Raw genomic sequence first — 117,287 nt, forward strand, 5'->3', positions numbered from 1 at the left:
TTTAATGGATCTTTAATAAAAAACATAAGATAATGTGTACACAAACAAATAAAAGGTACCTTGGTGCCGAAGGATTTTTTCTTTTCTGGATTCGTCAACATGTTTCTTTTTATTTGTAGAGCTTTTCAATACTTTTACACTCCCGCACCTTCCCCTATAGACATGTCACCCACTCATCCAGCGGGACAGTCCAGAACGGTTGGACATTAACTCTATTGGTGGCCGGAGTTGATTACAAAGATAACACAGAGAATTATTGTCTCTATACTGAGTGTAGCAGAGGGTGGCAGGTGATGTGATGAGGTTGTCGTGCTTGCCGGATTCAGTACTACACACAGAGGAGTAAGCAGAGCTGCTGTGGGGGAGTGAGGAGAGGTGAGTATCTGGTGTTAACTGTTTTTTTTACTCAGCGACAAGGAAAGAAGTGGGTGAGGAGCCATAATATAAGCAGGAGGAGCAGCAAAGGGGGAAGTGGGGCAGCAATGTTGGGGGTAAATTATACAGCTTAGGGCCATAAAGGGGGGATTATACTAAATAGGAGCTATTAAGGGTGGGCACTATATTGTTTGGAAATACAAGGGTGGGGCAAAAGGCATGATTTAAGGGGAAAAAAATTGCCTTGATTGTAATTTGCATAGAAGCATGCTCCTATTTGGAGTAAGTTTAAATAAAATGGTACTTCAAGTTTATTATATTTAGGCTAACTGCTCACGAACAACAACATAATGGACATCAGCCTGGCCTCTTTATTTTATGAGGATTAGTCAAAAACAGTCTATAGGGCAAATGTATCAAAAGTCTGGTATTGTCCATCTGTTTTTCTGTTTTTTGTTTTTTTCTTTTGTGCTGGTCAGATGTATCCTAGCAGTTATTCTGTATCGATACATGTGGCGTTTGTTCGCATTCAGCTCTAAGCTCTATGCTGGGTAAGGGGCAGACCTTAGAATTGCGCCAAAATCTGTGAACATTGAAGGGAGACTGTCTTAAGCACAAAAAAAGTCGCAAATGAGCACATGCGCCGTGAAAAGTCACAAAAAATAAAGAAAGAGGCAAGCAAAAATTTTGATAATATGCCCCTATGAGTGATTCAGGAAACAATGGCTCTGACTAGGACATGCTCTTTTTAACAGATCAGTTGAATGGTCCGTTAAAATATTGCCCATAGTAAATGATGCATTAAAAAGTATTGCATTTACTGCAGCCATATGCTGTTAACAACAGTCAACACCTAACGACAGGATTAGTAGTATGTCACTGAAGAGCAGTATAGTACTTTATACAGTTAAGAAAAGCAGCAGTGAAAGTCAAATGAGGACACACAGGAACCCATCTTTATGACAGGTGACAGTCCTACTAATGCAATCAGGGGGGCATTGGGGGATGGCAAACTGTGCATTTGCCCAGGGCCCCCTGCATGTAGACTTTTGTGGGCAGAGGATGTATTGCTCTTTTAATACCCCTTGGTTGAATACCCGGGTGAAGCTGCTTATCATCTATCTGTCTAGTCATCCATCTCCTATAATTTGTCTATTTTCTAGCTATATATCTGTCTACCAAACCATTTAACCTAGCTTTTTGTCTATTTAGGTAAAAGATAGATACAAGATAGATATGTATCTATTATGTATCCATCGATCTTCTATCTCTCATATCTATTTATCTTCCATCATTTATCTAGCTATCTGTATATAATCTACTTTCTATTTATGTTTCTGTAAATCTATCTATAAATCTATCATCTATATATAAATCTTTATCATCTTTCAAATTTATCTTCTATCGCCTATAAAATTCTCCTACAGTCCCATATTACAGATTGCCTTACCATACTACTGTGTGTAACTACATAGTGTTATTATTGTGCAGGGCTAAATGGAGCCTCTTACTGACTGTGACTGTTTGATGTTGGAGCCCCACTTGGTCTAAAACCAGCCCTGTTTATCTCCTATGGACAACCCTTTAATAAGGACTAGAGAGTAGATGCAGGCAGGATAGGTCTACCCACACATTAATAATTGGTAACGGCTTGTGTACACTTCATACAGGCATCCATAGGCTATAACATACTGTCATGACTTACAAACCTGAAAACCTAATCAAGAAGTCATGGCTAACTATATCCTCTACAAATCTACTGTACAGATGTCCAAGGGGCTTCTTTTTCATGTGAACAAAAAGAGCATCTGGTTTCATATGACCATAGTTTGTTGTTAGGAAATGTATCTAAATAAGGGAATTTATGCATATATGGCATACATCACTGTTTTCCATAGGATTTATGAGTCTGCCCTAACAATGGTCATCCCCAATGGAATGCAACTGCTCTTAGTAAAACCTTGTTCCCACGGCCTGACTGCTTCACTCTAGTCCCTACCTCTTGGCTCACTGACACATATTCTACTGACAATTACTCAGGCCTGGATGAGCTATTTTTGGTTCTGTCTCTGTATTTCTCACAGTGGTCCAATTAACCCCTTAAACCTTGGATAAGAATTGCATCATGGGAAAAATATCAGCTACTCGAGTTTCTGTAATGAATCTGGAATGATGACCTATTTGGCTCATTGAAGAAAGTGCCCGTCAAACCACATTGTGCTGAATGTTTGTGCTGGTCTCAGTGAGATCTTTACTAGGGTGATGTTATGTCTGCATCACACTTTTCTATGTAACAAAGCAAGAAAAGGGGAAACATTGTACTAATACAATATAATATGTACCGATACAATACTGTGCCACAACATGCTAGAATAATACTGTGAAGCAGTGCTAGGGGTTGTCCACTTTAAGCACATTCCAGCAAATAGTTAATATTGTTTGAGTAACCAAAAGCTATTCGCTTTTCCAATATATTTTCTATATCAATTCTTCACGGTTTTCTAGATCTTTGCTTTCAGTCTTCTTGCTGCCATGCAAAAGGAAGCTTCATCGTTTACTTCCTGTAGATAAACACTGGTCCATGGACATGTGATGTCACACAGGTTTGATTACATTGTGTGATCTAACGAGCCGTGCACCTGTGCGACATCACATGACCATGGATCAAGGTTTGTCTACAGGAAGTAAACAATAATGCTTCCTGTTGCATCGAAGTGATACAGAAAGTGTATCAGAAAGTTTTACAACTTTTCATTACACAAACAATATCAATTATTTTCTAAAATGTGGACAACCCCTTTAAAAAATACCACTACACAGTGCCACAATATAATGAGACCAGGGAATGACTTCAGATATTTTTCAGTGTTAAACAGTGATCTACTACTCTGTATAGTAGTGGGTGGCACAGTGGGTAGCACTTCTGCCTTGCAGCGCTGGGTTCAAATCCCACCCAGGTCAACATCTGCAAACAGTTTGTATGTTCTCTCCGTGTTTCCGTGGGTTTCCTCTGGGTCCTCCGGTTTCCTCCCACACACCAAAACATACTGTTAGGTTGTTTAGATTGTGAGCCCCATGGGGACAGGGACCAACTTTGTGCAGTGCTGCGTAATCTGTAGGCACTATATAAATTAAGAATTATTATATTATAGTGCTGCACTACAGCAGAAAATGTGAAAAAGCCATCAAGATGGATTTACACATGCAGATTTTTTTTTTTAAAGAAAGCCTGGAGTGGATCCTTTTATAGAGAAAAGCATAAAACTTTGTGCATCCACAGTCCAAAAATATGGTCTGTATGTCACCTGTCTTTAAAGATCCACAAATATAAACCCAGAAGGCTGGCAAATGATGTCACTAGCACCCTGCAACCCTTTAATTGGTCACTAGATTTTGTTCAATAGCTACTTATTTGCAAATACGGACCACATGTAAAAAAAATGCCACACTGGTTTCATTTTTCATGACTTCTTTGAGAAGGCACAGGCCACAAGCACAACAGGAATGGGGCATGCCCTGCTTTTTTACAGACTCCTCACAGATCCATAAAAACTCACATTCATGTGCATAGGACCATTGAATGCATGTGCATAAGGCCATCAGATTACCGGATGGTAGATAATTATTACTTTCCTCTTCGTCCCGTCCCCATGTGTACAAATCTTCATTTCTTATCATTGTAAATAGCCACATTTTTGTAAAACATAAGTTTATGTATATGCAAATTAGCCTAAGGCGCACTGCATAGCACCAGGCTTCACCATAATATAATTTATCCACGTCACTGCTCTCTTTTCAAATCTTGCACTGGGCAGCAAGCCGACAGCACAGGGAATGGGCAAAATCTCAAATTTGCAAATAATAAATCGTTGTGTCATCAGTTAAAAATTGGGTAGCATACAGATGACAGCATTGCCTGTGTGCATGCAGCCTTGTGTGCACAGATGTAGAATAGTACAGAACTCTGACTCATAGATAGTCTATTGTGCTGTGCATGTCAGGTGTTTATCACAGTTCATTGATCTTATCAGAGAATAACTCAGCATATCCTAATGTTATCCTAGTCTAACTTGAAACTTGCCCATTGAAGTCAATGGGTGCATGATAAAAACTGACCATAGCACTAAAATTGCACTCTGACTGTGAGAGATATCGTATTTTTCTCCAGGTTTTTCTCTGTTCTGATATACACAACTACCTGCTTCGAAACAAACACAGTGATTTGAGTAAAGATTATGACTGCGTATGTTTCATTCTTTGCGCTATAGAACAAAGATCTATAATTTGGCCTTACAATTGTAGTATTGTTTGAGCCCTAGATAAAGATCTCGGACACTGACCAAGCTCAGTTCTCGTTGCCCAAAATTGTACATATTTGATCAGAGTTTGCTCAGTGTATGTGTGCATCTGGCCAAACGGACTAAAAGTATTAATTACATTTCCATTGAATGACGCATTTTTCGGACTATAAGGCGCACAAAAAATCCTTTGATTTTCTCCTACAAGGTGCGCCTTATAGTCCAGTGCACCTTATATATGAACCCTACTTACAGACAACAGCTGCTTTGAACTGTGCACATGTCTGCCACCTGCTGGTCATTCATCCTTATAATCAGTTGCGCCTTATAATCCGATGTGCCTTATAGTCCGGAAAATACGGTAGGTCTTGTTACAGATGCACTATTCATAGAAGCTGATAAAAACAGAACAATACAGATGCAGACTGCTCACTTCTGTGTTGTGGTCAGACCAGGGTACTGCAGTTCAGCTCCCATTCATATGAAAGAGAGCTTAACGGCAGTGCCTTGGCTCGACCATTACATTGAGTATGGAGATGTCCCATTTTCTACTTATTAGCTTTAGTTTGCATTAACAAATTTAGGCCAATTTGGCCTTGTAAATCATACCAGGGTTTATAGTTCTGTCTGCAGAAGTGAGGCATTTGCATGTTGATATCAAACGTTCATTAGCTTGCAATCTACTAATTTGACATAGCAAGTTTATTAAAGTATTTAATCAGCACTAAAGTTTTCTTTTGAGTGTATGTGCCATTGAGAGTTGAAATTGAAAGTTATAAATCTGAAACATCCTCCCACACTCGGATGAAGGGTGATCGATACGTATAATTTTCTGCTAATTCCCACCCACACAATTGCTCTGTAGCAGGTGGTATTTTCTCGGATAAGGATGTGTGCAGTATCCAATATTTGAAGAAAAGCTGTAAGAGATATCCGCTGTTCTGATAGAGCCAAAAGCTTTTTTGTCTCCAATTACTTAATCACCAATTACTGAATAGTCGTGGCAGCTATTCCGTACATAAGCCATGTGACTCACAGGCTGCTGAAGAAAGAAGTCCCAGAAACTACCACTTAGCTGGTCACTTAGAATTCCTATAACTAAGAGCTCTTTCACATTGGCGTTGTTTTTCATGCCAGTGGTTCAGTGGTTCCATGGATGCCTCACAAAGCCATTGATTTCTATGGTCGCTTTCACATTGGTTTGTATTTTCATTGATCTGTAGTCCGTGGAAAAAATTATAAAATGTCCTATTTTTTCAATGGGTCTGCAAAAAAACTGATTAAACATCCTTTTTTTTACTGATGAGGCTGAAAAACCTGGTGTGATGTTTTCAAAGCAATGTTACACCTTCAGTTTAAAACAAAAACAGACAAAACAGTAGCAGGACGGAGGCACAACGGAGACAAAATGCAACGGATGGGCAACTGAAGCTGAGCACCAACGCCAATGTGAAAGAGTCCTAGAAGCTGTATTCATAAGACGATGTAGAAAACTAAAGCACATACCACAATGAAACTTTTAAATAGAGATTGAGTGAATACTTGAGAGTAGGGGGGATGGTTCTACTCGTTGGAACAAAAATGACAATTGAGCCCAAAATGTGTTATTCAACTGCTCAAGCATAGCTGGATTCACTTCTGGGATGGCAATACGAGGGCGGCTGCTCTAAGAAAATAATTTTTTTTCAATTCTCTAAATATTTGTGTATACATAAGTCATGTATACACATGACTATGTTAAAGAGGCTCCTACAGAATCGCTGATGCACAAGAGGTAAGTAATAATTTCATTATTTTATACTTGTCACAGCCCGAAACCAAAAAAATTAATGAAACATTACAGCTGCATAAGTTATATACAGTACACATATATATATATATATATATATATATATATATATATATATATATATATATATATAGTGTACTATGTATACATTGCTCAAAAAAATAAAGACAACAGTCAACTAACACATCCTAGATCTGAATGAAGGAAATCTTCTCATTGAATTCTTTGTTCTCTACAGAGTTGAATGTACTGACAACAAAATCACTAAAAAATTATCAATGGAAATGAAATTTATTAACCTATGGAGGCCTGAATTTGTACACACAAAATGAAAGTGGAAAAATACAGTACAGGCTGATCCAACTTTTATGTAGTGTCTTTAAAACAAGTCAAAATGAGGCTCGGTATTATATGTGGCCTCCACGTGCCTGTATGACCTCCCTACAATGCCTCATCATGCTCCAGAGGGATCATCATGATCCTGAGGGATCTCCTCCCAGACCGACTGAAGCATCCGACAACTCCTGGACAGTCTGTGGTGCAAGGTGGTAGATGGAGCGAGACATGATGTGCTCAATGGGTTTCAGGTTTGGGGAACGAGCGGGCTATTCAATAGCTTCAATACCATCATCTTGCAGAAAGTGATGACACACTCCAGCCACATGAGATCTAGCACCAACATATAATTCAAAAGGGGTCTGAGCATATCATTTTGGTACCTAATGGCAGTCAGGCTACCTCTGGAAAGCACATGGAGTGCTGTGCGGCCCTTCAAAGAAATGCCACTCCACATCATTACTGACCTACTGCCAAACCGGTCATGCTGAAGGATGTTGCAGACAGCGGATTAGTCTGCACGGCATCTCCAGACTCCCATCTGTCGCATGTGTTCAGTGTGAACCTGCTTTTAGTGTGAAGAGCACTGGGCGCCAGTGTCAAATTTTCCAATTCTGGTGTTCTCTGGCAAATGTCAAGTGTCCTGCATGCTGTTGGGCTGTAAGCACAACCCCCATCTGAGGACGTCGGGCCCCAATCCCATCCTCATGGAGTCAGTTTCTAAGCGTTTATGCAGACACATGCACATCTGTGGCCTGTTGGAGGTCATTTTGCAAGACTCTGTTCCTCCTGTTCCTCCTTGCACAAAGGTAACAGTCCTGCTACTGGGTTGTTGGCCTCCTACATCCCCCTGGACATCTCATGGTGTACTGGTCTGCCTCCCGGTAGCACCTCCAGCCTCTGGACACTACGCTAACAGAACGAAAAAAACAACAAAAGAGGACGGGGCCTCGTGTAATACTGTTGGGATCAATGGTTGGTGAGAGAAGAGAGTACTGTTCACCTGAAAGCACCTTGTTACAGTGCAGTTTGTAGCCCACCCTGGGGAAGGGTTCCGGATTGTATGGCTAATTGAAGCCAATAGCAGGAGTAGATGTAGGAGTTTGTTCTAAGCAGCTCCCACAGCTCCAAAATACCCGGACCTCGAGTAGAGTCTGGTGTAGACAGTGGAGTAAAAAACTGAAAAAAACAGGAGAAAGAAGCTATCGTGGGGCGCTAATAGGCCAAATCGTATCTACAGTAGTGATAAATAGCTGGGAATAATCTGTATTGAAAATATTTTATTATATAAAACAACACACAGTGATAAAAATAAAAGTCTAGGTTCCTAGGTTATCACTGTTTGTTAGCGCCCCACGATAGCTTCTTTCTCCTGTTTTTTCCGTTTTTTACTCCTCTGGATACTACGCTGACAGACACAGCAAACCTTCTTGCATTGATGTGCCATCCTGGATGAGCTACACTACCTGAGCCAATCGTGTGTGTTGCCAAGGCATTGTAGGGAGGTCATACAGGCACAAGGAGGCCACACACAATAATGAGCCTTATTTTATCTTGTTTTACAGACATTACATGAAAGTTGGATCAGCCTGTAGTGTGTTTTCCCAGTTTCATGTTGTGGGTGACTCCAAATTCAAGCCTCCAATGGTTTATTACTTTGATTTCCATTGATGCAAAACCCCTGCCAATGCAAGGGTTAAGTCAGGATCAAGATCAACACACTGAGGGTCTCAAATGCTGAATAATGGTAATGCAGCTGATCATTTTCTTCCTGTGAAGGAATTCTGATATTGTTTTGACCAATGAGATGTGTTCTAACAATTGTAATGCCAGGATAGAGCTTGCCACCTCACAAGGGAAAGAGAAGAGTTCAGAGGTCAGTCCACGAGAGTCCCCTGAGGAACACAGGTGTCTGAGGCATGCTGCCCTGACACACTAGGCCTGAGAACCCACCATCCTTAGGAGTCTGCTCTACCTTGCTGCTGAAGCATCTGAAGTCCGCTTACCAGTCTGTGAGAACCTTTCTTCCAACCATCTATCTCCGTCCAGTTTCTGAAGTTGTGGCCGTTGCCAGTTTCTAAATAAAGAACTGTAAGTTTACCAACATTACCTCTGTGTTATCCCTGTGCCAGGCTATCTACCATCAGAGGCAACCCCTCACCAACACCTATAACTTCATCAGGGCTACCCCAAAGGGAAAACCTACACTGTCAGCCACTCCCTCCATTTTCTTGGCTGCTGGAGACCTGTCAGGCTGTGAAGGAGGCCTCCGTTCCATGTTGCATTAGCACATTCAAATTTGTGCAGAACAAAGTATTCAATGAGAATCTACGAAGTTTTTTGAGTGTTCCCTTTAATTGTTATGAGCAATGTATTAATGAAGCAGTTCCTGCTGTATAATATTTAATATGACGCTTCGTTCACATAACCATGTGCTCACCAGGACCAGAACATGAGTGCTCCTCATCCCTCCCCTCTCCATAGAAAAATGAGTGGCTGTGCTGCAAATCGGGTAAAAAAAAATAGGACCTTCTCTAGACACAGAGTACTACAATATAAGGGGCAAGTAAGGGGAAGTATTATACTATGTGGGCAGACCAAGGGGTAGGTTTAGGGGCATGTGGCTTAGGCCATGAAAAGATGACTAAAAGTTTGGGGGTGTATAGTCCCAGCACATTATATAACACTTACACATTTTTTTTTGTTCCTCTCTTATTCAATTTAGAATTTGGGTTCAGTCTCTACACCCTGTTACAACATCCAGTAAGTGCTAACTGAGCCAGGATAAACAAGGGTATCTGCCTTATGTTACAGAACGACTGAAGGATTTAACCCAACAGTAATCCCGCAGGCATCAGAAACCTGGGGAAATTACCTGGTTTCTGATGTGTATAAAGTCACAATCTTTCTGCACTAGGGGGCAAAGCTCAACCTTTGCATTGCATTGCAAAATCCAATTTCCACATGATGATCCACAGAAATAAGCAACTCATCACTTATTTGCTGCAGATTTTTTTTTAACAAAGTGTGTAAGGATTTTAATATATCCCATACACTACACTGTTTAGGTAATGCGTCAACAGATACCCTATGGCAGTGGTGGCGAACCTATGGCACGGGTGCCAGAGGTGGCACTCAGAGCCCTCCCAGGGCATTCATTGCCCAGCACAAAGGTCAACATTCAGGACTCAAGACCTGAATCAAGGAGGTGTGGACGGAGTTTAATTATCATTGTAGCCTCTTCTCTGGACCCATGATTCATCGTGTTAAGAGGAATTTAGAGGGAAACTACAATAACAATCCAAATTTCTCCTTCTTTCTCCTGTATTGGTGTAATCAGGGCGCCAATACGTTTGAAACCTGTGAGTTACGTTTGGCACATTGCGAAAAATATCTGGCTTTTGCTTGTAGTTTTGGCACTCTGTGCCTAAAAGGTTTGCCTTCACTGCCCTATGGATACACCCTTTTCAAAGAGGAATGGATAGGAAATACATTTGATAGGAAATACAAGCGGTCCCCTACTTAAGAACACCCAACTTACAGACGACCCCTAGTTACAAACGGACCTCTGGATTTTGGTAATTTACTGTACTTTAGCTTTAGGCTACAATAATCAGCTGTAACAGTTATTAATGGGGTCTATAATGAAGCTTTATTGATAATGCCTTAAAATCTTTCTTCTTTATTAATCAACGATTAAAACATGATAGGCAGGACAAAGTTACAGCTGACGCGTTTCGAGCTCTTACAGCTCTTAGTCAAAGCATGTAAATGCACAATGTGTTTAAAAATTTAAAGGAAAAATCCACCAATCAAAAATGAGGGGTGTGTGTCAATCATACGTCAATCATACGTCACAATATGTCACAGCTGACGCTGTTTCAATAGATCGTATGTGTCGCAGTATTCCACACATCCAAATGTAATCAATACAAACATTGTAATATTCATAGCAAGAAAACGTCAATAACAGGTAATAAATCTATGAATGACAGCTTACATTTAAAATGTTTGTTGCTATGAGACCTGAAAACGAAGAAAGCTGAGTGCAGAGGCAATCAAATTCGTAATGGTGTTTCAAACCCTTTGTACACATAGGAAAGTTAACAACATTCTATCGGTACATATAAATAAACCCGAATCTATAGATAACAACTTACAAATATAAGTATTCGTTGTTGTAAAACCCAAAACGAAAGATGCTAGAATACAGATATGATTGCATTCGTAATGATGTTTCAAAATCTTTGTAAACATAGAGAAGTTAACAACATTCTATTGATGCATATGGACAAACCCGTGGTTAGTAAAAATATGATAAATCTGTTCTAAAGTTTAGACCTTGAGGAGATCTGGTACCCAACTTAAAAATCCAAAAAACTTCTCTCTGTAGTAGTATTTTTCTCCGGTCACCTCCCCATACGATCTATTGAAACAGCGTCAGCTGTGACATATTGTGATGTATGATTGACGTATGATCGACACACACCCCTCATTTTTGATTGGTGGATTTTTCCTTTAAATTTTTAAACACATTGTGCATTTACACGCTATGACTAAGAGCTGTAAGAGCTCGAAACCCGTCAGCTGTAACTTTGTCCTGCCTATCATGTTTTAATCGTTGATTAATAAAGAACAAAGATTTTAACCCCTTAGCGCTCTGCGCCGTAGCTGTACTGCGCTGAGTCCCGCGATTAGCACTCAGCGCAGTACAGCTACTGCGCAGAGCCGATGCCGGTTCAGCGCTGTATAGCAGCCGAACCGGCATCGTTAGCCGCGGGGTTTCAGCGGTAATTTACCGCTGACATCCCCGGCTAACACCCGCGGTCGGAGTGGGCTCCGATCGCGGGTGTTTAACCCGTTAAATGCCGCGGTCAACGCGACCGCGGCATTTAACATGCCTTCTGGGGGTCTTTACCACACGATCGGCCCCCCCGCACCGTTTTCGGGGGGGGGGGAGATCGCTGTTTTGGCTCCTCTGGGGTCCGATCGGGACCCCAGAGAAGCCTGGAGGGTTTACCTTTAAGATGGTGTCTGTGACGTTATCTTAAAGGCAAAGTGTCAGCCTATGCATCTGCATAGGCTGGCACTGATAATACCCTGCAATACATTAGTATTGCAGAGTATTATCAAGAACAAGCAATCAGATGATTGCTTGTTCATATCCCATGGTGGATCATGTAAAAAATGTACAAAATAATGTTTTTCAATAAAAAATTACTTTATAAATCACTAAAAATGCCCATAAGCCCCAAAACATATAAAGAGACATATAACGCTCAAAAAAGTCTAAATCATAACACAAACCCCACATATATAGTATCACCATGTCCGTAACAATCCATAGAATAAAACTAAATAACTATTGAACCCATAGGATGAACGCCGTAAAAAAAAAACGTCAAAAACCCGCCAAAAATATGATTTTTACCTATTATATCCCACTAAAAATGCAATAAAAAGTGATCAACAAAACATATGTACTCCAGAATGATATTGTTGCAAAGAACAACATGTCCCGCAAAAAACAAGCCATCAACCAGCTCTGTAGCCAAAAACGTAACAATGTTATGCCACTTGGAAGACAGCGATGCAAAAATGATAGATTTTTCCTCACATTAGGGTTTTATTTGGCAAATTTAGTAAAACATAAGAAAATATATTCATGTCTGGTATCCTCGTAATCGTATCGACCCATAGAATAAAGATAACAGGATTATTAGTCTATACGGTGAACACGAAAAAAAAACAAAGTAAAAAATCCAGTACAGAATTGATGCTTTTCTACTCATGACCTCAAAAAAAGTTCCAAAATTTTCAACAATAGGTGATACCAACCCCAAAATGGTAACACTGGAAAAAGCATCTCGTCCCGCAAAAAAAAATGCCGTCACATGGCCCAAATAACGGAAAAGCGAAAATTTTATAGCCTTCAAAAGGGGGCAACCAGAAAACTAAAATCCTGGCAGCTGCAGGGTGCTCCTTCCCTTCTGCGCCTCGCTGTGCCCCCATAACACAAGTAATGTCCACATGTGGGGGGTCGCTGTCACATTTTATGGTGAGTTTTCTCTTTTTATCTTTTGGAAATGTGTAAATTTTAGGGCTAAATGAACGTATAACCGACAAAATTTGACCATTCTAAATTTCACCGCCATTTTGATTCAATTACTATGAAGATCTCAAGGGGTTAACAATCTTTGTAAATGCTGTTTCTGATAGTTTGAGGGGTGCAGATTTGAAAATGGGTTGGTTATATAGGGGGTTTTGTTGCTAAATATGTAAAATTTGATTTCAAACAGTATTTATCCCCAAAATAGTCAATTCCGAAAATGCAGAAAATCGCTATTCGATTTGTAGGCCGCGTGACGTCAAAATAAATTATCCAAACATTTCAAAAATTATGAAAATGTAAAGTAGACAAATGGGAAATGTTATTCTGCAAGTTATTTAGGTGATTTTGAATTTCGAAAATGGCAAATTTTTCTAAAAATTCATAAGTTTTGCGTTTATTTACAAAAAAAAGAAAAAAATTATCAGCCAAAATTTACCACTAAAATGAAGTACAACATGTGGGGAAAAAACAATCTCAGAATCGCTTTGATAAGTAACAGTGTTCAAAAGTTATTACCACGGGAAGAGACACTGGTCAAATTTCAAAAAAAAGTTGCGAGCCTTAACCTGCAAACAGGCTGCGTCCTTAAGGGGTTAAGGAAGTGCCGTGTTCATCTTGATTGAAAACGTACCATTACACCTGCGGTCCTAGCAGGCTACGCGAGCACACCTAAAGACGTGTTGGATTCACACGCCACTATACTCCTCGAATGGCTGATCGTTGGAAATTATCGGAGAGGTGAGCTGCACGATACTTTGTTTATCCATATTGTATCTTTATTGATAATACTGGTTCTGATGACAATCTGACATTTTTAAAATCCAATTGTCACAGAGACCAAAAAAATTTGACTGGAGCTACAATTATAAAATATACAGTTCTGACTTACATACAAATTCAACATAAGAACAAACCTCCAGAACCTATCATGTATGTAACCCGGGGACTGCCTGTAGTATGAGATTTTCTAAAACAGGCATGTCTGGATAAGTGACAGGTCCATTTTAAATTTACTTTGATGTAGAATGTGGATTCTTAAGCTATAATTCTGCAAGAAATAAGTTATGTGCAAAGTCCCGGTGATGTGTGAGACATAACTGGAGGCTCTCCTGGCTTCCTGTGTATTTATCATTTGTTCTGTATGTAACACAACTTGGCTGGCGCAGGTAATAACTGCTCTGGAAGTCTGGAACATTATTTATACCATGAAGTGACATTAATACTTACATTCCTTCATGTACATGTCAAACACAGAACCTTGTTGGTTCTGGCTGGCGGCCAGGTGATAGCTCGTGGTATGCCGGGTACATGACATATAAATAACTTGACACACCTGTTTCTATATGTAGACTGCTTACAGCAAATACTAGAGATCTGTGGTAAGTGATAAAAGAAGGAGTCAATGAAAAAGCAAAGGACAAAATCCAAGAAGCTAAATCAGAGAACTTGTACATCGCTAAGGAATGAACGCTTATTGTTTTAATGCCAAAGATCAATTTAACCTTTTACTATTGTAAAAGTTGTAAACACGAGATAAAGACCTCATGCACACAAATCGCTGTATAGAAACTTCATCTTTTTATGGCTATAATTGATTATCTTCTGAAAGTGCATTTACTTACCTGAGTGATTGCATTTAGTCGGAAAAAAACAGCCAATCAGCAATAAGCTTGTTAGCTGTGCATTTACAGTATACTCAGGTTTGAAGCAGATTTATAGAGGATTATTAACCCTAATGGGTCCAGGCTATTTTCATTTATTATTCCTTTTCCATTTTTCACTCACCATCTTTAAAAATCCAGAACTTTTTTTTCCCATTTAGAGAGCAGTGTAAAGGCTTGTATTCTTGTTTCCTAGTCCCAGCATTTAATATTTTATAGCAGTTACTGGGAAGTTGGAAAAAAAATTCCAAATGCAATCAAATTGTAGAAAAATCACATATGTGCCATTTTCTTGTGTTTTTATGGCCTTAACTGTGCGCTGCAAATGACACCTCTACTTTATTCCTTGGGTTGTTATGATTGAGGGAATACCAAATTTATATAGTTTGTATTATCTTTTAGATTTTGTACAAAAAAAAATTATGCTCTTCATTTTGTCCTATATTGAAGCAAATAACTTTTTTATACTTCAGGGTACAGATCTGTAAAAGGTATAATTTCTTGTGAGGCATAAGGATGGTTTTATTGCTACCATTTGCAGCACTGCGTGTGCAACAACCCACACCGGGGCCTAGCCTTTTCATGGCTTGGGGACAGCTGGAGTCCTAGGTACCTGAGTGGCTGCCTGAGGCTGTGGTAATGGTGCTGGGTGCAAGGGAACAGAGGACTAGTCCACAGCCTGGCAAGTCTCTGGCAGGTAGAACTAGAAGAAAGGAGGGAGAGGCTGAAGTTGTAGATTTCTCCCTGGGGCAACCCCGATGTAGAGGTAGGGCTCCCTGGTGGTGGTGAATGGGGAGCCCTTGATGGTACCAGCCATACACAGAGATCACTCAGAGGCAGAGTTTGTAAAGCATTCAACTTACAATTTGTTTATTGGAACTCAGCAACAGCCACAACAGTGGTAGCATCAACTGGGTTGAGGCGGTTGGATATTGGATACTGCAGGAGGTGCTCACAGTCTGGTAAAGGCAGCTTCAGGCTAGAGAGGATAGATGGCTGGTTTGGCAGCAGGATTTGACAGACTCCTAGATGTCTGCTTGGGGCCTGGTCTCCGCTCAGGCCAAGTGCGTCAGGGCAGCGTGCCACCAACAAATGTGCTTTCAGGAAGCTCTCTCTTTATCCAAATCTCCTGGACTGACTGATTTCCTCTCCTGGACAGTAAGAGACCAAGCTTTCCAGCCAGAAGGTTTTATAACCTATACTTATGAGGTGGTAAGCCTATTATCCAACCAGCATTGTCTTTGCATTGTAACAGTAACAGCACATCCGATTAGTCACACAATTACATATTCCTTCCCAGATAAATGCAGATATTTATCAGCTGCATTACCACTTCCAAACACCTAAGGCCCACCTTAAGTTGATCAGGCTCTAGAAAAACCCTATTAAATGGAGAGGGATGTTGATTTTGCAACACTAGGTTAACCCTGCATTGGCAGGGGTGTTGCATATGTCCTTTTGATTACTTTTCTAGAGGCAGGTAAAGGTAAATGCCAGCACCAATTGCGGATGTCAGCTGCATAATACAGCCAACAGCCACCATGTATGAAGAGGGCTCAGCACTTAGATATCTACATACACTACAATAACTAGGAAGTTCAGTTCCCCAGCACTGATCCCTTAAAAGGAGTGTTATTTGAAGAGGGTAGTCTAATCGAATGGCGCACTCTGGGGTATTGGTAAAAGGAGTTTTATTGACAATTGATTTGTCAATTAATAAGGTCTTTCAGTCACAACGCGTTTCGGGGCGCAAGTGGAAAAGACTGATGCCACAGGTAATGCTGAAAATCCGGAGGCCCCAAAACGCGTTGTGACTGAAAGACCTTATAAAATCAATTGTCAATAAAACACCTTTTACCAATACCCCAGAGTGCGCCATTCGATTAGACTACCCTCTTCAAATACCACCCATACCTCCTGTGTCGTTTTTGGCGAACGACACATAGGAGATCTCTATCTGAAGGCAGCACCTACAATACCTGAACGTAGTGTTGTGCCTACTCTCAGCACAACCACACACGGTGAGCACATTTCTCTCCTATACCCTGTGATCATTTCCAAAAAAAGGTGTCACACTATTAGCGCTCTCTCCCTATCCTTCCTTGCCATTCTCTACCCCCTTAAAAGGAGTGTGTCCTAGTCAGATGAGTCAGGCTATTGGACATGGGGATCTGTGAGCATTGGATGTCAGGTTGAAATAAATCGTAGTTTTTCACTATTTTTGAAACATTTCTGTGTAGGTAGCCTAACAGTGATACATATATGGCAGATGCAGCATGTAGAATAAGATCATTTTTATCACCTTTAAATCACATTGGCCATTTCCCCCTCCTGGCGTTACTGACATTCTGCATGCAGGGACATGTCATAACAAGCCATTTCTAATGGCATCTGGCAGGTGCATCATTCATGATAATGCTAAGGGCACATACCTTGCTTAGCTTTGCATGCTGTTAGGAGCAGGAGGAAGGATAATTGGTGTGATTCTTAAGCGGAGTTCACGCAGTGCATTTTGTTCGCGTGTACATTGCGTTTTGAAACACATTAAAACAGGAGAAGTTATTTGCCCAATTACATTACTGTTAACTCTTGCATTTACAAAACGCTGTTAACACATGGTTTGACATTGCCTTAACGCATAACAAGACATAATGGGGCAGATTTACTTCCTGTCGCAATCCTGTGGTGCGTTGTCCGACTAGGATTCGGGACTGCCCCAATTCACTAAGCTTGTGCGCCCAAGTTTCTGCATCCGTTGCTTCTGCGCCGAGGTCCGCTGGAGTTCACCTGTTTCTTCCTGGTGCTTGTAAGTGCTTGTCTTGCGACACAATTCTAAATGTTAAATCCAGCGAGTTGTCCGAATCCGTTGGGTTGTCTGACGGCCTGTCCCCCGATTTCTGTTGCGTGCAAGCCGGCGCCGATGCGTCAAAATCCGATCGCATGCTCCAAGACCCCGGGGCAATTTGGTGCAAAACGGAAATCGTCAGGAAACCAGATGAAAAATGCGCTCCGCGGACCCTTAGTAAATGAGCCCCAATATGTGAACGCGCCTCTAGGGCTCCGTTACACAGTGCGTTCTGAATGTGTTTTAAAATGCATGCGCTTTTGCAAGTTTATCATGCGTTTGGCTGGTTTCAATCAGTTTTTCTTCTTTTCTGGAAGTGTAAGCACCATGTGACTGCACCTAGCAGTAATCCGCAGCCTTAAGGGTGATGCCATATGTGGCGTTTTTGGTCCCTTTTTAAGTATGCTTTTTCAGTCCGTTTTTAAAACGCATCTATATTTGACATGCATGTTTACCATGCATTTGGCTGCTTAGAACCTGTTTATCTATAAAGATAATCAGGAAAAATGTTCAATAAAGCATGCGTTTTTAAACGGACTGAAGACACATGCTTAAAAACTGACTAAAAACGCCACGTGTGGCATCACCGTTACACTGCAGCAGGAACAGCCAACTTTATTACTGCGGTTTCGAGTAGTGGTTCTTCTTGTCAAAATAACCCAATATAATGGATAAATTATTGTAGCTGATCGTATTATTATTCTCTTAGGATTAAGTTGATGTTATACATTCTGTTGCATAGCATCAGATCCAAACATCAAAAGACGGGATCAAAATGGTTTCCCGTTTTGCACCTCTAATACAAAATTTAAACGAAATTTAACAGGTATGTTATAAAAATGGAGACATGAAGAAAAAATATTTACTGTTGAAAATAGATAGTGGGTATAGTGCACCTTCCTTTCTCAGCACACTGCCCACAAAGCTAGCCAACCAAATCTTTTATAAAAAGGAGAACTGCGGTGGCCTATGTCAATGTACCTGGTGTACAGTAATTCTCTGAAAAGCTGTACATAACAGCCCAGACAACACAGCTTTTCAGGATTTAAAAATAATCTCATTTTAACCTATTCAGGTGGTCCCCTACTTAAGAACACCGGACTTACAGACAAACCCTAGTTACAAACAGACCTCTGGATGTTGGTAAATAACTGTACTTTATTCTTGAGCTACAAGAATCATCTGTAACAGTTATCACATGTGTCTGTAATGAAGCTTTATTGTTAATCCTGGTTCTTATGACAATCCAACATTTTTAAAATCCAATTGCCACAGAGACCAAAAAAACTTGGCTGTGGTTACAATAATAAAAAAAAACAGTTCCAAATGACATACTATTCAACTTAAGAACAAACCTACAGAACCTATCCTGTATGTAACCCGGGGACTGCCTGCACATAACATAGGTGATAGCTTTAATTAAAATTGGAATTTCTCCGTGCATTGTATGTACACAAAATGGAGACAGTAAGTCTTTGTTACACTCCGAAATATCTGCGGTCTGTCTTGTTCTATTAGAATCATGTGTCTTGCTTTAAACATCAAGGAATATTTCTTCAGCCATTATCTGCTTGTAAAGGTGATCTATATCCTATTAATACAATCACATAGATGGACTGGATTGGTGACCTTAAGATACCCAGCTAGCACATATTTTATTTCAGGAATGACTTCAATCTTAAAGAATTTCCTGGAAAAAGATTCCCCTGAAGCCTTACTCTTGTTTCATCAAAGTTTCTCAAAGAAGCATGTTTTCCATGCAAATACCATATTACTTTATTTATATCAGAGGATGGGTTGTATCTCTTCGAAGTAATAGGTATTTCTGCTATAAATAGATTGGTCCTACCCATTTGGCACAGAGTGTGATTCCATACATGTGAATGAAAACATAAGGCACATAGTTGCTTTCTATGGTATCCCAGCAGGGAGATATATATATATATATATATATATATATATATACACACATACACACACACACACAAACAATTAATTTTTTGGATGATATACAGGCAGTCCCTGGGTTACGTACAAGATAGGGTCCGTAGGTTTGTTCTTCATTTGAATTTGTATGTAAGTCGAAACTGTATATTTTATAATTGTAAATCCAGACATAGACAATTTTGTCCCTAGTGACAATTGGAGTTTAAAGGGGTTTTCAAAATTACAGAGGGCAGGGCTGGGGAGAGATATTAAAAATAATAAAGCTGTACTTACCTCCTCTGGCGACCCCGATGTCCCGCGCCGCGGTCCCTTCGATCCGTGCCCCTGTTTGTTTACAGGGGCACAGAAGCCGCGCACAGGGAGTTTCCGGTCCGGGATGTGGCCGGCTCCTCCCATCCGTCCCTATCTCTCAGCGTTGTAAGCGCTGGGAGATGGTGTCGGATGGGAGCTTCCGGCCGTCCTGTGCGCCCTTGTAATGAAACCGGCGCACAGAGAAGAGCGGCCGCGGCGCGGGACATCGACGGCGCCAGACGAGGTAAGTACATGTTTATTATGTTTAAATAGCCCACCCTTAGCCCGGCCCTTAGTAATTTTTAAAACCTGGATAACCCCTTTAAACATTTTTTGCTGTAATGGGACCAAGGATTATCTATAAAGCTTCATTACAGACACCTTACAGCTGATTATTGCAGCCTAGGACTATAGTAAAGCATCCAGAGAGCTTCACCAGAGGTCAGAGGGGTCTGTCTGTAATTATGGGTTGTCTGTAAGTAAGGTGTCCTTAAGTAGGGGACCGCCTGTATAGGAATACACTGCATATCTGTATGAATGCGTGGTCCTACACGCTCCACAGGCTCCTCTTTATCTGCATATTATTTCTGGATCAGTCGAGCACTTTAATTTTTTTATTATTAATGGAAAACCTCAAAAGATAAAGTAGATTACTAGATCTCTGGAAAGCATATTGCACACCCTTGCTCTATGTGTGCTGAACTTGACTTTGCTAAAACAGTAGGTAAACACTATAGGCAAATATTACCATATGGTATATAAACGCTTGCATGAACAGGGCTTTGACGCTTCAAGACCATAACCCAGTTCTATAATCAGAAAGCAATACGGCTGATGAAGCAACCTCCAGTATAACAATTTATTGTTTACAGAGATGATATTAACAACCAGATACACACCAGATTTACATGTAACTAAATATTACATTTACATATAGAAGATGGTTTCCATATACAAAGTGTAAACTACCAACCACATGTTCTCTAATCCTTTCCCACTACAATACAATCCATTTTATTCTATAGATTATAACCAACCAGAATTTTGAGATGACAGCTGTATTGCAAGGCAGTGTACATACACAAGAGCAAGAAATCACCACTTTCTAGTGTTCTGTTACATTTGGTACAATTTTTGAATAGTGTAAATTTGGTTTACAGCAAAATGATTTACTGAGAGAGAAGATACAAAAAAACATGTAAAAAAACATCACTTCCCCATTTACTCATATATCTTCCCATTTCTCAGCAGTGAAAGAACCACCATAGCATCTGCCATGATCACAAAGAAATTTTGTAAATTCTGGAAAGGCTCCTTGAAACCACTTATATGAGGAGCAGTGGTCCAAACTTTGAAATGGAAAAACTCAAACCAAGTGTAATAAAACCACTATATTGAACATCATGCAATTTTTAACCACACAGTGTAAATGGTCCCTGAATGAGCAGTTTGGGTGCCATGTTTGCTGTGTCCTAGCTGAATTTCTTGCATCTTTTCCCCCTAAGGATTCATTTTACACTGGCATATTCACTAAAAGAGTCTGCTTCTTTGATGTTAAAATCTGCTTTCCATTTTTATTTAATAACAATTTATTTGAGCGGATGAAAGCTTAACACTCCTATGTTTACTAGCTTCAGTGCAAGAATGACTTCTATTGAAGTTACACACATATGGACCTATTCATTAAATAAAGAAGTAGCATGTAAATTATAGACATGTGGCACAGACAGGAACATTAAAGCACAAATAAAAAAAGCTATTATTTTTAAAGGGTTTTTCTGAGACTTCAAACACACCCACTTCGGAGTGGTCATGTCCCCATAACTATTTACCAGACACAGCTTCCTGCATTATACGCTGAAAGAGGCCAAGTTGCAATACCAGGTACGGCCTCTGCCAAACGTACAGAAGCACAGAGCTGTTCCTGGCAAACACTCAGGAGTTGACCATTAATGGGCATCTACCACAAGGATGAAGGGTTGTATGCAAATGAGCCTTAGGGGCTCCAGGCTCCATAGGTGTTAATAGATATAAGTTTGTAGGTCCAACCCAGGGAATTTCTAATAAATGTAAACATACTTTTGGATCATTTAGGTCCTAATGCAATAACATGCCACTCAATTTACAATATTATACGATCCCCTTGAAAGCTACACAGAGAATTAATGCACTTCTGACTGATTTAACAAACTACAGTAGCACATCAAAGTTCTGTTGTAGCTATTAAATAGTTAAAGATAATGTAATGAACAGTTCACATAGCATCCATAAGGAAAATCAGAGGTAAAATTCCTTTCCCATTGAGACCACTGGAAAGTCACCATGATTTTTGAAAGCAGTATTGACCACTATATACAGGCAGACACTACTCAGAATATAGAGTGTGTCAGTCAAAATCGGATTTTCACCCAGTATCTGACCTGGATTTTCTCTCAGAAAACACCATTGTGTGAACTGACCCTCATTTTACAGGAGGTTTCAGTGTGATATGAATGATCAGGAGAATTAGTGTCCTTGTGAATACCCAAGGATTACCTTTATAGTATCGGAAGGCTGCTGAGTTTTTCCTGATCACATATGTGTTGAGATCTAAAGACTTGCAATTGGGATGGAGCGCAAATGAAAAAACATTTGATTTTGTTCTGGATCGCAAGCATTTAGATCTAAATACATCAGAGATCGGGAGAACTTGAAGTGTCAATTCTAAACGTACCTTAAAAAAAAAAAAAAATCAGTGCTAGCAGCACCTCACCTTGTGTAAACAAAATATGAACTATATGGTGATAAAATGATTGTTCACCCCAAAAGATAAGATAAGGAAGTGTAAAGGACCCTTTAATTATATCATCAACAAGCACAATGAACAACATTTGTGTAGTGAGGATGTGACATTCTTAGTGCAAGTCTGCCCTAGTTTCAGCACCTGATTATTTCCAAATTTAGGGGTCAGCCTCAAGACCTATTAAATACTTTGTACAATACTAGTCACACAAGTAACATTATGCTCAAAAATACAAAATTCAATTAAGTGCTATGGCCATGTGACACATAAATAACTTTACTGACAATTAACAGTGACACGCTTCCACTAGTCATCTCAGTCATTCCATCACATTATGTAGGTCAATTAACAAATAACGGGCGGCTTCCATGTGAAAGAGAATGTTCCCAGGGATGGAGACTATGGGGGAGATTTATCAGATGTGTCAGAGCAGAGCTGTTCTAGTTGCCCATGGAAACCAATCAGAGTTCAGCTTTCATTTTACCACAGCTGTTTATAAAATTACAGCAGAGCTCTGATTGGTTTCCATGGGCAACTAGAACAGTTTTCCCTCAGACGCTTCTGTTAAATCTCCCCATATGAAGGATATTTGTAATACACTATCAAACCAGAAAAACAAACAACTTCCACCTATGTTATAATGTATTTGACTTGCTGAAACTGGCAACCAGGTCACTTTAACAAGCATCAAAGTACTGGGGCAAAAAAAAATCCTTAATGCCTAAAAGATGTATGCATTACTTTGTGTAAAAGTTACTCTAACCCATCGCTTTCTACAGATAAGAGAACATTGCCAATGAGAAATGAAAGCTACAGTACCATATAGCAAAATTCTAGCAGATTTACAATTTTTCCATCAGAAAAAAAAAGTGTAAAATGCTCATATGAAGCACCAAAATATGCACAGAACAGGGGTGGAGACAAATACATTTTTCATACACTCAATTTTTACACAGCTGAAAGTATGTGACAAGTAGGAACCAGTTCACTTCTTGTTTTTTTTATCAGTTTTTGAATCATATTGTGAGCCTTAAGGGGGTTTTACAAAATTAGGAAAGTTATTGGCGAGGGTCCAACTGCTGGAACCCCCAGCAATGTGGAGAACGGGGATCCTATTTTCACTCATGAGCATGTGTCAGAAGGGGTAGGATAGGATTAGGGCCTAACTTGCTGATCGGTAGGGGTGTCAGTGATGTGATCTGTGGGGGTCTCAAGAATAAGGGGTCTGATGGTACCTCAGTTGGACCCCTTGTCGCTCCTGGAGATTAATGCAGCAGACGGCAGTGCATGATAGTTCTGCTCTATACATCTCAATGGAGCCGACGGAAATTGCTGAAAACGGAAAACCCCTTGAAGTCTTGCCATTATACCTTATCTCTGTGCAGTCTCCACAGAGGGTATTAGATCAAGATATTTAATGCAAAAATGATACAATAACAGCACAAAAGTAGTCATGATTCTGTTAGTCAACAATTGATGAAATATGTGGAAAGAAAACATGAAAACTGCATCCACATGCTGCACATAAGAGAGAAACACATGTACAGAACATCAACATCAACTAATTAAAGCATCTGCAGTGTTCAAGCCAGTACTGCAGCATCACCACAGTCCACCTAGCACAGTGCCGTACATAGTATAGTGGTTGTGCTTTGTATTGCAGCTTGCCCCCATTCAGGTGAAAGGAGTAAAGCTACAAAGCAAGCCATGTGACTGTTGGAGGTGACATCACTGACCTGGGACTTGGAACTGGTGCTTAGTGGAAAGCTGTGATCACTTCAATCACTAAAAAACTAAATTGTTCTCATCACTTAACCTAAGCATAGGCGAGTTAAAACAAAAACAAATAACCTAACACAAATTCAGTGCAAGATGCAGGTTACTCTCTTAAGTCAACTGATGGCTGAAATATTCAGAAACAGGTCTCCGCTTTTCCACAATTTCATCGTGCTCCTCGGATTCTTCATAAAGTGAAGCAATAGATGGATAGCGTTCCCTTGATTTTAGCTTCTTTTTGACCCCAGCAGGGGCAGTAAAGAACTTATTAAAAGATCCTGGCTTTTTGATGCCTTTGGTCAAGTCATGAAATGCAATGTCATCAGAAAGGACACCAAGGAAGGCAGTGGTCGTTCCCAATATAGAGGCAGCAACCTTTGTGTTTCTTCTTGATGGGTTATGTTCCACGGTTACAGCAGCAGGATCATGTAAAATATACTTCAGTTGTATCGGAGAGCTCTTCTTTAAGTAATGGTATGGCTTTTTTCCACTATTATCTCGAATGTGGATGTTTGCCTTATAATCTCTAGTTAAGACAAGGATGACATCTTTATGATCATGTATAGCAGCTATATGTAGCGGTGTATACCCTCCAAAAGACCTCACGTTCACATTAAGGGTTCCTTCACTCTTTTCAAACAATAGTTTCACCATCTCTGTATTGCCACTTTTGGCTGCCCAGTGCAATGCAGTAAATCCAGATATAAAGTCTTTCTTACCAGCCAAGTCACTGTCATTACTAATAAGACCAAGGAGGATATGATTCCATCGACCGTCAGTAGAAGTAACCAACCATTGATGCTCAGATGCCTCCAGGGGTACCACATCTGAATACTTGGTCTCCTCATTGACTTTCATCATTTTGGATGACCTCTTGATATGGGGGGACTTGGAGCCAGTATCATCCAGTTGTCTTCTGGCCACCTTGGGGGATTTGGGCAAAGAAGTGAGTGAAGCCTCCGGAATACCTTTAGGTAGGGTAGTTGTCTGGAGTGGATGGTCTTCGCTCTGATTTGTTTCTTCAAATGAAGTTTGGGCATAACGTAATGGCAACATGTGCGGCTTCTGGAGCTGTTCTTTAGCCTGGGCATCAGACCATGCTTTGGGAAAAGGAACTGGTCCAGCACTGTCCATTCTGGACACAATGTCAGATACAGACTCCCTTCTGGCTTCATTTTGGTCTTCTGTAGCCTGTTCATCTACCTTCTGGTCAGCTGCTACCTCTTGTATCTCTGGCAGCATGGGATCTGGATCAGGTCCATCCTGCTGTACAGTGCTTTCCTCCTGGTAGCTGGCTGCTGCTTCCTCTATGTGGTCACTGCCAAGTTGTGGTGGTTCTTCTTCCACCACCTCTGTAGTCGCCCTCTCTGCCAGTAAGTAGGTATACTTTTTCTTCAGCACCACCATCTTTGTCCCCTCCTCATCTTTCACCACTGCTATGTTATTGACAAACTTCTTAAAAAGTTCCCGGTTTCTTGCCTTTTCTTGAGGGTCAGGAGACTCCACAACAGGTTTGAACTTCTTGAGCAGATCTGAGTTCTTCACCTTTCCTCCTTCTTCCAGCAGAAAGTTCAGCACAACTTCTTGTGTTACAGCCATTCTCCTCTTTCACAGTGAGGGGGTGGTAAAGGGGGATCTTCAGAGGTGCAGATCACCCTCTTTACATGTCTTCTCCTTGTATCTCTTGTGCAACTTTACCTGTTGCTTCCGGGGTGAAACTTTGTGATCAGCTCTGCTACGCCCAGCCCTGAGTGATCAGTCAATAAAGAGAGGCAGGAGGGGGAGGGGAGCAGCCTGCAGGCGGAGGCTTGGACGTCCCTGATCTGCTGTCACCTGGAGCCACCATCAGACAAGAGCTGACAGGTGAGAGCACCTCTACTGCTGTATCATTGTGACTGCTAATGCTATGAAATAATCAGATGACAACAACCCTACTGAGATGATTAGAATTAATGTTTATCATACAAATAATTATTTATTAGGATATAACAGTAAATATAACATTGCATGTTACTTTACACATATAATAGTCCCCAGGTCCACTGCTTCTATAACAGATTCTAGAAGTAGGGGTTCTCAAACAGCTTTCCTAGACCCATCCCGTTCAGGAGTGTAGGAAAGCTGGGTGATTTTCACTGCAGAGACTGTGAGGGCAGCTTACATGGTGAGTTCAGCTGATTAACAACGGTATTATTGACAATATTGTACATGTTATGCTTATAAAAAAAATTAATGAGTTTTCTTTTGTAACTGTTAAAATTGCTTATCAAAAAATAAAACCTAATTCTGCTAACCTCTTATTTGTGCAGCTAGAAACTGTGAATGTATTTGCTATTAGGCACCTGAGAGGCTGGAATAATGATTATAAACCTTTATGTAGCGCCATCATTTACTGCATCAAAATCTTGGGGTTTAGCGCTGCTGTTTTGTGTGTAAGAAGGGACTCTAATCATATATCACTATTATATTTGGAGCCCTGTCTTCACCACTGTTTCAGTCCATGAAATTTGGTTATTGCGTGATTTTTTTTTTTTTTTAGATGCCATTTTTGATGTCCAAACCAGGAATGGAGTTAAAAAAGAGTTGGAGTAGCTTCTATCAATGTTTTCACCTATTTTAATGCAAACCACTAGAGATGAGCGAACACTAAAATGCTCGGGTACTCGTTATTCGAGACGAACTTTTCCCGATGCTCGAGTGCTCGTCTCGAATAACGAACCCCATTGAAGTCAATGGGAGACTCGAGCATTTTTCAAGGGGACCAAGGCTCTGCACAGGGAAGCTTGGCCAAACACCTGGGAACCTCAGAAAAGGATGGAAACACCACGGAAATGGACAGGAAACAGCAGGGGCAGCATGCATGGATGCCTCTGAGGCTGCATAATCGCACCATTATGCCAAAATTATGGGCAACAGCATGGCCATGACAGAGTGACAGAATGAAGCTAGATAGCATCTAAAACATCCAATAATTGACCCTGACACTATAGGGGACGGCATGCAGAGGCAGCGGCAGCAGCGGCAGGCATGGCAACATACCCTAAATGGACTCAGGCTTCAAACCAATGGGTAGCAGAGAGGAACCAAAGGAGGTGAGCAAGAAGCGCTCAAATAATATCGGTACATGATAAAAGTTTGCCAGTATATTTTGTGGATTACACAGCAGGGTGGCGACAAAGTTAACATGGAAGCCATGAAAACAACCCAAAATTCTGCCTGACACAGCTCGTTTGATAAGGGGACCATGTATGGAGGCAGTGAACTAGTAGTAGATTAAAGGTGCTGCAGTTAAAACTATGTTAGTTGGATCTTGGCATGGAGCTGGCGCTCCGCTGCCAGGCGAGCTTTCGCCAATCCAAGCCCGTGTCTCTAGGCTACTCCCCAAACAGCACTTCTAAGAACCTTTTGTATAAGATCAAGTGTAGTAGCGTTCTTATAAGTTTAGGATATGCCGGGTGAGGGGAATGTAAACAGATGCGCAAGAAGCGCTGAAATAATATCCCTAAATGGTAAAAGTTTGCAAGTATATTTTGGGGATTACACAGCAGGGTGGCGACAAAGTTAACAACTTTGATGTGGAATGCCCTGTAATAGCTCTTGGGCGGTGTGCCTTTTATCGCCTAGGCTCAGCAGTTTCAGCACCGCCTGCTGTCGCTTAGCGACGGCACTGCTGCTGTGCCTAGAGCTACCGACTGATGGCGCCATGCCCACGGATGGTAATTCGGAGGAGGAGGAGGTGGAGGAGGGGTGGGAGGAGGTATAGTAGGCCTTTGAGACCTGGACCGAGGTAGGCCCCGCAATTCTCTGCGTCGGCAGTATATGACCAGCCCCAGGGTCAGACTCGGTCCCAGCCTGCACCAAGTTAAGTGTAGTAGCGTTCTTATAAGTTTGGGATATGGCGGGTGAGGGGAATGTAAACAGATGCGCAAGAAGCGCATGATGCGCATGGAGCTGGCGTTCCGCTGCCAGGCGAGCTTTCGCCAATCCAAGCCCCTGTCTCTAGGCTACTCCCCAAACAGCACTTCTAAGAACCTTTTGTATAAGATCAAGTGTAGTAGCGTTCTTATAAGTTTAGGATATGCCGGGTGAGGGGAATGTAAACATCTGCGCAAGAAGCGCTGAAATAATATCCGTAAATGGTAAAAGTTTGCCAGTATATTTTGTGGATAACACAGCAGGGTGGCGACAAAGTTAACAACTTTGATGTGGAATCCATGAAAACAACCCAAATTTCTGCCTGACACACCTCGTTTGATAAAGGGACGATGTATGGAGGCAGCTATATGGACGACTTTTGGAGGTAGCAATGGAGACAACGTGTGGAGGCTGCTATGGAGACAATTTAATTTGGATAGTGCCTGTATGTGGCAGTCCCAAACATTTTTCAAACCAGAGGAGCAGGTAGGTGGCCCTCCAGTAAAATGGGATAGATTGAGTGCCTGTATGTGGCAGTCCCAAAAATTGTTCAAACCAGAGGAGCAGGTAGGTGGCCCTCCAGTAAAATGGAATAGATTGAGTGCCTGTATGTGGCAGTCCCAAAAATTGTTCAAACCAGAGGAGCAGGTAGGTGGCCCTGCAGTAAAATGGAATAGATTGAGTGCCTGTATGTGGCACTCACAAAAATTGTTTCAAACAGAGGACCGGGTAGGTGGCCCTCCAGAAAAATTAAATGCATGAAGTACTATAGCAAGAGCCAGTGGGCCCTGTCAAAAAATAGCCAGTTTCCTCTGCTTTACTGTACAAAGAGGAGGAGAAGGAGGAAAATGAGGAGGAGGAGGAGGAGTGGATCAATTATTCAGGTTGAGCTTCCTTCACCTGGTGGAGATTGGAAATTCTGAGAAATCCAGCCTTTATTCATTTTAATAAGCGTCAGCCTGTCAGCGCTGTCAGTCGACAGGCGTGTACGCTTATCGGTGATGATGCCACCAGCTGCACTGAAAACCCGCTCGGACAAGACGCTAGCGGCAGGGCAGGCAAGAACCTCCAAGGCGTACAGCGCCAGTTCGTGCCACATGTCCAGCTTTGAAACCCAGTAGTTGTAGGGAGCTGTGTGATCATTTAGGACGATGGTATGGTCAGCTACGTACTCCCTCACCATCTTTCTGTAAAGATCAGCCCTACTCTGCCGAGACTGGGGACAGGTGACAGTGTCTTGCTGGGGTGACATAAAGCTGGCAAAAGCCTTGTAAAGCGTACCCTTGCCAGTGCTGGACAAGCTGCCTGCTCGCCTACTCTCCCTCGCTACTTGTCCCGCAGAACTACGCACTCTGCCGCTAGCGCTGTCAGAAGGGAAATACTGTTTCAGCTTGTGCACCAGGGCCTGCTGGTATTCATGCATTCTCACACTCCTTTCCTCTCCAGGGATGAGAGTGGGAAGATTTTGCTTGTACCGTGGGTCCAGGAGAGTGAACACCCAGTAATCGGTGCTGGAATAAATTCTTTGAACGCGAGGGTCACGGGATAGGCAGCCTAGCATGAAATCTGCCATATGCGCCAGAGTACCAACGCGTAAGAATTCACTCCCCTCACTGGCCTGACTGTCCATTTCCTCCTCCTCCAACTCCTCCAACTCCTCTTCTTCTGCCCATACACGCTGAACAGTGAAGGACTCAACAATGGTCCCCTCTTGTGTCTCGCCAACATTCTCCTCCTCTTCCTCCTCATCCTCCTCCACCTCCACCTCCTCCGATATGCGCTGAGAAACAGACCTCAGGGTGCTTTGGCTATCAACAAGGGAATATTCTTCCCCCGTCTCTTGTGACGAGCGCAAAGCTTCCGACTTCATGCTGACCAGAGAGTTTTTCAACAGGCCAAGCAGCGGGATGGTGAGGCTGATGATGGCGGCATCGCCACTGACCATCTGTGTTGACTCCTCAAAGTTACTCAGCACCTGACAGATATCAGACATCCACGTCCACTCCTCATTGTAGACTTGAGGAAGCTGACTGACCTGACTACCAGTTCTGGTGGAAGTTGACATCTGGCAGTCTACAATCGCTCTGCGCTGCTGGTAAACTCTGGATAACATGGTCAGTGTTGAATTCCACCTCGTGGGCACGTCGCACAACAGTCGGTGAGCGGGCAGTTGGAGGCGGCGCTGCGCTGCCCTGAGAGTGGCAGCATCTGGGCTGGACTTCCTGAAATGCGCACAGATGCGGCGCACCTTCGTGAGCAAATCAGACAGATTGGGGTATGTCTTGAGGAAACGCTGCACTATCAGATTTAACACATGGGCCAGGCATGGCACATGTGTCAGTCTGCCGAGTTGCAGAGCCGCCACCAGGTTACGGCCGTTGTCACACACAACCATTCCCGGCTTGAGGTTCAGCGGTGCCAGCCACAGATCAGTCTGCGCCGTGATGCCCTGTAATAGCTCTTGGGCGGTGTGCCTTTTGTCGCCTAGGCTCAGCAGTTTGAGCACCGCCTGCTGTCGCTTAGCGACGGCACTGCTGCTGTGCCTAGAGCTACCGACTGATGGCGCCGTGCCCACGGATGGTAGTTCGGAGGAGGAGGTGGAGGAGGGGTGGGAGGAGGAGGAGGCATAGTAGGCCTGAAACACCTGGACCGAGGTAGGCCCCGCAATCCTCGGCGTCGGCAGTATATGAGCAGCCCCAGGGTCAGACTCGGTCCCAGCCTCCACCAAGTTAACCCAATGTGCCGTCAGCGATATATAGTGGCCCTGCCCGGCAGCACTCGTCCACGTGTCCGTGGTCAGGTGGACCTTGTCAGAAACGGCGTTGGTCAGGGCACGGATGATGTTGTCTGACACGTGCTGGTGCAGGGCTGGGACGGCACATCGGGAAAAGTAGTGGCGGCTGGGGACCGAATACCGAGGGGCGGCCGCCGCCATGAGGTTGCGAAAGGCCTCGGTCTCTACTAGCCTATAGGGCAGCATCTCCAGGCTAAGCAATCTGGAGATGTGCACATTAAGGGCTTGGGCGTGCGGGTGGGTTGCACTATATTTGCGTTTCCGCTCCAGCGTCTGGGGTATGGAGAGCTGAACGCTGGTGGATGCTGTGGAGGATCGTGGAGGCGACGATGGGGTTTTTGTGGCAGGGTCCTGGGCAGGGGGCTGACTAGCAGCTGACACAGGGGAAGGAGCAGTGGTGTGCACGGCCGGAGGTGAACGGGCTTGTTGCCACTGAGTGGGGTGCTTAGCATTCATATGCCTGCGCATACTGGTGGTAGTTAAGCTAGTAGTGGTGGAACCCCTGCTGAGCCTGGTTTGGCAAATGTTGCACACCACAGTCCGTCGGTCATCCGGTGTTTCCTTAAAGAACCTCCACACTTCTGAAGATCTAGCCCTCGCCGCAAGAGCCCTCACCACGGGAGCTTCACTAGTTGACAGTGGCGCTGATGCACCAGCTCTGGCCCTGCCTCTCCGTCTGGCCCCACCACTGCCTCTTCCAACCTGTTCAGGTCGAGGACTCTCCTCCGTCTCAGAAGCACTGTGTTCACCCGGCCTCTCAACCCAGCTTGGGTCTGTCACCTCATCATCCTCCGATCCCTCAGTCTGCTCCCCCCTCGGACTTCCTGCCCTGACAACAACTTCCCCACTGTCTGACAACCGTGTCTCCTCATCGTCGGACACCTCTTTACACACTTCCACTACGTCAAGAAGGTCATCATCACCCACAGACTGTGACTGGTGGAAAACCTGGGCATCGGAAAATTGCTCAGCAGCAACCGGACAAGTGGTTTGTGACTGTGGGAAGGGTCCAGAAAACAGTTCCTCAGAGTATGCCGGTTCAAATGCCAAATTTTCCTGGGAGGGGGCAGACTGGGGGGGAGGAGGCTGAGGTGCAGGAGCTGGAGGAGTGGCGATTTCGGTGACATGGGTGGACTGCGTGGAAGACTGACTGGTGGTGGACAAATTGCTCGAAGCATTGTCAGCAATCCACGACATCACCTGTTCGCACTGTTCTGGCCTCAACAGTGCTCTACCACGAGTCCCAGTAACTTCAGACATGAACCTAGGGAGTGTAGCTCTGCGGCGTTCCCCTGCTCCCTCATCAGCAGGTGGTGTCTCACCCCGCCCAGGACCACGGCCTCTGACCCCTGCAGTAGTTGGACGCCCACGTCCCCGCCCTCGTCCTCTACCCCTAGCCCTCGGGTTAAACATTTTTAAAATGAGAGTTATAACTTTATTTTTTTTTTTTTTTTTTGTGTTTTTTGTTTTTTTTTGAGTTTTTAAAACCAAACAATGCTATCCTATTGCTATGGCTATTTTCTAGCCAAGTATCAAAGGAAGCACAGTACTATGCCAGATGAGATGACACTGAGTTCTTGCCTAATAGAAATCCAACCCCTACTGAATTTTGCCACTTCAGCCTTTGCTATGGATATGTGCGCCACTAAGCGCAGAACACAGCGGTCGCAAGTCCCACTACAAATTGCTCAGAATTGGCAAGTACATGCACTGCAGAAACTACAGTCACCAGCAGATCAACCAGAAATCAAATATATAGAACGCTACTGTAGGCTTCAAGAAGCTGTTTGTATTCTCCTATGGCTATTTTCTAGCCAAGTATCAAAGGAAGCACAGTACTATGCCAGATGAGATGACACTGAGTTATTGCCTAATAGAAATCCAACCCCTACTGAATTTTGCCACTTCAGCCTTTGCTATGGATATGTGCGCCACTAAGCGCAGAACACAGCGGTCGCAAGTCTCACTACAAATTGCTCAGAATTGGCAAGTACATGCACTGCAGAAACTACAGTCACCAGCAGATCAACCAGAAATCAAATATATAGAACGCTACTGTAGGCTTCAAGAAGCTGTTTGTATTCTCCTATGGCTATTTTCTAGCCAAGTATCAAAGGAAGCACAGTACTATGCCAGATGAGATGACACTGAGTTATTGCCTAATAGAAATCCAACCCCTACTGAATTTTGCCACTTCAGCCTTTGCTATGGATATGTGCGCCACTAAGCGCAGAACACAGCGGTCGCAAGTCCCACTACAAATTGCTCAGAATTGGCAAGTACATGCACTGCAGAAACTACAGTCACCAGCAGATCAACCAGAAATCAAATATATAGAACGCTACTGTAGGCTTCAAGAAGCTGTTTGTATTCTCCTATGGCTATTTTCTAGCCAAGTATCAAAGGAAGCACAGTACTATGCCAGATGAGATGACACTGAGTTATTGCCTAATAGAAATCCAACCCCTACTGAATTTTCCCACTTCGGTCTTTGCTATGGATATGTGTGCCACTAAGAGCTAAACACAACGGTAGCAAGTCCCCCTGCTAATTCCTCACAAAATGGTAAAAGATGCAAATTAAAATAAAAAAAGTAGAACGTTATTGTAGCCCTAAGAAGGGCTGTTGGGTTCTTTGAGAATCACTCCTGCCTAACAGTAAGCTAATAGAACACCCTAACGCTTTCCCTGAGCAGCAGCAGCTCTCTCCCTAGCGGCATCCAGAGACAGAATGATCCGAGCAGCGCGGCCAGCGGCTAGTCTATCCCAGGGTCACCTGATCTGGCCAGCCAACCACTGCTATCGACGTGTAAGGGTACCACGTCATGCTGGGTGGAGTGCAGAGTCTCCTGGCTTGTGATTGGCTCTGTTTCTGGCCGCCAAAAAGCAAAACGGCGGGAGCTGCCATTTTCTCGAGCGGGCGAAGTATTCGTCCGAGTAACGAGCAGTTTCGAGTACCCTAATGCTCGACCGAGCATCAAGCTCGGACGAGCATGTTCGCTCATCTCTACAAACCACCTTTTTTAGATTAGAAAACTGCATTTGAAAAACAGAACGTGTGAATGCACCCCAAAGGTTGATATCCACAGCATCAAACGACATGTCACTTAGTGCTGTGAATCATGGTGTGGAAATTAATAATTCCTTTATATAGAGCACAAAGTTGGCCAAATCGGTTCCTGTCCCAAATGGGGCTCACAATCTAATCAACCTACCAGTATGCTTTGCTTTTTTTTTGGAGTGTGGGAGGAAATCGAAGGACCAGGAGGAAACCCACGCGAACACGGAGAGAACATCCAAGTCCAAGTTCACACTTAGCGTTCATGTGGCTTTTGCGTTGTGTTTCAACTCACTGGGGGACCTTTACTTAAAGTGTCGGTGTCTGCATTGGCTTTGTTACCGACCTGCTCTCGGAAAGAAGACACACATTTAATATTGTAGAGCTGTGCAGAGACGTTTCTGGCGCCGAGACCATTTTCTGTCCCCGAGACCATTTTCTGTCCCTGGGACCAAAATCCCAGCACCAGAAATATGTCCAACAGTCCCTGCTAGACCAGTTTTCTTTTGGTCTACTTTCCGCCAGTTTACAGCGCCCAAAAATGGCTGTGACACATATTAATTCTGTCTGAGTTTCCACTCCGCCAAAGCCACGCCCCTTTTCGGAGAAGAGTCGGAGCAGACGGAAAAAGTCATTTTTTCTGTCCCCGACAGCTAATAAATAGGTCTGAGAGCAGAACATGTGGTGAGAGCGCCACAAAACTGGCGGAAACACCATAGTAAATGTCCCCCACTGACTTCTCCTGTTATCACCAATTGAAGTAAGATTGCATTTGCATTGCATTTAGTCAGGCCACGGTCACATGTTCCGCTAAGCGTCCGTTCATAACGCGACGCTAGCGCACAGGGGGCGCTCCTCGGTCCAAACTGTTAAGCCGATCGCATGGGTTTCCCTGGAAACTCTTGTACGTTTGGGCCGGGGACTGCCCGCCTGTGCGCTAGCATCCCCTTATGAATGGACGCATAGCGGAACTTGAAAGCGTGGCCTAAACAGACGCCACATGTGAACACAGCCCTACCTTTGCAATGCAAAGATTGATCTCCACCCCTAGCCATGGCAATATACACATCAGATTTACCCCTGCTGCGGACTCGCCACAGTATTAGGGCGCGTTCACACGTTGCGTTTTGACCTGCGTTTTCATTGCGTTTGAAACGCATATACAACAGCTGAGGAGAGGTGATTTGCCTAATTTCATCACTGTTAACGCATGCGTTAACAAAACGCATCGTAAACGCGATGTTAACGCATGCGTTAACAAAGCGTTAACACATGCGTTTTGTTAACGCATGCGTTAACATTGCGTTTACAAGCGTAAACGGTAATGTAATTAGGCAAATTACCTCACATCAGCTGTTGTATATGCGTTCCAAACGCAATGAAAACGCAACCAAAACGCAACGTGTGAACGCGCCCTTAAAATTGGCGTAAATCCTACCACCATTCTGCAGTGTGTGCAAATAGCCCAAGAATAATGTAATGGCCAAGCACATCTTTCCGTTATCTTTTATTCATCTACTTAGCTATTTGCACTTTTCTGCACTCGCCTCTCCACGCTCCTGCTCCTGTCCTGGCTGGCCAGCGCACGTGTCCCCGATACCTAGGACGCATGCACGCCGGCACTCGTGCACACACATGGCGTTTTAAACCCGTTTTTGGGCCATTTTTAAGCAGTCCGTTAAAGCATCAGTTTTTGAAAACTCATTCCGTTTTTTGACCATGTTTGTCCTCATTAAGATAATTGGAAAAAACTGTCAAAACGCATGCATTTTTTTAACGGACTGCTTAAAAACGCCCAAAAACGGTTTAAAAACGTGTGCCACTGGCCTAAGTGCTACGTGCCTATGAGAAAGCTATCCCTCTGGGCGCCTTCACACGTTTCGCAAGTGTTGCATTCATAATGCGACGCTAGTGCACAGGGGGCGGGGCTCGGGCGATCGCATATTTGTTTCCTGGGAAACTCATGCGATTGATAACCAGATCACATGCGTTTCTCTGGAACAGTGCGTTTTTGCATCCTTCCAAAATGCAGCAGTTTTGCATATTTGCTTTTTAAAGGGGTTTTTGGATAAACTTTGTTTTCTCTCTTGCGTTTTTTGTGTATGCGTCTTTGAGGTGTGTTTTTCAAAGCGGTTGAATTTTTGAAAACATGAGTTTGTGGTCTGCGTTTTGAAACACATTTCATGCACAAACAGTAGGGAGAACAAGATCACTGCCTTTTTACAAATTCCAAGAGACCCAGCTGCATGCAATTAACGCACATCAAGCACTGCGTTTTTAAAAAAGCAAGCAAACATTTGAAAAACGCATGCCTTTTTAATGTGTTCAAAAATTGCAACAAAAACCGCCACGTGTGTCACCTTGAACAAAATAGCAAACTTTGTGAAACAAAAAGTTTCAAAAAAAGAAGAAAATAACTAAAGTTTGATAAATACCCCATAGGCCGCGGTCACACGTACCACTAGGCGTCTGTTCATAATGTGACGCTAATGCCAAGGGGACGGTCCTCGGCCCAAACGCACATGCGTTTCCAGGGAAACGCATGCGATTGATAAGCCGATCACATGCGTTTCTCTGGAGACGCATGTGCGTTCGGGCCGCCTACCACCCCCTGTGTGCTAGCGTCGCGTTATGAACGGACGCCTAGCGGTACGTGTGACCGCGGCCATACTGTTACCTCAGCATATGATCACGGTTGAAGTCTTTAGATTGGGGGACATTTACATAAAGTGTCGGTGTCTGCATTGGCTTTGTTGCCGACCTGCTCTCGGTAAGAAGATACACATTTAATATTGTGTAGCTGTGCAGATAAATTTCTGCCGCCGAGACCATTTTCTGTCCCTGGGACCAAAATCTGTCCCGAGCACCAGAAATGTGTCCAACGGTCAGAGAACAGGCAACAGTGCAATAGCACTGACTTGTGTCCCTGCAAGACCAAATTTCTTTTGGTCTACTTTCCGCCAGTTTACAGCGTCCAAAAATGGCTGCGACATATATTAATTGTGTCTGAGTTGCCAAAGCCACGCCCCTTTTCAGAGAAGAGTCGGAGCAGGCGGAAAAAGTCATTTTTTTTCTGTCCCCAACAGCTAATAAATAGGTAGGAGAGCAGAAGATGCGGTGAAAGCGCCACAAAACTGGCGGAAACACCATAGTAAATGTCCCCAATGTGTAAACATGTCCTCAAACCTTGAGGGTACGGTCACACATAGCGCTGCACTTACAAACCCGGAACTGGCACTACGTGTGACAGTACCCTGAATGGAGTGACCTTGTCTCTCTAATAATAAGGAACCAATAACATTGGTTGTTTCAGACAGTGGTCAGTGCAGTCAAAGACTGACTGTGCGGTGATATGTAGCGCTATTATAACAATGCAAGACACCAGGTTATGGTCGCCCACAGAATCACATATGGCATGAGGCTGAGGACTGTCCCCGTACGCTAGCCCTGCATTTGTTAAGCTTCCCTAGCAGCACATGTGACCGCACCCAGAATGCTATCTCAGGTCAGACCCATTTTATTATGCGACAAACAGTGAATGTTATTTTTATGTATACAGAATAATGTGCAGCTGCACAAGCCATTGCATTTCTTAATAACACATGTTCAAAAGACTGCACAGGAAATGTAATAATAGACCCAGTTCACACTTAGCTGTTCACACAGTATTTCCATCATGGTTTTGATAGAATGTTTACATTTTTTTTTCTTCACTGTGAAATATATATATGACAACCCCTCTCAAACAACCTAAAAAAGATGATTAAAAAATAGTAGAAAAAGTTCAATAAACTATTCAATACAAAAAGCCTGGGCCATAGACAGACCAACCTGTTATGTCTATACAACAGACAGGTTAGTTTGCTCCCCAGCCAGAATATCATAATCGTGTGGGTTACATTGAGTTGTGCATGGCAGCCATTGATATGCAATAATCTAACCAGTCATATGAATGATAGGGATGTATACAGTTGTATTTATGCCACATCAATAGATTTGGATCCGAATCTAGAAACTTTCAAAACGGTCTATTATCCACAGCAACTAATCACTGCACAAGTGTATTCTCTTATTCTGTTCTTGAAAAATGAAAGCTGCACTGTAACTGGTTTATATGGGTAACCAATGTGTTATCAAGCCTTTATGAAAATGGATCATGCATACCTCCCAACTTTTGGCCAAGAGAAAGAGGGACAAAGACCCTCCCCCTTTTTCTAAACCACGCCCATTGTCCCTCCCACAAACATAGCATAATATTGACCTTGATGGTCCCCACATGGTACAATGCCCCTTTCTTTGGCCAACTCACCCCCTCCTCCCCCCCATTAACCTGTACAACTGCACCTAATTCAACTATGCAACATATAAAACCCCTCCTTAATTTTATCCTCCCTTTAATCCTTCCCCTACCCCTCCTCACATGGGTGTGGTCCCTGTTCTCTATCCTTCTCATTCTGTGGCCCCCTGTTCTCCAGGGTCGGATCTAGGGGCAACTGAAATTGTGTACAGCAGGACTGATAGACAGGTTGGAATCTGTTAAATGCTGTATTTGTGTTAATAACAGTGAATTGGAGAATGTGCTATTTTGTTATCCTGAGTACATATAAGAAACTTGTCTTCGTGGGAATACCCCTTTAAGTGCCATTGGATTTTGTCTTGACCTGAATTTAATAAGAAAACATGGCACACATGTAATGTATTTTTTATTTTCTTTTTCAGTGAATATTTCAGTAAAGCCTTCATCATAGTATGAAGATAAAGTGAAATTTTAAGTAACAGATCAAAAATTACAACGTTTTGTTCATCCCGACCTTTGTCAAGTTAGATCTGGCAGGAAGCAGTATGGCAGAGGGTTCCGGGGAGGCTTTACTCGCGGCAGCGCAGTGCCATTTAAATAGAATGTAAGCGCTTCAATGTACATGTGCATTAACACGCTTACATACTTTTTAAATGGCACTGCGCTGCCGTGAGTAAAGCCTCACCAGAACCCTCTGCCATACTGCTTCCTGCCAGATCTAACTTGACAAAGGTCGGGATGAACAAAACATTGTAATTTTTGATCTGTAACTTAAATTTTCACTTTATCTTCATACTATGATGAAGGCTTTACTGAAATATTCACTGAAAAAAAAATAAAAAAATACATTGCATGTGTGCCATGTTTTCTTATTAAATTCAGGTCGGGACGAAATCCAATTTGGGTCTGGGTTCCGCTGTTGAACCCCCATCAGGACCACGCCCCCAGTAACAGCTGTTTAAATTACGCTGGCAAAGACCCTGGCGGCATTGAAATTGATGCGGCGCATGTGCACCAGTACTAATACGGGTAGGATCAGCACTCCCCATGATGTCATTCCACGCACAAAATGTATTTGGATGTTGCTGCCCACTTTGCTGGCCGGATTTAAACAGTTGCACCTGCAATTGACGCCAGCACCGATCATTGGTGTTACCCGGGGAGTGACTGAGCAGGACCAGAATTCAGACTTTGATTTCATGTTCATTCTGTCATGCTCTGTCATGCCTCTAGTCTGGGCAGTATTTGACATTACACACTTGAGGATCGGTGGCAAGATAAGCAAGGTAGAAATGGCCTCCAAAAAAATGGCGCAAACCTAATAATGTCTCCGAATGTGTTATGATGGTAGAGGCAGTATACAGGAGTAAAAGAATAGTTTACAGCGTTGGAAACACAGAGCTTAATGAGAACATGCAAATAAAATAGTTTTTAATGAAGTACGGTTTCGAATAATCACAGGTCCCCAACCGCCGGTCCGCGGACCAGGACCGGGCCGTTGGAGTTTATCAGCCGGTCCGCGCAGGGGCGCTCGCCTCCTGCTGTACGAGGGGACGGAACCGTGCTCCCGCCAGCCGTCCCACATCCTACTCTCACCCGCCCTCCAGCCCGCACTCCAGCCGGCAAGAGGCTCCCTGCGACAGCCGGCACTGAGCTGCCGCCTGCCCCTTCTGCCGGCCGAAAGCGCCGAGTTCCCGACGGCCATTTGCACGCCCTTCGGCCACCATCATTCTCCCGCCCGCGCTCTGGTCCCTGCCTGCCGAAACCAAGCTGCCTGCCCCCAGGCACCGAGCTACCGCCCGCGCGCACCATGACCATGCGACCGCCTACAGACCAGCACCATGCTACGACCGAGACGATCTCTCAAGTGCCTGGCCGGCATGCACCCATCTTTCGACCACCTGGCACCGAGCTCCTGTCCGTATGCCAGTTGGCCGGCACCATGCTGCAGCAGCCCACTGGAGAGCACCGGGTGCCCGGCTCCTCCACTCCCCGCATACCTGTCAGGACCATAAAAAAAGGTAATGGAACTTTATCTGTGCATGTATATATTTATGTGTTCGTGTGTGTGTGTGTGTATGAGTGTATATGCTGTATGAGTGTTTATGTATATTCTGTATATGGTGTGTGTGTGTGTGTATAAATATGTATGTGCAGTGTGTGCATATGCTGTATATACTGTTTGTGTATGTGTGTGTGTGTATATATGCTGTATGTATATGTAGTATTTGTGATATTTATCAGAGCTTCTAGTTTGTACTACATGGCAATACGCTGTATACATTTTATACAACATGGCGGTATGCTGTATGCATTTTATACAACATGGCGGTATGCTGTCTGCATTTTATACTACACGCCCGCACGCTGTCTGCATTTTATACTACACGCCCGCACGCTGTCTGCATTTTATACTACACGCCCGCACGCTGTGTGCATTTTGCGTTGCTTAATTTTTCACACCAAACCAAAATTATGGATTTGGTCCTGACACTCCCAGATATATGATATATTACATATATGGGGGGGGGGCGTCTCTCTATGGCTCGCCTCAGGCAGCAGGTACACCCCTGGGTACGCGGCGCCGCTGACAGCTAGCTCCGCGGCCCTGCGCCTGGTCAGAGCTCACTCTGTGTGGATTTATAATGTTTTCTGCCATAGCTGTGACAGCTCGCAGCTCCTGGCGGAGAACTTTATGCAGGACGGGGTGGGGCATCGGGCGGTTCTTAGTGACACAGCCCTCCACAGCACAGCATGGTACCTGTTGTACGTCATGGGGCGCTGTATACACTGACGCTCAATGTACAATGCTGCTACTTAGCAGCGCTGTACACAGAGGTCCCACCAGTATCCTCCCCATACAGTGCTGTCTCCCATCACCCCTAGATGGGACCGTCTTGTTGCAGGAAAACAAGCCCAGTGCTCCCATTGATTCAGGGGAAACAAGCCTGGTGCTCCCACTCATTCTGAACCTATGGTAAGTTGAATCACATTATCATATAATTATGACATTTATAATGAGAAGTATGCACTAAGCTCCACCCCTCCATAACCCCACCCCATATGACCAAAGCCCCACCCCCACCGGACCATGGAAAACTGGTCTAGCTTAAAGCCGGTCCCTGGTGCAAAAAAAGGTTGGGAACCTCTGGTTTAGATAGAAGTATTGCCATTATCCCTTAATGGTTCCTTTCCATGGCTGCAATGTTAAAAAAAAATCAGTTTGTAAATTTATATGCAAATCACCGAATGTGAGTCCAATGTCACTAAATGATTCCAATGAGGCCTTGCATATTCAGTGGTTATTGCATTGCCCTGCCTACCTGTTCCTAATTGACAGGACTCACTGTTACAGAACATGCTGCTATATAGAACATTGAGAGAGAGCTCTGTTGCGTCATTGGCCACTTTGTCATTTGACCAGGGTGATGTCATCTAAGGTCCTGTTTCATTTGCACAGTCTACCCCATGGTTGTTTCTGATCACATGAAATCACAGCATGCTTTCATGTAGGATGGGGAGAAGTGGAAGTCCATGGAGGCATGTGATCAGAAACATACATGGGGTAGACCATTTATGGGGATGTGAGGGAAACCATTTTTAGATTAAAACAGGGTCAGTTGGTTAACAGGGCTCTATGGAACCTGTCACTAGCTGTATGTCTTCAGAAGTGTAAGTGGGGGGGGTGTAGAAGTGGGAACATAGCAGAACCATAAAGAAGTGTAGACCGAGAAGTTAATTGTCAAAAAGAGAAAAGCACAGGATTATCATAATGTATAGTATAGGTGTGGTAGGTGTTGGAGCATAAGGACAAGACCTCATAATATAAAGGAGTGGGTCATAAAGGACACAATGGATAAGTCTATTAAGCGGGGCACAGGTGGAGTTGTAGTGTATTTGAAATGTATATACCATAATGGTCTTCAAGAGTGGGGTGTTCGGGATCTATGGAATTCATGAATGTTGCCAAGAGAGAACATTCTACTTTATCTCCTCTTTTAACACTGACAAAATATCATTTATAGTTTCTTAAAAACAAGCAAATACATGTACCTCAATACAGAATTACCCAGACATGCGCGTATTAATATATTGGATATTTTAATGTGCTCTTTCTAACCCATATTAAAAAATCATATAATTTTTTTTTTTTTTTTTTTTTATCAACTGCACTCCATTCTGAATTATTTTCCAGCTTCCCAGAAAAAAAAATGCTATAAATAACTCCGGAATAAAAGATAAAGTGATGGCTTTAAAAGAAATCTAACATCAAAAGCAATCATAATAAACCATGGACACTTGTTATCCATTGTTTCCTTCCTTCTAAAAATGTAACTTTGAAAATTATGTTAATGAGCCTGGAGGGCTCGTGGGGTGTTGCCGGAGCCCCTCCAGGCTGCTGCTTCACAGGCTGTGATGTGTCTCATCATCCACCTGCTACCTCTTCCTGGTGTAATTTCACTGTAGCAGAGGAAGTTTCAGCATACAGTGGGAGGGGAGAAGTGCTCTGCACACTACAACAGCCTGTGAAACTGCAACACACAGTGAGGGTTTTTGGTAACATCCTCAGGAGCCCTTCAGGCCCTTTATTAGCATAATTTATGCGACACAGTCGCAGTGTCTGGATCCATGAGGAAGTGTCCCTGGTTTATCATGCTTAATTTTTATAGTAGATTTCCTTAAAAAAAAAAAAACTGCAAAAATGGAAGATATGGCATAAACAAATGTTATTTGAAATTATATATAGATTGTGAGCTCTTGATAGCGGGGCCCTCATGTTTTACTTTGTATATGTTGTCCATGATCTGTAAAGCTCTATAGAATATGATGCCGCTATGTAAATGTAACTAAAATCCGCAACACAATGTGGCCTGTTGGAAGTCACTTGCTCTTTTCACCCTTTTGTAAACCAAAGGAAATTCTGCAATGTTCTCTCTGTATAAGGTAAAATACAAATGTGACTAAAATTGTGGGACCAAGAAAAAAAATCTTGAAATGGCTGATACCAAAGGACAATAGATTTAATTTACCTGTGTTGCAAAAGTGGAAATTTTCACACAATGTCATTACAGATATCTACCTCATAAAGTTTAAATTATCAGGTTGTAAAACAACAAAAACTGTTTTAACATGAATGTAGCAACAATCTATAATTACAAAAACATTCCACCTGCTGAAAGGCAGACTGGGGGGTAATAGGGTGGATCAACCAGCAGATCTGTACCTGCCAATGGTACACCTTCTACATCTTAATGAAGTACTCAGACCTCTATTATCATCATTTATTTAACAGATGTGCTATAATATAAAAGTTAATTTACTATTGGGCCCAAAAATGTTTTTTTTTTCGTAATAAGGTGGTTCAACATTATTCTAGCATGTCAAACCCAGTAAACACCCGCAGGAAGACCACACTCCATCCAGAAATGGTGATTACAATTGTTTTATTTATTATATTTTAATAAACCCTTTCAGATCAGTATATGTAGTAGCGGACCACATGATTTCAATTGACCACTTTCATGACATTATTATTATTATTATTATTATTATTATTTATATATATTTTTTAAATGAAATGGTCAGCCACTGTGCTGTCTTTTATTTTAATTTTTCTTTAATACTTGCCTTCATTACTTTAACTAATGCCTGGATGTAGTGTTTGTCACATAGTGCTCGCAACCTGGTATCCACTGCCACTAGGGAAACTTGCGAAGAGTTGGATACAATTCAGCATCTACTATATAATGACATTTATGGACAAGAGTTTGTACTGCGTTTGAATTACAATTTAAACACAGCAGATATTCCCACCCTGATAATGTCACTACATGCTGTTACCAACTATCGGTGTACCTGATGCTCAACTTGTTTTCTCCAACCAACCCCAGAAGAACAAAATATCGTAGAGTAGGTTCACTTGCAGTTGATGTACTGTGAATCTTGATGCTGTTCCACTGATATGGAAACAGGTAAGTCAGGTACCGCATGCCCCTCTGAATTGTCTATGCTAACCAGATACTCAGACTACCTACAGTGTCCTAATGTAATTCATACGCTGTAGCAGTAAAGCGTGGAAGCCCCAGCCGGTGCCTTCACCACAGTGTCAAGAGTAGGGGTGACCTTCCCTATAGTACTGAAAGTTAATTGGGACAAGAGCGATCCACTGACGCATTGTCGAAAGCCGCGGCTTTCTGCCTTAGGGTGAGGTCCTCTTCCCTCTCATCTAGGCAGCGCAGATAATTACGCACTCGGTTTATTTAATTATAAAATTTTATGTGTTTGAGGAGTTTCACATTATTTACCAGTGACCCTCAATGAAATATCACTCTTTTTGATTCTTTTTCTTAGGAGCTGGTGTATTAACTTGTATTAACTTTTTGAATGGTGGAACCACAATTAAAATTGTAATTGTGTAATATGCTATTGGATTTTTAATGGCTCAAAATGAAAATAGACAACACATTTCTTTTAAGAATGTGGAGTCCCCCTCCTTATACATAACTAGTAGCAAACACTGCAGAATTGTTGCAGAATGTACACAGTGAACATTTAGGCAAAGACACGGTCATGACTTATAGCAGCAATTTCCATTTCTGGTGTGGGAGTGGGTTTTCACATTAGGATCCGCAAAAATATTAGATCCTACAGTGGATTTAAAATGCTAATCTAAACCATTGGATGCTGCAAGTTTTTCCCAGCCATATGTTAAGTTGTTACAATGCAGTTTTACATTCAAATAACAATTCTTTATTTATATAGCACACACAGATTACGTAGCGCTGCACAAAGCATGTCAAATTGGTCCTTCATGTTTCTGTGCAGCACAGTGTTTTCCTGTTACTCCGTTGTAAAATCTTGCCAAATTTACACTGTATGTTCTCATCTCAACATCTGCATCGTGCCTGCTAAAGCATTAGTTTCATTGTGTGGTAGGCAGTGGTCAGGAGAGGAGCGCTGCGGGGAATTGGAGTGCCGGAGGAGGTTCATAGAAGATTTTCTGCTAGCCCCCACTTCCCCAAGCCTAATATATATTTATAATCTCCCCTTTAAATTGCAGACATTTTTGCAAACACAAGAAATAACCATTTAGCTTCTCACTGGCTTGGGCTACCTGCACATTAACGTAAAAGAATGAAGGCAGTCGTAAAGTTAGACTGATTTATCATGGTGGCTAATACTCCATGAGAAATCTGTTACTATCTAGTTGGCAACTTTATGTCAAAATCTTTGTGCTCTTAAGCTACATTTCTTTCCTCCTAAATTCATGCCCCTTTTCTGTAAATACATGGGTTTTTTTCATGTACCAGTCAAAACCTGACAAGTGCCAGATTGTGGAGTATATTGTGAAATCAGTGATTTCTCAGAGGCTGATACAATGTGACTCCAGCTATGGCAAAGGTGAATGGTATCTCTGCAGGGCTAGCATGCATTTCTTGTAACCAGTAATGCCTGTTTGACCAGGTCACAGGAATGCTGCTGTCTGCACCTGTGATGTGGCATTACAGGTCTCCATATAATAAAATGGCCATGGTTTGTAAAAACCCTTACGCTATAAACACTCTAGAATTATTTCCAAATAATGTGCAAGGTTAATAATCTGGAAGAATCCATCCAATGACCGACGACTGTGGATCCCAATTCGGGAACCCCCACCTGACTATTGTGAGAGTTGTCAAGTATCTGGGACATACACTCACCGGCCACTTTATTAGGTACACCATGCTAGTAACGGGTTGGACCCCCTTTTGCCTTCAGAACTGCCTCAATTCTTCGTGGCATAGATTCAACAAGGTGCTGGAAGCGTTCCTCAGAGATTTTGGTCCATATTGACATGATGGCATCACACAGTTGCCGCAGATTTGTCGGCTGCACCTCCATGATGTGAATCTCCCGTTCCACCACATCCCAAAGATGCTCTATTGGGTTGAGATCTGGTGACTGTGGAGCCCATTTGAGTACAGTGAACTCATTGTCATGTTCAAGAAACCAGTCTGAGATGATTCCAGCTTTATGACATGGCGCATTATACTGCTGAAAGTAGCCATCAGATGTTGGGTACATTGTGGTCATAAAGGGATGGACATGGTCAGCAACAATACTCAGGTAGGCTGTGGCGTTGCAACGATGCTCAATTGGTACCAAGGGGCCCAAAGAGTGCCAAGAAAATATTCCCCACACCATGACACCACCACCACCAGCCTGAACCGTTGATACAAGGCAGGAAAGATCCATGCTTTTATGTTGTTGACGCCAAATTCTAACCCTACCATCAGAATGTTGCAGCAGAAATCGAGACTCATCAGATCAGGCAACGTTTTTCCAATCTTCTACTGTCCAATTTCGATGAGGTTGTGCAAATTGTAGCCTCAGTTTCCTGTTCTTAGCTGAAAGGAGTGGCACCCGGTGTGGTCTTCTGCTGCCTTGGTTGTAACGGGTGGCGATTTGAGTCACTGTTGCCTTTCTATCAGCTCGAACCAGTCTGCCCATTCTCCTCTGACCTCCGGCATCAACAAGGCATTTCCGCCCACAGAACTGCCGCTCACTGGATGTTTTTTCTTTTTCGGACCATTCGTGAAAATCCCAGTAGATCAGCAGTTTCTGAAATACTCAGACCAGTCCTTCTGGCACCAACAACCATGCCACGTTCAAAGGCACTCAAATCACCGTTCTTCCCCATACTGATGCTCGGTTTGAACTGCAGGAGATTGTCTTGACCATGTCTACATGCCTAAATGCACTGAGTTGGCGCCATGTGATTGGCTGATTAGAAATTAAGTGTTAACGAGCAGTTGGACAGGTGTACCTAATAAAGTGGCCTGTGAGTGTATACCGTATGAATTCTACCATGTCATTTGACCTCTACAAAGCAAAAATCAGTTAAAAAGCTGAGCACTGGAATACTTTTATGAAAGATAATCAGATGTTTCTATGTAAAAAAATAATAATAATAATTTAATGTTTTTGTAAATAAGCCTTATAGGTGGCTGAAAATCCCCTCCAAGCTCCAACTGCACGCCGCCCCTCAGCACTTCTAACCCTTCCGCTGCCACCTCTGGTGTTCCTTCCCTCTCACTGATATCAGCCGACTCTTGAAGCAATCAGCACGAATGGAGATAAGGGGACAGTGGGCGGGTTAGGAGCCCATCAGGCTAATTTACATAAATATTAAACCCTTTAAAAAAAAAACATATGTTCAGTTTTTCAGATGCAGGTTTTGATGCCCAAACTTGGAATGGAGTAAAAGTGGGAGGAGGCGCAGCACCTTTCATTTATTTGTCTACAACCCATTCTCATCCACAGCTTTTTGGCTTCAAAAGCTGCATCTGAAAAACTGGACGTGTGGATTCACTCAAAACTTAAAGCCAGGCTTTTTCCCTTTTTTATCTATCATGAAGGTATGCTGGTGTTTTAAAGATTTTTTTTTTTATTTTGATGTATTAAAAAGTCCACCATGCAGGATTTGTACATATGCTATTTAGATGGAATTAAAAGGGTATTCCCATCAGGGAATTTACATTTAATTAAATTCATTTGCCATATGTAAACATTTCTTCAATTGGATGTGATTTAAAAAAATGTTCCTGTGTAAAGATAATTTCTCATAAATGTAGCCATGTTGTGCCTTAGAAACGAGATGGCTTCCTCGGATACGACCTCTGGCTGCGGTGGTCAGACTTGTGCTATAGAGTCCTACCTGACCACATGGATTCAGCAATCATTATCACAGGACGGCTGTGGGACCTGGAGTAACTCCCAGACACTTTATATTCAAAAACAATTTGTTTCCCTCCAGCAGAGGTGGCCGTATCCGAGGAAGTTATCTCGTTTCTAAGGGACCAAATCACTACATTTATGAGAAATTATCTTCACACAGGAACATATTTTTTAATAACATCTAATTGAAGAAATGTATATATATATGGCAGATTAATTAAACTGAATGTGAGTGCCCAGATGAGAATACCCTTTAAATGACAGAAGGTCTCCTAATAGAGCTTCCTGTGTTACCTAAAAGGTAGGATAAAAAAAAATCAAAGGCAGGTTGCACACGTGCAAGTTTGTTGTGTTAAACTCGTTGAGTGTGTCCGCCGGATTATATAATATTTATTTTACGATCTAAGGCTACATGCACACTGCCGTTGCCTGCCGCACCATAGCACGGCGGCAGGCACACGGCAGCGCGCGGGGAGGAGGAGAAGGTGAGCGCAGCTCTCCATAGGAACATATGGGCCATGGTGCCGTAATACGGGAAAAGAAAAGACATGTACTATCTTTTCCCGGGCTATGGAGCGGTACGGTGCAGCAAGTGTGCTGCACCGTACCGCTCCCGTACGATGCCGTGAGCCCATAGAAGTGTATGGGGGCCGTATATACGTCCCACATACATGTGTGTGAATGCAGCCTTAGAGTAACTTAGCTGAGCCTCCAATGTAGATCTGTGAAAAAAAACCCCCAAAAACCTGCAACATTTAAATTAATATTTTGAAGAAAAAAAACGTGAATCGCACAGATTAATTAATCAAACTAAAAATGTAATGCATGGAGTTTGTCTTATGAAAATCCATGACACAAACTACAGGATTAGTGGGGAGGTGGCGCCTCCTGGATTAAATCCCCTTGTTTATATTTGTGCGTTTGGTCCTGAACTCTTGGTTTTTGTAGTGAGCACAATCTTCCTTTTCATGTGATTCTTCATGTAATTACCCAGACTGTGCCTCCTCTTTCTTGTTTCCCTACAATGTCCTGAAGGTAATGACAGGGATTATATTATGCGCTGCCACCCATAAATGTAAGCATTTTCTGGCTCTTTCTGTCTTCGCCTATCCGCTGAATCACGCATCAAATGTCACATTGTTAAAAGCTACTGTCAAGCGCAGGGTAAACACTGGTGGTTTTCTGTATGAAGTGATCCAGGAGAAGTCACGGGGAGGAAAAATAATGATTCATAATAATGAATGAACATAGGAATTTTGTATTAATTGGATTCGCAGATTTTACTGCCTAAGGCTTCATCTGTTGATCCAGAAAGTCAGAGCATTTCACTTTCCAACTGCATGTAGAGAATATTATTCAGACACTACTTCTATATTGTGCTTATTTACACCATTCGCAGAAATGTTTCACATAGTAAGTCCTATGAAAATTCTCCATTTATTTAAAATTGTTTACCAAAACTGAAATATATTTATTTTATTTTTACAGAAATTTGTGTAAAAATGGCATAGCACTAGTGGGTGAAAGGAAAGATTGAGAGAATTAAGGGGAGGGGGGGGAGAGAAGAACTTTTGACACAACGAACCCCGTCTCATGAGTGGCAAGAAGCCCCGGCGCTCCATATTGCCCAGGAATAATAACCTGTACTAGTTATTTTGTAATTAATTTTTTTTATTTTGAGAGATGAATAGAACCTTCCAAGCTCAAAATCTCTTGTATTTTTTATTTTCTTGAACGGACTGTTGTGTTATGTAGGGACAGGAACAAGAATGTCAACCATTCCTATTTTTTTTATTGCCCAACTGGTCATTCCATGCCAAAACTTCACTTTTATACTTGGATATATGGAAATGAAGCAGAAGTGCTTTGGCAGAGCACATCTTGTTGGTCCCAGGAGTGACGTAGCTGAAGGGAGAAGGATTAGAAAAGGTTTTGGGTGGAGTAGTAGTGCAGTGGGGTGTTGTTAATGCTGGGGTGTTCTGTGATATGCCCCGAAGCACTTCAACGCTATTTGTATATTTCTGAAGTTAATGTTTGGTATGGAAGGTACATATGTGGGTATAATCCTACAAGAGTGGCTCTGTAGGTGATGACAAACCCTTTATCTGTTCTCCTCCTTTTTGGTTGTTGTTTTGGTCACTTTTGGGCTTTGATTAATCTCGCCCCTAGAGGTAGCAGGAGGCAGTGTCTGCAGCCCTCAGAAGTTTCTGAGGTCGTTCAGTTTATCTGGAATGGTACATCAATCAGCTTTGGCAGGAAGGTTAGTTGTGTATGTTGGCACACTGTCTAAAGCATGAAGCTGATGCCAGGGGGCGTGGAGAGGGCCATAGCAGGGCAACAACCCAGTAGCAGAACTCCTACCTCCTCTTTTTGGAGGAGTGCCAGAGCCCTGCAAAATGGCCCCCAGCAACCACTAATATTCATGAAGTTGGTGTTGTGCTTACAGCTTAGCACCACGCAGGGAACCAAAAGATTGGCAGATTCCACATTTGCTCTTCACAGACATCCTTCAGCATGACTGGTTTGTCAGTGGGTCAGAGCTGGTGTGGGAGGACATTTCATTGGCGGGACGCAAAGCCTTTAGTGTGCTCACGAGAGGTACTCCGAGTGTCATTCGTTACCAGGATGACATCTTCAGGCCCTGGGTTCCCTCAGATGCATGACATTGCTAGGTATCCTGTGCCCTGCCTATTCGCCAGATCTGAATCCACTCTAGCACGTCCAGGACATCATGTCTCATTTTATCCTCCAACACCACATTGAAACACACCCTGTCAAGGGGTTAATTGATGATCTAATCCATGTCTGGGAAGAGAACCCTCAGGAGAACATCTGCCACCTCATCAGGAGCATGCCCAGTTTCTGTAGGGAGGTCATGCAGGTACGTTAAGGCCACACACAATACTGAGTCTCATTTCCTTGTCTTTAGGCATTTCCACTGAAGTTGGATAAGCCTGAAATTTTATATTTCTCTTTGATTGTAGCATTCAAAATCCAGACCCTTATAAGATATTCATTTTTATATTTGATTGTAGTCATTGTATTCCACTATGTAATAAATAAAGAATTGTGGTGTTTTGGTGTCCCCTTTCTTTTTTTTGAGCGGTGTACCATTTTTCTTCTTGACAAATTGTGGATTTTGATGCTGGCAACACAATCTGTATGTAACATATGTTCATAATGTAGACCCTTGCTTCTACATGTTGTTACATTTATTACTAATCACTTTTTATGCTAGAACTTTATGGCCCCAAAATCCATTTAGAGTAGGCACGCATAGCACCTTCTGTTAGGTTTGAAGCACCTGCAGATGAAATGTAAAGTGAATCCATTCTACATCTAGAATTAAAGGGTTATTTCAGTTTTAATGTTAATACTTAATATTTCCTGCCATATTAACAATGCAAAATACATTCTATTAAACAGTCACTGACAGACATTACAACTCCCCATTTACAGTATTTCAATAGAACCATTGTAAGTGATATTTATCAGTCATTTGCATAGGTTTCTACTCAAGGCCAGAATAAGCAAAATAGTGTGACAAAACGCTTTCTGTTTTGGGGAAGCATTTAACCCTACAATCCTGTAAGACGAATTGTGTGGTAGATCTATCTCTCGCGAAGAAAACAGTGGAGCTTTGTTATTTAGATGTCAACCATGGAATAATAAAATATCTTAGAAAAAAAATATGCTAGCCATAAGGCCATGGAAGGGGAGCCACGGCATTTCACACAAAAATTTAAAAAACACATATATTTTCACTGTTTTGTAATAACTGAAAATGAAGCTGTCCCAAAAACAAAAGTACATTTTGAATGCAAGGCAGTGTTCATCCATGTCTGAGAGGAGAAGAGTACTGCTGTGAGGGAACGGTGACTTTTTTTATTTTTTGGCTGTGGCCCAGTGGTTTGAGATGTATAGGACTTTAGTCATCGTGTAATTCTGGAACTTATTCAAATTCATTATCATGGTTAACAATGGTGTAAGAATGTTGTCTTTAGGCTGACAAATTAAAAATTACATTTGTCAAATGTGACAGCACCCAGAAGACATCTCAGATACTTAAAGGGAACCTGTCAGTAGAAACCACTGCCTAATAAACCACTACCAGTATGCTACCAAGCAGCTGAACACCTTCAAGATTGTGATTCTTTCTTGACCCAGAGGTGGCATTCAGAGCCCTTTCTGTGGGCACCCGGGCCATGGCCCCAGCCCACCAGACAGGACTCTAAAAATCTTCCTGCAGTTCCAACAACTTAAAAGATGCTGCTTTCAGTCATATTTTGATACTTGCTTTGCTACTTGGGACTGTAGGAAGAGGGAGAATGAGTAGACAGGGCCAAATTATCTTTCGAGGACCTCCTGCTGGCACCACAATTTTCTCTGTGTACAGGGGGACACTGAAAAGGAGTTAAAATGATGAACATTTTCCATCTTTCTACTGTGTTGCTGTCCTCAAGAGGCCAATATGATTGAAAGTTGTTGAACAGGGAGCAATAAGTTACTGCTTTAATCTTTGGTTGGCACCTCGCGATAAATAAGGGGCATTTTGGGTTGCAGTTTGGGCACTCAGCCGCTAAAAGTTTCGCCATCACTGACATAGGAGATGGTGTTCACAGCTTCCCACCATGACTTTATACAACCAATTTACATCTTATTTCAAAGTTGATTTTCTGTCTGATGCCACCACTTTGGACCATGGAAGACACAAAAACTGGAAGGTATTACCCTGATTGACAATATACTGGTAGTGGTTTATAAGGCTGATGATAGGCTCCCTTTAAAGGAAAGCTGGTGGGAAGCAGGGCTATGGAGTTGGTAAGCCAAACTTTCCAAATTCAACTTCTCACTGAATCAGACTCTACAGCCCTGTTTCCCTGATCGATCTTGCAGTTCTAATAGGAGTGCCGTGATTCCTTTCCAGTGCCTTCTTCCTAAATTCCATAGATCTAAAAGCCCTTATTAGGGGTGTGCAATCTGCACCGACAGGCCACATGGGATCATGTTAAACTAAGAGTTGTGTTCTGCTCCAGCTCAGTAGTTCATTGGTGCAGAAGGCCGGGTAGCAGTAAGTTCAACTGAGAAGTCCTCACTGTTCCTGGCACAGTTCTGTCCTGCGTCCTGATGGCGCTGCATACAACCAGCAAGGGACACACAGCTTGGCGGCACTTGGAGAGAAAAAGCTGCTGTGTGGCGAAGAAAGTATAAGAGCCAGGAAAGGAGAGAATATTTTTGTCTGCTCTGGTGGTCTCCACTATTATCAATTGTCTGCTTATTGAGTCTCGAGTATTATTAGTCTATGGGGTCCCCAATATTATGTGTCTGCTCTGGGGGTTTAAAGATACATACCCCTCCTTAGCAGGTGTTACTATTTGCATCTAAACAGTGGTTGTCCCTAGAGACAGATCTTACCCATCCCCGCACTATCCCGTGGCTGCACCTGGCCTAACGACCTGAGGGGTTCACACATTCTCTCTTCTCCCCTCATTTCTTTCATGAATGGGACAGGCTTCCCACGACTCCCTGTTCAGACAAAGAGAAGGGTCCTCTTACCCCCTTATTTAACAACCCAGGAATGGGGAGGAGCAGATTCCTATGCTGAGAGATGGAGGCAGACACCCATATGGGACAGGCGGTGAGCGGAACTACCCTGCACGTCTGGGACGCCTTATAAGCCTCCAACTCAAACACCCCTCTGTCCTGATTGGAATACCAACAGCTAGCGTCATATTTCAGCTCTGACTCCGATTCTAGATTTGGGTTGTCTCCTACTGTACTAGAGGCCCTCCTCGGGCTCTCATCCTCCCTGTCCGCTTACTATCCCAGCTGTATGCTATCTTACTGACCAAATCTTCTTGTGGAAACCCAGTGGCAGACAGTGGGAGACTGTCGGTTACCCTCACCAAAGCAGAATGGGAAAAAGCCTTCTTATCTTCCCACAAACTACCCCTACCCTGAAGTGTGCAGAAGAGAAATTACAAGATTCTATCATGAGGGTACAGATGTCCCTTCACAAGATATAACCAGGAGTATCGGAAATTTGCTGGAGGTGCGGTGTGGAGCTGGGTGTCTGCATGTTGGATGGTGTTTGACACCTACAGCAGGGTTTCAGGAAAGACCGTACAGTTCAGCCCACAGGTCGCTCTTCTCTCTGTGTTGCCGGCCTCCATTAAAAAGGGCCTCCTTTGCCACTTGCTCACCGCAGCAAGGAGTCCTGGGAAGCCTGTCCCATTCATGAAAGAAATGAGGGAAGAAGAGAGAATGTGTGAACCCCTCAGGTCGTTAGGCCAGGTGCAGCCATGGGATAGTGCGGGGATGGGTAAGGATAATACAGTTTAATAATTAATCCAAAATAAGGGTTAAGGGCCAGTAGCCCACAATGGGATTAGGCCATTATAAGGTCAGGAGTCTATAATAGAAAATGCCATTATCAGACCATGGATAAACTCTGTAGCTCACAGGGGCAGTGGTTCATTATTCAGGCGGGTAGACAGTGGCCAGGTGTGAAGAAAACCTTAGTCCTGGTCTGGTTGCTCTTTACCAAGGCTGTTAAATTGCCAGGGCACGGCCCCTACTGGACTCATGAAGTACTTTGCAAAAGCATCTCTCACCTCCATAGCAGAGCTAGATGCCCGGCCATAAGCACAACTGACAGGTGGTTCACCAAAAGCAATCTGTGGTTCCACTTCCATGTCAGAATGGTCATAGTCCCGGACATAGTTGTGAAGGACACAGGCAGATTTGATGACCACATCAACTGTATCAGCATCCAACTGCAGTGCACACGTTAAGATCCTCCACTTGTTAGCCATGATCCCGAAGGTGCTCTTAACAAATTGTTGTGCCCGGCTCAGCCTTATGTTGAAGACTCTCTTTCTAGTATTCAGTTTCCTCTGTGGGTATGGGTGCAGCATGTTGGTCATCAGCGGAAAGGCCTCATCTGATACTATAACAAAGGGGACTGGATGCGTGGTACCTGGAAGAGGTCTAGGAGGGGGAAGAGTCACCTGTTCTACAAGCACTCCCTGCCCAAAAACTGATGTCAATAGAGTTCGAGATTCTGCAGGGTTTCCATAAGCGCCGACTTTGATAGCAAGAAACCTGTATGTGGCATCAGCTACTGCCATAAGGACGATAGAAAAGTGCCCTTTGCAGTTGAAGTACTGCGATCTTGACTGCGGAGGCTGCTGCACACGTACACGCTTACTGTCAATAGCTCCTATGCAGTTGGGAAAACTGGTGACGGCATGAAAGCCTGCTGCTGCCTTCAACCAAGTCTCCTGGGTCACACTGGGCATTGCTATAGGCTGCAAGTACTGCCAGATGACATGGCACGTGCTCTTCACTATTCCAGATATGGTGGATTTACCAACTCGGAACTGGAGGTGAAGGGATGCATAACTCTCCCCAGTTGCCAAATACCTGTAAAAAGGACAGAAAATGACACGTTTACATGACAGCTTGACTATAACAAGCAATCATTCTTTTAATTACTGAAAACGGCCACAAAAAGCAGAAACATAACAAAAAATAAATGTATCAACGCCCACCGCAATGTGATGAGTAGTCTTTCTGTTGGATTAATGGCCCTCCTCATAATTGTGTCCTCACGACGCAAATGTCCACCAAGAATGGTGACCAGCCGATCAAATGCCTCAATGGGCATGCCACAAAAAGACAGGAACTTTTCTGGACACCTGTAAAAAAAAATAAAAAATTACACAACTGACAATTTGCAGTACACTACATTATATTACTTTATTACTTTCAAATACTTTTAGTTATCCAAACAATTATAGCCTTCATGGGCATGTTTTTTTTTTGTTATTATTATCTAACTTTCTATCATAACTTTTGTTTATACCTTATGTTATCTATGACATAATTGCATGTCATTAGCAATATTTAAGACAGTTTAAATGATGTTTTAATTTTATTCTGCTGGTCAAAGTGATTTTATGAAGATCAAGGCTGTTGGATGTTGCCCCATTCAAATTTATTCTTTTTGTTGAATTTTACTGTCATGGTGGCACATGACGGTTATTTAACCCTTGAAAATAACATACATGTTAAAAAAAGGGGTTTTCCCACAAAAGAAAATTCTTAAATTTCAATCCTCTAGTGATGTTATCACAATAAAGAATTTTTAACCCTTTACTTCACAATTTTACTCAGTTTTAATGCTGTTTTAGCTCCTATCACTCCCTAGGCTGGTCAGTGTAAAGTGTGGGCGTGGACTCTCTAAGCAGAAACACTATGGTCCATCTAGTTCTGTGAACTGACAGTGTGGTTATCAGGGTACTGGTTTATATACACTTCCATTTAGCTTCTGAACATCTTAACCTGTAGTGGAATAAAAGAAGATGAGGAACAGCTTCTCTCAATGATATGTTCTCACCCATTATGATCCACAGTGTCGGACTGGCCCACCAGAGTGGCAGAGGACCCTCCGGTGGGCCCTCACTCAACCCAACCCTAGAGGTCCATCAGAAAAAAAGCACATTTAGAGGTTGCTAGAGTATATGTCCTGGAGGATAATGAAGAGTGCGCCCCCAAATTTATTTTCTCTGGTGGGCCTAAGGCAGTGATGGGCAACCTTTTGAGCTTGGTGTGTCAAAATTCGCCAAAAAACCGAGCATAACTCAGGTGGTGTGTCACCATGACAAAAAAAAACATAATTTTGCGATATTTATAGTTTAAATAACAAATATGTATAATTATTAAATTTCTAGGGTACTTTAACCCTAGGTTGTCTGATTGATCCTACCATGTACTGACATATTACAGTATGGCAGTATATGGGGATTTTCCGCATCATCTATTACTATGTGCAAATCGCACATTGTAATAGATCGGTTACAATCAGACAGGTGTGGAAATGCTTAGTAACATGCAAACTTTCAGTTATGAAAGTTCACAGGTTATAGCGAGGGCGCAGGCGCCGCTGTCCGCATCTCCTTCATGAGGAGCAAAATAATCGCAATGTCTGGCGATGACTGTCTTTCATCATACAGTGCATTGACCTTACTCACTGTATGATGTGAGTGGCAGGTTGTCCTCCCTCATCCCTAATGTGGAGATGGTCAGTGTAGAGGTGGCAGAGTTACACTGACATTACTCACTGTATGATGAGAGTAGTTGTCCTCACTGGTCCCTGCTGTGGAGATGGTCAGTGTAGAGGTGGCAGCTGCTGGGACATCACACAGGGCAGCATCGATGTAGCCTCTGTCTGTGCTGCCACCCTCCCCCCACCACAACTATCAGGAGCTGCAGAGGAGTGTCTGGAGTTGATGGCCGGGTCACCTCTCCTGGTGCTGAGCCCCGGGATGATACCTGTGCTGACTGGAGACACAGCTTGGGAAGGAGGTTAAGGAGGGGGTTGTGCTGGGAGCTCAGTTTGTAACAGTCTCTCAGCCTCCCGGGTACTGCACCTGAGGATTAAACTTAACTCCTCGGCGGCCGCGTGTCACTGAAAATGGTTACGCGTGTCAGCACTGACACGCGTGTCATAGGTTCGCCATCACTGGCCTAAGGAAACCCAGTCCGACAATGATGATCAACACATTCTTTCAACTTCAAAAACTGCATCTAAAAAACAGAATGCGTGAATCCACCCTAAGGCCACGGTCACGCGTTCCACTAGTGTTGCGTTCAAAATACAACGCTAGCGCACAGGAGGCGTGCCTTGGCCCTATCGCATATGCGTTTCCAGGGAAACGCATGCGATCGGTAACTTGTTTAAATGGTTACCGATCACATATGTTTTCCTGGGAAATGCATAGCGATAGTGCTGAGACCCGCCTGCTGCGCACTAGCGTTGCTTGTGATTGTTGCCTAAGGATGGAGTCATACGTAGCACAGAGCTGTGGTTTATAACGAGCTCTAAACCTATGTAACCATAGTCAGATTTCTGTACATTGGAAATGACCAATGGATTTTTCTATACAAGGACAGCAAGCAGAGATCTACAAAACCTTGTGGAATTTATACAGAACGTATATTGGAAAATTGTACAAATTTTCATTATACAAAAATGTATTTGCTGAAATGAACAACCCCCTTTAAACACTTACTGTCTTAACTCGCTGTATAGCTGTCCGATATGTTCTCCTTCGGACCGCAAGGAATTTATAGGATTTACCCAGTAACGCCGTTGACGTCTCTCTTGTGCCTATCAAAAACAAAAGTGTTACAATATCATCCGTGACAACTTACCCTTTATCCATTTTTAACATGGTATATGATGAATGGGGGTCCATCACTCACAACCTGCACCTTTCCACAGTTATTTTCGGTTCCACGTATAGGTTTTGCTCCTGGAAGGTTCTGTTACAGCTGGATTCAGAACAGTCATACACAAGCGGGTCAGTTCTGATAGACTTGCTCTGTGTATGTGTGCAGAATTTAATAATAATTCCTTTATTTATATAGCGCACACAGATTACGCGCATCTGATGTAGAAATTTTGTCCAGTAAATTTCACAAATGCTGAGCGAGTGCTGGTCACGCCACCGATCAGATACTAACAGGGACCAGACGACCATCTCTTACAAAAACTCTACATACCTGGCGCTGTAATCTACGCCGGCGAACAATATTCACGATTATCTTCATGAGGAGGCGCATTTCCCGCCTTCTCACCTTTATTCGGCCCTCCCGGCGGGTGACTACCTCTTGTTGGGTGGCGGAGGTGCCCGTTGAGGTGCCAGGGATTGCATTTTGTTCCATTTTCCATGTACACTACACTACCTTATTGTGATGAAATAGATGCTCTTTACAAACCTCTACAGGGATAAATGATTAAAAAAACTGCATGTGAATACTTCATTGGGGGAAAAGACGGGTAAAAAACGCTTCGGTATTTCTGCAGCCGATTTATTTTCTTTTGTATGGTTTATGCCTATGCGGTGTGAGGGCACAGACCCGTATTACAGGGTGTAACATACATCACGTATGAGCCCGCTCTCCACATCATACAATGAGGCACCCGTCATGTCAGCAGCAATCCGCTAGTGGGCGCCAGGCGCGCAGTACATGTGTTCTTATATACTCCCCCTGTAGAGGTAGCTATATGTATATATGTGTCTGCACTGTATACATTCCCGCCGGGCATCATCCGCTGTATACCGCACACTCCTCCCTCCCCTAAGATGACAGCATCAGCTATGTGGCGGGGACTACAAGTCCCAGCATGCTTTGCGGGGTGAGGGCGGCGCCGGGCCCTGTCAGAGTAGCCTCTGTTCCCAGTAGTAGCTGCAGCAGCACAGAGGCCATTGCTGCGCCCTTTGCGAGCCGTGGGAGGTGACAGCCGCTGTGTAATGCAGAGGGGAGTTTCCAGGAAGTGCAGTGGCCATATTGGATCCCATTGAGAGCTACGAGCTTGGATTGCATCAATTCAGACGACATCAGCTCCGGGAGACGGCCGGGAATAGGCAGTGAGCAGGCAGCATGGCCGCGACTGATGTAGAGCGGGCAAATGTGAGTACCCGAACCGGGGCAAACTTTCCACCAGCAGGGCAAGTAGTGCGGGCACTGGGCAGCAGCTGGCATAGCTCGTCTGTCCTCATGGCTTCACTTATTCCTCTGCCAAGGTAGACACGTCTAATGAAAGGGTTAAACCATAGCCCAGTCCAGCTGGTGCAGGGCATCAGGTCACTTTCTAGCAATTTTTAGGACCCTTCTGTTACTTTCCATTGACTTGTGTTATGCCAAGTGGGCAGTTTTGTTGGCATTGTGCAGAATCTACTACATGTACTGTAACTTTTAGGACATGCCAGGTATGGGGGGCATGATCTCCTACATGTATAACCTGCAGCGGGCACTTCCATATAGAACTTAGTGATAGTTACTCATCCTTAAAGGGGCAGCAGGGATCACCCTGCTCTGTGTAGTCACCCCAGTGATCGGAGACATGACGGGGAAGATTTACTTCATGTAACTGGGTACCCACTAATACCTGGGCACAGTGTCCAATGCCCTAATTGTATATGGATGACAGATGCCGGGTAAAGTCTCTACTCCTTATCTATTTTTGCTCACATCACAATAGGAACAATATGATTTGTTGCTTTAGCATTTTGTAGCCTCATAATGTGACTGGGCTACTTAATCCTGATGCCCCCTGGCACAACTGATTTTTCCATTTTTTAATTGTGTCACTGTAAGCCCCCAGACGCCGGGTAGGAAGATCACCTATGTCTCCACGATCAGACAGAATGGCTTTTTGGGTAGATTGTGTAGCTAGAAAATTAAAGTTGGCATCTAAAGTTTTGGGTTGTTTCCTGGTTTTCATTTTCTTGTGAAGTTTTGTCGCTTACTGGAGTTGCCTAGCTGGCGACATGTGTCCGCCACTTAACGAGATCATATATTAGAATAATTAATAGTTAATATACAGACTAGGGTTTGTCTGGATCTGCAGAGATGACAGGGGGTGTCTCTCCACCCATGTGCCATTGACCTTCCCCCTTCATGTGCCTGCCAGCTGTTTGACAGCGCCTTTTGTGTTCCTAACCCTGCTTTGCTCAGCAGTAGCGGCTTTTCCAGAGGGGATGTGTCGTCTCCTGCACTTGTACAGCAGCAGTGAGGAATTTCTGGAAACATTGTAATCGGCAGCACGTTTACATAGGGAAACTATGTCTGGAGCTCCGCTCACCAACCGCCTTCCTGGATCTGGTTCCTGCAGATTCTTTCAGGAGAGCGTCTGGAGTTTTTCAAAATGTTTTCTGGCTTAGGTTTTGTTTTACTTGTATACCACAATCTCCACGTATGTGGCTCATGATGACAGGGTTGTGACCAATCAGTGGAGTTTGAATTCACATGCAGCACATTTATAAATATCTGCACAAAGTTCTTTCAGTCCATTACCTTGCGCTTGAAGGTGTAATCCAGGCTATAGCTAACACTGACCTATCCATAGTCCAGGTCATAAATGGTTTATCAGTGGGGGGTGCAACACCCTGCACCCCTCTCAATATGTGGACGGCTCTCTCCGTAGTATAGTAGACGTGCAGGCACGTTCACTTCAATGGGAGATGCGCCTGCGGTGATCTTGGATTGCATTTGGTCCGCACCCCCATCCGATCACCTATCCTATATATAATAAAGGCCGCACACCTGTCACAGACCCATTATTGAGGCCCTGGTCTGCGGAGCTGGAATGGGCACATTGCTCACATGTCATATAGAGCTCGTGCTGCAGTAGTCCTCTATATACTGGCAATGATCCGTAACTGGGTTTTCGGCAGCATACACTCACCAGATGTAGTGTATCTTATAACCTAACAATGACTCCTCTGTCACCAGGGCTGTCATCTGTACGGATCCTTGTAATGGCAACTGATCTAACATAACAATGTGAGTTACCAGGGTCATGTTCTTGAGCTTTAAACTGTCTATGCCAATGACCCTAAGACTCCACTGCCGGTGCTCAATGTTTTGCATTGTATGAGTAAGATTCAAGTTGTCCACATGGCCAATAAGCTGACCTATGAACTCCTCATTCATTTGTTTAAATCTATAATCAGGATTGGATAAATTTCCATATTTTCTGAACCAGACATATTAAAAAATGGAAAGGAAAGTTACAGGATCTGGCTCCAAGGTGCCAAAAAGTGCATCACCGGTAATGTGGTGCTGTCACTTGGAACAAGCTATGCCTTTTAACAGAGATATCCCTGACACCAACCTTCTCATGGTAAACGTTGTCATGTTCCGTTATCACAGAATGTGGATATATTGATGAATTTTTCTAGTTTTTGACGCTTGCTTAAACAATAAATGTAATTTCTGGTTCTGGGGAAGATTTTCCTGGAGCGGTGATTTTCTATGTCACGCTGGAGACCTGATAAAGATGAGTTTAGACAGTATGTAGGGGAAGGCTCTCCTGCACACGCACATTCCTATAAACATTGTAGGAGCGTCTACATTCCATAGCCGGAGACTGACTTCCAGAATAAATACTCCTTACCACAGAGCTCAACCATTCCTAGGGAAAGACACTGCTGCTTGCTGGAAGTTCTACTTTAGGGGATGTTTTTGTACCTTGGCGGAGTCAATATTTAAGTCTTGTAACACCCCAGTGTTGAATGGCTACTATAGATGAAGTGTTTATTCTTAGACTTCATGAATATATCTTAAGATTCTTCTCAAGGTCTGCAGACATCCAAGTATCTGCTGAAGTGACCTCCTCGCCAAGTGGCTTCCCTCCTCTTTGAATTCTAGGAAGCAGATGTTCAGCATGTGTACTGTAGCGTCATGGACTAGTATACACAGTGTTCGGTGAGCTCTCTGCATGGGGCCCCAGTACAGACTTCCAGGGCTTCTGTTATGTTTTACATTGGGGACCCATGTGGGAGATCTCAGGGTGCTCTGCACTAACCACAGCTCTCATCTTTAGAAAAAGACTAGACAAAATGATTAGATAAATGAGACAAATGTTTTCATAAAGCTGCTATTACTATGTACCGGCGGCCCCCGGGTTATGTACAAGAACCTGTCACCCTCAAAAAACGGCACTAGGAGCTGCTTACTAATGTAAGCAGCTCCTAGTGCTAAAACAGACCCATTGTGACACTGCTAGTGTTATCCGAAACCTCTGATAACGCTAACAAACACCGCTGAGCTGCACACAGGAAATGCCGCACCACTCTCAAAGCGGTCCGGCGTATTCATGAGGGGGCGGCCTTGACGTGCAGCAGTCACCACTGACCTATGGAGTGAGCAGGGGACGAGGCAGTGCCTCGGACCGCCCCCTCATGAATACGCTGGACCGCTTTGAGAGCGGTCCGGTGCTTCTAGTGTAGATCACGGCAGTGTCTGCTAATGTTATCGTAGGTTTGGAATAATGCTAGCAGTGTAACACTGCTGTGTCTTTTTTTCGCACTAGAAGCTGCTTTCTTTAGTAAGCGGCTCCTAGTGCCGTTTTTGAGGGTGACAGGTCCTCTTTAAGTTGAATTTTTATATATACGAAGTCAGAACTGTATATTTTCTAATTGTAGCTCCAGACAAAAAAAAAATTTGTCCCAATGACAAAATCGATTTTCAACTTTTATTTATTTATTATTTTTTTGCTGTAATGCGACCAAGGAGTATCAATGAAACTTCATTACAGACATGTTACAGCTGATTATTGCAGTCTGGGATTAAAGTAAAGTATCCAGAAGGTCACCAGATGTCACAGTGGGCAGAGAGGGCTGTCTGTAAGTCGGGTGCCTTTAAGTAGGGGACCACCTGGTTGTGTATATAGTTATTTGTATGCTTTGTGTTCTGTGTGATATGCCTTGTGCCATGGTGCTGTATTACCATGCCAGTGAGGCCCAGTGTGAATGTGGACCTTAATTTCTGTGCTGCTCTCACTTGCTCTCCTGTTGGGGGATAGGCGCAGCCACTGTACACACTGACTAGGTAGGGGTACCAAAGTTATCCTCAATAGTAAAAGTTATCCACCACTCCTCCATTTAAGTCCAATCAATAAGAACTTGTAGCTTCCCCCCAGTAGTCATAGCAAGACATTCCACACGTTCTTTCACAGTAATGACGCCATGACTTCCTCCCTGACATTTCCCCCACCTCACACAGAAATCTGAGAGAGATATCTATAATGTAAGTGTGTAATGGCTGTAAAATTCCATAACTCCACTTCAAGTGAAACAGTCAGGGGATTTCTGCTCTGAGGGTTATATGTTTCGGAGCACAGGTTTTGGGTAAGGGTCTATTTTTGTCAGTTGAGAACACACTGATCCAGACAACAACATCAAGCAGAAGCCTACATTTCTGCCTTCTTACACAATGGCAAAATAATTTTCTGATGTACAAGTAATGCTGGGTGAACCCTAAATCATTATAGGACCCCATGAAGACACAGTAAGAGTCCTCCTTACCCAGGTCTCAGTCTGAGAGGGAAGGTTGAGGTTACCTGTGCACACACTTGTGCTGTTCTTGCCCCACAAACTTTTTCTTTTTTGGTGCATCATCAGGTGGAAAATACATTTTTGTTCAGTTTTTAATAGTTTATGATATTCTTTATTGAATCTTTATTACAGTCTCTGTAAGGCATTTCCGTCTGATCTGACACTGGTCAGATTAGAGCCCTGGTGGCCTGCCTATAGCTTATCCTGTCCAGCACATTGCAGTCAGCCTCTGGATCTAGATGAAAGTGCCCGGGCAGGCATAATGCTTGGCTCTGGAGTCGCCCTCATCTTTTATATGTAATTGAAATGCATTAGTTATAACTGAGCTGCTGTATATTGATTTTGTGGGGTTAAAGGTGGTCCCAAGTCAGTATTTACTTTTATTTACTTCTATATGGAAACTGTCAGCAAGCTGCTATTGATGTGTTTTTATAACAGATGGAGTTGTGGTGGTCACTGGACCCAATGGGTTGCCTCATCTGGTCCAAGTGACACCACCTTTTATGCTGAAGCAAACATATCAGGTAAGGTTGTAGGTGCTACTATGATATATAGGTCTGTGCTGTTGTTTGTCAGGGGGGCAGTATTCCTCTTTAGTAATGAGTATTATTGAGTAGCTGTCATCTGGAACGTTGACTGAGGTCTTGTGGTCTCACTGATTCTGTGTATTAAGGTTCCCGTTCTGCCGTTTAACCTGAATGACTACATTCTGTGCAAAACTTGCTTGTCCTGCAAAGTCACCACTAGATTTTAGTGTCAAGGGTGGAGTAGTACAGTGTCTGAAGTCTTCCTAAAGTCTGTAAATGTGTTACATTAAAGGGGTTGTCTGGTTTAAACACAAATTTAAAGGGAACCTGTCACCAAATATTAACTAACCTAATGACCTCTTGCCACTCAGTTTTTAGCTATTTACTATCTACAGAAAATTAACTTTGTAAACTTAGCTGGCCCCCATCCAGAAGGAGCAGTGTGTCACAAGGGGCGTTTTGTTAGTCATGCAAATCACTGTATGGCTCAGCCCTTGTCTCTGTCATCTCCCTCATCCCACCTCCTTTCGGCTGAAATCGTCTTCTGCTCTGAAGGGAGGGGGGGAATGAGATGAAATGAGGGAGGCACACAGTGACCTGCATGAATAACACATGCTCCTTCTGGCAGGGTGTCAGGGAGACTTACAAGTTTTATTTTCTGGGGATAGGAAATGTACTAAAAACACTGTGGGCAACAGTTAGGTTCCCATAGCACTAAACTATCATTAGGTGAAAATCTGACAGGTTCCATTTGATGCAGCATAAGTCTAAGGCCTAAAACCTGCAAGCGGGTCTGATGCAACTAATTTGCATTATGTGCTTGCCAGAATGTCAACTGGGGGCCAACACTCGGAGATCCGAACAGAACTGACATGCTGAGCCCCGGTTCTGGCCACATATTCCGTCCAGCACATGATGCAGGTTAGTTACGTCAAACCCGCTCCTGGATTTTAGGCCTAAAATAAGTGGGGTCAAAGGTTGGGCCTGTGGGTGTTTAGCTGAGATCAGTGATTGGCTGCAGGTGTGACCAGCATCAATGGACTCCGGTCTTCGGAGCAGTGTTTGGTCCACGAAATGCCATGTTTTAGCACATTCCTCTAGTCTAAGAGCATATTGGGGGCATACAACTGGTATGTGTAGAAGTAACCCCATTTCTGAGAGACCAGGCTCCTGTGCTAGCGGTGGTCTCTGGGCTTAGGCAGGTTTCTTATCTGAGAGCAGACTGGATAACCATGCCAGAAGACTGAGACTACCTGCCCATTTATCCTCTGTCGCCCTATTGCATGTCATTATTAGGGGTGTAAGGGCGATCAAAAATTTTTTCATGTACAGTATCTCGTACACATCTTCTTAGGATATTGTGGGTGTAGATGGAAAGGGTCCGTCTATATGTATTCACTTAATCTGGTACTTGCCTTCTGAGCACAAATCGTCCACACACCCAAGATACCCAAGACATTCAGGCACCAATGACCATTGGTCACGCAGGGGTTAAGGAACATAATGGATTCTGCCTCTTCATTCAGGGGGCCCTGACTGTGTAGCACCTGTTTTAACCCTTTACTATTGTACATAGAAGAAGCAGTTACAGGAGTTTCTACCAAAAGCGACACCGAGTCCAGTGTGGTGTTTAATAGGATCTCGGAGATGTCCGCTCTCATTTACGCGTCCCTTCTCTGAGGCCTGCGGCTCACGTTGGATTTCCTCCTGACTGACATTTCGATTATTTCTCTAATTTAATAACTTTTAAGACACGGCTGGGGAAGGCTGCGGCCGGTGCGGAATAACAAAGCTTCATTTCCTTTAAAAATTCCTCAGCTTATGAAATGGCGCATACTTGCTCTCTGCTCCCCCAATACAAGGCCGTACAGTTTGACATCTTGTTTCTGAATCCGTATCGTACATCATCCAGATAAATATTCTTTAAGGTAAAAGTCATTACTTTTCTCTTCACATGTTGGCTGCTTCATTTTTATAGGAATTTACATGTTTACTCTGAGCAGCGCTGAAAAGACGGGGTTAATGGTTAGTATGACGTGCACCCACCTCCTGAAGGGCTCCTTTATAATCTGGCAGCGTTATCCCCGATGCTGTCCATTGACATGAGGGGCACGTCTCCCTCTAGCCACAGGAGCTTCTATCTGCTTTCTCTCACAGTTCACCCCATAATGTAACTGCATATTCACCAATTGCAAAGTGGATCCACCCTGCTGCTTGGTTTAAAGGTACACTGTCACCCAATTTTACCCCATAATTCCTTCTTTTATGTGAAATTTCTCCTGTTTACTTGTGATATATATATATCACACACGTAAACAGGAGAAATTTCACATAAAAGATGGAATTATGGGGTAAAATTGGGTGACTGTGTACCTTTAAACCAAGCAGCAGGGTGGATCCACTTTGCAATTGGTGAATATGCAGTTACATTTATATAACTGCATATTATATAATATATATTACAAAAAAAAGTACTCCAAAGTCATTTGAAAATGAGCAGAGAAGAGCCATATTTGCTTGAGACGAGTCAAGTTTAGTGGAGTCTAAAGGTAGTGGAGTCACTTAAGACTCCACTCTCTAGTTCTATAGTGCCAGTCATATCAAAGGAAACCTACCATCAGGGATCTACCTAAAAAGGTAGAGCCGATGGTAGGTTGCCACTATCTAAGTCATGCCTAAGGTGTCTGTCTAATTTTTTTAGCTGGCAGAAGCAGGGAAAAAGACTACTGAGGTGTGGCAGCGAAGGCTCGCCTACTAGCGCATCCTCAGCACGCTCCTTCCTTTTGTTCCACTCTGTGGTACAGAATCCATCGCTCTCCGACCTCGGGGCCAAAGGGAGAGCTGCTATGCACATGTGCTCTATGTAGACTATCTTTGCATAGCGCATGCGCAGATCTTGGGCTTCAGGACCAGAGAGCAGTATGAAAGGAAGGAGCGCGCCAAGGAGGCGCTGGTAGGTGGGATTGGCAGAGGCAGGAATCGGATCGTTATCTTCAGCTCACATTTTCAAATATGGAGAAGATTTATCAGAGTTTTCTGAGCGCTCAACTTAAATGTTTCCACTGGTGTTCCTAAAATGAAAGCTGGATTCTGAGTGGTTTCCATGGGCAACTAGAACACTTTTACCTCGGACATAAATCTCCCCTATGTTTTTAGCTGCCCTTATCTTCTGTTCTGTAGATCGTAAAACCAAAAGCCTGCTGCAATTTAAAAGATGAGATTCTTTTCTATGTTTTCTTTTTAAATATGACAATCTATGGGTGGACGTATGCACTACATATGTAAACATAACACTCGCACTTGATTTGATACCAAAAGCATGTTTCTAGGTAATATAAAACTGCTCATGTGACACACTGTGTAGCCTCTAAAAGTGACTCCTCTAAGGCAAAAATATGACTCTTGTCTGCTCATTTTCACAGGTCTTTGAAGGAGAAGTTTTGTAGGTACCGAGTGATATTTCACATGGAAGGAGGAATTCTAGAAAGGACATTTCATACCCTATGGGGGCTGGTAGATTAATTTGTTGAAATTTGGTGCCGGGTTTCCTCTAAGTATTGCCATTTATAGTAGATCTAGATTGTTCTGTGGCAGCAGAAGGGTTTACAAGGACCTGTGGGTGTTTACGTTGCACATGGTAAAGGTGTAAATGTTTCCATTATAAAAGTTAGAGATTCAAAGTTTCTTATTGCTATTTAGCAGTATCCAAACCATGTCTCTAAATGCAAATGCACAGCACGGTTTGCTTCTTGTACCTGATCTCGTTCTGTCCAATAACCCCCCCCCCCTTTTTTTTTTTCCCCCTCCTAGGTGTGTTCTTATCTTTTGGATCGGTCCAGCTACATCCCCAATAGTCAATACATTGTGACTCCAGGTTGGAATGCAGTGTAAAGCATTGCAGGTCACAATGAGATTGTGATTATATATTGGGTGTTCATGGCAGGGGACAAGACGTCTTGTAAAAAATCATTTTGACAGCTTGTCATCTTCTACAAATCTAGCGGGCATGAATGCATTAGTTTGGGGGGCATTTGGAGGGGGTCGGAAACAAATGGATTGTGATGGCAGTATACTGAATTAACCCGTTACAGTAAGTGCTGGGTTTCCCCATTCTTGTATGTGCACCTGCTCGCTAGCCATAGTGTCCTTCTACACCAGGACCTGATGTAAAACTGGGTACGTGACAGAGGCCAGAAATATCGAGAGGTTTTGGCTTCTGTCGTGCACCCATCCTGAGGGGGCGGCCCACATCAAGGCCCTTCTTTTATATTTTCTCTCTTTTTATGATCCACCTGAAGTGTAAAATAAATTCAGTTACACTAGATGGCGACTAGAGCACCATGAGGTGATCCCCACCACCACCCCGTTCTGACGCTGCCCCCACCTCTATGTGTTGTGGTGTCACACAGGAAACTAAGCAGCAGACAAAGCGATGGGGGGGGGGGGGGGTCGGGTCAGTGGAGGACGATAGAAACCAGCACCCAGTGTTGGGTGGCCATTCTGCAGAGCTGTATAATCATATGTTTGTGTATGTTCTTAGTAGCAGCAGGAAACATCTAATCCAAGTCTACAGGTGCTCCGTGGTTGGTCATTCAGCCTGAAGAGCTTTCTGCTCCTAGGAGGTGGAGTAAGTGACAAAAGAACATGTACTTTGCCTGATCCGGCTCCCTGTACCTGCAGGGAACCAACACTTCTAGTCTTCTCCACTTTCATCGAGCCAGAAGTTAAGGGGAAGTTATGGGGCCATTTAGGACAATCTGTTCCCTGCTTGAACCATGGGAATTGCCTTTCTCTTGACGTCACAAGTGACATCCATTGGTCCAAGGAAGCCATGGATTTAGTTAAGCGAGCTCCATACTAGTTCTAGTCTTTCTTAGGGGAAAAAAACTTTTAACCACTTAATGACTGGTAACGGAATAGTACTTCACAGCGTTGTTAAGGTTGTATGGAGAAGTCTAAAGTCCTCTCACATTTAAAAATATAAATAACATTTTGGGGACAGATAAAATAGAGATTTTGGTGGAGATTTTGCATGAAGGAGGACACGTCATACACTACCTGAGTGGGCTGGTAGTTTAGTAAAAGCGGATGTCCTGTAACTGTAGGGTGAATCCACAGATGTGAAGTTCCGGGCACTCTCGTTGTGGCGGACAGTCTGTATGCTGGGAATGGCTCAGATTTTCGGAGGAATATGATTTTTGATACAATGTACAAGCACAAGGGTTTATTTCAGAGGGATTGCCTTCTGATCCTTTTAATTTTGACTCTAAACCCCAGCATGGATTTTCTCATTGAATTTTGGCTCCCTTCTCGGCATCACAGTAATGACCGGGGTCAGTAAAAGAAACTTCCCAGCTGGGATAACAGCATTATCATTCCTGCAGTAGATTCCCATAACCTTCTGTCTTTCTGCGGTCTCAGAGAAGGCTTCTAGGTTGGAATAGTTTTACTGCTCTCTGTCTTTTGCTGGAATACATAATATTTGCACATATTTTTTCCCATGAAGCCATGTACATGGGACGCAGGACCCCACCGATTGGTTGCAGCGTTGTGTTCATAGGGATAACTCCATGATCTAATTACTGTAGTTACAGATTCTGTCTCAAAACAAAAGTACTTTTCAGATGCATCCTTTTGTTAAGCTAGTCTTTAAAGGGAACCAGTCATAAGAAATAAATCCCCACCAGCTTGTTATTAAGCAACTGAGAAGCTTCTAGGTCAGTGATGGCGAAGCTTTTAGAGATCGAGTGCCCAAAATGAGACCCAAAACACACTAGCTTTTCCCAAAGTGCCAACACGGCAATCTAGGCAGTAACAAACTGCTACCAGAATCTTTGAGCTCCAATCCGACCCTATCCACTCCTCCTCACTTTTCAGCCAGGACCAAGCAGCACAGGATGGGTCACTTTATAATAGCAGGGCACTACTTGGACTGCCTGAGACTGCAGGAAGGTGTCATGTCGGGCAAACTCTGTGCCTGGGAGACAGCCCGTGTGCCCACAGAGAGGTCTCCGAGTGCCATCTCTGGCACCAGTGCCATAGGTTCGCCATCACTGTTCTAGGTTATGTTTCCTTCATGGCCTAGTGTGGGGGCATCATCCAAAATATCAACTTTGTAGTGAGATGTAAATTGGTTTTATGAAGTCAAGGAGGCGGAGATTTTAACACTGAAGTCAAGCTTTCCCTGCCCAAGAATTCCCCCTTCACTGTAATTTATGGTCCTGCGTCCAGGGACATCATTGATGTCCTGAAGTCTGGAGCATGATGGAGGAGGTGTTCATAGAAGGGAGAGCTTGACTTCAGTGTTTAATTCTCTACTTCCCTGACTTTATACATCTAACTTGCATCTCGCTTCAAAGTAGATTCCACCAAGATGGGCCATGAATGAAACATGATCTAGAAGCTTTTCAACTGCTTAACAACATGCTGGTAGTGGCTTATTAGGCACAGGTTCCCTTTAAAAGTGTCTAAAAGTAGTCTTAAAGGGACTTTATTGCCAGAGTTTAGCCCAATAAACTTCTAGTCCCCTCAGGTAGGGAATGAACTGTCCTTTCTTGAACTGCCTCTTTTATGTCAAATCTCAACCAATTAACTATAGAAAAATTTCCTCAAGTCAAGTGAAAATTAGGAGAGAAGGGCCAGATTTTGGCTGAAATTACATATTGAGGCTGCTAAGGGAGTGTCACTTCAGACCCCCTATCTTTGGTTCTATACTACCTAGCACCATGATTTTTGTGTCACATTAAGGCTGCATGCACACTAACGTATGCCCGCGCAGCTACGGCCGGACGGGCACACGTCGAGAAGGGTGCAGAGGGGAGAAGAGAGCGCTGCTTGGCCCTACCCTCTCCATAGAGAATAGTGGTGCACGATACATGTTCTATCTTTTATACGGCCACTGCACTGTACGTTGAGCACGAGCGCCATAGACAACTATGGGGAACCTATATCTGTCCCCAATACGTTTGTGTGCTTGTAGCCTAAAGATGAGAATCTCTTCTTTCATATTGCATTAAGGCCTGTGGTTCAGTGATCTACAGAATCAGAGATACAGAAAATCAAATATATAGCTGCAGATCCAGTTCCAACCTATTTTTCTAACTCCTGTTCGGAACCATAAGCACAACCATAACCAAATTGTTACCCCTGGCCTCCTTCCTTCTAACATCAACTTTTAAAAGTATGCTAATGTGCAGCGCCTGGATCTATGTGCCCCTGGTTTATGCTTGATTTTGATGGTAGATTTTCTTAAAGTTTTTGTGCCACAGATTCTGCCTCGGTGTGTTTGTACTTCAGTGTGTCTTTCATCGATTCCTGGCATTTGGCAGGGTCACGGCGGTCAAAAATAGCCGGTTGGCTTTACCACTGGTGACAGGAGATGGATGCCTTATAAACACCTTGCTGAGATCTGAGGGAACAGCTGCTGCAAGGCTTCTTTTATTTATTTTTATATGTAACTTGGGCAATCCCTTTAAAGCGTAACTGTAAAGTGATTTTACCAAATTATTATGTGATTCCCCCTTTGAAAACAAAGAGAAGGAAGCCTACTTTGTGCTGCTTGTCCCATTTCTTTCCAAAGTTCTGAAGTGGGCGGAGACTAATGTCTGTCAGTCTGTGCCCTCAGGCTGAGGCCAGTTAACTTGCCCACAGATCTCATGATGCCCTGGGTTCTCTCTAAGTAATTTAACATTAAATCCATTTAGTTTCCCCACAAGTAAAACCCCTGAACACCGCGGTGTGTCTATACAGGATGTGTATGATGACCAGCCTGGCTGCTTCCATCACATGGATTTGCAGGAAACATGTAATAAGTGAAAGAAATCGTAAACCAGTAACATGCAGTCTATAGCCTGTTTGAGCACTAAGGATTACTAGCTTATCTACACATAGCTGATTCTGCAGATGACGAGGTAGGGGAAGGGAGCAGTGAGAAGAACAGAGACAGAGAAAGTTCTGTAGAATCGCAGACTGGGATGGAGGAACTGATGGGGAACAGGGGCGATCATATACCTCACTCAAACACATCCAGCTCTTCTAAGTTCACTGAAACATGACCTCCTCCCCTGTGAGCAGGGAGCAGCAGCTCCCCCCTCCCATGAAACTGTACATTTTGTAGATTTGTTGCCAGCATTGAGGTAATATAAGGTCTATAACAAGGAAATTACTGCATATAGGTAATAAGGCTAATAGGCAAAGATGTTTTACATCCCAAGTGCCGTTGATTTGTGAAAAATAAAAAACCTTTACAGTTACTCTTTAATATATTGTGTAATTTTTTTCTAATACACCGTTTGGCCTAAAAGCTGAACATGTGTGGGTCCTGCTATATACCAATGCAGTATACTGGACAGTTTTGAGTAGGAGGGATGAGGACTTGGGGCTATGTCTAGCATATCCCGGCATACCTGAGTGACTCTGACCATATAAATCCATTGTGGCTCTCCGTCACTTCTCAGCCAGGAAATAAGGAAGCTTGTGGATGTGCTTGGATTTGTATGTTTTCACATATTTTTGGCTGTTCTGGAATTTGTGGAAAGTCTGAAATGTGATCCTCCCTATTACTATATATAAACACAAGGACTACTGCTCAGAACCTCTTAGCTGAACTTGAGGAATTGTTTAGTTCTCTCTTAGATGTGCAGAATTATCTACTCCCAACAAGATTGTGGTTGGAGAAACACATTTCATGGTCTTCTGAGCCACTCCTGCTATAGATGTACCGTATATACCCGAGTATAAGCCGAGACCCCTCATTTTACCACCAAAAACTGGGAAAACCTATTGACTCGAGTATTAGCCGAGGGTGTAGTATACAGCCAGTCCCCATGTGGTATACGGCCAGCCCCCTGCCAAGCGTATAAAAAAAACCCCAAAACTTAATACTCACCCTCCGCTGTCCGGATCGTTGGCGCGGTCCCGATGTTAAGCTCGAGGCTCCCGATCCTCGGCACGGTACCAGGCGGCGGCTCCTCTTCTCTCTTCTTTCTTCTGTAGCAGGCAGATCGCGTCGATGCGATCTGGCGGCGGACGGGCACTATGATACCGCGGTGTCGCGGCTGATGACGTCATCAGCCGCAACACCGCTGCATCTTTTTGTGCGCCCGCCGGCAGTTCGCATGGACGCGATCTGCCTGCTACAGAAGAAAGAAGAGGAGCCGCCGCCTCCTGGTACCGCGCCAAGGATCGGGAGCCTCGCACCGAGGATCGGGACACCGGAGGGTGAGCATTACGTTTTTATTTTTTTTCTTGACTCATGTATAAGCCGAAGTGAGGTTTTTCAGCACATTTTTTGTGCTGAAAAACTCGGCTTATACACGAGTATATACGGTATATAATAATACTCTGGATATGTTGTCAATTTCCTGTATGTCATTAACCACAACAAAAGATAATAATAAGGTTTTATCAGTTAAAAAGCCTGTAAAGAGAGAATTGACCATTCTGAGGATTGATGCTGGTAAATACTTCTATTCGGAGATCTGAGGAAGTCATATACTTATTAAATGACATTAAATAGTTAACCTACCTTTGCATATGTATTACCTATAACCAATATGTTATTCTGACTCTCTTCTGTCAGGTGTGTGGCCCGGGACACACAGGTAACAATAGTAACCTTATTATATTTCATTACCTGATAAACCAGGGACACTTGCTCATAGATCTAGACACTGTTACAGTGGTAATCTTCTTATATTTGTTATCCATGGTCTCCTTCCTTCTAAAATCAACTAAAATTATGCTAATGATTTGATTTTGGAAGGAGGCCATGGATAACAAATAATAGAAGACCACAGTCACGGTGCCTGGATCTATGAGTGAGTGTCCCTGGTTTATCATGATGGATTTTGAGGGTAGATTTTCTTTAAGGATTTTTTTCCCTGCTTTTTCTCCTGTAGTGAGCAGGGCATCAGAAAGCATTCAGAACTCTGTCCACCCCTGACAATTGGGGAGCTAATGATTAACTCTTTCCACACCTAGAATATATTTCCCTTGTTGATTCGGCTCTGTAGGGAGATTCGGCTATACAGGGACTGTAAAAAGTAAGTCATTAGACACTTTATCGGGTTCCTTTATCTCTCAGATGTCAGTGGATAGCACAGAAAGCTGATTTACACAAACTGGAAATCGACCATTCAAATTGGGTGTAATAAACCAGGGGTCTTTTCTCATATATCCAGGCACTAATATGTGGTAATGTACTAATATTTATCCATGGCCTCCTTTCTCAGAAAATTGGTGCTAATTAATCTGAGGGTCTTTTTAGTGCTCCTCAGTGCTGCAGATTCACAGGCTGTTACAATGAGCTGGACATGTCTCCCCTCCCCCTGCAGTCTCCCTCCTGCATCTGCCTGTGTAATCTGGCAGCAGCAGTAAGTGCAGGGGGAGGGGAGACCTGCTCTGCTCATTGTAACAACCAGTGAAAAGATATCACTGAGGAGCTCTGGAAACGCCCACCAGAGCCCCTCAGACTCGTTAGCATAATTGTAAAAGTTGGTTTTAGAAGTAAGGCCATGTGTAACAAATATTATGATGGGTTTTTGATAGTTTTTCTTTATTAGGAACAAATCTTCCAGTACAGGCAGTCCCCCGGGTTACGTACAAGATAGGGTCTGGAGGTTTGTTCTTAAGTTGAATTTGTATGTAAGTCGAAACTGTATATTTTATAATTGTAGAACCAGACAAAAAGAATTTTGGCCCCAGTGACAATTGGGGTTTAAACATTTTTTGCTGTAATGGGACCAAGGATTATCAATAAAACTTTGTTACAGACACCTTACAGCTGATCATTGCAGTCTGGGACTATAGTAAAGCATTCAGAAATCTTCACCAGAGGTCAGAGGGGTCTGTCTGTAACTATGGGTTGTCTGTAAGTCGGGTGTCCTTAAGTAGGGGACCGTCTGTACCCTTCTTTATTTATAATATATTTCAAAAGTTACTATTGTCTTCTATTGATTCTTAAAATTGAGTTAAGTTTTTTTTGTTGGGATCATGGGATGAAATCTGATAAAGGATAAAGTACAGTGTCCATAAACTGCAAACATGTTTTTTTTTTTTTTTCCCCTCTGTATCCAAAATCCAAATGATGGGAGTAGCACAGCCCGGGCAATGTCTAGCTGGAATCTATAAACGGCAATCTATCTATACATTTATTTCTTGGTGCGCGTGCTGTGCTCGGGGGCTGCTTGTCGTGTCCCAGATACAGTCTTCGCTCACATCCATCCTCCGCCTGCTGGGCCTGACTTTTGTGCACATTTTCTGGTCACATTGTGATGTACTGAGCTATTTTGAGATGAAAAGAATAACCATATAAAACAGCGGTTTCCTTCTCTTTTCACCTCCATATCGCTCCGTGTGAGTTTGCAAGTTGCAGATTCATGGAGATTATTTACTGGAAAAATTAAAACTCTTCATGAGCCATTTACATTCCCTCTTTGTGTAATCTGTAGTCCTGATAATGAAGCTTTGTGATGATGTGATGAAACGCGATGATCTAAGGGTGTATTTTATTTTTTGCTAAATGCTTCTAGAAGTACATTGCACTTTGTAATGTTTCTATACTTTCTGGTTTTATTGTTAGGGGACATGAGAATCTACGTTGTCTAATGAACCCATTTATTAACCCCTGATGTTCTGGGGATCATCTTGTGGCATCATAATAGCTGTGACCCCGCCAGAAGTTCTGAGGGGGTCAAGGGACCCACTTTATCCAATGAGCGGCCTTTTTGGACCTGGGGTTAACACAGGAAGTGAAATCCCCTGGAAATGAAGGACATTTAGATGATGTAGCACAAAGAGCAATACAGGATGCAGATACAATTGTATTTCCTCACCTGGTTTAGCTGTGAGAGTGTTACCTGCCCATTAACTCTTCTCCTTGTTTACAGAATGAAGACAAACGCAGCCTCGCGCTTGGCGGACACGTGGGGTTTGACAGCCTTCCAGATCAACTTGTTAGTAAATCCGTTACCCAAGGATTCTGCTTCAACATCCTATGTGTGGGTAAGTTACATGGACACACTTATCTGCTGTGCTATATGGCGAGTTCTGGCCCATGATATCTGGATCAGCCTGGTTTCCCAGAGTCGGCTTGTAGCATTATAGCCCTCCAAGGATCGCTGCCTCCACTGATCTGTACTGCGGGCGGTGTATTGTGTCCTGCACTATGTTCTGGGTAATACTTCCATCGTCCATATTTTACAGACCATTTACCCCTCCTTTTTATAGTTGAGATGTAAATGGGAAAAAAAATAATACAGACTTTTTGGCGTAATTCTGCGTGGGGGGGGGGGTGCTAAACTTTTCTCATGTCCTTCCTTACCAACCCCCTGCAAACTGGGGAATGTATAGGGTCAGGTTTGCCAAAACGGGAACAATCTCTTTACAAGTCTGGAGAGCAGATGTTTTTTGTACTGACATGCAAGCCCTTAAAGGTCTGTGTTCATATCCGAAGTCTCGTTCTGTGTTTACAGCTCTTGTGCTTATCCGTGCATCCTTATAGTAACAAATCCGTGGATAGTCCAATCCAGCAGCCATTCTGCTTCCCATTTGTGTTTCTGACCTGCAGAACATGAACTAGTAATTTAGATCCATGAGACGAAGAAATGGAGCACATGACCTATAACTCCTACTATTAGGTGATAAAATATTGGCTGTAATATTACTGAGGAATTCATAAAGTAGTTTCGCCTGCATTTATACATATTTGCCCCAACCGGATACCAGGCAGTGTACTGAAGATCCTTAAAGGTGCAGCTCGTATTGTGTACACAGGGAATCTGTAGAAGAATGTGCCCTAGCAAATACAACCTGTATGTTTGGCACATTTACAGAGATGAGAATCTCCTTGTCAGCAGAACAAAGGCATTTCTAGAGATCTGTCAGACATGTTGGTAAATGTCTGATTGCTATGTAGGTGCCGGGTCACATTAGGAATTACTGTAGACGTCGCTCCAAAGTTAAGATTTATGGCGGTTTGACACGTGTTGAATATTTCTGATTCAGGACATTGAGCTGCCTGAACAGCTATAGTCTCATGAAGCCTCAAAAATGTCCTGGAAGCTATTTTCACCTTCAATGTGATATGTTGATTGGGAATTTATCTCTGAACCCACGGGCTAGGTAGCTCTATATTAAATTGCTTCCACATAGCGGCACACATTATTCCATATGGCAAACCAAGCATGAAGGTCTGGCCCATTATGCCAGCCATAGTTCCATGGGGTACTATGGACTGGAATGGCATCTAGAAGATGGGGGGGGGGGGGGGGGGGAGTTGTTGGATGGTCTTCCATACTAAGGCCAGAGGTTCACACATGGAAATTTTTGGATTAAAATGGTGTTATTTCAAATATTCTTTCATAGATGAATTGCCTCCAAAATGCATAATCTATCAAATAATAAAACATACGTCAATAAATCTTATTCTTCGTCAACGTTGCAGGCCTATAGTCTATAAGTTGCATCTGCTTGCACTTCTCAGCTGTCCGTGTGATAATCTGGTTTGGTTTCTTGTCTAGGTGAAACTGGGATTGGAAAGTCTACATTGATGAACACCCTTTTTAACACCACATTTGAGACAGAAGAGGCCAGCCATTACGAGAACGGGGTGCGACTAAGACCACGAACATATGAGCTTCAAGAGAGCAACGTGCACCTGAAACTAACCATTGTGGACACGGTGGGATTTGGTGACCAGATCAACAAGGATGACAGGCAAGCATTAAGACCTTCTCCTCTCCTACATGTGGGAATATTGTCAACCTGAATAGATGCTTATTTCTCTTATTTGTCTCTCTTCCTCCTTCACCTTTCTAAACTAATATCCAGTCAATATCTTTAGAGAATTGGGGTAGCAGGGGTGAGTAAGAGCTGACTGATTTCGGCATAGTCAATGGCTATCAGGCACCAACATGATGTAAATACCCCTTCAAATTCAAAGGGTTATTCCCATGAAGGTAAAATCTTAAGTATACTCAGAATGGCAAAATAACACATTCTCTTATTAATTGTTATCAACAAAAATACAGCATTTTCATATATTTCAACATGTCTCTATCAGTATTTCTGTTGCACATTTTGGTTGTTCTTGGATCAGACCATAAACTCTGTCTTAACTATGGTCGGGCAGGTTTTTTTATTTCTTCAGATTCCACAATACGTTTGGTGCTGGATCCGTGTTTACTTTTCTACATATAAGGACAGCAGTCCTTATATGAACCAATTCCTATCGTCAATAAAAATCAACAACTTACTGCGTGTCCCAATCTCCACATACTGACAGAGTCATATTACCTAGGTTATGTCCCCCAAATGCCGCCCAACATGTAGAAAGTGTCATTGAAAGCTGAGTGTGCATGTATTCTAATTGAATAGAAGGGAGAATGGTGCTAGCTTATCTCCCTGAAAGCAGAAACGATCAAACATGCTGAAATCCACTCTGCCCTACTCTTCTATGTGGAGTTAGAAGAAGCCCATACACATCGGATAGTTGCGCTGCTTTGTAAACCTACGACAACCCCAGCCCCATAATACCCAATCTGCAGCAATGACTACAGGCTCTTTGTAGTGTACTGCCACTCCATGGTGGGCGTTTCCAAAACCAGGTGACATCCATAGAAACCTATGTTTTATGTTGGTGACGTAGCCTATAATTAAGGTAATTGAGGAGCATCCTCTTCCCTCCAAGGAGAGAGACTTGATCAGTCTGCAGCATCGCTGAGAGACATAAATCATGCAGGCTGTCTGTAGTGCACACTTTCCAGTAACTCTTGGCATTGATGTTAAGTCTGTGGTTTTTTCTTTTTATTAATAACTTGAAGTTTACACGTACATATAATTGTGCTGTCATGCTGACATGACGGTGCTGCGAGGCATTGCACAGAAGAAATGGCGACATGAGGGCTTACTGGAAATTACACTGGTTATTGTACAGCAAGTTCCCTGCCCCCTCTTGGTTAGTAGATATATTCTTTGCTGTATAAACCTTTGTACTTAATATTCAGTTAAAAAAAAACTTCCCATATATATGCGGTCTCGCTATCAGAGGGGACACTGTTCAATCTGCTCTTCCTGCTCTATAACATGCTGCATGCAGTTAGGATTCCAAGTGCAGTCTGCTCAGCTCCTCTTGCTCTATGAACAATTGCTGAGCGGAGTAGCTCCTACTCTGACACACAACCTGCAGATAGGACACCATTTACAGTCTGCTCCTCCTGCTCTATGACTAGTTGCCTGCTGATGGGACACTATGAACCATTCACTGTGAAGCTACTGCTCTATGACACACAGCCTCCAGATAGGACACTATTTACAATCTGCTCCTCCTGCTCTATAACATGCTGCATGCAGTTAGGACAGTGGGCACTGTCAGGAGAGAGAAAGCACAGGGGTCAGTCTCCTCATCTACTGAATAAAGTCCAAAGTCTCTCCCACCAAAAAGCTTAGCGGGAGAGTCTCCCAGTGCCACCGTACCACCCACTTACTCTGAGCTGAGGCTCCTATTGTCTGTTGTGAACCTCTATGGGGGGGGGGGGGGGTTACACGGCTGTCATTGTAACTGGAGTTATGGTTTAAACAGTTTCTATTTTACAATGATTTACAGTGAAGTTCTAAATGCGAGTTAAAGTGATGAAGTTCTCTTGGCTCATAATCACACACGGCCACATTCCTGTTATTATTTTCTTCTTTCCTCAACATAAAATAGAAACAGACGTTTTAGTTAGTTCAACGTCTTACAACACCACTGTCTTCCTGGCTGCACCCGTCTATGCGGGTGCTGCGCTCCCATGGCGCCTCTAGAGGAGATGACACAAGTGGCTGGGAGCACGCCGGCCCACACCAGCTCCCGGGATTTCTCAGCACTTGTCATTGTTCCAGGTTTCTATACAGTAAGTCATCAGTAACCACCATTTACATGGCATTTTTGTGCAGTTACAGGTCTGTCGTTGACTACATTGATACTCAGTTTGAGAATTATTTACAAGAAGAACTGAAAATTCGGCGATCCCTTTTCAACTTTCACGACTCCAGGATACATGTCTGCCTGTACTTTATCACCCCAACCGGACACTCCCTGAAATCCCTGGATCTAGTGACGATGAAGAAGCTGGACAGTAAGGTACTTGTAGAAACAGCCATCAATTTCCTTTTTTTTTTGTTTGGTTTGTTCCTTAGCAACACAAATATGGTGTTTTAGAAAGAGGAAGCTCCTAAAGCAACGTGGGCTTTACCAGATCAATGTGCCTGGTTAGCATTAGGGATATTTTTGGAGAAGCGATCTAAAGCTTGCATGTCATGCAGTTATGTCCTTAGCGATCAGCATCTTGTGAAATAAAATGATAGTTTCCTCTGATGTCACCAGAGAAAAGCTAGAATTACTTGCATTAAACACTCAAGGTAACTCCCCTTTAGGGGACATTCACACTGCAGTATGCCCGCCGGGCACTGGAGAGGAGGAGGTGACCCCTCCATAGAGAAAAGAGGCACACGGCCGCAGACATGGAGGAAGATAGAGTATGCTCTATCTTTTCCCCGTGTATGGCGCAGATTATTGTCACACGTATGTCGCCGGACTGCCGTTGCCGTCTATGGGGACGTATATGCAGCCGCAAATTTATCCCCACAGACGGCCATGTGAATGCACCCTTGTATAGTTTGGCTGCGGAAGCTCTGCAGTTACAGATTCCATAAAGCATGTTCTGCAGGGTTGGAGCGCTTTTGGAGATTAGTGAAAGGGTTACTTTTGTATCTGGGGTCCACCTCTCCAGGTTCTGGTTTGTCCTGGCTCTAATGACTATTGCATACGAACGTGTTCAGCCCATATGCTGTTCCGATCCCACAGACTGAACACATTACACAAGATTGGAGTACGTGCATCGTACACTAATACGCAGCGGTCATTAGTACAAATTAGTGTACGATACAAGGATTCCCAGTCCTGTGCAGTGTGTTCGGTCCGTAGGATCAAAACAGCAATACTTGGGGCTGATCACTCGGGCGCAGGCTACAGTGCAGTTCTTTGCCAGGCCAGACTTGGTGTAAAATGTGCCCAGCAAATGTGCCGACCATGATGAAGATCTATCAGAAGGATAGGGCCTCTGATCTATCTGGCTTGGCCCAAGTGGGCGCACCAACATCAAGTACTGCACAAGAAATACCAGCGCTTGATATTTCTACCCCATGAGTCTGTCCGGGTGCTGTCCTATGTAGACAAGAAAATCCTTTGTGAGCAAGATTCCCCGGGAGGAGACTGAACTCTGAATGTGTGTCCCCCTAATTTCCTCCATTATTTTGTGGAGTTAGATGCGGAGAATAGATGGAGAGGACTGTGCGGCTGTGCCTCTACTTGCCACTTTAAGAATTGGGTAGGACACTACTGAATCTATCTGCCAGCCCAAGGAAAGTCGCATTGTCTGCGCAGTGTGTAATCTGGTTATAATACAGATCAGTCTTCTAGAACCTTTGCTCTGTATTGCCTCCGAGTCTGGATGGTTTGCATTGTGCAGTAGGATATGTAGCTTTGTGCAAATGTTTTATTTTCCTTTGCAGTCCTTAGCTTTTTCATGGCATTGCACACATTGTGGCTATCTCCTCCTTTGTTAGGATGACCCGTAGTGAGGTTTGTGGCTATATTGGGGTGAGGAGGCGGTGAGTGGAAGCATGCATAAGATAAACACTGTAACACTAAGCTTTTATTTTGCAAGCAGAGAATGAAACAGTGTGGCATTGATGTGGCAGCTGGGCATGGGGTGGATGCCTTATTTATCACACATGAATGCAGCCTCCTACCATGTACTTAACAGATGGGCGCTGTGTACTTGTGTACCGCCCAGAAACTTTAACACTTGCAGGGACCCTCTGGAGTATGTGCGATTTATATAAATATTCAGTACTAACACATTAACCTAAGACTACTATAGATTTACAATGAAAATGCATGACCGAACAACATGTCTACAGCTAAAAGCTATTGTAGACTTATAGTAAATTTGTCAAACCAAGGGATACCCCAATTCCCTTTTCAATTCACATTTAGACCAAGTGACAAATGATCATTTCTTTCAATCCACAAATTAGATTTTCTGATCCTCCTTGTGACAATCATATATTCTTCTGTGGGTTTAGATACTGTACAGTGTTAGAAGATCACATGTCTCGTCTCGTCACATCCATCACATGACGAACAGTCTGGCTACAAGCTGCTGATATCCTAACATTTAGCCTTGTTTCTCATATGAAAGGACAATGCGATCTCATTCTCAAGTGCAGACCATTGTGGGCTAATGTTCTGCCCATGGTGGCCCCAAATGAGAAAGGTCTTGTAAAGTGTTGCCATTTGGGGCCAATCTCTACCAACAATGAAATGAAAGTCATTTTCTTTTGTTTGGGTCACATTATTGGATTTTCAAATATTTTTTTTTAAGCAAGAGACTTTGCAGCCACATTGGCTTGTGACCTGCATGAAACTCAGAGCTCAAGAGCCCCTCCATCCTGTAGCTTCACAGGCTGTTACACTGTCTCCCCTCCCTCTGTGTGATGTAATCTCATGACAGATGGAGAAGTTTCAGCAAACAGTCAGAGGGCTAAGTGCTCCTGCACAGTTTAACAACCTGTGAAGCTGCAGCACAGAAGCACTCTGATAATACCCTTCAGGATTATTATCATAATTTTAAAAGTTGATGTGAGAAGATCTAAGATGATTACAACTGTAGCTGGATCTATGAGTACGTTCCCCTGGTTTATTATGCTTGGATTTTATTCGGAGATTTATAAAAATAATAATAGTCATTATTATTTTACACCGGGTTTGAGTATTGGATAACTTTTAGGTTTAAATGATATCTGTAAGCGGCGTGACAACGGAGGCGTATTCACTAGAGGTCTCTTATGTAGAGGCCACCTTGAGTATATGTGGGTAAATGCATTTTAAATTCCCACATTAAAAAATCTTTTTAGCATTACTATCCAGATGTCCCCTCTTGGGGAGTGGTAGAGGCAGCTCAGAAACGTATCCTAACTGCTATTCAAAATTCACTGTATCTGAAGTCTTACATCCGGCTTGCAAGTCTCATTGCTTAGATACGACTCCCTGTAAGTATCAGAAATTACCAAAGCATATTAATCACACCATAAAAATGGAACAAAATATTTATTTCAAACGAAATGCAATGAAAAGGTCGATGGCGCTCTTGGTTGAAGACTCCAGGTTAATCTATTTTGCTTAGGGAAATGACCGTGCTGGTACAAAGTTGGGGAAATGAGTCTCTTCCTTGTGTGGATTATTATTTGCCTGTCCATTACATTCCCATCCCAAAATATAGTCCTTGGACACCCTTAGCCAGGGGGGAATTTCTGAATGTATGTTTGTGCTTGTTTTGTGGTCTATATGATCATATTATCTGCTACCATAATTTCAACATAAATAGAAAATTCCCACAAAAACTTCCAAACTGCCCCATGTCTTTACTCTGAGCCCTTGCATGTTTACTAGAAATACAGTAGAGGGAAACATTTTAAACTTTGGCAATAAATCCATGCCTTCCCTATCCTCCTCTCTTCTCCAGGTTAACATCATTCCCATCATCGCTAAAGCCGACACCATTTCCAAGAGCGAGCTCCACAAGTTTAAGATCAAGATCATGAGTGAGCTGGTCAGCAATGGCGTCCAGATCTACCAGTTCCCAACCGATGACGACGCCGTGGCAGAGATCAACTCTGTGATGAATGTAAGAAATACTGTACAAGATTATCCTCTCTCTAATGGGATCATAGGTGTTGGGTCACACTGCAGGAGACATGGAGTCCATCCTATGTATACATAGGAAAATCCCTTTAGGGGAGCTCATAGAATTTCAAGCTCTGGAACCCACATAATCCAAAGAATGGGGGTGCATTTTGGATTTCCTGTCTAAAAGAAAAAAAAGAATATTTTTTTGAAGAGTCCCAACACCTGAGACTCGGTTGTACCTTACAGACATCAGAAGCGCATATGTCTCTCTGCAGTGATGTCACACAGACTGTGTGTACCCCAATTCTAATGTCTCCTCATTATATGTTTAGAGGAGTTAAATCTGTTACATGCCCCAGCTCAAAAGATGACGTTCACCTCACAGAATTTGGTGCGGAGCCTTGGGCCTACGTAACCTTATGGAACGATTTTCATTTTTGACAAACAGCCGTTTACATGTGCATGGTCCTGTGCAGATCCAGACTCCTTCTGGTAGTCTACTGCTGAGTGATCCACATTTATAATCTCCAGAACATTCCTTTTACTGTTCTGTAGTGCCCTCTAGTGGTAACATTCACAAGAGACATGAATGCAGATCTCCGGAGCATGGACATGGCAAAGACTTGCTAAATTCAAAAGGCCTATCCTTACATACATTGGAGGCACCTACCACCAGATCTACCTTAATAGGTAGATCCATGGTGATAGTTTTCTTTAACTAAGATTACAGCACAGGGGAGGGGGATGTGGAGTATTAATCATCTACAATCAGTAAATGTAATGGAGATGTCCTAAATAAGCATAGGATTGAGGTTTCTGACTATTTTCGTCATGAAGAGAACCTACTCTGCTCATCCGTAGTTTTTATTGTTCTGTCCCAGTAGTTTGCTGTATTCACTAAGGTATAATTTTGTTTTATGTTTTTTAGGCCCATCTTCCTTTTGCAGTAGTGGGGAGCACTGAGGAGGTGAAAGTTGGCAATAAGCTGGTGAGAGCCAGGCAGTACCCGTGGGGAGTGGTACAAGGTGAGTAACCAATCTAGCTAGAGAAGAGTGTTTGCGTGTGAGCTTAGATGGCAAGGACATCTCCACCAAGTGACAGAGATACTATCATGTACCCTATAAACTAGTGTAAATTATAGAACAAAGCTATTACAATTGTGAAAAGACATAGGGGCTTATTTACTAAGGGTCCCGTGGCCACATTTTCGTTGGTTTTCCTGACTTTTCGGGGATCGCGTGGGGGTTTGTGTCGCACGTGAATGTTTTGTGTTGCAATCTCGCTGGCTTTCACGAGACACAAATCAGGGGGCGGGCCGTCAGACGATCTGACGGATTCAGACTACGCCCGGGATTTAACATTTAAATTTGTGATGCAAGCCATGACTTACATGCACCAGGAAGAAGGTGAACTCCAACGGACCTGATCGGGGAAGCGACACATGCAGGAAATCGGGCGCAAGTTCTTAGTGACTCGCGGCAGAGTTAATCCTCGTCGGACAGTCCAGATCGGGGATCGCACAGGGATCGGGTATTTAAATGTGCCCCATAGTTTTTGCTTTCTGGGGCATGGACAGGTAAATATGCCTCTCAATAAGTGTGGTTCATAACAATCCAAATGTACTTTCTGTACATTTTTGAAGTGAACCTGTCACCAGATTTTTACCCCCATTAAACTACTAGTCCTCTCGGGTGGGGTATGAAATGTCCTTTCTAGAATTCCCTCTTTTTATGTGAAATCTCGCCAATTTGCACATTTAAAAATATCTCCTCCCTATGTCATGCCAGAGGAAAATGTGTCTATTTTTAGCTCATTTTCCCATGATGTTGGGGATTACAGAAGAGGGAATTTCCATTAAGGCCATTTCATACCCTTCTTGAAGTAAAGGCTGAAGACAGGTTAATTTTAAAGGGAACCTGTCACCAGGAATGTGATTTCTAGCTGGTGACTATGCTATGCTGATTTTAAAACTGCCCTTTGTCAGCATTCTGAATTATTTCAGTAGTTTGTTTTACATTACCAGGCTCCCTGTCAGCAGTGTGTGGTGAGTCCAAGTGAAGGGGAAAAGTGGCAACTTGTGTGTTCCTGTGTCAGTCTCCTCTCCTTCACACTCATGCACCTCCCTGTGGTGTGGAGGAGAGGAGGTAGGCATGAGGAGACATGGGCTGCAGCTGCCCACCCTCCATCACCCCAGGCACTCACTACATGACAGGGAGCCAGGTAATGTAAATCAAACAATTACAAACTACTGAAATGATTCCCGAATGCTGACAAAGGCAGATCTAAATTCAAAATAGAATAGGCTATTGGAACCTGTCGCCAGCTGAAAATGACATACCTGATTCGCTTTAAGGGTACAATCACACGAATGGGCGGGCACACGTCAGCGTACTGGAGAGGAAGAGGGATGAGAGTTGTTCACCTCTCCCCTCTCCTCAGGGCCGAAACAGTAAAACTGCGGAATATAGGACATGTGCATAGTCATTGTGTGGCGAGACAACATTTGCCCACCGCACAGTGACTGGGCGACAATCGGGGACGGATACGCAGCCAGAAATGGTACAGCCATGTATTGGTCCCAATTACGTTCACGTGAATGAGGCCTAGAGCTGTGCGTTGTATAAAAGATGCCACATAAACTATCCACAGGGCAGGGGGCTGCTTTGCACATACCTCACACTGGCCTTATGTGTACATAAAGAAAAATTAAGACTTTGTTCTTTGGGGACTGTATGTTGTGGTGAGATCTAATTTGACTCACCCTGATTACTGTTACATTGCAGTGCTTGCATGAGCCACGGAGCAGAGCCTGGCATACAGTGGCAGCCAGGCTGCAGTCAGTACTAAGATATTGGTGTCTAACAAGTTCTAAGGGTCATTCCCCAAGCATTGGAGGGTGCTGATGGTGATACCATGGCATTGCAGCTTAATTATAGGTGCTACCAGAGCATCTAACCTTATAGTTCCCTCCTGGGGAAAAAACTAAAAAATATTTAACTTTTAAAAGTATAAAAAAAATAAACAAAAAATCAAACTCAAAATCCCCCTTACTTCGTTAAAACTGAACCTCCCATATTTGTTGTTGCTGCGTTCATAATCCCTTAATCAATAAAGATTGTCTTGTACAAATTCCAAATGTCCAAATTGTACAAATTCTGTTTTTATACCTGGTTTCCAAAAAAAAAAAAAAGTGATTAGAAAGTTGCACATACTACTGGTACCAGTGGAAATGACAGCTTGTCTTTGCTTACATACATGTTTCTCATTGTGCTGTAGTTGAGAATGAGAGCCACTGTGACTTTGTAAAACTGAGAGAAATGCTGATTCGGGTCAACATGGAGGACCTTAGAGAGCAGACGCACACCCGCCACTATGAGCTGTACAGACGCTGCAAACTAGAGGAGATGGGATTTAAAGATACCGACCCTGACAGCCAACCATTCAGGTGAGTATTGGCGACATTTCTGCATATGAAATATTTATGCCTTTTCAGTTTTTTTGTCACTTCGGCAGGCTGAAAGGATGGAAACCTGAAACCACACATCATCATTTGTTTATTTTTTTTAAATAAATAAATGTTTGGGGTTTTTATAGACGTTTTGTGTCGTGTTGGAGGAGTACGGTTTTCCTGTGTATAAAAAAACCGCTCCTTGCTAATTTTGCTACACCTGACTTTTTTTTTTCTGTGTTTCGTTAAAAAAGCTTAATCGCTTTAAAAGTAAAAATAGTCGCTTATTTTTATGCAAAAAACCCACCTCTACTCTTCAGGTGCAATGTCTTCTACTGGGGCCTGACCTAAGGGCTTGGTGTTCGCTGGGTAGGTGTCCGGCAGGTAGATTGCACGAAGCAGGAGAAGCCGGTGGTATGGAGAAAATAGTTCTAGCTGGGGCTCTCCTGGTGTATGCATTTATAAGGGGTCCCTGGGTCCATGGCAGAGGGGAGGCCCTTGATCTTAGCGGCAGACAGGGATCCCACGAAGAGAAGAGATGTAGAACATCAACTACAGTTCCTTTATTCCAGAACATGAATATAGCAAAGGCAATGGGCCAAGGAAGCTGGTTGGATAATGTCTGGCAAAGGATGCTCACAGTCCAGTTTCTGTAGCTTTAGGCTGGGGAGGTTAGGAACTGCTCTATGAGCAATCCTAGGCATGCTCTGTTAGGAATCAGAGCTGCTGGGGGCCTGATATCTGCAGACCATGTGCCTGTAGCAAGGACTCATCTGGTTCTCAGAAAGACTTGAACTAAACTCTATGGAACTTTCCAGCAATGGGGAGCTTTATAAACTTCCCCTCGGGATGGAGAGTTCAGATTTCCAACCAGAGATCTTGTTACAAAGATTACACAGATGACAGGCTTAACTGGTCACACTATACCTCCATCTTTAGGACATTGGAAGTGTATAAAGATTGTAAGGGACCCGTCAGGCAGGCCGTTAAACAAGCATAAGTGTAGAATGGAGTGCACAAAAATTAGCAAATTTTTTTTTGCTAGATTTAACAAGCAATTTGAGCCACTATAATAAATCTGACGTGCAGAAAAGCTCCTAAAACGGTCAAAATAAAGGTGCACAGATCCTACCTTGATGATTCTCCCTCATTGTGTTATTTTCTGACATGGGTAAAACTGTGCAGCAGTTTATAGTTGTAGAGTTCTCTTTGTTTCCAGGAACAGATCACAGTAAGAGTAGGGATGGAAACTGGATGTGGTATGTACATCGAGCTCACCTTTCTAATAGGACACATCACTGATTTCCAGGGAGTTAAGTATATTTTGAGACTGCCAGTACCACATCCACATTGTAGGCCGAGGCCTCCATTGGAGTAAGCCACTGTCTTCGGATTTGCCAACATTATAGTATTGCTTTCCTCTTCTTGAAAGCTCTAAGGAACTGTGAGTTGGTCAAATATTTCCTATTTTCTCTAGTGTAAATCTTTGTGTCTTGTAGTCAAGTGCATCTGAAGCCAAGTCCATATAAGCACTGTAGGTTTTCATTATTCTGCTTTGCCAGAGGATCCTTAAATTGAAGTATAATTCAATAATGAATATAAGTTGAAGATTCTCCATTTGTTTTAACAAAGCCAACTACCTAGCTTCTGTCAAATGTCCATTTTTCTATAAAGGAAAATATATCACTAATTGCTATGTCAAAAATGTAGAGATCTGAAATTTCCAAGCAAACGTAAGGTGAAGTAAAAGCACAAAGAGCCCACCCCTTTCCCTTAAGAAAATCCTGGCCATGGTTCCCACCAACGGTGCCATGCTCGCAAGCCGATGCACCATTACAGTACAGTAATATAACTGATGTAAGTGAAGCTTTACAGACCACAGTAACATGAAATACTGTTCTCTCTGGTGTGGTTAGTCTTCAGGAGACATATGAAGCCAAGAGAAAAGAATTTCTTGAGGACCTGCATCGGAAAGAGGAAGAAATGCGACAGATGTTTGTGAACAGAGTCAAGGAAACTGAGGCCGAGCTAAAGGAGAAGGAACGCGAGGTTGGTGACTTTCTACTTGATGATAATAATAATCTGTATTTATATAGCGCCATCAAATTCCGTACCGCTTTACAGATTCAGTGGAGAACATACACTGCTCACAAGAGCTTACAGTCTATAAGATGTCATAAAATCGGACAGGATAGTCATAAGATGGAAAATAGGGGACAGTCCGACAAGGCAGGAAATTTGCAACCACTCAAAAACTGAATGGAAACAACAGGAAAAGAGAAAAAATTGGGACAGATTTATGATTGTAAATTTGGACCACTTGGAATTTATAAGATGCCAGGTTTATCCCCATGCGTAATGCATTTGACCCATCTTTAGACACCATTGTCCAAAATCGTACCACCTCTTACTTTACGTTATTTGTATGTATTTTTTGTGCCTGTTTAAATGTCATATCTTGTGTATTAACTAAAGCTTTGTTATATCAGAAATGGTGCAGGTGGTGATAGTTTATATCTTTGTAATATACTTCATTAAGGGAAACTGGTTCTCTGTGCCGTTTTTTCTCTCCGGTAGTGAGCAGTGTGTTTAAATACTAAGCTTGGTCATTGGAAACCTGATCAGATTCCTTATCTCTCAGCTGTCAGGAAGAAAGACACAGGAATATTTCTTCCATTTATGTAGGAGAATATAGGGAGAGGGTTTTTTACAATGTAATTGTGGACTGTTTTAAGTTCAGAAGACAGAAAGGGGTTGATCCCGAATAACGGCTTTAGATGATCTACAGAGAGTGGCTGAAAGACCTTACAGCGTTGTCCTTGATACTGGGAAACTTTATGAAAACTTTGGCCTTTGATTTGCTAAGCGCTCATGACAAGAATTTGGGGTCACCGATACAAGGGTTCATTAAGAATGGGAGGCGAAGATTTGTATCTACTTTAGTAATTCTATGAAACAATCTTTATCTATGTTACAGCTCCAAGAAAAGTTTGCACACCTCAAGAAGATTCACTACGATGAGAACAAGAAGCTGGAAGATAGGAGGAAGGAGTTAGAAGAGGAGATGAACGCATTCAATAGACGGAAAATAGCAGTGGAGTCCTTGCAGTCCCAGTCATTCCAAGCAATGTCCCAGCAGCCCTTAAAGAAGGACAAGGACAGGAAAAAGTAAGTTCTGCAATCTCATCCTTCCCTCATAAGCGTCTTTATCTTGCTATAGTATAGCAGAAAGCAGGGAGCACTCCGATAAATATGGTAAATAAAGTGGCTTTATTCTCCCATGCAGCTACATTTCGGCTGATCCATATAGCCTTTATCAAGCTTGATAAAATGTAGCTGCATGGGTGAATAAAGCCACTATGTTTCACCATATCTATAGGAGAGCTGCCTGCTTTCTGCTATACTACAGATGATTTCTGGATTACTCCTTTGGTGGGATATCACCAGACCATCACCCGCTGTGCTGCGGTTTCTTTCTATATTTTTTTTTATCTTTCTATAGATACATCTACTTTGTCTGCTGCTTACACCAGCCATTTATATGGCGTGCTTCCTCTAAGAGATGTTTCCCAGCAGTACAGTTCTTGTAGACAAAAAATTGATGACTGTTGTAAATGTTCTTGAGGGTTAACTTTTGCAAACCCTTGTACCGACCAATTGGAAACCAGAACACTGATTGGTTCTGTCCATGCTTTCTATAAGATGGCATTTAAGATCTATTCGGCGGCATTGGACACCATTATCTACTAGGCTCTAGGTAGCTGCACAGATTCCTCGGGCCACGTTCACATGTTGTGGTTAAATTTAACTTCAAAACATGATTCAAGTGCTGGGCGGAAGAGCTACTCCCAAACTCTGCCACGGTTGGTTGGACCTAAATGCTTCAGCCCTGGAAGAAGCAACACGTGTTTTAAACCTTTTTCTGCTAAAACGTGTGTTGCTTTTTCCCCATATAGAACTATGATAGACAGCAGCTTATGTGTCAACATTGTCATATATAGGAACTACGGAAGGGCAGGTAGACAACCTGGTGTTTAATGGGGTACATACAACAGCATGCGCATAGCATGGTCTTTACAGTGGGTTTGGGTTTATACCATCCTGTTTTCGGGACTGTATCCCCAGGATCGAAGACACTTTGAGGGCCCATCCCTGTATCAGTAGGATTGTGTTTTCTCTGTATGGGGTCTGTTTGGATCCACTTCTAATCTTTAGATTTGTTACTCTGGTAGGAAGAGTTATTTGCTTTGGTTAGAGTTGTAGGTGGAGTAGGTGGTTAGAATTGTCTAGAATAAAATGTCTGGGCTTCCTGTTGGCATTGCACTGTATTGAATGGACAGTCTGTGCATAACGTGTATACACTCATCGGCCACTTTATTAGGTACACCTGTCCAACTGCTCGTTAACACTTAATTTCGAATCAGCCAATCACATGGCGCCAACTCAGTGCATTTAGGCATGTAGACATGGTCAAGACAATCTCCTGCAGTTCAAACCGAGCATCAGTATGGGGAAGAAAGGTGATTTGAGTGCCTTTGAATGTGGCATGATTGTTGGTGCCAGAAGGGCTGGTCTGAGTATTTCAGAAACTGCTGATCTGCTGGGATTTTCACGCACAATCATCTCTAGGGTTTACAGAGAATGGTCCGAAAAAGAAAAAACATCCAGTGAGCGGCAGTTCTGTGGGTGGAAATGCCTTGTTGATGCCAGAGGTGAGAGGAGAATGGGCAGAATGGTTCGAGCTGATAGAAAGTAATAGTGACTCAAATCGCCACCCGTTACAACCAAGGTAGGCAGAAGAGCATCTCTGAATGCACAGTACGTCGAACTTTGAGGCAGATGGGCTACAGCAGTAGAAGACCACACCGGGTGCCACTCCTTTCAGCTAAGAACAGGAAACTGAGGCTACAATTTGCACAAGCTCATCGAAATTGGACAGTAGAAGACTGGAAAAACGTCTGATGAGTCTTGATTTCTGCTGCGACATTCGGATGGTAGGGTCAGAATTTGGCGTCAACAACATGAAAGCATGGATCCATCCTGCCTTGTATCAACGGTTCAGGCTGGTGGTGGTGGTGTCATGGTGTGGGGAATATTTTCTTTGGGCACTCTTTGGGCCCCTTGGTACCAATTGAGCATCGTTGCAACGCCACAGCCTACCTGAGTATTGTTGCTGACCATGTCCATCCCTTTATGACCACAATGTACCCAACATCTGATGGCTACTTTCAGCAGGATAATGCGCCATGTCATAAAGCTGGAATCATCTCAGACTGGTTTCTTGAACATAACAATGAGTTCACTGTACTCAAATGGCCTCCACAGTCACCAGATCTCAATCCAATAGAGCATCTTTGGGATGTGGTGGAACGGGAGATTCGCATCATGGATGTGCAGCCGACAAATCTGCGGCAACTGTGTGATGCCATCATGTCAATATGGACCAAAATCTCTGAGGAATGCTTCCAGCACCTTGTTGAGTCTATGCCACGATGAATTGAGGCAGTTCTGAAGGCAAAAGGGGGTCCAACCCGTTACTAGCATGGTGTGCCTAATAAAGTGGCCGGTGAGTGTATATAGGTTTTGTAAAGGATCCAAGGTTTCTCAGAGCAATTTCTCTTGCAGGCAACGGGCTGAACTGCTAAATAGGACTTTCCGCTGTCCTCCCTGAGTGCACACTTAATACATTGCATCTGTTCCCCATTGGCTTTCATGGCCACTGCTGAGCATATACAGGATGGAGAGCTGTAGACCAGTGATTTTCAACCTTTTTTGAGCCGCGGCACACTTTTTATACTTAGAAAATCCTGGGGCACACCACCAACCAAAATAACACAAAATGACACTCAAACAGTCATACACTCAAAACACAGGGGGCACCATAGTTTGTGGAACTTTCCCCGCGGCACACCTGACCATGTGTCGCGGCACACTAGTGTGCCACGGCACAGTGGTTGAAAATCACTGCTGTAGACTGCTGCACTTATTCATCCACTATTTCCTTCTGGAAATGACCTATGCATGTGTGAATGTAGCCTTAAGGGGGACTTGTCAGTGTGTTTGGGACACCCACAGGACCTTATTGACTGATGGTTTAGTGTCCCAAATCATCCTTCCACAGGTCCCCGCTATTAAAATATAAAACATTTAATATTTACCTGGTTCTGGTCCTCCCTGTGCCGTGGTGTAGTGAAGCCAGTGTACTACACCCTGGCTCCAGTGCGCATGCACTTGAATGACAAAGCCGGGCGTGCTGCTCAAGCTTCAAGTACTGCACAGGTATGGGGAGCACAAGAGAGCGGTCCGATGCATCTCCGTAGACCCATCTCTATCCAAGTATAAATGTTTATATATAGCACCAACTGAGGAACTTGGTAAAGGGCGACTATCGGGCCATAAGGAGCTGTGGGTGGTTTAGTGGCCTATATCACCCTGTCAGGTCCTCTTTTACTGACTAGCAACTTCGGATTTCAGGACCATTTTCCTTTTGATTTCTTTATGTTCTGTTTTGCATTGTTTCTTTCTCTTTAGTTCATTTTGCTTTTATTTTTCTTTTTTTTTTTCCAGTTAAGATGCACAGACTTACATGTCAAGATTGGACTTGCAGGTTCATGTCATTACATTGCATGAATTCTCACCCTCCATCCTAACATTGTATGAGTGGACCAAAGCATACAGACAGCCTGGAAATCTGCAGTTTACAACGTTCCCAGTCATTTTATTATGTGCAGGAATAATGTGAGTCCTAATAACTGTAGAAGCTTGAAGCTTTCTAATCTATGCAACACCGAACGTGTATTAGCAATACATTTACTACGTGACACAGCGGAGGCACCCGTCACCCGGTGTCACTCCTTCCTGACTATTTACTGTGGAGTGTTATTTCCTCCGGTCCATCTGGGATGTAAGGTGCTACGGGAGGTGCTTTGCTGCAAGTCTTCTTACTAATGCGTTTTAAAGGGCAACATTCATAGACTGTAGACTATAAGCCGTGAGGTGAGCTCAGGGTTTATTACATTTTTAATTCATTATTTAGAGAAACAAGGCTATGGAAAAGAGTTTGGTAAATTTTAAGGAGAACTTGTCAAACCTACATTCCTTATGAAATTACAATTCTGGGTCATATTTTCTTATGATAGCTTTGTTATTCTTCCTGGAAATTTTTGGATAAATTGGCAACTTTGTTACCTTACCCCCTGGTCATAGGGATTTCTCCCCCCTACATAGTGATGCTGGCAATGGGTAGTGAATATATGGACCTGACGCACCATAATGGGTTACACCCAGCTGTCAATTTATTCAAATTACTCATGGAAGTATACCAGAGGAATGACACAAAAGAGGAGGAAGAAAAGGTGATCCAAATGTATTTCTGGCCACATGAGCTGAGCTGACAGGTCCTCTATATCACTGTGTAAAAAGCGCTGTTGCCATCTTTTGATATCCCTGTGGTGGTTGTCACCCTTTTATCATGTTTTTTTTTTTTTTAAATCTTTATTAATTTACAGGGAGTTTGTCAGCAGTTTTGACCATTCAAAGCTTCAGACTGTGTTAGATATTTGCCCTGGAAATCTTTGTAACCAGACCATTGTGCATGTTGTTTGTAGCAGCAGGGTTGTGAAAAGGTATCTACGTTTCAGGGTTGTAGCTGTTTTCAGAACACTCTGGTGCAGTGTACTGCTGCACTCTGCCTCCCCTGCAGCAGCTTCTTATTGAATACTACAGCAGTTACTGAAGGGGAGGAGCTGTATTGTGTTCAATGAAGAGATCTCCTACACCAGTGCACCAGGTCCAGCTACAATCCTGGAACTTGAAATTAATTTTTTTTTACTGTTATACTGCTACAAACAAAGCACACAAAGGTATGGTTAAGTCGCTCTCCAGAGCCAATACCAAACAGTGACTGCAGCTTTGCCTGGTCAGAACTGCTGACAGATTCACTTAAACCTGTTAAATGATCCTTGAATTAATTTTCTTTATTGATATAAGGGATACTTTAGCTATACTGACCAAAGCCTTTACTTCCTCCTAATTTATATTAGTTTAAAGGATTTTCTGAGGACAAAACATTGATGGCGATTTGATATGTGATATCTAGGGGTATGACCCCTGAGACCCCAGTGATTAGCAAAGGGATTGTCATTGTTTATCCGGGCAAGTGATTCTGTGCTGATCATGTGCTCAAGGACTATGACAACTCCCCATCTCAGCCACATTTTTCCTGTGGAAAACCTCCCTACAGTAGACGGCGCAATCTTAATAGCAAGTTAGGTGCAGTTTTCATGACATCATTGTGTACAGAATTGTCAAGGTTTTTTTTTTACCTCTGCTTCTATATCAATTGTATAAAATATTTAAGTTTTTTAGGGAATAAAATAATCCTATGTAACTTTAGACTTCTATATTTTGGCTGACCTAGTACATTATAATCATGTTTCCAGGGAGCAAGTTGCTAACATTACTTGTGTAGAAAACTAAGGTATGGGCGAGCATCCATGTTTGCCCCATCTGGACCTGCTTACATAATGGTGGGTGCCCGCAGCAGAGAGATCCTAGTTCAATGGATCCGGGAAGATGCAATTGAGGAGGAAGCCACAGCACGCCGTGGTGATCCAGTGATCAAGTGTTCTCTTTATTCTTCAGAAATACATGTGATGTTTCACCACTTGTCAAGGGTCAGAGATTTACTGGATCACTATGGACTGCTGCTGCTACTCCTCCAATTGTAACATTATTTATGTGACATTCACTAGAACTAAGATGGGAAAAACACAAGGTTCTCAGAATGTGTCACATCTTTCCATCGGTGTACGCCAGAGTTTGGGGTACATTACAGTTTGTAAAGCTTAGAGTGGATCTGACAAAGTATTTTTTACTGCTAACATTTTATGCTATGCTTCTTTTTGTATATATGTAAGGAAGGCAGCTGAATTGTCTCCCTCAGTTACCCTATATTATGGGCATTTACTGCGCAGCGTCACCAGGTTGCAAACAGTGAGGTTTAAGCTGTCCTCTTCACTCTCTCTGTTAGCGATGGCAGAAAGGAGGATAAGAAGGTTGTATACAGATCATTGCGGAAAGGGAAAAGCAATCCAAGTCATCAGGAAGGGCACAGGAAGGGTGGTGAAAGTTACACTACACAACAGTCAACTAGAGGAAGGACGTTGCCCACAAGCAAATTTTTCTGATCCCAACCTACAACTTCTGAACTGAACTCAGCGGGGTAGATGTATCAATCGGTTTACACCAGAATACTGGAGTCATTTTCACCTGAAATGCTGTGCGCCACATTTTTTGAGGGTTTTGGACGGCACCTTCCCAACTTGTCTGGCAAGGGATGTAGCCACGTGAAAGGGTTTGGCTTAGGCTGTACTGCAGCCAATTCAGTCCTTAAAGGGATTAGCCACTTTACCACATGTTTATTGTATTGTGTGTGGGCAGGGTGTTGGGTAATTTTACCAATATACATCTATTAAAAGTACTTCGCTTTCTTGACCTTAGACATCAGCCAGACATTCCTGACCATAAAATGGATGCAGATGGAGGGTCATGTGATCTCTACCCATCCATGAACAAATGCAGGTGGTAAAGCGGCCAACCCCTTTAAAGGACTGAATTTTCAGACTAAATCGCATCCCTTTCCTAACGAAACAACCCTTCTCATATAAGTCGTTGGGGGGGGGGGGTTCAGTTCAGCAGTTGTAGGTTCGGTCCGGTAAATCCTGCATGCACAGGGGATGAACACTGCTGTACTAGGAAAAGCCCGAAAGTAACAGCAAGTTATAAATGCATCCTGCAGAGTGAAATTTGCTGCCTAAAACAAAAAAAAGGGACCCCCACCATATCCAGGTGTCCATAGCCTTTAGAGGGACACCAAGCCAAAAATGTTATTATAAAACCTCCTTTTACCAACCGAGAAGGAATGTTTTGCTGGTAGCAGTTGCCTCTTGGGGTCTCCAAAGCTCAATAACCACCAGCACTCCATTCACTTGTATGGATGGAGCATGTGCACTGCAGTGATCAGGCATCAGCAGGAGCCCCCCATGGCAGTGTCATGTCATGTGCTGGCTTCAGATGTCAAGTCAGCAGCATGAAGTGTTTTACATTCTATATAAGCTATCCACTTCCCTTACTGTACAGAGAGGATTTTACTACACACCAAAATAAGAAATAGTGACCGGTTTAATCACTCAAATCCTGCTGGCTGGTTTCCTTTTGGGCACTTTCAGACTTTTTTTCTTATGGGTATATTGTAAAACTATCAGGCCAGAACACAAGCTAAGATCATTCATGATAGCCCCCAGAAATGTCCTGATATAGTCCTGATGAAGGCTCAGCCAGTGTCTGGATACAGCTCCCAGTGTCATCAGAGGGTGGTGTGATACATCAGCTGATCTCTGCATGATGTCTTCATAGTTTTGTTCTTTTGCATCTGAGGGATCAGCTGAGGTCGAATTCTTGTTGGTAGTGTCTGATATTTATAATCTTGTGTGTATATCTGTGTCATTTAAGGGCTTATAACATTTGACAGCTGGAATGTAGACTGCGCCCCCCTCTCCCCCAAAACAGCGATTGTTTGCTGCCCTGTGGCAAGGGTATCAAAGCCATCAGCAATGTTATCAGATTGGCCCCTTGTGTAACATACACTTTCACTATCTGCAGGAACAACTGGCTATCTTGTGTGAACATGCCCCAAACAGATGTAAAGAGTAATGAGCTTAAAGAAAAAGTACCATGAAAATCTAGCAGATAAACCAGGGACACTTACTCATAGATCCAGGCTCTGTGACTGTGGTAATCTGCTTATATTTCTTATCCGTGGTCTCCTTCCTTCTAAAATCAACTTTTAAATTGATTTTATGGTACAGAAGGATCCGCAGTGTTTACCAGATCCCCTCTGTGCTGAAGATTCACAGGCTGTCTTCTCATCTGCTCCCTCTCCTGTTGAAGTAATCTCCCGGCAGCAGAGGAAGGTGCAGCACACAGTGGGAGGGGGATGTGCTCATGCACAGTGTAACAGCCTTTGAAGCTACAGCATGAAAGGGTCTTTAGTACCCCCTACCCGAGCCCTTCAGGCTCATTAGCATAATGGTAAAAGATATTTTTTTTTTTAGAAGGAAGGAGGCCATGGACAACTGATATAGGATTACCACAGTCACAGTGCCTGGATATATGACCCAGGTAACCTATTCCCATCTGAGCTATTTATGATCTATCCAAAGATGCCCCAGAGATGGGAGTCCTATCTGTCTGTAGATGCACATTCTGTGGTTGGGCACAAAAGAGAGATTGTTGTGCATGCGCAGAGCTCCCTGCCGGAGGGTTGGAATCCAGGATATATTCCATGGATACCTGAGATGGGAATAACATTTACATTACATCCCTCTAGTACTGCAGGTAGGTCCAGGTTTTATATCTTTACTTCACATACTAGCATATACCCATCTAAACGATTTATTCTGGAAGGCTTCCAATATTTAGACCAAATTATATAATCAATTCTTTAGTGTTTTTTTTAATAACCTTCCTCTGTACATTGATGTGAATGTTCCTGCATATTTTCCTGTAACATAAGGTACTACTTATCATCATTCACAACTTTATGGTGCTGGATCCATTGACCACTTTCTCCCTAACACGTGTGTTTATTGAGGTGTATATTACCTTTTATATGACAAGTTTTCACTCACTTTCCTTACAGTGGCCAAACAACATCCCTTCTCAGATACATAAAGGATTGCTTTGGGGATTTTCGCCATTGTGATTTTTGTATTTAATTTTTTTTGGTGATTCACCTCGGTTTACTTTGTACTTTTTTTTTTTCTTTTTATTAAATTTCACTTTTATTTTGCATTGTCTTTGTGTTTTATTTCTGTCACACGTCATGCAGTGAGCGCTCGCTGTATCCGATTCAAAGGAGATAATGGAACCTGGATGTAAACTTCTTAATGATTTGTTAGGATCCAGCCACGGTACAGCTTTGAGCACATAAGTTAGAGCTTTCACGTAAAAAAATAAATGCACCCTCCGATTGCCTGTGGGGGAATGGTAATTGGCTGACTGCTATTGTGTACCCACAAGTACGGAATACATACAATTGGTGAAAATTTATTAGAGGTTTATGAGGTAAAAATTTTCTAGCTGGCCATGGAAACCAATCAGAGCTCAGCTTTAATTTTCTAAACAGCTGTGGGGAAATGAAAGCTGGGCTCTGATTGGTTGCAACTAGCACAGTTCTTATCTAAGAGGCTTCAGATAAATCTCCCCCAATAAGTGGCCATGTGCAGTGTTCTGTGTCCTCATGTACCTTCTCCCTTTCATAGTCACATCACGTGGCACAACTACACTAGGGAGCCTCACAATTTACAACATAAACCCTGCTCACCTAACAAGGCGTATTTACACTAAATTTTCTCCTCTTTCATCCTAGCACCTGTATGATTATATGCAGTTATACAAATGATGCTGCCACCGAATATACTGCAAAATAATTTAGGTGATGGTGGCCTCCCTTCCTCTACTGTATTGTATGTGTATTCTACAATAAAACTGAGTTAAAAAAAAATAGAAATGAGTATAAGGCAGGCCACTAACACTAGTTACTCACAAGGAACATAACGTAGGATATGGCATATCTCCATATGTTTACACTGGTAATAATCTCCTCAGAAACACAGGTAGAACCTTGTTAAGCTTTAAAAATAGTTGCAAGGAAATATACATCCATTACAAGTGAAAATGGATATAAAATGAAAGGGATAAAAATGAATATTATTATTGAGAGAGTTATCCAGTTGTGGGGCCCAGCAGAAGAAATTTGAACAGTGATATGGATCCCCAGTGACTGACGTTACCTCAAAAGTGAAAGACATAATCCCCCCTTCCATACTAAAGATCCTTCTCATTTTGTCCAGGATGAGACCCAAGCCACCACCTGTGTCAGGGTAAAAGTCCACGCTTAGGCTTCAATCACACGACCGTAGTGGGGACGTATATACGGCCGCAAGCATGCAGGAATATGCAGTATATACATTATGTGTCCATAGACTGTAACAGGCACATAGCGTCACCGCACCATACACGTAGAACATGTTCTATATTTTGCCCTGCACTGCCATCTTCTATGGAGAGGTGAGGGGTCACACAGATATAGTTATCATTGGTTTTGAAGGGCTTTTTTGGCATAGAAAAAAAATTGAGTTTTTTTTTGCGACTTTTTACTACTAAAAAGTTGCACAAGGCCATTTGCACCATCTCATTATACTGCCATAAACACAGAACCATTGCTAGTACAAAGGAAGATTTATAACATGTCATTTTTTGTTATTTTTTAATTAGCGTATTCACTCCAGTCCCGTGCTGGGACTTTTTTATGCATTTTGCACCCTTTTTGGAAGAAGGAAAAAAAAAATAGAGCATAAGAACCTTTATTACAGGGCCAAATCCACTTTAATGAATCTGATGGGCAGCGGTGCATCAAACACTGATATAGAATTGTCTCAAGGAGCTGCCAAATTATAAATAATCCCCCATCCATCAAAACCGCTCAAGAGAAGGGGATAACTACTAGTACAGGTACAACATCTGGGATCCTTACCAATCCCAAGGACAGTGTCCAGCTACAAAAAGGTTTGGTCACTTCTATAAACTTTAATTGGGTAAGTATGAGACTCTTATTGGGTCACTAACCATTCGCTTCCATTCACATGACCAGCCAGCGTTAGTGATGTCCTGTGTCCTGCCGGCACATGGAGGGGGCCATGCAGTTATTACTGTCTGCATTCCCACATTAATAGCTGGAAGGGTGTGAGGATGTATATATGTTTATTATAGCTAAATTCACACCTGCATTTGACAGGTCCCATTTCCGTTATTAATAGCTGAAAAACCAGTGCAGAGATAAATAATGGATCTGTAACAGAAGATATTGAAGTTTATGGTAAAAGAAAGACTTTGATTAACAGAAAGCCCCAACACAGGTGTGAACAGGACCTTATATTCATAATACTACAATAATATACAGAGTGCCTTCTGCTTCAGGCTTGGTATAGCTGAGAAATGTAAGTTTAGCATCAAAAGCGCATGGAGAAACATCCACTTATAGATTTATTTAATAACACTTATCGTTTCTGTCCCTGCAAATCGATACTACACAGGTACACTAAGGACTGAGCATTCCTGATCAATAGCTAACATTCCTGGAATACAGCCTAGTACCAGATTGTAAAGAACCTTCTCCGGCCATACGTAATAAATGAATAAAATAAGAAGTACCGGCAGTCCCTGGGTTACAAACAAGATAGGTTCTGGAGGTTTGTTCTTAAGTTGAATTTGTATGTAAGTCGGAACTGTATATTTTATCATTGTAGCTCCAGACAATTTTTTTTTTTTGGTCTCTGTGACAATTAGATTTTAAAAATGTTGGGTTGTCATAAAAACCAGCATTTACAATAAAGCTTCATTGCAGACACCTTTAATAGCTATTATAGCCGTTTATTGTAGCCCAAGGATAACGTACAGTAAATTACCAATTACTAGAGGTCTGTTTGTAACTAGGGGTCATCTGTAACTCAGGTGTTCTTAAGTAGGGGACCGCCTGTATATACTATGTAAAATAATACTACTGACTTCCTTTGTCTAATACCATTATTAGTCCTTGACTTGGTGGCTTTATATGATGACTTTTATGAATACATACAATACACAGATAATGAATCTGAATCCATAGTAGTAACATTACCCTAATACTGTGCCTGCTAGTTACCGTTTCCCCTTAGGCTACATTCACACAAACATATTGGGGTCTTATATATGCCCCCTGCCCCATACACGGCAATGGGCGCATTGCGCCCTATGGGAGCCCGTAGCTGGGAGAAAGATATGACCTATCTTTCCCAGGAATACGGCGCCATATATTACTATGGAGAGGGGGGGTGGGGGGAGCGGCGCTCATCCCCTCCTCCTTTCCCCCAGACGCATGTATGCGTACGGCGGGCATACATCTTGTGAATGTAGCCTTAGTGTTCGCATAGAATCAGTTAAAGGGGGTGGGCCACTTTTCAATTCACTTTCAGTAATTCTGTTTCATTAGACATGTCTGCATGTACAGTGGGTCCAAAAGGTATTCATGCCCCTTTACATTTTTAATTCTTTGTTTCATTGTGGCCAATTGGTAAGATCAGAAAGGGTTTTTTTTTCCCTAATTGATGTACTCTGCCCCCATCTTGACATAAAAAAACCAGAAAGGTAGACAAACAAAAAAAACCTGAAATATCACATGTATACAGCCCCTTTACTCAGTATTTAGTAGAAGCAGCTTTTGAGCTAGTACAGCCATGAGTCGCCTTGGAAATTATGCAACAAAGTTTTTCCACACCTGGATTTAGCGATCCTCTGTCATTCACCCCTGCAGATCCTCTCCAGTTCCCTCAAGTTGAATGATGAATATTGGTGGAAAGCCATTTTAAAATCTCTCCAGTCGCTCAATTGGGTTTAGGTCAGAGCTCTGAAGCCCTTGCTTTGTTATTTTAGCCGTGTGCTTAAGAGTCATTGGGGCAGATTTACTTACCCGGTCCTGTCACGATCCCGCGGTGCGTTGTCCGACGAGAATTTGGGTCCGGTGCAATTTACTAAGCTCATGCGCCCATGTTCCTGCATCCGTCGCTTCCCCGCCGAGGTCTACCGGAATTCACCCGCTACTTCCCGGTGCATGTGAGTGTTTAAATACACGATTGTGTCGAAAGATCAAATTCCGCGGTTTGTCCAAATCATTCGGGTTGTCCGACGGCCCGTCCCCCGATTTCTGGCGCGTGCAAGCCGGCACAGATGCTGGGGCAATTTGGCTCAAAACGGAAATCGTTGGGAAACCCGGCGAAAATGCGCCTGGCAGACCCTAAGTAAATGAGCCCCCATTGTCCCACATTTATCAAAAACCGTGTAAACTGCACTATGTGTAGTGTGCAGAGGGCGTCAGATTAATGATTTCTGGCACCCTCTGCAGAGCTCCGACAGAGCACTTTTTTGGTGGACCATTTGTTTTTATGCTTTATGAACCAAACATACCTGGAGAATGATAGCTGCACTGATGGAGAAATCTTGTTTAATGCCTGAACCGAGTGGTTTTGCTGGGGAAAAAAACACATTTATAAAATTATGATAATAAGGCTCTGTCGCTACTGTGGCTGCCCAAGCCCTTCTCCTCTTACCCTAGTTATGCACTGTTCAGAGAACACTTTAATCACTGTGTTTTCCCTGACAGGCAGATGTAATGAATTGCTGCACCATGCTGTGTACTAGTAATCCAACTCAGGTTGATTCGTCCTGTCTGGACCATTCAGGAAGTTCAGTGTGTAATGTGTTTATGTAGGCACCCAGTTTTCCCAAGGTCCTGAATTTTATAATTGTTTCTGAGCAAAACCGCTTAGTTCAAGGATTAAACAAGCTATGTTTCTGCATCAGTGTAGCTACTGCATTCTCAAGGTATGTTTGGTTCACAGTGCATAAAGACAAATAGTAGATTTGGCATGCATTACTCCTCCCTCATACTTTAGAAAACTGGCACACAGAGCTTATTAAATGTGGGCCATTGTCTTGTTGGAAGGCGAAACTAGAGCCAGAGCAGTCTGGGTTTTCATCCAGGACATCTCTGTACGTGTCCATATTAATGTTTTCTTCAATTACAACCAACTGTCCTGTCCCTGCCTCCATAGTATGGCATGGAAGAGTTGTGGTTGTCTCAACTTATTCCCTTTAAGGAGGGCACTGTGCTCTTAGGAATCTTGAGTGCTGCAGAAATTCTTTTGTAACCGTGGCCAGATCTGTGCCTTGCCAGATCCGTGATCCTGGTGGTAGGTTTTCTTTAATATTTTACCACACTGGCCTCCAAAATACAAGGCCACTTTTTCCCATCTGTATTTTGTAAAGGGAAAGCAGGAGTTGGCCCACAACATGGAAAGAGTACACATCTTTGTTTTTCACTGTGTTTTGGCTTAAAATACTGACCATAATATCACTGTGTGAAAATATCCAAAAGGTTCCACAAACTTGGCAAATACCAATATAAACCATTAATAATTAACCAATAATAAAGAAAAAATTAAAAAAAATAAAGCTAGTTATAGGCACCAGGTTTATTGAAATCATTACAAGACTGGAATTAGTACACCAGGATACGCCTTAAAGTCTTCAGGCAACTCACAGTTTCAGATAAGTTCATAAAAACAAAAACATGAAATAAATACAATGTAACCTAAACTACAGAATATAAGACGGTAATACAGGAAGACATCGCTCTTGGACTGTACATCAGTATTGGCATCACTTGGGGAACAGGTTGTCCTCTCCATTTTAAAGCCACACAAACTTTAAACATAAAAAGGAAATTTTCTTTTCTGCCCCTCAAAATTCAGAGAACGTTCAAACCATATAAACGATTTTCTAACCATTTTCTTCTAGATGAAAAAAACAAGTATACAATGTAAAATAAAAGCCAAGATCACATTATTTATGTGCAAACACATAAGGGTAAAATAAGTAGCTGCCGCTGTTCATAACATAAAAGGTGCATGTGACAAGTACACGTCACTATCACGACTTAATAAAAAGTACTCGAACCGTTACAATAAAAGAATATAAAATGGAGAAAAAGCAAAGATGCAAGGGGCTCGTGAACATCTTTTCTTAAGAAAAAGGGTCAGCGTTGCCCATAACCACCAATCAAATCACTTGTTCTGAACCGTAAGAAAATAAATGGTATCTTATTGGTCGCTACAGGCAATCCGACTTTGATTAAAACAAAAGTTACATTAGGAGGGTCAACATGTTTTGGCTTAGTTGACAATAAAATACATAACATAAGTAATTAATATTGTAAATGGGAATAAGACATTTGGGGTCATTCCCCCAGGGGTGTAAGCCAGGCTGATATGGAAAGAAATAGGGAGAGATGATTCTCTCATCTTCAATGAATGGAAGCAGTGATCCAGCTTCTCCTTTGTGCTAGTTCTGATAAATCTCAACCACTGTAAAAAAAAAAAATCATTCTTGCTCTTGTGCAAGAAATCCCTGAGTCAACGTTCAGCATCAAAGCCTAAGTATATGAGTAGCACCCAGTGGGACCGCGAGAGGGTTAGGTTATTCCATTAGCGACGAATCACTTCTCCATGACTGTAATGGACATAACTGAAAGTAGACGTCCTACGCCGGGCACCCCTCAATAAGGCCATGTTCACACATTACACTTGAAATGCAATTCATTCAGAGCTGGGATGAGTTTCTTCCCATTGCAGATGTGTTTTGCAACTGGGAACAAGCAACATGTGTTTTGCCGGGTAATAATGCAAATCACGTGTTGTTCGTTCTCGATTGCCCCATCTTTGTCAATTTTAGATCCCTTGGCCATAAGCGGGTCTGTAATACAGCCGCACAATCTGTGGCCATATCATGGCCCCCAAAGAGGTCTAAGCCACCACATCATAGCCGAGTGGCCACGAGGCTTCCTATGGATAGGTTTGAGGAGCGCTCCCTCCTCCAGCCGGCCACATGCTACGCCCCCCGATTTGGTCCCGGCGAGCACAAAGGCGATAATCTGTAGTAACTCCGTTCAGCCACTACACAGTGCTCTGCGACTGAACACTGGCCTGCACTGCCACGGCAGCTCCAACTTTCAGCTTATCAGATGGGGGTGACTTATTCTAAATATAGGTCATCAATATCCTAATACATTTCTTTTTAAGCTCACATATCCACCTCATGAAAGTGTCCCTCCAATGCTAGTGTAAGTGGTACAGCTGTAACGGCACCATTCAGGGCAGAAACTTGGCAACTACCCTGTCCAGCGTGCAGCTGCATCTCCCCACACCCAATCTAGGGAAAACTTTATACCAGACATCCATCCAGGCAATTTATACAATACAATTAGTATATAAGCCCAAGTTACTCGTCTGTAAAGAAAGATCTATGGTATTAATAAAAAAACTGATACAAAAACTCTCCACATATTGGATTTGTACTAAAATTATAATGTAAAATGAAGACTCCCTGGGCCTTGAATTGTGCCACGTTACTGGTAAAGGCCAGTGCTTGGTGAATACTTACATTCTTCAGAAGTAATAGGAATGGAGGGAACAAACCTGCAGCGCAATACTGGCAGCATGGCCACAGCTGGCAGCAGAACCCCAAGTTTGGCAATAGTAGTTGACCATGTGCCAGGGAAAGAGGTTTTAGATGCATACGCACCCATACACACTCACTATTGCTTTGGCACAAGCAACTTACAGAGGATTTTGACAGACTTTTTACAAGCTCCTTACTAATCCAGATGTGGGCACTGTGAGGGGAGGACATAGCCCACTCACGTCTGCCACCATCTGTGACTTTTTGCCCAGAAGAGTTTCATTCATCTCCACGCGGTCTTCGTTGTACAGATACTGAAACCCATCATAAAACTCATCGGTTTCCATGACCAGAGTGGCCTCTTGTGTGGCAGTCAGGTTTCTTGTCATGGTTGTACAAGTTACTGAAGGAAGACAATAAGAGACTTGATCCCCGATGTGTGTCCGTGCGTCTTTATTGGCAGAAATGAAAAGGCAGACAGGGTTGGATGGAGTCTCCAGGCGTTGATCAACCAGTTCTTTACAAAGAATGAACTCTGCGTTGTCAACCTGCAGAAGACATTTCAGACTAGTATTCTTATGTTATTAGACAGTTACATATCATTTAGAACAATAGAAATTATTAATGGTCACTAAATGTTCTACAAACTTCAGTAATACCGTATATACTCGAGTGTAAGCCGAGACTCCTAATTTTACCACCAACAACTGAGAAAATCTATTAACTCGAGTATAAGCCTAGAGTGGGAAATGCATTGGTCACAGCCTCCCAGTATATAGCCTGCAGCCCCTGCTTCCCTCCACACAATTACCTCTGTGTAATATATCACACATTGGTATCACCATCACTTTTAAGTTTTTGAGCAGAATCTTTTGCATATGCTAGCCTTAGAAAACAGTTTGCATGCCATCCCAGGAAACACATGGGGTATCTCAACAAGTTGAGTAATAACTGCTGGATTTACCCCATCAGTAAGACCACAACTACAACACATTCATCAGAAACCTATAATGCTGCAATTTGCTCAGGCGCGGAGCTCAACCTTTGCATGACATGACACTTATTTGGTGCAGTTCAGGGCATTTCCACAGTGGGCATAACCAGGTAAGTGCCGGGGCGGCTCACATAAGGCTGTACACATAAGTAATCCATGGGGAGAGGGGGGCTGTAGCTGATGAATCCATAGGAGGCGATATAAAATAACCATGAGGGGGCTGATATGGGAACAGGAGACTGTTTTAGTTTCTGAATTTTTAATTCCACCATGTAAGTTCTCTGTAAAGGGGCCCAATGAGGCTGTCATCCAGGAGCCCACTGAAACCTGGAGAAGAACCTGTTAATGAGAATCGAGCCTGTGAAAACCTACATTTTAGTCTATCAGACTACATAAAGAAATCCTTACGGATGTGTTCCTGAGGCCACAACACATCTTGTATTGCGGACTCCATTCATTTGCATTATTTTTAAAGCCTTTTTAAAATTAAAAAAAAAATAAATAAAAAGGACATAGGGAGCTTAAAGAAAAGCAGAACCTGCAACAGGGGGCACACGCACCAGTACGTCAGTGTGCTTGGTTTACAATCCTTGATCCTTGTTGGTAGATGTCCTTTAATGGGCAATATGGTTGAAATATCATGACTGTGGCCACCTTCGCAGATTTGCTTTATGAGGTTAAGTGAGGGCCACCATAAGGACCTTTCTTAAATGAGAGGCAGTTTTGGGTTGAAACAGAGATTGGTGGCAAGAACAAGAATCAAAACAACAACAACAAAAAATGGTATGAACCTGAGGGGTTATCCTGCAGATATAGACAAAAGCAAGACAGAAGTACAGGGAGGATATTATCAATAATAGAGATTATTCCCGCAAAACATAATGTGTTCCACAATGAGTCCTTGTCAACTGAATGATAGGAGTTATGTATCGGATTTCTAAGGGTTTGCCTGCTGGTACCGGTAACTATAGAATGGGTACCACCAAAGGTCCTATGCAGAATAGCGCACAAGTCAGCCTGCTCGACCAGTACAGTGCAGGATATAGCTTTGAGCTTCATTGCATTTATGGGACCAAAGGACCTATAGCCCCTGTTTTCATGTTTTTGGGGGGTGCCAGTGGATACCCCTCTTAAGTGTCTATCATGGCACAAACTATTCCTCCTATAACCCCATTGATTCTGCTCCTTTTGAGTAACCAATTTGTCGACTTGCCTTTATTTTCTTCAGCAGTTCGGTCATTACAGGGAACCAGTCGGGAGTCATCCTCTCCAACTCCAAGGCGATAATAGCCAAGGCCAGCGTGGAGCCTCTGAACTGCAATAACTGGTGGCATGCCATGCAGTGCTGTAGCTGTCTCGTCAAGAACGCCGCATGGCGAGAAGGATTCCTCTGAGACCAGTGGGCGAAAAGATGAGGCCAGTTGGACATCACCATGGCATGGAACTGTAGAAACATAAGCAAATGTCTACATGTCTAGGTCAACTGTCTTCATTTTTCACTTCTGATGACCAAACATGGCAAAAAGCAGCTCAACAGTATGGCTGAAATATGGCCACTCGTCATGTGCTCATACATTGTCGTCATTACCCATTGGATTACTAAGCTTCTACTGAATGTAACAACCGTGTTCTCTGAACACAATCAATCGTATGTGTTTTGTTCCTTGGCTACATTAGTGATCCTTGCTTACGCTCCAATTCAACCCACCAATTTTAACATAATCCATAAGGGAATGAGAATGGGATCTATTATCTATTCACCGTTATAACATCCGACGGGGGGAAGGGGGGTGATTCAAAGATTAATTACTAAACGGGAATGGAGTAATTGTAGCCAATGACAGTCGGATAAGTCACAAGATTTTTCCACAATTACAGAACGTATGCACACAGAAGGATACAGGGATTATTAAGTTGGGACCATGTCAAAGCTTTACAATTATGTTCTTGATCAGGGTATTCTTCCCCCATATGCCAGGCAGAGCTTCAGACCACACATACCAGCACGCCTCCCGCCCAGAGCACCAAGTAAATCAATGCAAATTCTGCTGCCACATCAAGAGACCTGTCCCCCTCTATACAGTTTTGCCTTAATACCTGAATATTTTCTCTGCTTGAATGTTACTTTCCAGCAGAGAACAGGTCACAGACATACACTCACGTGATATTACAAGTGCCAACAATGACACGCGAAGCTTCAGGCCTTTATGGTGACAAGTTTAAAATGTGTCCAAAACCAGACAGCTTTGTATGTACAGTGTTAGTCGAGCGAAAAGTCAGAAATATTTTTGCAACGTGTTGATATTTAATCTAGTAGAAAATTTAAAAAAAGAAGGAGGAATAGGTTTTTTTTTTTAATTTTAAAAAAAAATATATATATATAGGAGAGTTTTATTTTTGTCCAACTAAGTCAGTGACTTGCAAGTAGCTTCTTGGCTATAGAACTGAAGTAGCAGATTTGTGCATACATGTGTATACGGTCTACAATCATACGCCTTTCAGTCACCTATTCTTACAGTGTTCAGGAAGTCCACTGGGGTGGATGTGTACAGATCCCACTGCAGTTTATCCAGTATGATCCTCTCCATCCGTAAGATCTCCGCTGAGGAGTACATGCAGCCGCTCTGCTCTGCAAGCTTCTTCACTGATGGTATTACCTACAATAAAGAACAGTTGAGACAAAAGTTTTGACTCCTTTGTCTGTTATTGAAGTAGTGTAGTGTATGCGGCAGAGACGTATCAGAAGAAAAACTGCGATGATGGAACGTGGTGTGACTGCTGTGACCCCAACAACACTGTCGTGTAACATTTGTTGTGCTCCGCTGCTCTGAGGGTTTTATCAGCACTTCCTCCTTTACTTCCGCTGGGTTTCGCCTCAGCTTTATCTCCACATCTCTGTATTAGTATACGAAGCTTCATACTATAGTCCAGTCAAAATCTCCTGCTAGATACACGTTCTGGGTTTTTTTTTATGTAAATTTTCAAGCCAAAACCAGTGGATCACAAAGGAAGAGAACTTATAAATAGCATAAAAAATGTTCCCACTTCAAATATTGCATCACAAAGAGTGGGCTAGTGCAATGTGTAGAAGTGTCAGGATCTAGTCAGGCTGGATAGTCATACCTCATCCTCTTCATTGGTTTTGGCAGCAAGGTATAGGCATGTGACAGCGATGCATTGCAGATACTTCACCTGGACCTACAAGTGGAGACATAATAAAAAAAAAAATTAAAGAGATATACTGGAGTTTTCTCTATATATAGAATTAGCACAGCTAAGGCAACTTATGACGGATCCGGTAGTAACTATACACACGACTAGCGGCAGAATTGCGCGAATACGTGTGGGTCACTACTCACCTTCACTGATGCAAGAATGCGATTCAGGATGCTGACAGCCAAGCCAAATGTTTCCGGGTAGAACTGGAAGCGCATCTTCAATCCTTCCATCAACAACACTGTCTGCTCATACTGCATTGGAGAGATATCTGTGCCCTGTGGGATGAGATCAGATTAGAAGAGATTGTAGGGCGGCATGGAAGAAGCCAGTAATGGAGATGGGCATCTCTGCAGATAGAGATCACAGGCCAAGGGGGAGATTCACTATTCCTTCTCTGTCAGTTTTCTGGTATAGAAGTTACAAAAATCTGCCCCAGTTTCTTGCACACCACTTTTAGCGTGTTGGGGTGGACAAATCCGATCGCTTGCGGCAAAAACCCAGGGCAATTCAGCGCAAAAAGGGAGTATTCGGGAAACACAACAGAATCGCGGTCCGCGGACCCTTAGTAAATGTGCCCCATAGTCTTAGGTCCGACATGGCGAAGATTGCGCCATCAGGCAGGAGCCTTTTAGTAGATACCAGCGTCAGAAGGAAGAATTTTACACCAGTCTTAATATATTCCCCCCCAAGGCGTTGATTTATAGTATAAGGGTAGATCAAATGTATTCCATCTAATCAAACAAGGTAAGCGATGTACCAATCTGAGGCCAAAATGACCCTTATGTTGATATATAGAATCCGATAGAGACTACAGATAATCAATATATAGTGGAAACGGATAATACCTTGATAGTGGAGTCTAGGAAGCACGGGACTTTCCACTTGCTAGCTTCTATGACAAGTGAATTTTGCAGCAGTATTTCCAGGCGTTGGTTCTCTGACAGCCCAATGAACTTCATGGCTGCCACTGATGTCAATAGATCCAGTTTCTACGCCGAGCACAGATATCTAGAGAGAAGGGGAGAAAAAGCATTGAAGTGCTATGACACCTGCATTACAGTGACGTCTTCTGGTCACATCAGGTTTAACCTCTCTAACTGGTAAAAGAGAATGAGGTCACAATAGTTGGAAACAGTATAAACACGGACCTTTTGCCATCTCTCATAGTGAATAAGAGTGCCAGAGATGCTGCGTGCTGTACTTGGCAAATTGGAGGAAAATCGGGTGCAGAGTGCACATAAGTTTACGGTAAGTAAACATGGAGTTATTTCATCCAGATTACAGCAATCCAAATCATTCTGACAGCTTCCCTTTAAGTGTGATTCTGCGTTTGATGCCTGATCATTAAGGCATTGAAGGGGTATTCCAGGAATAGGCATTATACAAATGGGTCATAAAAATATAAGTTAATATGTAAATTATTTAAAATTTTGCTTCCCTTAGCAAAAAAAAAAAAAAATGTTGTGCTGGCCCTTTACTCAGTTTGTTGATTCTCTCTGCGTTGCTCACATGTTTGGCTGTAGTCGGTTGGTTGCAGTGCATCCAGTATGGCCAGTGTTGTGATGAGACGTCATCTCACTGAGGTAATGTGCAGTGAAGCAGTTACTATGGTAACAGTGCAGGACAGTCTGTTATATCATCACTAGGAGCAGAGCATAAGAGGAAGGAGGAGTTACTGGGAACTGCAGTATCATGGGATTTGTAGTTTCCAGTGGTGGCCATCTTGGAGATAACTCCACCTACTTTAGAAAGCACACAACCATTTGTGAATCATAAAATCAAACTATTTAAGCTCCACTAATGACATTAAAGAGGACCTGTCACCCAGAAAAAGACGCCCACCAAATGTGCCCCCCCATCATCCTCTCCCCAAACCCTTTCTCCCCAGGCAGTTTTTTGTTTAATTTATTTTTGGAAAATTGGTTTAAACAGATCTGATCTCTTACCAAATAGGAGGTCGGATCCTCGTATCTTGTGCGCATGAAGTTGGCGTTATTCATAAGGGGACCGTCCGATACTCACCCAGGACACCCCTGTCCGCAGGGACCTGTAGGAGAAGCCGGCAGCATCACATATATTACGTAATCGCTGCCAGCTCTCTGCAATGCGGCTGGTCGGTGCTGCGCGGCCGCATTGCAGAGAGCCAGCAGCGATTACGTAATATATGCTATGCTGCCGGCTTCTCCTACAGGTCCCCGCTGACAGGGGCGTGCCGTCCCGCCCCCTCATGAATAGCACCGACTGCACGTGCACATGATACGAGGACCCGACCTCCTATTTGGTAAGAGGTTGCATCTGTTTAAACCAACTTTCAAAACATAAAATTAAAAAAATGGGCTGGGGAGAGGATTTGGTGGGCGTTTTTTTCGGGGTGACAGATCCTCTGTAAAGTTTTGTTATATTCATTTTTTTGAGCATTCTGGGGATTTGTATCAGACATTCATATTCCTGGAATACTCCTTTAATCCTTACAAATTGCAGTAGTGTGAGAGACGAATAAGAGAGAATCCCTGTGACATACATGGTGCACATATGGTGTGACGGAGGAATGGAATATCTCCCTATGAGTGTTTTCCGACCAACAGCGATTCCCCATTACGATCAGATACAGGCAGCCCCCGGGTTACATACAAAATAGATTCTTTAGGTTTGCACTTAAGCTGAATTTTTATGCAAGTCGAAACTGCTATATTTTATAATTGTAGCTCCAGACAAAATGCTTTTTTTGTCCCTGTGACTATTGGATTTTCAAAAAATTTTTACTGTCATGAAAACAATAAAACTTCATTACAGACACCTTACAGCTGATCATTGCAGCCTGGGACTAACGTATCGCACCCAGAGAGCTTCACCAGAGGTGATAGCGGTGCAGAGAGGTCCATCTGTAACTAGGGGTCGTCTGTAAGTTGGGTGTTCTTAGGTCGGGGACCGCCTGTAGTCAATGTTGGCAGTCATCTCAGATAAGATTGACGTCTAGGAGAGGAAACCCCTACACTGTGAACACAGAGTACAGAGAGAATAACTAGTACTCTCAGGGTACATACAAGGAATCCGGCTGTGCCAGGCTGCCCTAGGCTGAATACAGGCAAGTTGTGTTAAAACTATAAGCTTGGCATTCTACATATTCATAAGGAATTCCTTCAGACTGAAAAACTTTCATCAGTGCCAGGCTTTCTAAGAAAATCCAGAATTAGATTAGACGGCTGCCAAGAACCAGATGTGGCATATGCCAGAATACTAGTCCCCCCGTGCCCGTCTACTGCATTTATTCCAGCAGTGTCCCGGAGTGTGGGGTAGGTGTTACGACACCTGAGCCCACCAGACAGAGTGCAGTTTGTTGGCAGCACATTCCCAGGTGGACCGCCAGCCAAAAAGTATTATACCTGCACACAATGTCATCTGGCAGGAAAGAAGCAATTGTGAGTTAGCTGGCATTTACAGGGCACATTTACACAGAACCCAAGCTTCTCCTGACCATAAATCCATGTACATGTGCCTTTACTGCTTACATAAAACTGGTAACTTCTTGCATCTTGCCAGGTAATGGGCACTGATGGGCGATTTATCACATAGGAATCAAACAATGACCATAATGAACAATGGTTCATTTTACAAGTAGATGTGCTGCCAACTTAGGAGGACTTTGTTGCCCATATAAAAGATGCCTTCTGCCAACGAAACAGTAGCATCTGATGAGCGCCATGTTCACATAGAACTAGGTCCGGGAACAAACTTTATTGCAACCAGCTACAATCTCCCCGAACGATCTGCAGATCCAGGCTGAGTTAGCAGCCATTACCCATACATACATTATATAGGAAAGCTGTCATTCCCTATCTGTATAGAGCACACCCCAGGGGCAGATATCATACACCATCTGCATGAGCACATCACAATAGATGGCAGATGTAACGAAGCAATGCCAACAAGTTACAATGCCAACTACAGCAGAAAAGAATAGACGCCACTATTGAAGAAACGAGCATGTCAGGGCACAGGTTTGGGTTTTCTGAAGTAGTTGATGAAGCCAAATCCAGAAGCAGATGATACATTATAATGTGTAAAGAACCTGAATATGTGTTATAACCCTTAGGCTTGGCTACACAGAGCACATTGCATCCGGTCGGAGCGGCTGGTATCTGCAGTGGTGGATGAGCATTATCCCCATATAATATAATACACCCATATAATATAAGTTAGTTGCTGAACCCCACATCTCCAGGATGTCATTCATTATCAAGGAAAAGTGACGTCTCGTCCACTTCAAAGAGCACTGTGGATTTAGGGGATGAGTAGTGGGGGACCCTCAGGAGAACCTATTAATAGGCTCCTTGGAGAACCTATTAATGTCAACTAATTTCCTCTGTCCATAAACTCGGGCTTGTACATCGGTTTTTTTTCACCCGTTTTTAGCCTGAAAAGTGAGATGCTGTATAAAATACGGATAAGACAACATTGTGTGCATGTAGCCTCGAAATCCCTGCGGCTGTAGTTGCTTCAAAAACTCTACAGAGGACGTGATCCATGGGTCTGTGGCATCGCTGCTGGGATTAGAAGCACTTGGATAAACTGTACCTAGATGTAGGACTTCCATTAAAACTCGGCATGGGAATGTTATACATCAAAATACATGGACCAGAAACTTAGTACCCTGCATAATACACTGCACATCCGATGGCCATAGGTGTCATGACACAGCACCCTACCATTATGTGGTCGAGAGGAGAGCGCGCCCAGTGCACCCCAACGGGGGCAGAGAGGAGAGGGCGCTGGGTGCACCCCGAGTTGGGCACAGAAGAGAGGGCGACGGGTGCACCCCGAGTTGGGCACAGAGGAGAGGGCGACGGGTGCACCCCGAGTTGGGCACAGAGGAGAGGGCGACGGGTGCACCCCGAGTTGGGCACAGAGGAGAGGGCGACGGGTGCACCCCGAGTTGGGCACAGAGGAGAGGGCGACGGGTGCACCCCGAGTTGGGCACAGAGGAGAGGGCGACGGGTGCACCCCGAGTTGGGCACAGAGGAGAGGGCGACGGGTGCACCCCGAGTTGGGCACAGAGGAGAGGGCGACGGGTGCACCCCGAGTTGGGCACAGAGGAGAGGGCGACGGGTGCACCCCGAGTTGGGCACAGAGGAGAGGGCGACGGGTGCACCCCGAGTTGGGCACAGAGGAGAGGGCGACGGGTGCACCCCGAGTTGGGCACAGAGGAGAGGGCGACGGGTGCACCCCGAGTTGGGCACAGAGGAGAGGGCGACGGGTGCACCCCGAGTTGGGCACAGAGGAGAGGGCGAGGGGTATAACCCGACACGGGCACAGAGGAGCGGGCGAGGGATATAACCCGACACGGGCACAGAGGAGCGGGCGAGGGATATAACCCGACACGGGCACAGAGGAGCGGGCGAGGGGTATAACCCGACACGGGCACAGAGGAGCGGGCGAGGGGTATAACCCGACACGGGCACAGAGGAGCGGGCGAGGGGTATAACCCGACACGGGCACAGAGGAGCGGGCGAGGGGTATAACCCGACACGGGCACAGAGGAGCGGGCGAGGGGTATAACCCGACACGGGCACAGAGGAGCGGGCGAGGGGTATAACCCGACACGGGCACAGAGGAGCGGGCGAGGGGTATAACCCGACACGGGCACAGAGGAGCGGGCGAGGGGTATAACCCGACACGGGCACAGAGGAGCGGGCGAGGGGTATAACCCGACACGGGCACAGAGGAGCGGGCGAGGGGTATAACCCGACACGGGCACAGAGGAGCGGGCGAGGGGTATAACCCGACACGGGCACAGAGGAGCGGGCGAGGGGTATAACCCGACACGGGCACAGAGGAGCGGGCGAGGGGTATAACCCGACACGGGCACAGAGGAGCGGGCGAGGGGTATAACCCGACACGGGCACAGAGGAGCGGGCGAGGGGTATAACCCGACACGGGCACAGAGGAGCGGGCGAGAGGTATAACCAGACACGGGCACAGAGGAGCGGGCGAGGGGTATGACCAGACACGGGCACAGAGGAGCGGGCGAGGGGTATGACCAGACACGGGCACAGAGGAGCGGGCGAGGGGTATGACCAGACACGGGCACAGAGGAGCGGGCGAGGGGTATGACCAGACACGGGCACAGAGGAGCGGGCGAGGGGTATGACCAGACACGGGCACAGGGGAGCGGGCGAGGGGTATGACCAGACACGGGCACAGAGGAGCGGGCGAGGGGTATGACCAGACACGGGCACAGGGGAGCGGGCGAGTGGTATAACCCGACAAGGGCACAGAGGAGCGGGCGAGGGGTATAAACCAACACGGGCACAGAGGAGCGGGCGAGGGGTATAACCCGACACGGGCACAGAGGAG

At 43.3% G+C, this 117,287-nt stretch overlaps 3 protein-coding genes across 7 annotated transcripts; 1 reads left to right on the forward strand and 2 right to left on the reverse strand.

Moving 5' to 3' along the window:
- Positions 1-20,435: 20,435 nt before the first annotated feature.
- On the reverse strand, positions 20,436-25,975 carry SOWAHA (sosondowah ankyrin repeat domain family member A). The gene has a single exon (XM_072146078.1). It carries the CDS (start codon positions 25,809-25,811, stop codon positions 24,324-24,326), a length of 1,488 nt encoding a protein of 495 aa, XP_072002179.1. The 5' UTR covers positions 25,812-25,975; the 3' UTR covers positions 20,436-24,323.
- Positions 25,976-50,650: 24,675 nt separating this feature from the next.
- Positions 50,651-59,247, reverse strand: LOC140126532 (uncharacterized). The gene is made up of 4 exons (XM_072146085.1): positions 58,562-59,247; positions 58,069-58,166; positions 55,546-55,692; positions 50,651-55,417 (listed from the first exon to the last, which is right to left on the reverse strand). Exons 1-4 carry the CDS (start codon positions 58,721-58,723, stop codon positions 54,511-54,513), a joined length of 1,314 nt encoding a protein of 437 aa, XP_072002186.1. The 5' UTR covers positions 58,724-59,247; the 3' UTR covers positions 50,651-54,510.
- A 59-nt stretch (positions 59,248-59,306) lies between these two features.
- On the forward strand, positions 59,307-110,398 carry SEPTIN8 (septin 8). Of its 5 annotated transcripts, none has more exons than XM_072146079.1 (10): positions 59,307-59,473; positions 76,319-76,433; positions 77,951-78,146; positions 80,364-80,550; positions 83,996-84,157; positions 85,088-85,184; positions 87,436-87,604; positions 89,524-89,656; positions 90,585-90,775; positions 108,943-110,398. In XM_072146079.1, exons 1-10 carry the CDS (start codon positions 59,444-59,446, stop codon positions 109,106-109,108), a joined length of 1,446 nt encoding a protein of 481 aa, XP_072002180.1. In that variant the 5' UTR covers positions 59,307-59,443; the 3' UTR covers positions 109,109-110,398. The 5 variants fall into 5 exon arrangements, with proteins under 5 accessions (XP_072002180.1, XP_072002181.1, XP_072002183.1 ...); XM_072146080.1 differs by having other exon boundaries at positions 108,946-110,398; XM_072146082.1 differs by having other exon boundaries at positions 80,370-80,550.
- The last annotated feature ends 6,889 nt before the right edge of the window (positions 110,399-117,287 follow it).

Source organism: Engystomops pustulosus, chromosome 4 (assembly GCF_040894005.1).
Source record: "Engystomops pustulosus chromosome 4, aEngPut4.maternal, whole genome shotgun sequence".
In the NCBI taxonomy this organism is placed as follows: Eukaryota; Metazoa; Chordata; class Amphibia; order Anura; family Leptodactylidae; genus Engystomops; species Engystomops pustulosus.

Bases quoted from the DNA above. Each gene is read 5' to 3' on its own strand.
- LOC140126532 (XM_072146085.1), bottom strand. From the start codon at position 58,723: ATGGAACAAAATGCAATCCCTGGCACCTCAACGGGCACCTCCGCCACC. The intron at 58,167-58,561 runs GTATGTAGAGTT...TGTTTTTGATAG, and splicing joins GGCGTAGATTACAGCGCCAG to GCACAAGAGAGACGTCAACG. The intron at 55,418-55,545 runs GTGGGCGTTGAT...TCCTTTTTACAG, and splicing joins AGACTACTCATCACATTGCG to GTATTTGGCAACTGGGGAGA.
- SOWAHA (XM_072146078.1), bottom strand. From the start codon at position 25,811: ATGGCTGTAACACAAGAAGTTGTGCTGAACTTTCTGCTGGAAGAAGGA.
- SEPTIN8 (XM_072146079.1), top strand. From the start codon at position 59,444: ATGGCCGCGACTGATGTAGAGCGGGCAAAT. The intron at 84,158-85,087 runs GTAAGAAATACT...TATGTTTTTTAG, and splicing joins AGATCAACTCTGTGATGAAT to GCCCATCTTCCTTTTGCAGT. The intron at 89,657-90,584 runs GTTGGTGACTTT...TCTATGTTACAG, and splicing joins TAAAGGAGAAGGAACGCGAG to CTCCAAGAAAAGTTTGCACA.